Source organism: Schistocerca nitens, chromosome 7 (assembly GCF_023898315.1).
Source record: "Schistocerca nitens isolate TAMUIC-IGC-003100 chromosome 7, iqSchNite1.1, whole genome shotgun sequence".
Taxonomy (NCBI): Eukaryota; Metazoa; Arthropoda; class Insecta; order Orthoptera; family Acrididae; genus Schistocerca; species Schistocerca nitens.
Window position 1 is genome coordinate 362263840 of NC_064620.1, and position 144179 is coordinate 362408018.

At 43.9% G+C, this 144179-nt stretch overlaps 1 protein-coding gene and 4 non-coding genes across 5 annotated transcripts; 3 read left to right on the forward strand and 2 right to left on the reverse strand.

Annotated features, from left to right (window-relative positions):
- Positions 1-30333: 30333 nt before the first annotated feature.
- Positions 30334-79944, reverse strand: LOC126195636 (uncharacterized). The gene is made up of 4 exons (XM_049934260.1): positions 79594-79944; positions 45374-45822; positions 32786-32885; positions 30334-30465 (listed from the first exon to the last, which is right to left on the reverse strand). The coding sequence occupies exons 1-4, from the start codon at positions 79942-79944 to the stop codon at positions 30334-30336; spliced, it is 1032 nt and encodes a 343-aa protein (XP_049790217.1).
- On the reverse strand, positions 52438-52513 carry Trnar-gcg (transfer RNA arginine (anticodon GCG)). Its single transcript has one exon. It is a non-coding gene; the product is annotated as a tRNA-Arg (tRNA).
- Trnas-cga (transfer RNA serine (anticodon CGA)) lies at positions 55404-55477 on the forward strand. Its single transcript has one exon. It is a non-coding gene; the product is annotated as a tRNA-Ser (tRNA).
- Trnas-cga (transfer RNA serine (anticodon CGA)) lies at positions 62954-63027 on the forward strand. The gene has a single exon. It is a non-coding gene; the product is annotated as a tRNA-Ser (tRNA).
- Positions 67484-67557, forward strand: Trnas-cga (transfer RNA serine (anticodon CGA)). Its single transcript has one exon. It is a non-coding gene; the product is annotated as a tRNA-Ser (tRNA).
- Positions 79945-144179: the final 64235 nt, after the last annotated feature.

Genomic DNA, 144179 nt, shown 5'->3' on the forward strand with positions numbered 1-144179 from the left:
AATTCACCTGATATGTGTTAAATACATTATTCTCTAACATTCTGTGCATATAAATATTTTTTTCTACAGGAAATAATAATTTGGGCAATAGAGGGTTAAGTTGGGAATGCCGTAGGTGATACAACAATTAGCAGCCCCATAAGTCAAACAATTCAGTAACAGCTTGCACTGTACTTGCTTGAGCATTGGCCTGCAAAATGGTCAAGTCCTGCAGAAAGTGTCGTCACTTTTGTCTCTATGCTGTTCATTTTTGGAACACAACCTACGACCAGCTTAGAGACAGAAGAAATGGCGCTCTCTGCAGGACCTGACCATTTTGCAGGTCAATGCTCAAGCACGTACAGTGCAAGCTGTTACTGATTTGTTCGACTGATAGGGCTGCTAAGTACTATACCATCTACTGCACTCCCCTGACTTACGGCCTCGTAAGTTCAACTCGATTTCTAAACTGAGGGAAACACTTCACGACATTCGCTTCAGAACTGCTACAAATTCGCCGGGAAATAGAATGCGCCGCTCGAACTGTCAACACAACTGGCACTGCTAAGAGTATCCTACGACTTCAACATCGCTGGCAACGGGTTATCCACAATTCTGGTGACTACTTTGAAGGTCAGTAAAACTTTGAAACACGTATCTACTATGTACGAGCTGTAAACAAACAGTTGCCACTATTAAAGTTCCAACCCTAATAATTAATTATATTTCACATTATAAGTTACAAATTTTATAGAACTGAGATTCTTTGGTTTAAAATTATGAATGTATAATTCAGGTGTGTATAAGTGTCTAGTTATCAGCTAACAAAATTTTATTGCCACCTTCATCGCTGCAGTTTTCCAAGCAGAAAATCTAAACTCTTAATGTGACCTCCTTCTGGAATTTTATGACAAAACGTTGTCGTCACTTTGTATTTCTCGTGCCTCTGCTGTTTATATACTGCTTTATCTACAGTCGCTTTTCCGTTTTCTTTTTCTGATGCCTTTTTCCAGGCCGGCCGAAGTGGCCGTGCGGTTAAAGGCGCTGCAGCCTGGAACCGCAAGACCGCTACGGTCGCAGGTTCGAATCCTGCCTCGGGCATGGGTGTTTGTGATGTCCTTAAGTTAGTTAGGTTTAACTAGTTCTAAGTTCTAGGGGACTAATGACCTCAGTAGTTGAGTCCCATAGTACTCAGAGCCATTTGAACCATTTTTGAGCCTTTTTCCACAATAAACGAAAAACAAGGTTCCAAACAAATGAGGCGATTTATAGCAGACTGCTTGGGCGATGAGGAACGTTTGGAAACGAGAACGCCCGAGCTTACATACGTTCGTTCCACAAATTTTTGTGCTTGCCCTGTTATTCCCGTGCGCCCGAGACTGCTCATGACGAGAGAGGGATCCTTTGGACATATCTTCCGTTCTATCTCTGAATAGTGCGGAAAACGCGTTGTACGATCACGTAGTAACGCCTAACCGGAGAGTAAACCCCGGATAACTAAAGCGGTGATTCTGTCAGGGTTAGTGAAGTTCACCGGAGATAAATTTTGACAATGGTAGAAATATTAATAGGATTAGCGAAGACAAGAAGTTTTGACAATGGTATAAATAGTTATAGAATTAGCGAAGACAAGATTGTTTATGAGAACAAGGAAAGAGATGAAGTGGAGACATCACACAAATTACATGGAAGAATATAACGATTTCAATTTATATAAACTATTCGTAATACAACTTTCGATCTCATGCTTGAGAAACTGAAGCGTTTTAATGAAATGTGAAACTGTTTCGGAATATAAAACCTTTTGCTTGTCGTAGGCCTAATAGGCATTTGATGTTGGTATTTCGTGAATTGTATTCTGTCATGTTATTTACGGAAATGGGCTAGTTGCAAATGAGCATTTGAGCCAAAACAGTCTCGCTTATTTGTCGTGTGTTACAATTGGTGCAATGTTAGAAAGGCGTAATTCGTTTTATCTAGTGGACAGTGACAAACTAGACTTAATCAAATGGAGAAACCACACCACTCTTGGGTACTATTCGTATTAACAGCTTTTTCGGTATTAGACAAGGACCTTTTCATTTTTCATGTAGCAAACGTTTGACAAACTTTGATGAGGTAACAGATTATTTCGCAGAAAGGAAAGGACGCTGTGTAAAGATGTAGCAAGATTAGGGAGAAAACACTGCTGGGACCTAAGGATTGAAGACGTGTACCGCCTTGCTCGTCTCTTGCCTTTACTGGTTTTATGTTTGCTGTATTTAATTTTATGTCAACCAATTATTAGCTAATAGGCAATAAAAAGTGCAAATATTTGAATAGTTCTTATTCTCCCGATTACAAATAATTCCATCCAGTAATAGTTGTGACATTTTAAGGGGGAGTAGGATGTCAAACCGGCCGACTAGGAGCAGGAGAGATCCCACAGGACATTTTAATTTCCATTGTACTGAATATAGGTTTGACGGCTTCCATTACAATATATACACGTTTGAATCCCACAGAGCGAAATACAGTGACGTATGATGAGCATGGATGAATGATGTGTGAAGAGGCGCGGAACTGCACTTTGGCACACTTTGGACCAAAAACACGTCTTATTCGTACATTTCCTATAACATATACTGTTTGTATACCAAAGTCTTCAGAAATTTGTGCGTAACAAAATGAACATAGTTTAGAAAAATGGAAATTTTTTTTTAATTTTTGATGTCCTATCTGAAATGCTCGAGAGAGAGAGAGAGAGAGAGAGAGAGAGAGAGTCGGAGAGGGGGGGGGGGCGGTAAATCCGGTGCTCCCTAGCTTCTAAGATAAGAAGTAGTATCAGTATCGCCTTGTGTGTTCCTACATTTCTCTAGAATTCAAACTGATCTCCGAGGTCGGTTTTTACTAGTTTGTCCATTCTTCTGTAAAGAAGTGGTGTTACTACGTTGCAACTACGACTTATTAAACTGATAGATCATTAATTTTCACACTTACCAGCAAGTTCTTTCTTTGGACTTGGATTACTACAAACTTATGAGGGATATTTCTCCCGTCTTATCACGCACATCAGGTGGAAGAGTTTTACCACGATTGACTCTCTAAAGGCTATCACCTGCTTCTGGGCCTCTTTTGACTTTCACATCTTTGTCAAATTCTTCCCGCAAGATCATACCAACCATCCAGTCTTCATCTACGTTCGCTTCCCCTTCTATAATATTGCTTTCAAGTTCATCTTTCTTCTGCAGACCCTCTATATACTCCTTCCACCTATCAGCTTTTCCTTCTTTGCTTGGGGCAGGTCCGTCATCTGAGCTCTTGGTATTCATACAGCTGCGTCTCATCTCCCAAAAGGCCTCTTTAAGTTTCCTCTAGGCGGTGTCTGTCTTTCACCTAGTGAAATATGCTTCTAAATCATTTCATTTGGTCTCTAGCCATTTCTGCTTTTGCACTTTCTGACAATCTCCTTTTTAAATGACTGTATTCCTTTTCGCTTGCTTTATTTGTTACATTTTTAAATTTTCTCCTTTCCTCAGTCACATTCAATATGTCTTGCGTTATCCAGGTATTCCTACTAGGCATTGTATTTTTACCAATTTGATTCTCTGCTGCCTTAACTATTACATTTCTTAAAGCCACCTGTTCGTCTACCATTGTATTTATTTTCTAGTCAATCGTTGTTTAATGCTTCACTGAAACTCTCAACAATGTCTATATCTTACAACAGCCGGCCGAGGTTGCCGAGCTGTTCTAGGCGCAGCCGGCCGAAGTGGCCGAGCGGTTCTAAGCGCTACAGTTTGGAACCGCGCGACCGCTATGCTCGCAGCTTCGAATCCTGCCTCGGGCATGGATGTGTGTGATGTGCTTAGGTTAGTTAGGTTTAAGTAGTGCTAAGTTCTAGGGGACTGATGACCACAGCAGTTAAGTCCCATAGTGCTCAGAGCCATTTGAACCATTTGTTCTAGGCGCTACAGTCTGAAACAGCGCGACCGCTACGGTCGCAGGCTCAAATCGTGCCTTGGGCATGGATGTGTGTGATGTCCTTGGGTTAGTTAGGTTTAAGTAGTTCTAAGTTCTAGCGGACTGATGGCCTTAGAAGTTAAGTCCCATAGTACTCAGAGCCATTTGAAACATTTTTGATCTTACAACAAATTCAGGGCGCATCTCCTTAATTTCCTACCATTTTCCAACTTATTCAGTTTTAATCTACATTTCGCAACCAATAAATTATGCTCAGAGTCCACACCTGCCCTCGGAGATGTCTTACGATTTGAAATTAGATTCTTAAATCTCTGTCTGACAATAACGTAACCAATCTTTAACCTTCTGGTGCCTCCAGGTCTCTTCCATACATGCAATCTGATTTTATGATTCTTAAACCAAGTGCTGACGAGGATCAAATTATGCTCTGCTCAAAATTCTAGCAGGTGGCTTCCTCTTTCATTCTTATCCCCCTGCCGTTAATCACATACTATTTTTCCCTTTCTTCCTTTCCTGCTATCGAATTCCAGTCCCCCATCGCAATAAAATTTTCGTCTCCAAAAATATCCGAATAATTTATTTTACCTCGACATACATTTCTTAAATCCCTTCATCATCTGTGGAGCGTGTTGTCACGTGAACTTGTACCACTGTTGTAGGTGTGGGTTTCCAGTCTACCTTGGCTACGATATTGCGTTCACTATGCTGTTCACAGCAGCTTTTCGCATTCCTATTTTTTATATTAAACCTACTTCTTCATTGCCCCTATCTGACTGTTCCTCCTGCCACCAAACTTCACTAATTGCTACTTTATCTGCCTTTAGCCTATCTATATCGCATTTTAAATTTTCTAACCTGCCTGACTGATTACGGGATGTAACATTCTACACTCCGATCTGCAGAATACCACTTTTGTTGATGAGGTCCTCTTGAGCAGTCCCCACCCGGAGATTTTACCTCCTAAATACTTTACCGAAGAGGGTGTTGTCAGCATTTAACAACACAGTAGAGCTGCAGGTCCTCGGCCATTCACGATATTAGCATGGCAAGACCGTTTTGGTAAATGTTACAAGGCCAGGTCAGTCATTCATCCAGACTGTTGCCCTGCGACTACTGGAAAGGCTGCTGACCCTCTTCAGGAACCACACGTATGTCTGACCTCTCAACGGATACCACTCTGTTGCGGTTGTATCTACGGCATGGTTGACTGTATCGCTGAGGCACGCAAGCAATCCGACCACCGGCAGTGTCCGTGCTTCATGGGATGTGTATGACATATACCATCATAGAAACTTTTTTTAATCTCATCATAAAGTACGGATACAGATTAAGAAATATATAAATGTTATGGGATGGATGCAGATTTCATTACAGGATTAAACGTACAAGTCAGACAGTAAAAGTGCATACAGTAAATGACTGATTTACTGCCGGTAGTTGTGACCGAGCGGTTCTAGACGCTTCAGTCTGGACCCGCGTGACCGCTACGGTCGCAGTTTCGAATCCTGCCTCGGGCATGGATGTGTGTGGTGTCCTTAGGTTAGTTAGTTTTAAGCAGTTCTAAGTCTAGGGGACTGATGGCTTGAGATGTTAAGTCCCATAGTGCTCAGAGCCATTTCAACCATTTGAAATGATTTACTGCAAAAATTTAAATTATTACTTAATTAAGAGTACATACATTACCTCTCAGATCTATCAATTGGATTTGACGATTGGCTTTGTGTGCTCAGTGGCGACATGTGCAACGGGAGAGGGAAGGGAGAAAATTGGAAATTTGTGGTACGATCTTATGGGACCAAATTGCTGAGGTCATTGGTCCCTAAGTTTGCATCATTTCAGTGTAAGCTGCAAGTAACTTACACTAAGGACAACACACACACCCATGCCCGAGGGAGGGTTCGAACCTCCGACGGAGGGAACCGCGCGGACCGTGACAAGACTCCTGAGACCGGGCGGCTACGTGAAGGGAGACAGTGGCGAGGTTTTGTAGTGAGTTATTGCTTTGTCGATGGCCACAGATGTGATCATTTCACCATCATGCGACATTTGCGTGCAACAGGGAAGATTCAAAATTCGGTTGTACTCTAAGCCAAATTTAGGCAGTGGCCTGCTCGTCATCAATTCACTCGTGAATAACACCGACTATTCCTATCCAGTATCGTTACTGGTACCGGGAAATGGAGTCTTTGTACTACCATAAGGGAAAAAAATCTGTGGTTGGCCCCAAATAAAGGAGAAACTTATCATAGAAAGACCCACGCATCCACAGAAGATATTGTTATCCATCTGGTGCAACAGAGAGGGTGTGGTGTAGTACGAATGGCTTCCCCGAGGTGTAACCATTACTGCTGATATTTATTGTCAACAACTGAGGCGTCTTGCAGACGCAGTTCAAGATCAACGACCAGGAGGACTGCCTGAACTGATGCCACTCTACGACAACGCCCGCCCGCATTCTGCTAGGCGGACTGAAAACCCTATACAGGAGTCGTGGTGGAATGTAATTTCGCATACTCCTGATTCACCTGATCTCGTGGCCTCAGATTTTCTCCTTTTCCGCTCTCTATCTAACAACCTCCAAGGAACGTCCTTTCTACATGAAAATGCACCATGAATATGTCTCAACGAGTTCATCGTCTCAAGTCACGATGTTTACAGCCGCGGAATCGAAAAGTTACCCCACCGTTGGCAGATTTTTGTAAGTAGTGGAGGAAAATATATAACTCATGACTAAAGTTCAGCTGTGTGTGAAAATATTAGACTTATGGGAAAAGGCTTCGAACTTACGCACCAACCCAGTACCAGTGATAGTAATAAAATTTTAATATCATCGAAACTCACATACGCAAATTTTTATTTAGGTAAGTCTGCAGGATCTCGTGGACGTTGTCACTTAAGTTAAAAACTTCTGGGTTTTTAGCCCTCGTCATATTTCCTCTAAAATAATCGACGTTTCGACCCCTCTGCTGGGATCTTCTTCAGGATGTTCCGATGTCCACTATTGCTACTGAGTGTTCTAGCAATGGTGGACATCGGAAGATCCTGAAGATGATACCAGTAGAGAGGTAGAAACTGTAGTGGGACGCGAAATTGAAGCGTCACCCATCCACCAGTGTCAGCCCAGTTTGCAGGTGAATATAAGTTAATTTAGTGTAGGACTTGTGTGCAACTAAGACACACTGGTACGAAACAAAACATCAAGAGTCCTTCGGAAGTCAACGCGAGTTTTCGTGGAGCCTTCACCAGCCAGCGGCGACTTCGCGGGTGTGGGCATCTGACGGAGCGCAGCCAAGCAGTACGGTCACGCAGTTATTCCACGAGAAGGCGCATCTGTTGGACAGCAGCTGAACGCTGCAAACCCCGACAACCTTTTTCTCCCTAAACTAACAGGCCCAGTACGTCAGCTGGGGGGCGTTCCTCCGGCTGGTATTAAAGGTGTTGCTGAGGACTTCGCCTGTCGACGGTGAGGCCGGGCGTGGTTGCAGCAAGTGACATCTCCGGTGTTCGACTCAGCGTCCTGCCGGTTGCGGAAGCGGGGTCGCAGCATCTCCGCGGCTGCATCGACGGCTGTTACTTCTGCAGCCCATAGCAGCACACTGATCACCAAGAACTACAAACTACAATATTAGTGTCCGGTGAGTCTGTTTTAAGTTGGAAGTGGAGTGTTGTACATAGGGAGTGTGTTTTATAGGATTGTTGATTACAAGTCTGCGTGTGTAACTAGTTAATATCTTACAATAATCTTACAATATCTTACAATTAATATCTTACTAGTTAATATGTTACAATGTCGGGAAGTGAAATGTCAGACGAAGAGCAATCCGTGTCCGATAGGAGCATGAGATCCCTTTTTGGGGCGATCGCTAAATTAAAACAATTTAACGAAGAATCTACTGCTAAATTAAAACAGGAATTAAAACAATCTAACGAAAAATCTACTGCTAAATTAAAACAGGAATTAAAACAGTCTAACGAGGAATCTACTGCTAGATTAAAAGAGGAGCTAACAAAATCTACAGACAGGTTACAGGAACATCTTAATGAAAGCAGTCGAGAATTAAGTGATAAGATAGAGGCTTCTAAAGTTGAAATGCAGGAAAAACTAGTAGGACTTAGTAATAAGATTGCTGATAATTGTTAGAAGAACATATCCAGGAATCGCGTGAGGAAAAAGCTCGCATGGGAAATGATATTACTGACTTAACCAAGAGACTAGATGTCAATGTCTTAGTTGTAAATGAAATAGAGAAAAATAACGATAAGTTACGACATGAATTTTCTATGCAAACAGAAACTGTTCGTAGAGAATTATTAGAATCTATTAAAGAGGTTTCTACCAAACCTGTAGAGATTTCTTCAATAGATAATGTAGAATTAGAGACATTAACTCATCGAGTAGAAAAAGATCATACTGAAATAGAAAACATGAAATTTTTAATTACCTTGAGACTTCCAAAGATAACAACAATGACGAAGTTACAGAGCGTTCACATCGTGAACACAGTGAAGAATCGATATTAGCTAACGGCGTATCCAGTACAGAAATGCGAATACAGGAAATTACTAAACGGTTATTGGAATTAGATAATAATATAAACATTTCTATTAGTAGAAGTAATAACGTAATCAGAGAGAACAGTCACATCGTCTTTGCTAGCTCGGACGACTACAATACAAATAAAGAAATCACGGCAATCAAATCCGACGCAACTCCGTCTCTGCAATCTAAACAAAATCCAACTATGTCTTTTGCAGAATGTTGGGATAATATAACGACAAATTCAAACGTAGCAAGTCGATTTCCCGTATTCAATCCAGGAGGCGAACTTCACCCTATAATCTTTATAAAAGCTTTTGAAACTTCATTATCTCCTAAATGGAGTAATGAAAAACGGATTCAGTTTGTAATAGGACATTTAGAAGCAGAAGCTGCGGAATGGGCAGTACTATATAGAACTGAATTTAGGGACTGGGATGATTTTGTTAAGCAGTTTAAACAAAATTATTCGTCAAGAGGAAAACAACAACACTTAACTTTAGAGTCGTTAGACCCTCCTCCTTCTTCTAAACGGTGGAGAGGTTATAGGAATTATTTCCAATGGCATTTAAACCGTGCTAAATTAATTTAAGAACCAATTATTGAAACTCATCTAATACGAGTCATAATTAGTAGGTTACCGTATTATGTAAAGGAAAGAAAAATGTTATTCTACGAATTGTCCATCCGAACGAGAAAAGGAAGACCTTGTATTAGTACGATCTCATCCTAAAAGTTCGAAGATCAATAAGGAATGTAGAAAATTCTTCTTTATCTTTGAAGGTCCATATGTTGTACATAAGATTGTACATCCCAAAGCGTTACTTCTTACGGAATCTTCATCAGTTGTAATTAAAGGATTATATAGTGTCGATCAAATTAAACCCTTCATTCCTAAATAACTTAATATTTAGTATATGTACATATGGACGAGCGTTCATAGTTTATTCATGTGAAGTTTTTCGTGATAGTTACGTGTTATTTTAAAGAAATGACAGGAAGTTTAAACAAGTGTTCTACAATAATCTACCGGTACTTCAAAAAGGGAAAGATAACTAAAAGGGGATTTATATGGAAGAAAGTTTTGTTATTAGGTCAGAAGGAATTTTGTATATACTCGTATTATATTTAGTCGGATAGTAGGAACCAAAGGAGATGGTTAATAATTTTAGGGACCATGGGCGTCCAGAGCTATATGGCTCACGAGAACATAGCTGAGTGCCTTTAATAGAGATTTGTAATAGTGTTAATGTAGAACACACCAAACGGGGCTCTCTCGCTTGTTTCTCCTAAATAAATTGCCATTACCCAACAAAGTGTCCGAAGGTAAAGAAAGCCGTGCCGAGATTCTAAAGAAAGGTTTGCTTGATTTCTTCTTGACCTCAGGCATAAATAAAGCATTCTACATCTACATCTACATCTATACTCCGCGAGCCACCTTACGGTGTGTGGCGGAGGGTACTTATTGTACCACTATCTGATCCCCCCTTCCCTGTTCCATTCACGAATTGTGCGTGGGAAGAACGACTGCTTGTAAGTCTCCGTATTTGCTCTAATTTCTCGGATCTTTTCGTTGTGATCATTACGCGAGATATATGTGGGCGGTAGTAATATGTTGCCCATCTCTTCCCGGAATGTGCTCTCTCGTAATTTCGATAATAAACCTCTCCGTATTGCGTAACGCCTTTCTTGAAGTGTCCGCCACTGGAGCTTGTTCAGCATCTCCGTAACGCTCTCGCGCTGACTAAATGTCCCCATGACGAATCGCGCTGCTTTTCGCTGGATCATGTCTATCTCTTCTATTAATCCAACCTGGTAAGGGTCCAATACTGATGAGCAATACTCAAGAATCGGACGAACAAGCGTTTTGTAAGCTACTTCTTTCGTCGATGAGTCACATTTTCTTAGAATTCTTCCTATGAATCTCAACCTGGCGCCTGCTTTTCCCACTATTTGTTTTATGTGATCATTCCACTTCAGATCGCTCCGGATAGTAACTCCTAAGTATTTTACGGTCGTTACCGCTTCCAATGATTTACCACCTATGGCATAATCGTACTGGAATGGATTTCTGCCCCTATGTATGCGCATTATATTACATTTATCTACGTTTAGGGAAAGCTGCCAGCTGTCGCACCATTCATTAATCCTCTGCAGGTCTTCCTGGAGTACGTACGAGTCTTCTGATGTTGCTACTTTCTTGTAGACAACCGTGTCATCTGCAAATAGCCTCACGGAGCTACCGATGTTGTCAACTAAGTCATTTATGTATATTGTAAACAATAAAGGTCCTATCACGCTTCCTTGCGGTACTCCCGAAATTACCTCTACATCTGCAGATTTTGAACCGTTAAGAATGACATGTTGTGTTCTTTCTTCTAGGAAATCCTGAATCCAATCACAAACCTGGTCCGATATTCCGTAAGCTCGTATTTTTTTCACTAAACGTAAGTGCGGAACCGTATCAAATGCCTTCCTGAAGTCCAGGAATACGGCATCAATCTGCTCGCCAGTGTCTACGGCACTGTGAATTTCTTGGGCAAATAGGGCGAGCTGAGTTTCACATGATCTCTGTTTGCGGAATCCATGTTGGTTATGATGAAGGAGATTTGTATTATCTAAGAACGTCATAATACGAGAACACAAAACATGTTCCATTATTCTACAACAGATTGACGTAAGCGAAATAGGCCTATAATTATTCGCATCTGATTTATGACCCTTCTTGAAAATGGGAACGACCTGCGCTTTCTTCCAGTCGCTAGGTACTTTACGTTCTTCCAGAGATCTACGATAAATTGCTGATAGAAAGGGGGCAAGTTCTTTAGCATAATCACTGTAGAATCTTAAGGGTATCTCGTCTAGTCCGGATGCTTTTCCGCTACTAAGTGATAGCAGTTGTTTTTCAATTCCGATATCGTTTATTTCAATATTTTCCATTTTGGCGTCCGTGCGACGGCTGAAGTCAGGGACCGTGTTACGGTTTTCCGCAGTGAAACAGTTTCGGAACACTGAATTCAGTATTTCTGCCTTTCTTCGGTCGTCCTCTGTTTCGGTGCCATCGTGGTCAACGAGTGACTGAATAGGGGATTTAGATCCGCTTACCGATTAGGGAAAAGAACGACGTAAAGTACATAGTACTATTAGTTATTGTGAGAATCTTATTAGTAACATACATTTTAGAAAGAATAACTCTAGTAAATGAATAAAACTGAAAGTAACCTATCACAATTTGAACTCTCTGTCCTAATGTAACAACGTTAAAGAATGTACTAATTATTATTTACTAGCAAGTATTAAATGAAAAGGAGTAATCTCCATATATTCGGTTGTGAATTACCATAATAGCACAACTAAAAGGAAATGATAAATAGTCACAACAATATTGTCATAAAAGGATTGAATCTATCTAAGAGCGAGGACTTTAGATTACGGAAAATGTGAGAAAAATGTATAATATTAATAGTTAAATATTGCATATAGAAGAAGTTTTATTTTCGGTTAAAACCTGACAAACTGAACTTGTGGGTGGGGTATGTAGTGGGAAGCGAAATTGAAGCGTCACCCATCCACCAGTGTCAGCCCAGTTTGCAGGTGAATATAAGTTAATTTAGTGTTTTTTATCTATTTTTGTAATATTTGTAATAGTTGTGAATTGTCTAAAGTTTGTATTTACTTTTTATGTTTCATGTACGAAGAGGGCGGCGCAACGAACGGAGACAGCATCTTCACTGCCGGGACCAGAGAGAAAATTGCTGGCCACTATACATCGCGGGTCGACAGCCAAAGAGCAACAGAAGATCATGAAACCGGGTTGTTGCAGCGTGCTTCTAAAAACTGAAAAAATAAGAATTTGTAATGTTTCCACAACAATGATGTCATGGAAAGTTTAATCATGTTGTAAATGGTCAGTCCTATCTTGTCAAGGCTCAGGTTCACGTCTATATGTAGGAAGATAATAAACTAGTGGATACTACTAAAGTTCAAATACGTGTTCCGAGAATTTATTTATGAAGAATTATGTTAATGAATTATTAATTTATTTGACAAGATTATTATTTGTGACAACGTTCATCGCGAGTTTGAATCTGGAAAGTTTATTCAATGTGGTTCTAATATTTGTTAAATCAGATAATTTGCATTAATATAATTTCTGAGAAGAAGCAAAACGACATCTAAATTGAAAAAAGTTTGCACAAACAAATTAGACTGAGTGACGTAATTCTGCGCATACGACTCAAATGATGATGTTTTACAGTTTTGTTCAAGAACCATTCAGAGGCAATTTAAAAAGAAGTTAAGTAATTTTGAAATGTGTTGTAACTGACGTAGGTGACGAAGTCTGCACATGGTCATATATCAAAAGAAAATCATTTATACAAAACTTGCGTCGTTACACTACAAAACGTCGATTATTTTTAGTGGAAAAATGACGCGGCCTAACAACACAGAAGATTTTAACTTTAGTAAATTTCAGTTTCTTCCTGGTTCATGACTGCAGTCGCGGCGCGCACTGAAATACTCTTTCCATAGTAACGTTGCACCGCTCAAGAGAAGCTATGACATAATGATGCAGCCTGTCGATAAAACAGAGAACCTGCGGTAAGCTGTTTTCTGCGTTTCACAGTGAACAACGCAGCAACAATTCGTGCTGGTATGGTGGAAAAATTCGGCTACAATTAACCACAATACGACACACTTGTTAAATACTGTGGACGCTTCCATTGCTCAGGAAAATGTCTGATTGACGTAGAACTCAGTTGTTCCAGTTCTCTTTGTGAAGAATGGGGAACTAAGTAGTGGAGGCCTTGGAGCTTGAGGATTGGCTTATCAAAACCCAGGCGGTAGTGCATGAAGTGAAAATCAGTATGGATCAGTTTTCAAGATTTTACACAAGGTTTTAAAAATGACAAATTTCGCTGCCCGCTAGTTTCCGCGGTTACTCACACCCATTCACAAACTCCACAGAACCAAAACCACTGTGACAGGTATATCCACATTACCTTTTTTAGCTACCTGATCACCTTGCTCGAGTGCTTCGAATACCACTGTGACCACGAGACTACAAGAAAGCAATATGTAGAAATGGGTGGAGTCAACATTGTCAGTAATAAGATCATGGGGATTCCGTCCCACGGTTTACAAGCTTTGCGCCGTACCGTCATTCACTATTGCGTCATATATCTCTTGGCTGTCTACCAGTGTTGCTGTTACATGGCTGGAGCAGGTGAGAGTGTGTGCGCGCACACAAGTATAAAATGCACAGCTTTAAATTGTTGAGGGGTACTTACGTCACATACATGAAGTGAATATCCGAGACATATCAGAGGGCCAAATATAGGACACCACCTATATTTATTCAGGGTTATCCTAAGCACATGCAAGCCGCCAGTTTCAATGCTTTACAGGAGATTCAAACATTTAGAAGCAATAGAAAAGTAACTTTAGGAGGAGTCGATAGAATTTGAGGGCGTTTTTAATCTATCTGGGTCTTTGTCAGCTACCTTTGTAACGCAGAACAATATTCCAACTGGGAGAGAACTTTGTGACTGTAACTGCTGTTTTTCGTGTTTGAGAACATATTCTCCTGATCATTGAAAGCAGTCTGTCAAAAAACGCCTTTCCACGTAAATATATATTAGCACTAGTCACTGAATACGTTCCGCCTTAAGCGGAACTGCTATTACAATAAATTTTCAGCTAATAAAATGTACGTTTGAGGTACTGGGAAGCTCGAGACACATGATGCGGTTCTGAAGACGCAGAGATTAGTTGCTCTGTCAATCATGCTTTCTAAATAGCGTTACGAAATGCAGGCTGTGGTTTACACGCGCATAGAACGCGTTATCTCCTCAAGAGAAGAAGCATCCACACATTTTAGTTTGCACTAACATCATTGAACATCTTTATTATAATTGTGCACTATGTTAACAAATGACAGATGTCACTTCATATCGTTCGTTGCGCTATGAAAGATTGTTTGCTATCTAATATTTCATCAGTCCAACTCAGATCATGTTGCTATTGATTCGTGGGCCAAACGTTTGTATCACAAGGGGAATATTTTAGGGCACTGATACTGAAAACGTAATGTTAGGTGCTTGGGCTATGGTCAGACAGGTAATAGGCGGATTGCACCATTGGCAGAATTATTTTCTTACAATGATACTAATTTAATAAATAAAGAAGGTTTTTCAAACTGTGCAGACCAATACCCACTGTGCCTGCTAAGTGCTGCCCTTCTTTTTTTGGAACATAGGTCTCATGTTCATTCATGCAACTATTCTCCAACTACCACAATATTTTATAATATAACGTAACTGTTAATTTCCGAAAGTGAATATACAGTTCTCCCTAATGAAAAGTAACTCAGTGTTTTTCATTACAACAGTCATATGCATCTGTAACAGAACAGAATGTTGGAAAAAAGTTACAAACATAAAGACGCTACTGCTCTTCTTCCTTGAAATTTCGTAGAATGGCGAAGAATGAGTAAGACACATTAAGAACCTGTAAAAGAAGAAAATTATCATAAGAAAAAAAACTTCCACGTTCACTTGACTATTTGCTAGAACCTACATCAGAGGTTATTCTTATGTGTCGCATGTCTGTAGTAGCCCAAAGTTTTATATACCGGGAAACAAACAACGAAAACGTAATGAAAACTCTAAACCAAAGTTACGCTCAGAATTGATGATGAAATTAACAGTTTATAAACCCTGGAGGAAAAAAGCACACATAACATATAGGTGTTCTTACGTTATATCCTACATCCTAGGATCATACTGCCACACAATAATGGAATGATTCACTACGTTAAAAGATTAACTATTAAACAATAATTCATGTTGTGGTAAAGTCTGCAGTCAACATGTGTATGTCTAGATAATTATAGAGAATAATGTAAAGTAAGAAATTTATGATGGATGTATGCTCCGTCTTTGCATCTAAATGGGAGGCAGTCTGCTTCTTCCTACAGGCATTTCGCTTGATGAAGCACCTTCAGTGGCCCATAATAGGTATTTGCTTTCACACATGTAACAAATGCATTATACAGCAGTTACAAGTACGTTAATATCATACGTTTTCTCATCTCACTCTATTTTTTTTTTTCAGGTTAGAAACAAATTCCATGAATTTGGTGTTACTTACGACTTCCAATGTTCTTAGTTCATGCGTGTCTTCCTGCATATGTGTTTATTCAGCCTCCATACTCCAGATGACCGGTTTTCAATCTCTTGCCACGCACAATGATCACAACACTTCACTTACCATTCTCATTGTATACCCTTGAACGTATGTGTGTTTACAGTGTGCAGCGTTGCCAAGCGTCGTTAAGTTTTATCTTTCCTGTTTGAGTTGTGTATGTGTGGTTCGATGTTTTTCCTCTTCTTGCCTGTGCATGTGTGTGTGTGTTTGAGAGAGAGAGAGAGAGTTCTGGTATGTGTTAGTTCTTCTTTGATTCCTTGTGTAAATGATTTCTTGTCTGTGTGTGTGTGTGTGTATGTGTGTGTGTGTGTGTGAGTGAGTCAGAGAGAGAGAGAGAGTAAGAGATAGTTACTAATTATGTAGACTGATTATGCTTTACATTTACATTTCTTACTGTCTTAGTGGTCAACATGATCAATTACTTTCTTTCATATTGCTAGTGCTCTTTACATATGAACTCTTTCCTGTAATGTTTTTTGTTGTAATTGCTCTCACTACGAATTTTCTTGTCCTGTCCATGCTGAGTGGTTGATGGCCATGTAATTTCAGGTGTACAGCAATGGTAGAAAGATTATTTTCATACTACCAGCTTCTCGTATGTTCTTTACACAGGGTTTTGGAGTTCCTGCCTGTATTTCCGGTTACGCTGATTAACATTCTCAACATTCTAACCAGGATAAACCAGCTTCTTGGTATTCACCTGGTTTGTCTATTGTTGTCTGTAAATTTTACTGTAGTGAGTTTGCTGTTCTGTAGCAACGTGTAACCATAATATATTCCCTTTCTTTATTATGATTTGTTGTTGTATGTTGCAATGTTCCATTCATTTCTTTTAGTCATGTGATGAGTGCTACTGTTTTGTGTTTTTGTGTGTACTGTGGTGTGTGTATTGTTGGAGGGGGGCTGTGGTGTTTGGGTTCTCCCCTTGTTTTCATTTTTCCTTACTTGCGTTTTGAATTTTTTCGTTAAGTATGTGTACTGTATGGGTCTTACAACCATTAATTGTGGCTGTAAGTTTTATTGGTTGCAATTCTTTCTCATACTATTCTTTGCTGAGTGAAATATTATTTGGTCTGCATAACCTGTGTATAGAGTTGCTAATTTGTGATTTTGTAGGTGGCGGAATGAGGAAAAGATACATCCAACTTAGAATGTCAAGAAATTGAATCACGGCATCTGGGAATGGCAAGCTGGAATTTCAGGATTATGTGTAAAAGAGCTGGAAGTATGAAAATAGCCATTCTGAAAGTGCTGAATGTCTGATAAAATATGGACATGAACCATCCAAGATGAAACAGAACATGGAAGTTATTAAAGTGAACAACTGCAACAAAATACTTCTGACAACACAGGAAAACCTACATATAGAAAGAGCTCTCACAATTAATTAATGACACGATCAAGACAATCAACAGTTTACAGATCACATTAGCCTCCAAAATAATAACAGACACAAATGTAAAACATAACCAGACTGCATAATTAATTACTTCCCCCTTTCTCCCAATATCTCTCTCTTTCACACACACAAGAAATGAGCACTGGCAAAACCACATATATAGAACACAAACAAAAATCAGAAGATAAACATACAGCAACAGTTGTTAACACTATACACTGTAAACACATAGAAATTCAACACACAGTGAAAAGTACAAGTGAAATGTTGTAGTAAGTGATGGCGACGAAACACTAACAGCTGGTCTTCTGACACAACCGTATCTCCAGGATTATGTGTGTGAACTAACGGTATTGGAAGTTACGAGTAAAACCAAACGATATTTACCCTCATGAAGCTTTTGCTGCAAAATTTGTTTCTAGCCTGAAAAGAAAGAGAGGAAATGAGAAGACGTTATACAGTAACATTCTTGCAACTACTTCATAATGTACTTATTATTTACACAAACACAGAGTTGTATTATAGGCTACTGAAAATGTTTCATTAAAAAAAACAAATCTATTGCCGAAAACGCTCTATGTCTCATTTAGTTGCCATGATCGATCGTACCCCCATGACTTTTAAAGCAACTAGGAACGATGGAATACGGAAAAAAGAGAATAAAATGTTTGTGGTCAAGTTATTCATATCATTTCATATCTAAAGATCTAAAAGCACATATTTGTGAATTGAATTATTGGTAGTCAGTGACTCTCTGTGCAATGCGTAAGAGAGGGCTGTTACATTTAAAATAAAGTGTTGAAGGGTTTAGGCTCAGTTTATCGAATTCTGTAGTGCCTAATGCTGCAACATATTTGAATATTTTCTGGAACAGATGACAAATAATTTAAAGTATTTGTCCCGCCCGAAAATTAAGACCTACTGTACATGTATTATTCTTCATACTTTACAGAGGTTCTGAGTATCTCCAGGACCACCAGTGCTTCTACTTGCCATCTTGTAGCATCTATTTAAGGAGTTAGGTGATTCGACTTTGGATTCATGGCATATTTCATTCTTCATGTTGTTCTAAATGAAGCAGTACAGTTCAAAAGAAAGAAAATGATGTACATAATTCCAACACTAGAAGGAAAAATAACTTTCACTATTCCACAGTGAGGTTGTACTCAGCACAGAAACAGGCGCATAATGGTCCCACCAAAATTTTTGATCACCTACTGAATGGTATAAAATGTGTGGCAGAGAACTCAGTAAAATCTGAAACCAAACTGAAAAATTTTCTTCTTAACAAATCCTCCAATTCCAGGGAAAATTTTCTGTTTATGTTGTATGTAAAATGTTATGTGTAAGAATTACTGAAGGAAAAACAAAAATAGCATATATATGGTGAGCATGCAGTCGTGTTTACACATGAATATGTATTGTCAAGATAAAATGACACATTCCCCATTATACCGATTAGTCTTACAGCTGATCATGCGACATAGAACTAACTAACTAACTACAGAACCAATTTCTCTGTGAGAAGGAAGGAAGACAAAATACCGTCTCATGTTCCCTAGCTGTTATTAGATGTGACAAGTCAAGGATACAAAGGGAAGTGGATTGGAAGTGTTTGTAATAGAGTTATGTCTGCTGTATACTGGACCATGCCATTGCCACAGCCGTTCTGCTATAGGGCAGATGAAGAACGAGAGGTTCCTGAAAGAAAGAGTAACTCCACTCACCGCGACAAAGGACTCCCTGGAGAGGGGGAAGAAGCCGCCGGCTGTGATGCAGAGCGGTCTCTGGGCGCGGTGCATGAGCAGCAGCAGCGACCGTTTGATGGGGAGAGGACAGCCCTGCAGTGATGTCACAGCGCTGTACGCCGCCATGGCCAGGTTCTCGCTCTGTACAGCCCACCAGCACCCACGGTTACCTCATACCATCCACGACAATCGTATGAAACAGCTTCACACATTAAAATATCCCAAACCAGTTTATAAGTAAGAGTTTGAGAATCGTCATCTCGTCATTATATTATCACTACTCTTGTTCATACAATAGAATGTGTGTCTGATGGTATATCTTGTGTTATATTACGAATGTTGAATATAAAGGTTCGAATATAGGTCCAGTGGTTTGTAGTTGATCAGACGAAGACCTCGTTTTCACCTGAATCAGGCGGTGGAACGAGTTATTTTTCCAATTGGAACATGTACTTCTGACTTATTCACTGTAAAGCAAGGAGTTTTCTCTTATTAATCTTTCCTGACGATGAAAAATAGTTTGCTGGACTGAGGCTTGAAACGATATCTTTGCAGTACTCATGCATTTATCTATTCATGTCTCAAGCCTACAGTCTACCCATGTGAGACTGTGGAGAGGAAACAGTGAGGTATTTGGAATTCTATATATTTACTAAGATGGTATCTGTTTTTCGGACATGTCTGAAAGAACAGATACGATAAGTGATATTGCAGCTCGTTAGAATGGAATTACAATGAAATGAACACCCATAGCTAACTGCAGGCGTTGACATACGTCAACGGGGACAGATGAAAATGTGTACCCCGACCGGGACTCGAACCCGGGATCGCCTGCTTACATGGCAGACGCTCTGTTCATCTGAGCCACCGAGGACACAGAGCGTAGCGCGACTACAGGGGTTTGTCTCTGGCACGCCTCCCACGAAACCCACATTCTCAACGTATTGTCCCGCACTACATTCGTAGTGCCCCCGCCCATTATACTCATTACTCACGGCGCGTTGCCGATTCCCGTAAGAGTTCGGGCACTGTTTCTGCATTCGGGCAGAAGAAGAAGATGGTCAAGTGCCCGGTGAGCCGTAACGGACATGTCCGAAAGAACAGATACCATCTTAGTAAATATATGGTTAAGGCTCACCGGGCACTTGACCAACTTCTTCTTCTGTGCGAATGCACAAACAGTGCCAGAATTCGTACGGAAATCGGCAACGCGCCGCGAGTAATGAGTATAATGGGAGGGGGCACTACGAATGTAGTGCGGGACAATACGTTGAGAATGTGGGTTTCGCGGGAGGCGTGCCAGACATAAATCCCTGCAGACACGCTATGCTCTGTGTCCTCGGTGGCTCAGATGGATAGAGCGTCTGCCATCTTAGCAGGAGATCCCGGGTTCGAGTCTCGGGCGGGGCACACATTTTCATCTGTCCCCGTTGACGTATATCAACGCCTGTAAGCAGCTAAGGGTGTTCATTTCATTGTAATTTCATTTGGAAATCTGACTGGAACTCTCAGTAGTTGTTTTGATGACAAAGTTCCAGTAACGTGGAGTCCATCCCACTCTGGATCAAAGTCAAGAAGGAGCATCAACAAAACAAGCTGATTAGAGTGACTTAATTTTCATATTTCAGTTCATTAATATAGAGCGCTAGCTATTCACTCAAGAGAGAATGATATGGTCAGTCTATTACATTTTGCTGGCCTGGTCCAATGTTTTCACTGGAACATGTTGTTATTCTGGATTTGTAGTGTTAGTGATGGAAGATGCCCTTCCTGTCGAAACCCATCCTCATCCACCTCCCCTCCAACAACAGACGAAATTTGGGTACCTCAGCTGTCTGTTTCCGGTTTTATCCCATGTGAGAGTGCGAGAAATTTTTAGAAAGGTTTGCGATTCGTGTAACTGAGGAGAGAGTTGTGTACCAGCCTGATATTCACCGGATGTGGGGAAATGCCTAAGGCTACACCTATATTGGATCCACATTTTAGAGCGGTTCTGTGCCCTAAGGCTGTTTTTATGTTGGCTTCTGCTCGAGTGGAGCGTTCTCAATATGAGACATAGAAAAAAGGTGTACATATAACAGTGTAATAAAGACAGATTCACAGTGCAGTTTTTGAAACCTTCCAACCTTTATAAATTTACCTAGAAAATATGATGCACTATCACCGTATGGCTGCAGAAATAACTGACCAAATTTTTGAAGGCAGAAGTAACGATATGACTGGTGAACGGAGCAGGTTTGAGGTCCGAGAAATATAAGTGGCGCTTGGAGGAACTAGCTGAGAAGTACATCATAGACACCAGAGACACCGAGCTAAAAAATAGAAGTTAGCGAAAGCTGTGACATGGGAGAAAGTATACAGCAATACTCTTCGAAAAAGAAACGTTTCAGTGAAAGGGTAGTCAGCGAGATCAGTGAGAATTTGTGGCTACAAGCCACAACTGTGAAATACCTTGAGGAGACAAAAAGTCATGGGATACCTCCTAATATCGTGTCCTCCTTTTCCCCGGCGTTCTGAAGCAGCTCGACGTGACATGCACACAGCAAATCGTTGGAGGTCCCCATTAGAAATATTGATCCTGACTGTCTCTATAACCGTCCATAATTATGAAAATCGTCTAGGGAGCCAGCACGGAAGCTCAACGTGATTGGTTAGAGCTAGCTTCCCTCTGTAAAACAAAAAAGAAAGAAAAAAGAATGAGTCAATGGATCAGCGACGAACTTGAACTGGTGTCACGGGACGTCCGCTCCGACAAATGCAACGATCAAAGTGAGATACAAAAAGAGGCAGCGTCTTTGATTAGTAATCAAAACTTCCCCGGTCCTGGGTTCGAAACCCACGACCACTTAATTTTTGATTAATCATCAGCATTGGCGGCCGAATACTTCCGGCATAAGAAGTCACACTCATTCAGCTAAAGGCCTTGTCAAACAGAGTGGAGGAGCGGACAGAGGTTCAGGACACCCTCTGATCCTTAGGGAGGGAAACTGCCCGTAAAGACAGAAAATCAGCAATGATCAACAGCATGAGGATGCAGAAGGTAATGGATACCACTGCATTAAAGTCCCATAACGTGTATCCACAGGACACATGGCCTGTAATTGAAAAGTGTCGTGATGACCTCTACATTGGCAAAAAATTCCGGAATATACCTCCATTTGGATCTCCGGGAGGGTACTGCCACGGGGGAGGTGACCTTGAGAAAATGATTAAATAACCAACGAAAGGAGAACATTCGACGATTCGGGACGTGGAATGTCAGATGCTGGTATGTGTCAGTGAAGCTAGATGATCTGAAAAGGGAAAATCAAACGCCCAATCTACAGTAGGGGTCAGAGCATTGAAATGGAAAGGACATAAGGTGTTGTGGTCAGATGAGTATAAAGTAATACCAACAGCAGCAATAGATGGTATAACGTCAATAGGATTCGTTATGAATAGGAAGGTAGGACATAGAGTATGTTACTGTGAACAGTTAAGTGATAGGACTGTTCTTATGAGAATGGACAGCAAACCAAAACTGACTACGATATTTCAGGTATACACCCCAACGTCATGGGCTGAAAATGAATAGACGGAGGAAGTGAGAGGACATTGAAAGAGTAATACACTACATAAAGGGGGACAAAAATCCAATAGCCATGGAGGGAAAGAGTAGAAGAATAGGTTACAGGAGAATAAGGGCCTGAAACAATGAATGAGAGAGGAAAAAGACTGAGTTCTGTAACAAATTTCAGCTAGGAATATTAATGGCCTGTTCGAGAATCACAGGAAGAGGAGATATACCTGGAAAGGCTGGATGATACGGGAAGATTTCAGTTAGAATACATCATGCTCAGTCAGACATTACGAAACCAGATACTGGATTGTAAGATGTACCCATGAGCAGATATATACTCAGTTCATACTGTAGTAGCGATGAAGATTAGTCTGAAGATTAAGAGATTAGCTCAGTAGGCAGTAAAGTTGAAGAGCAATGGACACATCTAAAAAGGGCAATCACACAAGTTGGAAAGAAAGACATAGGTACAAAGAATGTAACTACGAAGAAAACATGGGTAACAGAAGAAATACTTTACCTGATCAATGAAAGAAGCAGAAAGAAGCAATTACTCATTGAGGGATACAGAAATACCTGTCGCTGAGGAGGGAAATAAACTGGAAATACAGGGAAGCTAAGATGAAATGGCTGCATGAAAAATGTGAAGAAATCTAAAAAGACATGACTGTCGGAAGAACTCACTGAGCATTCAGAAAAGTCAAAACAGCCTTCGGTGAAAATAAAAGCAAGGGTGATCAAAGTAAGAGTGCAACGGTAATTCCTCTATTAGCTGCTGAGGAGAGAGCGGGTGGGTGGTAAGAGTACATGGAAAGCCTTTATGATGGGGAAGATTTGTCTGATGTGATAGAAGAAGACGATGAGATACGTGATCCAGTATTAGAATTTAAGATAGCTTTGGAGGGCCTAAGATCAAATTAGGCATAAGGGATTGATAACATTCCATCAGAACTTCCAAATTCTTTGCAGTAAGTGACAACAAAAAGTCTATTCACCTTGGTGTGTAGAATGTATGTCTCTGGCGACATACCATCTTACTTTAGGAAAATATCATCCACACAACCCCGAAGACTGCAAGAGCTGACAAGTGCGAGAACTAACAGCTCTTGCATCCAAGTTGCTGACAAGAATAATATACATAAGATTGGAAAAGAAAATTGAGGACGGGTTAGATGACGATTAGTTTGGCTTTAGGAAAGGTAAAGGTAGCAGAGAGGCAATTCTGACGCTGCGGATGATAATTGTGCCAAGACTAAGGAAAATTCAATACACTTTCATAGGATTTGTCGACCTCGAAAAACTGATCGACAAAGTAAAATAGTGCAAGATGAACGAAATTCTACGAAAAATAGGGGTAAGCTATAGGGAAGGATGGGTATATACTACATGTAAAAAGCCAAGAGGGAACAATAAGAGTAAACGTGTAAGAGCGAAGTGTTTGGATTAAAATGGATGGTAGACATGGATGTAGTCCTTCGAACTTACTTTTCAATCTGTACATCGAAGAAGCAATGGTGGAAATAAAACAAAGTTTGAGGAGTGCAATATAAATTCATAGTGAAAGGATATCAACGATACACTTCACTGATGAAATTGCTATCCTGTGTAAACGGAAGAAGAATTACACGATCTGCTGTATGGAATGAACAGTCTAATGAGTACGGAGTATGGATTGAAAGTAAACTGTACAAAGACGAGAGTAATGAGAAGTAACAGATACCAGAACAGTGATAAACTTAATATCAGGGTTGGTGGTCACGAAGTAGATGAAGTTAAGAAATTCTATTACTTAGCAAAATAATCAGTGACAGATGGAGCAAGAAGGACATCAAAAGCTGACTAGTATTGGCAAAAACGGCATACCTGGCCAAGAGAAGTCTATTAGTATTAAACATAGGCCTTAATTTGAGGAAGAAATTTCTGAGAACTGCATTGCATGGTACTGAATGATGGGCTGTGGGTAAATCGGAACAGAAGAGGATCGAAGCATTTGAAATGTGGTGCTACAGACGAATGTTAATAATTAGGTGGACTGATAAGGTAAGCAATGAGGTGGTTATGCAAAGAATCTGACGGGGAAGGAGTACTTGGAAAGCGCTTACAAGGAGAAGGGACAGGATGATAGGACATCTGCTAAAATGTCAGGGAATGACATCCATGTTGTCAGAGGGAAATGTACAGTGCAAAAACTGTAGAGGAAGACATAGATTGGAGTTCATGCGCAAATAATTGAGGACATAGGTAGCAGGTACTACTGTCAAACGAAGAGGTAGGCACAGGAGAGGAAGTCGTTACAGGTCGCATCAAATCAGTCAGAAGATTGATGACTCAAAAAAAAAAAAGAAAAAGAAACACTGAACTGTTACCGGTGAAGTCTACTAGTATTAAACATAGGCCTTAATTTGAGGAAGAAATTTCTGAGAACAGCATTGCATGCGACTGAATGATGGGCTGCGATTACGTCCCACAAAAGTTGAAAAATGGTTCAAATGGCTCTGAGCACTGTGGGACTTAACTTCTGTGGTCATCAGTCCCCTAGAAACTAGAACTACTTAAACCTAACTAACCTGAGAACATCACACACATCCATGTCTGCTGTAGGATCGGAACCTGCGGCAGTAGCTGCCGCGTGGTTCAGGACTGAAGCACCTAGAACCGCTCTGCCACAGCGGACGGCTAATTCCACCGGGAAGGAGGTACACGGCTCGTATTTCTGTAGTTCAACCATGCCTAGACGGTCAATATAGCGGTTCAATCGCGTCCGCATTGTTACTTTTTGACAAGAAAGGGCTCTCAACAAGTGAAGTGCCGGGCGTCTCGGAGTGAACCAAAGAGATGTTGTTCGGACACGAGGGAGATACAGAGAGGCAAGAACTGTCGATGACATGCCTCGCTCGGGCCGCCTAAGGGTTACTAGTGCAGTGGATGACCGCTACCTACAGCTTAAGGCTTGGAGGACGCTGACAGCAATGCCACAGGACGTCGTGTTACGACTCAAGTTCTGCGCAATAGGCTGCATGATGCGCAAATTCACTGCCGACGTCCATGGCGAGGTCCATCTTTGCAACCACGACATCGTGCAACGCGGTACTGATGGACCCAACAACATGCCGAATGGACCGCTCAGGATTGGCATCACGTTCTCTTCACCGACGAGTGTCACATATTACTTTAATCAGACAATCGTCGGAGACGTGTTTGGAGGCAGCCCGGTCAGATTGAACGCCTTACACACACTGTCCAGTGAGTGCAGCAAGGTGGCAGTTCCCTACTGTTTTGGGGTGGCATTATGTGGGGCCGACGTACACAGCTGGTGGTCATGGAAGGCACCATAACGGCTGTACGAAACGTGAATGCCATCCTCCGACCGACAGTGCAACCATACCGGCAGCATATTGGCGAGACATTGGTCTTCATGGATGACAATTCGCGCCCCCATCGTGCACATCTTGTGAATGACATCTTTCAGGATAGCGACAGCGCTCGACTAGAGTGGCCAGCATGTTCTCCAGCCATGAACCCTATCGAACATGTCTGGGACACATTGAAAATGGCTGTTTATGGACGACGTGATCCATCAAACACTCTACAACGAATCGCCGTTGAGGAGTGGGACAATCTGGACCAACAGTGCCTTGATGAACTCGTGGATAATATGCCATCAACGCAAGAGGACGTGCTAGTGGGTATTAGAGGTACAGGTGTGTACAGCAGTCAGGGCCGCCACCTCTGAAGGTCTCGCTGTATGGTGGTACAACGTGACATATGTGGTTTTCATGAGCAATAAAAAAGACGGAAATTTTCTGTGCAGGTTCCGGTACTTTCGGAACCGAGGTAATGCATAACTGTTTGTGACGTGTGTAGTATGTAGTTTGTGGGGGGAGGGGGGGGGGGAATACTCTCGGATCTCAGAGTATGCATAATTGCGAAAGAAAACCTTTCCATCATACACTGAAGTGACTAAGGTCATTGGATAGCGATATGTACATATGCAGATGGAGATAGTGTCACGTACACAAAGTATAAAACTGTAATGCATTGGCGGAGCTGTATTTGTTCTCAGGTGATTAATGTGAAAATGTTTCCGATGTGTTTATAGCCGCACTACGTGAATTAAGAGACTTTGAACGCGGAATAGAAGTTAGTTTGAGAAGCGTGGGACATTCACATTTGAAAATCGTTACAGAATTCAGTATTCCGGGATACACAGAGTCAAACGTGTGCTGAGAATAGCAAATTTCAGGCATTACCTCTCACCACGGGCAATGCAATGCCCGACAGCGTTCACTTAACGACGGAGTTTCCGTAGAGTAGTCACTGCCACTAGGCAAGTATCACTACGTGAAACAACCTCAAAAATCAGTGTTGGACTACGACGTGTCTATAGGACAATGGCGCGAAACTTGGCGTTAATGGGCCATGGCAGTAGAAGATACAACGCGAGCACCCCCGCTGACAGCACAACATCGACTGCTGCTCCCCTCCTGTGTTCGTGACCATATTGCTTGGACCCTGCACGTTGCAAAAGCTTGATCTGGTAAGATGAGTCCCTGTTTCAGTTGGTGGGTGTCTAGAGTGGCACAGACCACACGAAGACGTGGCCCAAGTTGTCAACAGAGCACTGTGCAAGCTGGCGGTGGGCCCAAAACGGTTTTGGGTGGTTTTTATATGGAATAGACTGGGTCCTCTGGTCCAATTGAACCGATCATCGAGTGGAAATGTTTGGCTACTTACAGATTATTGGTAGTCACTCATGAATTTCATGTTCCCAAATCGCTATTTTTATGGTTAACAATTGTAACGGAAACTATTGAAGGGATTTATTACAACGAAGTATGTGGTACCCTCCTAATTCAACCAGTGTAACTAGCAATTATGATAATAGAAAAGTACTTGAGTATGTTAGGAATGATTGTATAACATGTCTACATGAACAGTCAATCCATTAAAATATAATTAATAACTGACCCACACAAAAGTTAACATCATTCGAGCACTGATACAGCAGATGTCATTATGTAAAAACACTATATTCAACTGAAATAATTAATATGAAATACGAATAATATTGGTCAACTTACGTATTTTCGATATCCTTAAATAAGAATTACCCACTGAAACCTATTTATTCACTAGGACTGTTTTCACTCACTATTCACGTAAACACATCTATTTTAAACGAGAACCACTGTAAGTTTTAATAATTCACATTATTTACTTATGTAACAAATGAGAGAAGTCAATAGATGTAGCTTTGAAAAACGGTCTTTCTGCAACAAAGAATTTTTCTGACAAGTTGAGAAATCTGTCTGTCATTTTAATGACCGGTTAAATTATGTCACTCGATGTAAATTAATAACTTTTTTGCACAAATTACGATAACAGATGGATGTCTGACTTATAAACCACATCTCTTCTTAGTAGTTCTTCGACGAGGTTATAAATACAAGCAGCAAGAAGCCTCGTCAGCTCAGTCTTGACAGAACTTTTGTAAAGTGTGTATTTTATTGTCTTATGTGGAAAAACAATGAAAATATGTTGTAAGAGAAGTGTTACTCTGTACAATGACAACGTCTTTGGGTGGTCAGCGGAGTTAAGATGGCTACCATGCCAATAAATAATTGAAGTTCACTTATGCTGTCGTTCATTATTTATCAACAAGCAGATCAACAACACGGTACCTCATCTTTTTACCCCTAGACGAATACATGTAGAGCCAACATTAACATCAAGCTACAACAGTGAATCAGCCAGCAGCAGCAGCAACCACTACAATACAATTTAATGGCGCCAACCCAATTCTCTACATCATGTGCTAACAAGCTTCGTATATTGGAGTGATATACTGCGAATATAGGAATATCAACGATTGGGCGACCATTATACAATGCACTCTGTTAACAGTCCGCAGTTGTTTGCGATTTGTTTGAGGAACATTCTGGACAGTTAGAGTTGATGGTTTGGCTACCGAGATCTCCCAGCATGGGACGTAATCGAGAGATGAGTTCGTGTACAAAACTCTGCACTGACAACAATTTCCCAGTTATGTATGGCTCAACATTTCTACAGGAGACTTCCAGTGAACTCTGAGGTCCATGCCACGCCGTGTTGCTGCGTTTCGCCGGGCAAAAGTAAGTGTATCCCATGACTTTTTTTCACTTCGACATTGTAAAGATCTTAGTTTTATCTCAACTGGTATCTACGACTGTTTCCTAACCAAACAGTTGAAGCGTAGCCTTCGTTTGATTGGCAGTGTGTGTGTGTGTGTGTGTGTGTGTGTGTGTGTGTGCTGGTTGAGGGGCCTATACTGTGCAACATGATGCTGCCTGCTCTCGTCGAGTTCCTCAAGTGTGGAACAACATTCGGTGGGGCAGCGCTGTGAAGCACTTTGCAGAATCTGCGACGCGTCATAAAGCCATACGATGATGCATGTTGTTGGAAAGAATGAACTTGTTGCTTTCAATCGGACAAACTCTACGCTTCAGCGAGTTGGTTGGAAAATCTTGCAGTGTTCTCCGTACAACCAAGATCTTTCAACGTGCGATTTTGACATCTTTGGAAACCTAGAGGAAGACGTGCATGGACGTCGGTTTCTGTCGGGCAAGAAAGATGGGTGCCGTTCTGGAGCCGTCAGCGACAGACTGTGTTCTACAAAACTGGAACTGATCGTCTCATCTCCCAGTTGGATAAATGTCTTACAGCGGGTGGGTACTCCTGAGTGGAATCATTCCATGGTCCCGTTGTGGCGGATGTTCGGTTCCCATTTCACTGGCCCTCATAAGTGCAGCCATCCAGGACGGCTGGTACACCGGCCTTCGTCGTTAATCCGCCACCTTTGTCGTTAAATCGCGTGGTACATTCGACCAAACGCCAGCGCACCTCCCCAGATCCCAGATGCGGCGTGCTAACGTGCGCTACTATACGGGCAGATCACTGAATTACGCACATAATTCTTTTTAATTAAAACTGTATGTCAGTGCTATATATGTAAAGCGTGTGTAATATCCTCAATGAATTTTCATTATTACGTTACTAATTGGTTAAAATGTATCGCATCAGCATGCTCTACCTAGACAAAAACTGTAACACTTTCAAATATAACACAAGAAAGGGAAAAATATCATCACAAACCGCTTCTCAACATGACTTACTAGAAATAAGGAGTAAACAAATCAGCAACAGCTTAAAAGTGTTAGACAAGTTATCCGTGGAAATTATTGTTCTGGCTAACGATAGTTCATTTCTTTCAGGAATAATTTAAATCTATTACATTTTGAAGTTTCATCGATTCTACTCATAGATAAGATCTGTGAGAATTATATGAAATAGATTGAAGACCACTGAGGAACTCTACAGTTGTTGCACAAAAGACGCACACGTTATAAAACGTTTGCCGCAAATATGATACGTGAAACTCAGTGACAAAAGCCTTCTAAGTGTCGTGTCTATCCAGAGGTCATTATAATATCTAAGTGTCGTCTCGATCCAAAGGTAATTATTGTTTAATAGTGTCATAAAACATTAATCGCGTTAAAATAATGCACTCTCCAACTCTTCCATCCATACGACCAGACTGACATTTATCATTGTTCCACTTTCACATCATACCCATTACTAGCAACGCTGTCTATAGTGTTTGTGAATAGTAGTTGATTAACAGATTGATGTTTTCCTAACAGTAAAATGAATTTGTGGCTACCCAAATATGTTTTTTTGTTTTCTAGTTGGCTCATTGTATCGAAAATCTTTTGAGCAGAAATCTGTACAGTTGTAATTATTTTTACATCGTCGGATAAACTCAAATGCTCCATACTAAAATGAATTACTGAAAGTGTAAGGGATGCAGTTTCATGCATTCCGTAACATGCTCCCCTCTGGGAACCTAAATGTATTCGGAAATGAAGGTGGGTGATGAATAAAAACTGTGTGATTTCGCAGGTCAGATTATTTTCTGTGATTTACTCACTTCTGTAATAAGGTCGTCCCCAAACCAGCAGTAAATGAAGAGCTCAGCTAACATAGTAGACAAGTAACAGCCGAACTTCCCAACCTGCTGCATACCATCCGCACTCTGGAACAACATAAAAAGAAATGCTACACAGGCTGAAACGAGGTTTCATCATCTTTGAACTTTATGGAGATATAAGTACAGTGAGCAATGAAAAGTAAACAAGACTGAAGAGTTTTGTCTGAACTACTATCACGCTATAGAATCCTTTCAAAATGATTGTGTCTTTATGTTGCATTCAGATAAGTAAAAAAAGAACGTACTTGCGTCAAAGAAATCTTTGGATGGTTTATAACGAATGGAAACACGTAAAAACTTGTAGAAATTTGATGTTATATATGCTCCTTCTCAAAAGTGCAGAAATGTGTGACTGATTTGTAACGTGGCTGTTCGTCTTTTGAAGGTGATTTGCTAGAGAGACGTTCAGAAGCGCCACTATAGATGAAAAAATTGAAAAACTGCCCAATTCTCAAATGTGTGTGAGTTGCACAGTTTCAACAGTTGAGGGAAGACGGTGAACATTCACAAGAACAAACCAATGAGCAGTTTAAACAGACACAAGACAAGATACGATGATTATCACCCGAGCTCGAAAGAAATAAAAAAGGATTCTCAACTAATATTTTACGATATTGCCAACCGATTACAAGTTTTAGAAATCGACATTGAGCAAATCAAAAACACGCAAAAAACCGACCTCGCAGAAATACTGGCGAAAATTAGCAAGGCCTTCCCCTACGAAGTAAAAGAGCAGACCACATAATTACAAAAGTATGTCAAAGAAATTTCCGAAAAAATTGAAACCTGACACTTACGATCAGAATTATGGAAAGAACAAATAAGTAGCAGCGCCCAACAAATAGACGAACTATGCAAAAAATGAAAAATTTTTCTGCTAAAAATGATCGAGATTCCGATGACGACAGAGTGCCTGTGCACTTCGCGGACACAACCTAATGCTAATGCTCGAAACATTTCAAGGAAAATCAGTAAACAACGAAAGAATGACAATACAACCATAGTCACAACTTTCGCACATAATCAGTACAAAGCAGTAATGAACTTTAATGGTGCAGAAATTAATCTAACAATCTTGGATCAACATGTCGTTTTAAAATTTGAAATTTGTTAAGTTCTCAAGAAGAAGAGATCAACCGCCTCTGTTTTGTGTGTACGATTCTTTTCAATGTTCACCCCATTATGTTGACAGTAGTACAGCTTATCATTGCACAAACATCGACAGTTACGAGAAGGTAATCAATTTAAGTACACTAATCCAGCAGAAGATCGAGGAAACAGAGAATGGTGATGAACATGACAGGAAAGAACATAGCGAAATTTTACAAGAACGTAGGGTAGTGTTTACAGTCGTTACTAAAACAGACAATTTTCGACGAGTGTAAAAATTCATATTGCACAAGACGTTAATATGTTACAGAAGGTATTATGGTGGTCAGTGAATGACTTCTTGTAACATTACTGATATTGAAACTTCACCACTGCTGACAACTTGGGTCGTGGTTGACAGAAGACTATTTTCTATGATGGTCGCTTTGTCAAACTATTGTTAATGGTCCACTGCAAGAGGAGTTTCTGTTGGTCGCTTGTCCCGACTCCAAACACTATTTGACGTTTCACTTAAGGATGAGTGCATAGAAATGTGATCATGTTGCAATAAACTGTGAAGTAAATCAGTCTCCCAATTACTGCTGGGCTTTTTAAAGTTTTCTATATCTCCTCCTTCCAGTCGAACCTTTGAATGGTCCCTTCTGGTGGAGTTTCAGCGAACGTCGATAGTAAACAGACATACTTACTATCATTCCACAGCAAGTTTCTGACTTGCGTGTTTTCATTTGTAGTACAGTACTAGACAGAAAACTTTTTCTTCTTTCTTCACAGTATCAAAATTTGGAAGGAGCGCTCGAGAATGCTGTTCTTTCAACAGTGAACAGACTGTGTGTGGCTTGGTGAGTCATCTATGACAATAGTGGCAGCCTTGTACGGTAATTAGGAGAGCAAACTTTGTGAAACCCACCTTCTGCAATCTCTCTGCACACTATGACAGCTTCATTTGTGTAGGTCCCAAGTGTAGCTCATGGTTCAAATCAAATGGTTCCAAGCAGTATGGGACTTGACATCTGAGGTCATTAGTTCCCTAGAATTAGAACTACTTAAACCTAACTAACCTAAGGACATCACACACATCTATGCCCGGGGCAGGATTCCAACCTGCAACGGTAGCAGCAGCATGGTTCCGGACTGAAGCGCCTAGAACCGCTCGGCCACAGTGGCCGACTATAGCTCATGACCAGGCCTCTCTTTCAACAACTTCTCAGCTCCTACATATCCTTATATTTTGCAGTGACACGCCGTGTTCACTCACCGTAGCAATCTGGAACATCTGGAAGCAGGCGGCGGCACCAATGGATATGCTCTGTGCCAGCAACATGGCCCCTAGGCGCCGCTCCAGCAAGTCTGAGTTCCTGTTACAACACATAACAGAAGACTCTCGTAAGGAGCCGGTTGAGGAGCGTTGTAGATTATCGGACTAACAAACAGCGTCCGCACTAGAAAAGATTTATATCCATCATCACCTGCTTTGCTGCTTTCATATCTTGTAAACGCACACAATTCCAAAGATTAATTTAATATCTTTTACACTACAACGGCCGCATGTAACTGAAACTTTACACCATATATTATACACACGACGGCACAGAATTAATATGTGACTTTCAGAAATCAATATGCCGCGAGGACACCACCTGTTATAATGTGTGCTTCTAAATATCTAAGCGCGGATTACAAAAGGTCTTGTCTTGTTCCCGGATGACCATCACGTCGTTTCTCTGAAAGCCCACTAAGAAATGATGGATAGTGCAGGAAAATGATCAACTTGCCTTCCACCGGAATACCCGACATATACGACGGGCTACGAATTAACATTAAGTGAAGGTCAGGTTAGCTGCGTAGCCCTTCACTCTTCTGATGGGGCCAGCGCATTACTCATCACTTGTGGCCCGGCACCGGATGACTCTTACGTTTTTTGTGGACTTATTTGAAGACGAGGCAGCGTCTCAGGCTCTAAAGACGTTTCTGTAATAACGCCTTCACTTCATAACGATTAAGAACCCCCAGTATGCACATAAGCATCACAAATAACAAAAGCTTGCATATGCTGGCTACGCTTCTTGGTCATGCGTGCTGTCAGATTGCTGTCATCAGGGCAGTGTTTAGAAATGTGTGACAGACTGAAGTGAGATGTAAACACTTACAGACTTAACATACAGCACCAACGTCCACATTCAGATGTCCTTGTAATTCCGGGCATTTGTGGTTTGTGGCCATCTGAACTGGGTGCAATGACTTGGCTCCTCGAGTCCAGCTTGTAGCAGACGGCCTCACACCGTACACACAAATGAGTCTACATCCATCCTACCACTACACCGTCCAGGGAACACTTTGAGGAAAGCAGCAATGCCTTTTACTGTCATTTGAACATTACGTCTTCCGCTCCATTCTGTGGTCACACTTCGTAGACCAGTAGTAGCTCATCACTGCTAACGACAGATGTTTACTTACTGCTCCTATATGCCCTATACAACACTAAACCTTTGTTAGGAAAAACATAACTGTGCCTTATTTGTACTCAGTATCAAGATGATATTTTGCCATTCGCCGAGATAGGACGCTGGCGATCTTACCATGTACTCCATGTCCTTTCTTAGCCACATATTACTAATATACTGTTATAGATATGCCCTAGACAAGAAAGTTCCGAGTAAGGTCTTAAGGGATGGGAAGACTAATCATGTTTTAATAGCCGTGTTAGAAAACTGCTACGTAAACAAACAGGACTTCGTGTCAGGTTAAAGACAAGTGAAAACCTAGCTGACAAACAAAAGCTGAACTAAGCGAAGAAGAGTGTAAGGAGTGCAATGAGAGAATCGTTCAGTGACTTTGAAAGTAGGCCTTTGTCAGCCGATCTGAGTAAAAACCCTAAAAGGTTTAGGTCGTACGTAAAATAAGTGGTTCGATAACATATATTCACTCACTAAGTGATCATACTGGCACCGAAACCGAAGATAACAGAGAGAAGGCCGAAATTGTTTCGCGGAAGATCGTAACAGGGTCCCTCCTTTCAACCGTCGTACGAACATCGAAATGGTAGATAATGAGATAACAGATAGCGAAATAGAAAAACAACGGCAACAGCTTAGCAGTGGAAAGGCATTAGGATCAAATTCTACAAACATTGTGTGAAAGAACTGGTTCCCCTTCCAGCAGTAATTTATCGATGATCGCTTGAGCAACGAAAGGTACCGATAGACTGGAAGAAAGCGCAGGCCATTTCCGTTTTTAAGAAATGCTGTAGCACAGATGCACACAATTATAGACCTATATCACCGACGTCAATCTGTCATGGTTTTATGGAACATGTCTTAGCCTCAAGAATTAGACGGGTTTTGTAAAATTAAAAAGTGCTATACAAGAATCAACTTGGATTGCGCAAACAGAGATCCTGCGAAACTCAGCTCGTTCTGTTCCTCCATGAGACAGTGCTCATGTTAACGCCGATTCCCTTGACTTCAGAAAGGTATTTGACACCGTCCCGTTGTGTCGTTTGGTGAAAAAAATACGGGCTTGTCGAATGTCGCTGCGGATTTGCGACTGGGTTCAAGACTTCCTGGCTCATAGAGCTCAACACGTTGTTCTTAATGGAACAATATCGAAATATCGACAGACGTAAAGATAATTTCCGGCGTGCCCCAAGGAGGTGTGATATGACCGTCACTGTTTATATATATATATATATATATATATATATATATATATATATATATATATAGAGAGAGAGAGAGAGAGAGAGAGAGAGAGAGAGAGAGAGAGAGAGAGAGAGGGAGAGAGAGAGAAAGCGTAGATGATGCGGCTGTCTCTAACAAAGTAGCAACGATTTGCAGGATGATCTCCAGACAATTGATGAATGGTGCAGGCTCTAGCAATTCACCCTGAACGTAAATAAATGTAGTATATTGAACGTACGTAGGATACGAAATTCACTACTGTACAGCCATACCCTCGATGACAAACCGCTGGAAACAGTATCTACCGTAAAATATGTAGGAGCAACTATCCTGAGCGACCTTAAGTTCAATGATCACATAGCGGGAAAAGCAGACGCCAGACTCCGATTCGTAGTAAGAATCTTAAGGAAATATAGCTCAGCAACGATGGAAGTGGCTTATAAGGTGTTTGTTCGTCCGATTCTTGAGGACTGTTCGCCAATCTGGGATCCCTACCAGATAAAACTGACAAAGGCGATAGAGAAGATCAACGAAAAGCTTTGCGTTTCGTCACGCAATCGTTTGGCATGTGCAAGAGCGTTACGCAGATGCTTAACAAACACTAGTGGCAGACGTTACAAGAGAGGTGTTGTGCATACGGAGAAATTAAGAGGAGTCGTACCGCCCTAACTCGACAATGTTAAATAGGCTGTATAAATGACCAGTTTTCTCAGGAACTGTTGAGTATATAAATGTGGAGTTTTTATCGCATGTTCTCGCATGTTTTGTGACTGCATTGCTCTACAATCACTTTAAAATAACAACTGGAATAAAAGCTATGATTTTTTCCTAAACATATAATTTTTTGGTGTAAATTTTCAAAATTTTTATTTCTTGAATTTTAACTATTACTAAAGTAGAGCTACAACATCATTATAGTATCTATGTTATGTGGTAAGTAATTCATTGATGTAGATTCAGAAGTTTCAGAGAAAAAGGGGCTTTTATACTGAAAAATGTCATGTTGAGAAAATTGCGTTTAAAGAAAAAAATTTTAATATACGGCCAGCTGATTCATAAAAAAATGTCAGAATCCTCCTGGATGGTTGTCCTCAACTCCTCCTTCATCTCCCTCACCCAGTGCTGCCCTGCTTCTCTTGGGTCTGGCTTCTTTTGACATATTGTTTGTTGCAATCTCTGCCTTCATGATTCGCAGTTGGTCCAAGTCCATCACACTTTTAGTGGTGTTGTAACCTTTATGAATGTCAAGATATTGCAAAATCTGAAGTCGTCAAGAATAGCCATCATTAAAAGTAAGAACAGCATCCAAAACACCAAGTTCAAAGACTGACCTTCCAACAAATACATTTTTTGGTATCATTGACTATACAACATTATTAAATGATTCATTCGCATTTTGTGTTTTGCCTTTGAGACATTTGTTCAACAGCTCTGGTTGGGCAAGATCCTCAAACACAGGTTTCATGGTAAGCATAACAGCATTTGGTTTAGTAATTTTGTGCGAGAAAATGTCTCTTTTGCCTTCAAGTATTTACACCATTCAGTGGAACACAGGTTGTTTATTGGTTCAGCATCTGTAGACAGCTTGTGAAAATAAATTACCCAAGCAGCTCTCTTCATACCATCTAAATTATCTCTGTTAGTTCTATTAGCCTGCCATAATATTGTGTAATCTGATCGATTTGTTTATCAGTCAGTCGACGTCTTATACTTAGACCACCAGACAACTTGGTACTTCCCAACTGCTGTTTACATTGTCTCGTGCCCATCCTGTTTTGCACATGATTAATGCACTCTAGTTTTGTAATTGACAAATCACCACAGGGTTTACTCTCCACCACGATAGTGAGTCTCCATCCCCAAGAAAACTCATGTAGCGAACAGTTAGGGTCATGCTGGGAACGTTGGAACATTTTCACTGCAGAAGAAACCTCCACCCCTCCACTAGTTCCTTCATAGTTTCTCTGACAATTCATTATATACTTAGTTTGCTTGTCAGTACCCTTGCCTGCTTGCCTACATCGCTGACAGTACATGATCAACACATCAACATCCAACAGTTTCTGATTGTCGATGCTTATAATAGATGCACATGAATTATTTGACTGGAAACCTCTTTTTTGCCAGGATCCGTCGAATGATATTGCTCTGTCAGAACAACAATTTTCTGCTACAGCCTGCTCTGCTGCTACAGTCATTGACTCCATAGCACACGCCTTGACAGTACTTCTTACTATGGAGTTGTATTTGACAGATTTTGTAGGAGGGACTAGGGAGGTTCAGCAAGCCACATAGAACCCTACCAGCATAATGGCCTTTTCCTATGGATCTAAGTCCATAGAAGCATCATAGATTAGTGACAAAAAGTCCATTCTTTACACTTACTTCTGAAGTCTTGAAGGTCTTTTCGCTTTTACATTTCAAACAAATTATTTGTAAAGTGCACACCAGATCATTGCGTTGAGATAGCTTTTCAGAAATGTCAATTTCCCCTCCACATATACGACAACTCACTGTTTCACACAAAGCTGAAATAATTATATGGAGATTAATAATGATATTACTGTTTGTTTCACTGTCTGAAGCTGCGTTGTATTTTACACCTTTACCCAGCAGTTTTTTCTTGGAAGCACTTGGAGGAGTAGAAGGACTGTCACTATTTACAACCAAATTATCACGCCCTTCTGCGCTAACCACTCTTTTTACTGCTGCTATATTTGCTCTGTAGTATCTGTTTCCTTTCTTTCGTATTTTTTTAAACACTCGTTTTGGTTTAGTCATTACGAAAACTGTCACAGGAAACACAGATACTAAAACGCGGTTAGTGGATTACTGTTGTTGTCAAACACAAATAAATGTACAGTTCAAAGAGTTTACTGCGAAGTACCGCCAGTGTAGGCAACTTATGAAACGGACAGTTCTCTACAAAACAAAAGAAACCACAGCCTTCTAGACTATATAGTTCCAGAGAAAAATGCCAATATGCGAAATGATGGAAAACAAAATTGCCGGAAATGTCATTGCATTATTATTTTCAAATATTTATTTAAAATAGTAAATAACCGAATACTTCAATAAAGCCAACCCTAAATTAAGCGTGAACATCCATATTTTCACAATTCGCATAAAAGCAAAAATGTCAAATTTGGTCATTTTGGGCGGTACGACTCCCCTTAAGTACTGAAATTTCGGGAGACCACTGACCGGGAAGAGAGGGACAATATATTACTTCCCCACACATAGGTCTTGCACAGTGACAGTGAGGAGAAAACTTGAGAAACGAGAGCCAATACAGAGGCTTACCGACAATTTCGCAAGCGCTATTCGCGAGTGGAACAGAGTAGGAGGGCTCAGTTAGTGACACCAAAGGTACCCTCCGCCACACATCGTTAGGTGGGTTGCAGAGTATGATTTAGATGCAGATACAAATGCTCCGAGGCTGTAATCGTTCTTTCATGATTATTGCATAAGGCTTGCTTTCCTTAGACAGTTACAGGAGATGAGCGTTAGAGAAGGTGTTTTAAATGATGTTATACTTCGGAGACCTATACGTAACTTGAACCATTCCCTTTCACATCATACTTACTTTGTTCTTAATGCCACGAAATCGAGACTGCTCTCAGCAGCTAAGACTCCCATGACCTTCATCGTTTCCCCTTGCCACCCAAATACTGTGGTATTTTTTTCCGGGATATAACCGTTCTAGAAGTATGCAACAATTTTCATTTCAATAGGACTCGTTTATCGGTAAATATATCATCTTACACCCCTCTGCATCTGTCTGCTAGCAGTCTTAAAACTGTAAGAGGATTCTGCGTTCAAAGAGCCAGGCACAGAAAGGTTCCAACATATTTTTTGAACTTTCCCGGACATTATGATAGTCGTCCATCAAAAGAACTTTCCTGAGATGTTCTGTTCCTCTCTCTGCCATGAGCACCAGTGACCTCTGGAGGCACATCTTCAGTCCGACTCTATTCGGCTCCCTGGAACTGTTGAACGCCATAATTTGTTTCCAATAATTATCGCAAAGGATTGCCAGTCCACCTGGGTGTATCATCAGTATCCCTAGAATTTCCACACCGAAACATTAAAGAGACATTGATAAGGCAACGAGGTATCCCACTAGTAAGATGAACATATCTGTAGCGCAATTTTGATATCAAATTGAGATGCAAATTAATTTAATTTATCAATTAATCAACACAACATTGTAGCCTTATGAGTGAAAGTGTTTATGTTCTCTCTTACCAATACCTTCTTGGTAATGATCCCACACACTAGAACATTATTTTAGAATTGATAGCGCATTGGATTTACGTAGAACGCAACAAACTCCGTCCACCTTGTGCTCGATCATGCATAAAAACCACCCGTTTCTTGTTCTTAACCGTCTGTTATATCATAAAAACAGTTTCATATCTACTATACACCGATAAGGGGTGCATATGGAGGAATCTTGTGCTATTGTATGGGTGCGGGACAACAGTTAAACCCCCGGTTCACACTGTTCCTACATGAAACTGGAATGTAGCAGTTAGCAGTCTACTTCTGGTCAGCTGCATGGAGCGTTGGTCAAAGACAATGCGAGGAGATCTTTCGGTCTCTAACTTCATCCTAAGAATCCGAGAATGCCCTGTGTCTCCCATACATATAGAGAAAGATCGTAAGTTACGCACAATGATCGAAGTACTAGAGATATGTAGGTCACTGTCTGATATACTTTGGCGCATATGTTAGAGAATTAACTATGAATGAGCATACTGCGCAATCATCTACTTACATTCGCGATGGTAATCGCAAAGTAGTGGAGGGGCTGTTAAGCGATGATACAGAAATTGGTAAGCATGCTGCTGCGTCATTGGTCGGTGATGAAATTACGATAAAATTGATAAAACTGATCGCACTATCAACTATGATGCTTATTATTACAGTACATCGACGGTGTCGTTTCCTTCCCAACAGTCCAGCTACGCTGTTGCTTACAACATAATGTCAGATGTCTAGTTTCCTGAGGGAGTCAATGGACCAAACGTGTTAATGTCAGTTTGGAATCTGATACAGACGTCGAAGTCGTGGTGGAAAATAAATATATGGTGGTGCACAAAGCATGTGGAAGCAGAAGAAGCGGCTATCAAATAATGAAACAGGGTCCCTCTCCTGCAACTGATAACATGTGGGAGAAGGTTCTCGTAGAGTACATGTGATGAAACTTTACATCGGTGTGTGCAAGCGACGTTGATCAGTGGACACTTGCTCCAATGGATAAATACCTTTATATTTAATAGGGTCGCCACATATGTTCGATGCCGGCATGTAGACTGTATTTGTTTGCGATATATTGGATGAGTGAGATGTGGAAAAATCTATCCGATGAAATTAATGGAGCTTTTATAGCTCGTAATTTTTCTCTGCTGGATGGTACAGAATAACAATGATAGAATGTGTAGGTGATAGACGTGAATGTATCCAGAGGGACATGATCTGCTTCGATGTTGAGTCTTCCTAATTTCCCCAGGAAGAAACTCCACTGCAACTGAAACTTACTGGCAGATCGTGTGCCCGACCGAGACTCGAACTCGGGACCATTGCCTTATACATCGTACATGGGTGGCAGAGCTATGACGACATGTTCCCACTTCCACCGAGTGGTCAAAACACGCTCCTATAGCACTAACTCAGCTCACTCTGTTTGTAAACAGTTTGCAGAATGTGGTGTTTATTGCTCTCCCTGATGTCTGGGTAAAATTGCTAAAATTGACCTCGCTATCAACTGGGGTGTATATTTCAGTACATGGCTCCATATTATTGGCATCTTTGCCATCCCGACCATCCACTTAATACACTGTTGATTACTGCATAATGATTGAATGACACCACTCCGTTGAAATTGAGGGAACCTTGACAGAACGCTGGATATCCTTACCTGTCGCTGTGGAACATGAGATTAAATGTAGAGGTCATCACCCTAATACAGTTGTTTGGATGCCTTCAGAACCGTCCTATTTCCACATGCTACAATACCCTACACCTGTCTTTTTTTAATTTTTTTCCACCAACAAGCCAACCGTACCTCTTTTTATTTGTGCTACCTCATGCGCGTTGTGAATATCACCTTCTAGCGAAGGTCGATACTGGAGCAGTAATCCTGTACATGACTGCAAAATGAAGGAACAATGGTTTTAGAAACGGAGCACCGATACATCCACTACCCTTTTGATGGAAAGATGAGATTAACTGTTGTTGGAAGCGCTCTACCATACCGCAAACTCTTCCAGTTTCCATATGTTGCGATGCCTTCCACATTTTTATCAATGAGAAACATCGCATCTGCCTGTGGTGTGGCAGCTGTACAGTTTATGCCATACGACGTTGAGTTTTCTGTGAGAGCCAGACGATCGAAACATGTTAACATCATTTTAGCAGCAACTGACATGGGTTTCTAAGTCATAGTAGAAAAAACAATGTGTATGGTGGTGTACACTGACAGGATGTGTTACAACTGGAAAAAAATGTATTAAACTGCTTATGAAGGCGCAATACAGGAACCCTCTCATATGATTGATAGTCTGTTAGATATGGTCATCCTACAGTACAAGTGATTAAACTGTACACTGGTCTGTGGATGCGACTACGATCACGAACCACCTGCTCCAATGCGTAAACACCTGTAAATTTAATAAAATCGCCACATATGTTTGGGTGATGCACGCTGAGAGACACAGATCTCCTTCAGACTACCTGCACGTAGTTTGGAGATGTGTCGCAAAATCTTCATCCTTCCTCCATGCCATGTATGATGTGTAGTTTTCCTAATTTTTCCAACAAGAGACACCACCGTAACTGCTCGTACTATCTCTTCGACTACCTCGTGTTGCAGGGGAAGGCTTCGTTTGGTACTGGCCTTACACACTGTACACGGTTGGCGGAGCCATGACACCATGTTCCCACTTCCACCGAGTGGTCAAAACGCGCTCTAGTCGCATTAACTCAGCTCGTCCTGTTTCCCCAAAGAATGCAGAAGATCTTAGATACAGCGCTCTCCGACGTCCGTACACGTCAGACGTAAATTGGGACGATCACATGGACGAAGCTGCAAGAGGGCGGGGCAGAGGAGCACTCACAAGATGCAGAGGGACTGTCTAAAAGAAGCGCCAGAGTTCTTGGTGTATGGGATCCTTGGCAGATAGGTTCGAAAAAGAAGGGTGACTCGTTTCGAGATATGAGAGTGGCACAAATATGATCACCAGTGGTTGAAACCGTTAGAAGACGTCTCTACAAGATACAACTTGCATACGTGGTAGAATGGATAGAATTGATTCCAAATCACAGACAGCATTTCTACCTGAAAGCGTAACACTTTCAGCGACTTGTGTGTGTGTGTGTGTGTGTGTGTGTGTGTGTGTGTGTGTGTGTATGTGCCTGCAGACTCAAGACCGCTTCTTATACAGTGTGACGGTAACATAGGCGTTATGATCGTCTTTTAATTGCCCAGTTCTTATGTGAAATGTGTGTTGTGGGCTATAGAATCCCTTTGTGGCCAGATTCAAAGGTTATTTTTCGATAGTGTTCCTCGAAATGAATGTGTTCCCTCCAAGGATTCCCAGTTGCCCTAGCTGGTGAGTGTAATCCGACTGCTGAGAAAAAAATAATTCGCCATTCAAAGTGACTCCCATTAACAATTTAATTAAGTAGCCTATCAAACTGATATCAATGATATGCCGCCCGGCAGTTGGAAGAGATGGCTAGGGCATCGCAGAAAGATTCTTGAAAAGCATTTCTTTTTTTTCGATTTGGCGATATCTTTTAACGAAATTTCAATCTCCAACCTACACATGGCGCAACAGGCTCTCACGATTAGTTTCGTTAACGCTAGTATGATATAGCATCACACTGGTGAAAGGAACCCTGTCATAGTGTATGGTTCAAATGGCTCTGAGCACTATGGGACTTAACATCTATGGTCATCAGTCCCCTAGAACTTAGAACTACTTAAACCTAACTAACCTAAGGACATCACACAACACCCAGTCATCACGAGGCAGAGAAAATCCCTGACCCCGCCGGGAATCGAACCCGGGAACCCGGGCGCGGGAAGCGAGAACGCTACCGCACGACCACGAGTTGCGGACTGTCATAGTGTACAAAACAGCTACATTCTCTAGAACTATAGCTTCATGTTGCCAAAGGTAAAATGAATTTGCTTTCTTTTCTCGACATGTGCGCCAATGGCGTGAAAGATTATTTGAAATGTTTGTAATACATACATGCATGACCATTTACTTACAGACACTGAACGCGAAAGATGCTCTCAGGTCGTGTGATTTGTTCAACTAACTGAAAGAAATTGCTTAATATAGCTTTCTTTTCTTTGGAGTTTAAAATATCTCTGTTTCTTTACTCCGACAACGGTTTCGAAATAATGAGGACTTCCTACAGTGAACGGTAGCTCTCGCATCAAAATAGTCGAAGTTTCATTTTTCCTGATTTTACGCAGGGTGAGCATGTCTCTGCTGATCATTTGTGATTGGTGGCGGTATACTTCACTGGACTTCACAAAATAATGAAATGCGACTGCAGTCGAATATAAAATCTATAACGATTTTGCTTGTAAAACTGAAAGAAAATGGCTTTTACCTATTATTGTGGAAAGAGGACATTTATTATGGTCGCAAATGTGTTTTCCTTTTGTTGGTAGATTCTTGATTATAGATGCATTGACTTTAAATACAATTGTTCTTCATCACCGTATGGCAGGCTGCTGTAGGCAAAGGGGTGGTGGGGGCATGTCTGCTGTGGTGGAAACTGGACACACCCTCTATCTGTTTTGGGGGGGGGGGGGCGCATGTGGGCTCTATCGCAATATTTCAGAGGATCAAGTTGCACTTGAAGCGGCCGTCCTCTCCCGCATCTGGACAGTTTCCATGTGTTGGAGCTGCACTTGGGCTTTCCAGCCAGTAGAATCAGGGTTGGAGTCCCCCCAGAAAGGGCACAGTCATTCTTAATTTCCCATCAATCCCAAGCGCCTCTGGTGGTTTAATTGTGTTAGAGGGGTGCACTTGAGCTTTCCACCCAGGAGAACTTGGATTTGAGTTCTGGAAAGAGAACCACTAATTTTAAATTCGTTTCAATTCCTGGATGGGGGGTGAGGTTGTATGTCACCACACACGTGAGACAAAGAAATTCCTACGAAACTTCGACATTCCCGCCAAAATTCGAAATTCCCGCCAAAACTCATAATTCCCACCAATAGGATAGGTTGCGTGACTGGGGGGGCAGGGTTGTGGAGGGGGGACAGAGGTGGGGGCTGGGGCACACATGCAGCTGAGAAAGCACGTGACTGGTGATGTCATTTGGGAGTGGGTGATGGCGTGGAGGGGGAGGGGGCCGTGGTCGGGGGCAGGGATGGGTGAGGGCAGGGGAGATTAATTGATCAATTTAATTAATTTGTATATCAATTTGATATCAAAATTGCACTACAAACGGCTTTATCTTACTACTTATCACTTCCTGAATCCTTTGGCATTTACTCTCAGGGTCCCTGTAAACGTCTTTCTGTGTGTTGTGATATATGTAGTTACTCGAATGGCGTCGTTATACACTCGGTGACGCCATTGGGAGACGAACTACAGTGTGTAGGAGAAGTGGGAAAATTAGCTACATCATGTGATACCACTTCAATTGTGTCTTATGACAGTCACTTTGAACATCTTTTGCATTAGGCTAATAATTTTCGAGTATTCCATCGTTACTTGTAGGAACATAGACATTATTATTCTTGTGGAACAGTCATATTTCGTATTTAACTTGATAATTCTTGTATTGTTTATCTCAATCACACTGTTGTGTTGTATAATAAATGCTCATTTCAGATTCACATTTTCTGATATGAGTTGATGGAAAACACATTGTTCTGCTTCTATTAGAAAAATAATGCTCTTAATAAGATTTTTTTATCTTTTCCCCGTTCTACGATTCTAGAGGGAGATTTAAAAATAGCTTGAAACTAAGTTAAAATGTGTAAACATTGGTGGAATCTGAACCAGGATACTAGCTGACATAACTGGTAGGTAAATTCCTGATACAGCTGATCATTGCAGCAACTTGCATGACACTGTACACAAATATGCAGGTAGTGATACTGTTGTTGGTAGTTGAAATATTCTTACTTGATAATGGCTTGATGATGAAGGATGCATTTCTTCAGTCGGTAATGAAGCTCGTGGTAGGAAGGCGATTCTGAAGAGTGTACAGGTCTATCAGACATCTCTTTGGCGAGAATGACAATTTTGCTGCTGAGCAGTGTGAGTTGTATACGTAGCTGCGCGATGAGGCTGACGTTGAAGGAGTCGAGCGCCATGGTCATCACCACGGCGTGGAGGCACACTACGGTGCAGAAGAGCCACGAGACGGCAAAGCCCAAGGGCGTAGACGCGTCGTAGGGCAGAGCCAGTATGAAGGGCAGGCCCTCAGCACTCACAGGGGAGACCAGAAAGTAGGAGCAGGCGGACAGGCCGAACCACACGAAAGTCAGTGTGAAACGGCGCACCAAGCGACACTTCGAGCGTATCACTGGAATGTCGTCCCAAGTCAAAAACTCAGCGAAGTCATCGCCCACCTGCAGACAAGTAAGAGAGTTATATAACTCTGTAACACATAACACGTGGCATAAGAACTACTGCCGCTGATAAGGAAAATTATGAAGCTTCTTAGCTAATATTACCGTTATTTATATCAACAAGAAAGCGGTCCTGTAGGAAATCTTGCAACGAAAGAAGATAAGATTAGTGTTACGTATTGCCACAATGAGATCAAGGTCATTAGAGGAAATCCTGAGGTCTGCTGGACAAGTCCGATGTTGTTAAAGGATCAGGAATGATGGGACTGAGTCATCAGGATGAACAGTTTGAGATTTTTAACCTACTCTTCCTGTAAGTAGGCTCTTTAGGTTTTTATGTCGGTAACGCCAAGTAGTGCTCTGTATGAAAGTCGCTGACTGCGCTGTGTTCAGTCTGTGGCTCGTTGGACTCATTGTTGGAATATTTGCTTGTGTAGTGTTGGGCAGTTTGATGTGAAGCGCGCGTAGCGTTGGGCAGTTGGAGGTGAGCCCCCAGCAGTGGTGGATGTGGGGAGAGAGATGGCAGAGTTTTGAGAGCGCAGGATCTGGACGTGTGTCAGTAAGAAAAAGAAAATTTGTAAGACCGGATATCATGAACTATATAATGACTTTTGAACACTATTAAGGTAAATACAGTGTTTGTTCTCTACTAAAATCTTTCATTTGCCAACTATACCTATCAGTAGTTAGTGCCTTCAGTAGTTAGAATATTTTATTTACCTGGCAGTGTTGGCGCTCGCTTTATTGGAGTAGTTCGAGTAACAAAGATTTTTGTGGTGTAAGTGATTCATGAAAGGTATAGGTTATTGTTAGTCAGGGCCATTCTTTTGTAGGGATTATTGAACGTCTGATTGCGTTGCGCTAAAAAAATATTGTGTGTCAGTTTAGTGATGATAAGAATAAGTAAAGTGAGAACTGTCAGAGTACATTCAGTTTTGATCAGCTGTTTGAAAATCAAATAACGTAGAAGTTTACTAGCACAGTCATGCCTAATTTTTGAAGGGGAAGTTTCGCTCCCTAATTGGAGACCTTCGAATTATTCTAAATTATTATCAATGACAATGCTTGTTACTCTTTTTTAAAATAATTTTCGTCCGAGATATCAATGTAAAGATCACTACAATGCAACCGTTTTGACAATATATTTTATGCCGTGTGGGATTTTGTCATTCGCTGAATGACGAAGAAAAATAAGATATAATTTCTAGTAATGATAATATATGAAACATGGTATTGGTGTTTACTATGATTAAGCTTTATGCATCAAAATATATTCTTTTAAAGGTATTGCTTGTTATGAAATTGTTACGGCGTAAAGTCAAGCGCCAGCACGCCAGTCTGGAACGACAATGCAGAGAAGGCTGTGAGAAGACGTCCGGACCTCCTTCCACGACGACAAGGCAGCAGCAGCGGCCCCTGTGTGAAGAGGACATAAGCACCGCGACCGACTGGTGACGGCCCAGTTCAGTAGCAGCTGCAAGACCAGTGAATTGGATAGCAGCATCAACACTAGACCGCTTCGCTTGTACTGTCTATGTAGCACAGACTTAGGATTGTCTATACTGAAGAAGATCTATTATTTCCTATGTCCCACTTTGCTTGAGACACATCTGTGTAATTGCCAAAGTTAAATATTGTAATTTGCTTGTTGTAATAAAACTCATCAATAGGACTGGTTTGATTGTGTTTCTAGCGATCCGAGTATGCAGGCTTCCTAGACACCACAGAAATAAATTACGTAGAGTTAGGCCGTTTGAACTTCGATGTAGTCATATGGTAACGCTAGGTGCTTTTACCCAATAAAATGAATTTTCCGTTTCTTGTTTTAAAAGAGATTTTTCTCTTGCTGAGGCACTGAAGATTTTTTATAATGATGATATTGAAGGTGATGTGTTTGTTGAAGATTATGGAAAGGAAGACGTTGGTGGATAAGTACGCCCCTATCGCTGTATTTCTGTTTACTGATACTGACTACTTTGTGATTTTGTTATTCCATTCCATACTGATGCAGATTAGCACACAACCTGTCCTCTCGTCAGTTACGAGCTAATGCTGATATAAGGCAGCTAAATAACGAAAGGATAGGTGATGATGGTGAGGACCATGACCCGCCGGCAAAATCAGTTAATGATACGCAAGAGCCAATAGTACATCGGTCAGCTGCACCACGTCCAAGTGCACCAGAGACATGTGTATTCCAAGTAAGATCCACCTTATAATCGGACAATATTGTGAATTGGTTTTCTGATAGAGATACATGGGTGACGGTGGATAAAGGAGCTGACTTTCATATTCAAAACACTTCTACATTTCCAAGACCTGACTACTCGAGGTATGAAAACATATCGATCACTGAGAAGAACTTTAATGAGCATTTGGTAAAAGAAACAAATTGTTATTTATTATTTCTCAACTGTCAGGACCCAAAAATTACAGCTTACGAGATACGGTATTTCATCTCTATTTTGTACATTAGCGGCTACAGTATGTTATCTTCTAAAAGGAACTATTGGGGCTGAAAAGATGCCATGAAAAACTTGACTGCGTCTCGGTCTATGAGCATATAAGTTTCAACACTGTGCAGATAACACTAAGATCGGTCAAAATGAGACGGCATGGAAAAACCGTCCAGTTATGGAGATGATGAAGAAGCACTGCATTGAGAACAAGTTCATACCTCAGGAACACCTGCCTTATAGTGAATGTATGATGAAGTACTTCGGCCGCCACGAACGCAAGCAGTTCGTCCGTGGTAAGCCTGTTAGATCTGGCTATGAGATTTGTTGCCTCATCATCGAAGATGTATATTTGATAAATTATGAACTGTATCAGGGAAAAGGTTCTAAATAAAATGCTGTCTACCAGCAGCTTTTCGGCAAAGTGGCAGGTCGCTCATTTGCTTTATTAGGTGCGTCACAGTTTTCTTTCTGCAGTGCTGTGGATACTCTGTTGGTACCAATAGAGAAAACAGATTTCAAAAGAATGTCCACTAGAAAAGAAGAAAATCATTCTCCAAGGAATAACGTAAATATTTTGAGATAGCAATAGAGAAAAAGTTGACCAAGTCAAGAGATTTTCGCTACTAAAAATCGAAATATAATGATTCCCAGACAAAATCTTGTAGCCAAATGTAATACATAATTGAGGGGTACTAATCAAATTGATCAGAATCTAGCATACTACCTTTCTGGAATGAGAAGCAAGAAACGGTACGGCTCTATCTTTACATAGATGTTAGAAGTCGCAAACAAAACATTTGGATTTTGTGTAATAAAGGTAAATACAAAAATATTTCTCACCTGGAACTCAAGGGGGAAGTAGCAACAGCGTACTTGCAGAGCTACCCAAGTTTACCCAAATGAGCTTTCTGCTTAAAGGGAACCTTCTGATCGTCGTATATCAGATTCAATTAGATCTGATAAAACTGAGCACGTCGTCCAACGTACAGTTGGAAAGAAGAAAAAGACGTGCTCACAAGGACTGTAAATCTATTGTGCAAACAACGAGTTCCAAGTGTATGTGACATTGTGTATATATTCTTTTATTCCGTTTCACATGTAGTAGTGTTGAGCTGAAGTATTCGCTTATTTTAGACATGAATCGTTATCACTTGTATTATTTACAAAATATCAATTGTATGATGAAGAGTTTATAATAAATTTGTGCAAAAGTTCAGTTTGTACGAGTAGTAATAACTCTGAATAACCTATTTAGACAAGAAGAGAACAGAAGCTTTCGAAATGTGGTGCTACAGAATAATGCTGAAGATTAGATGGGTTGATCACATAACTAATGAGGAGGTATTGAATGGAATTGGGGAGAAGAGGAGTTTGTGGCACAACTTGAATAGAAGAAGGGATCGGTTGGTAGGACACGTTCTGGGGCATCAAGGGGTCACCAATTTAGTACTGGAGGGCAGCGTGGAGGGTAAAAATCGTAGAGGGAGACCAAGAGATGAATACATTAAGCAGATTCAGAAGGATGTAGGCTGCAGTAGGTACTGGGAGATGAAGAGGCTTCCACAGTATAGAGTAGCACGGAGAGCTGTATGAAACCAGTCTCTGGACTGAAGACCACAACAACAACAACAACAACCTATTTATTCAGATGAAGTGGTAATCCTTATAAATTTAGATAGTGAAAGCACCTTGCAATGTCATATGGCAACATCAAATATCTCGCTGAAGGCGCAAATGACTTTCGTAAAAACAATTACGTGGTGTAATTTATGCATTTTAGAGACATAGCAACACAAAGAATACAAGAAAAAAGAAATGCACGTGCTAATAGGCTAAGCAACTCACATCAATGATGACTGAAGGAGATTTATATGATACAAGCAGTGATTCTTCAGATTCCTTGAACGAAGTCTGAAGAATAAACTGGGTAATTTAGCTGTCCCTAAGCTGAGTCTTATGCAACCATCAAATACCATTTGCCAGTTTTTCATATTCCGTTCCTTGAGAACTATTAGTCCTACAGAAAAGATGAACCAGACATATTTGTGGGAAGTTGAAATGTAGTTACATTTTTTACTGTAATACGAATTCACTGGAGGGCACAATTTCCGAGTAATTCAAGCAAACTGTTTTTAAAGGTCAGTTTTGTATGTTTTTGTTGAATAATTCGGAAACTAAGGCCTATAGCGAAACGCATCCCAGTACAAAATTTTACTTCATTAAATTTTATACGAGGAGACCCTATTCACTTTTTTCTGTTTGAGAAATAGTTTGTGTGTACCTTCCCTGTGGTATTTGAAGGCATTGTGTGTTGCACATAAATCAGCATTAGAGGTAGCTGCATCAGCCTGTTTTGAGATAATAGCTTCGTAACCTCCACTCTAGGAATTTAATGTGTGTAGTTCACTTATTTGTGAGCCCTTTTTAATTACCTTCAGCTGCAACAGAGTGGAAGTGTTTTGTAAATCATCTCCTTTTTATACAGATTTTATATTACCGATACCTTCCACCCGATTTACCTACGACTGAACCTATCTGAACATTTAATTTCATGACCCAACACGTTAATACGATCGTGTAGTTACAAGTCTTGTCTACTTCCTATGAATCATAGGTATCACAGAGATTTTTTCTTGTCATATGTCTACTGACTGGTTTGATGCAGTCCGCCACGAATCCCTTTCCTGTGCTAACTTCTTCATCTCAGAGTAGCACTTGCAACCTGCGTCCTCAATTATTTGCTTGACGTATTCCAATCTCTGTCTTCCTCTACAGTTTTTGCCCTCTACAGCTCCCTCTAGTACCATGGAAATCATTCCCTCGTGTCTTAGCAGATGTCCTACCATCCTGTCCCTTCTCCTTATCAGTGTTTTCCACACATTCCTTTCCTCTCCGACTCTGCGTAGAACCTCCTCATTCCTTACCTTATCGGTCCACCTAATTTTCAACATTCGTCTATAGCACCACATCTCAAATGCTTCGATTCTCTTCTGTTCCGGTTTTCCCACAGTCCATGTTTCACTACCATACAATGCTGTACTCCAGACATACATCCTCAGAAATTTCTTCCTCATATTAAGGCCGGTATTTGATATCAGTAGACTTCTCTTGGCAAGAAATGCCTATTTTTGCCATAGCGAGTCTACTTTTGATGTCCTCCGTGCTCCGTCCGTCATTGGTTATTTTACAGCCTAGGTAGCATAATTCCTTAACTTCATTGACTTTGTGACCATCAATCCTTATGTTAAGTTTCTCGCTGTTCTCATATCTACTACTTCTCATTACTTTCGTCTTTCTCCGATTTACTCTCAAACCATACTGTGTACTCATTAGACTGAGCATTCCGTTCAGCAGATCTTTTAATTCTTCTTCATTTTCACTCAGGATAGCAATGTCATCAGCGAATCGTATCATTGATATTCTTTCACCTTGTATTTTAATGCCACTCCTGAACCTTTCTTTTATTTCCATCATTGCTTCCTCGATGTACAGATTGAAGAGTAGGGGTGAATGGCTACAGCCTTGAAACTTCCTGGCAGATTAAAACTGTGTGCGCCGACCGAGACTCGAACTCGGGACCTTTGCCTTTCGCGGGCAAGTGCTCTACAAACTGAGCTACCGAAGCACGACTCACGCCCGGCCCTCACAGCTTTACTTCTGCCACTACCTCGTCTCCTACCTTCCAAACTTTACAGAAGTTCTCCTGCGAACCACGCAGAACTAGCACTCCTGAAAGAAAGGATATTGAGGAGACATGGCTTAGCCACAGCCTGGGGGATGTTTCCAGAATGAGATTTTAACTCTGCACCGGAGTGTACGCTGATATGGAACTTCCTGGCAGATTTAAAACTGTGTGCGCCGACAGATACTCGAACTCGGGACCTTTGCCTTTCGCGGGCAAGTGCTCTACCAACTGAGCTACCGAAGCACGACTCACGCCCGGCCCTCACAGCTTTACTTCTGCCAGTACCTCGTCTCCTACCTTCCAAACTTTACAGAAGCTCTCCTGCGAACCACGCAGAACTAGCACTCCTGAAAGAAAGGATATTGCGCAGACATGGCTTAGCCACAGCCTGAGGGATGTTTCCAGAATGAGATTTTCACTCTGCAGCTGAGTGTGCGCTGATATGAAACTTCCTGGCAGATTAAAACTGTGTGTGCCGACCGAGACTCGAACTCGGGACCTTTGCCTTTCGCAGGCAAATGCTCTACCAACTGAGCTACCGAAGCACGACTCACGCCCGGCCCTCACAGCTTTACTTCTGCCAGTACCTCGTCTCCTACCTTCCACACTTTACAGAAGCTCTCCTGCGAACCATGCAGAACTAGCACTCCTACAAGAAAGGATATTGCGGAGACGAGGTACTGGTAGAAGTAAAGCTGTGCGGGCCGGGCGTGAGTCGTGCTTCGGTAGCTCAGTTGGTAGAGCACTTGCCCGCGAAAGGCAAAGGTCCCGAATTCGAGTCTCGGTCGGCGCACACAGTTTTAATCTGCCAGGAAGTTCCATATCAGCGCACACTCCGCTGCAGAGTGAAAATCTCATTCTGGAAACATCCCCCAGGCTGTGGCTAAGCCATGTCTGCGCAATATCCTTCCTTTCAAGAGTGCTAGTTCTGCATGGTTCGCAGGAGAGCTTCTTTAAAGTGTGGAAGGTAGGAGACGAGGTACTGGCAGAAGTAAAGCTGTGAGGGCCGGGCGTGAGTCGTGCTTCGGTAGCTCAGTTGGTAGAGCACTTGCCCGCGAAAGGCAAAGGTCCCGAATTCGAGTCTCGGTCGGCGCACACAGTTTTAATCTGCCAGGAAGTTTCATATCAGCGCACACTCCGCTGCAGAGTGAAAATCTCATTCTGGAAACATCTCCCAGGCTGTGGCTAAGCCATGTCTGCGCAATATCCTTCCTTTCAGGAGTGCTAGTTCTGCATGGTTCGCAGGAGAGCTTCTGTAAAGTTTGGAAGGTAGGAGACGAGGTACTGGCAGAAGTAAAGCTGTGAGGGCCGGGCGTGAGTCGTGCTTCGGTAGCTCAGTTGGTAGAGCACTTGCCCGCGAAAGGCCAATGTCCCGAGATTAGGTCTCTGTCGACGCACACAGTTTTAATCTGCCAGGAAGTTCCATATCAGCGCACACTCCGCTGCAGAGTGAAAATCTCATTCTGGAAACATCCCCCAGGCTGTGGCTAAGCCATGTCTGCGCAATATCCTTCCTTTCAGGAGGGCTAGTTCTGCATGGTTCACAGGAGAGCTTCTGTAAAGTGTGGAAGGTAGGAGACAAGGTACTGGCAGAAGTAAAGCTGTGAGGGCCGGGCGTGAGTCGTGCTTCGGTAACTCAGTTGGTAGAGCTCTTGCCCGCGAAAGGTAAAGGTCCCGAATTCGAGTCTCGGTCGGCGCACACAGTTTTAATCTGCCAGGAAGTTTCATATCAGCGCACACTCCGCTGCAGAGTGAAAATCTCATTCTGGAAACATCCCCCAGGCTGTGGCTAAGCCATGTCTGCGCAATATCCTTCCTTTCAGGAGTGCTAGTTCTGCATGGTTCGCAGGAGAGCTTCTGTAAAGTGTGGAAGGTAGGAGACGAGGTACTGGCAGAAGTAAAGCTGTGAGGGCCGGGCGTGAGTCGTGCTTCGGTAGCTCAGTTGGTAGAGCTCTTGCCCGCGAAAGGCAAAGGTCCCGAGATTGAGTCCCTGTCGACGCACACAGTTTTAATCTGCCAGGAAGTTCCATATCAGCGCACACTCCGCTGCAGAGTGAAAATCTCATTCTGGAAACATCCCCCAGGCTGTGGCTAAGCCATGTCTGCGCAATATCCTTCCTTTCAGGAGTGCTAGTTCTGCATGGTTCGCAGGAGAGCGGCTGTAAAGTTTGGAAGGTAGGAGACGAGGTACTAGCAGAAGTAAAGCTGTGAGGGCCGGGCGTGAGTCGTGCTTCGGTAGCTCAGTTGGTAGAGCTCTTGCCCGCGAAAGGCAAAGGTCGCGAGTTCGAGTCTCGGTCGGCGCACACAGTTTTAATCTGCCAGGAAGTTCCATTTCAGCGCACACTCCGCTGCAGAGCGAAAATTTCATTCTGGAAACATCCCCCAGGCTGTGGCTAAGCCATGTCTGCGCAATATCCTTCCTTTCAGGAGTGCTAGTTCTGCATGGTTCGCAGGAGAGCTTCTGTAAAGTGTGGAAGGTAGGAGACGAGGTACTGGCAGAAGTAAAGCTGTGAGGGCCGGGCGTGAGTCGTGCTTCGGTAGCTCAGTTGGTAGAGGTCTTGCCCGCGAAAGGCAAAGGTCCCGAGATTGAGTCTCTGTCGACGCACACAGTTTTAATCTGCCAGGACGTTCCATATCAGCGCACACTCCGCTGCAGAGTGAAAATCTCATTCTGGAAACATCCCCCAGGCTGTGGCTAAGCCATGTCTGCGCAATATCCTTCCTTTCAGGAGTGCTAGTTCTGCATGGTTCGCAGGAGAGCGTCTGTAAAGTTTGGAAGGTAGGAGACGAGGTACTGGCAGAAGTAAAGCTGTGAGGGCCGGGCGTGAGTCGTGCTTCGGTAGCTCAGTTGGTAGAGCTCTTGCCCGCGAAACGCGAAGGTCCCGAGTTCGAGTCTCGGTCGGCGCACACAGTTTTAATCTGCCAGGAAGTTCCATATCAGCGCACACTCCGCTGCAGAGTGAAAATCTCATTCTGGAAACATCCCCCAGGCAGTGGCTAAGCCATGTCTGCGCAATATCCTTCCTTTCAGGAGTGCTAGTTCTGCATGGTTCGCAGGAGAGCGTCTGTAAAGTTTGGAAGGTAGGAGACGAGGTACTGGCAGAAGTAAAGCTGTGAGGGCCGGGCGTGAGTCGTGCTTCGGTAGCTCAGTTGGTAGAGCACTTGCCCGCGAAAGGCAAAGGTCCCGAATTCGAGTCTCGGTCGGCGCACACAGTTTTAATCTGCCAGGAAGTTTCATATTAGCGCACACTCCGCTGCAGAGTGAAAATCTCATTCTGGAAACATCCCCCAGGCTGTGGCTAAGCCATGTCTGCGCAATATCCTTCCTTTCAGGAGTGCTAGTTCTGCATGGTTCGCAGGAGAGCTTCTGTAAAGTTTGGAAGGTAGGAGACGAGGTACTGGCAGAAGTAAAGCTGTGAGGGCCGGGCGTGAGTCGTGCTTCGGTAGCTCAGTTGGTAGAGCTCTTGCCCGCGAAAGGCAAAGGTCCCGAGTTCGAGTCTCGGTCGGCGCACACAGTTTAATCTGCCAGGAAGTTCCATAACAGCGCACACTCCGCTGCAGAGTGAAAATCTCATTCTGGAAACATCCCCCAGGCAGTGGCTAAGCCATGTCTGCGCAATATCCTTCCTTTCAGGAGTGCTAGTTCTGCATGGTTCGCAGGAGAGCGTCTGTAAAGATTGGAAGGTAGGAGACGAGGTACTGGCAGAAGTAAAGCTGTGAGGGCCGGGCGTGAGTCGTGCTTCGGTAGCTCAGTTGGTAGAGCACTTTCCCGCGAAAGGCAAAGGTCCCGAATTCGAGTCTCGGTCGGCGCACACAGTTTTAATCTGCCAGGAAGTTTCATATTAGCGCACACTCCGCTGCAGAGTGAAAATCTCATTCTGGAAACATCCCCCAGGCTGTGGCTAAGCCATGTCTGCGCAATATCCTTCCTTTCAGGAGTGCTAGTTCTGCATGGTTCGCAGGAGAGCTTCTGTAAAGTGTGGAAGGTAGGAGACGAGGTACTGGCAGAAGTAAAGCTGTGAGGGCCGGGCGTGAGTCGTGCTTCGGTAGCTCAGTTGGTAGAGCTCTTGCCTGCGAAAGGCAAAGGTCCCGAGATCGAGTCTCTGTCGACGCACACAGTTTTAATCTGCCAGGAAGTTCCATATCAACGCACACTCCGCTGCAGAGTGAAAATCTCATTCTGGAAACATCCCCCAGGCTGTGGCTAAGCCATGTCTGCGCAATATCCTTCCTTTCAGGAGTGTTAGTTCTGCATGGTTCGCAGGAGAGCGTCTGTAAAGTTTGGAAGGTAGGAGACGAGGTACTGGCAGAAGTAAAGCTGTGAGGGCCGGGCGTGAGTCGTGCTTCGGTGGCTCAGTTGGTAGAGCACTTGCCCGCGAAAGGCAAAGGTCCCGAGATCGAGTCTCTGTCAACGCACACAGTTTTAATCTGCCAGGAAGTTTCATATCAGCGCACACTCCGCTGCAGAGTGAAAATCTCATTCTGGAAACATCCCCCAGGCTGTGGCTAAGACATGTCTGCGCAATACCCTTCCTTTCAGGAGTGCTAGTTCTGCATGGTTCGCAGGAGAGCGCCTGTAAAGTTTGGAAGGTAGGAGACGAGGTACTGGCAGAAGTAAAGCTGTGCGGGCCGGGCGTGAGTCGTGCTTCGGTAGCTCAGTTGGTAGGGCACATGCCCGCGAAAGGCAATGGTCCCGAATTCGAGTCTCGGTCGGCGCACACAGTTTTAATCTGCCGGGAAGTTTCATATCAGCGCACACTCCGCTGCAGAGTGAAAATCTCATTCTGGAAACATCCCCCAGGCTGTGGCTAAGCCATGCCTGCGCAATATCCTTCCTTTCAGGAGTGCTAGTTCTGCATGGTTCGCAGGAGAGCGTCTGTAAAGTTTGGAAGGTAGGAGACGAGGTACTGGCAGAAGTAAAGGTGTGAGGGCCTGGCGTGGGTCGTGCTTCGGTAGCTCAGTTGGTAGAGCACTTGCCCGCGAAAGGCAAAGGTCCCGAGATCGAGTCTCTGTCGACGCACACAGTTTCAATCTGCCAGGAAGTTCCTTATCAGCGCACACTCCGCTGCTGAGTGAAAATCTCATTCTGGAAACATCCCCCAGGCTGTGGCTAAGCCATGTCTGCGCAATATCCTTCCTTTCAGGAGTGCTAGTTCTGCATGGTTCGCAGGAGAGCGTCTGTAAAGTTTGGAAGGTAGGAGACGAGGTACTGGGAGAAGTAAAGCTGTGCGGGCCGGGCGTGAGTCGTGCTTCGGTAGCTCAGTTGGTAGAGCACTTGCCCGCGAAAGGCAAAGGTCCCGAATTCGAGTCTCGGTCGGCGCACACAGTTTTAATCTGCCAGGAAGTTCCATATCAGCGCACACTCCGCTGCAGAGTGAAAATCTCATTCTGGAAAAATCCCCCAGGCTGTGGCTAAGCCATGTCTGCGCAATATCCTTCCTTTCAGGAGTGCTAGTTCTGCATGGTTCGCAGGAGAGCTTCTGTAAAGTGTGGAAGGTAGGAGACGAGGTACTGGCAGAAGTAAAGCTGTGAGGGCCGGGCGTGAGTCGTGCTTCGGTAGCTCAGTTGGTAGAGCTCTTGCCCGCGAAAGGCAAAGGTCCCGAGATCGAGTCTCTGTCGACGCACACAGTTTTAATCTGCCAGGAAGTTCCATATCAGCGCACACTCCGCTGCAGAGTGAAAATCTCATTCTGGAAACATCCCCCAGGCTGTGGCTAAGCCATGTCTGCGCAATATCCTTCCATTCAGGAGTGCTAGTTCTGCATGGTTCGCAGGAGAGCTTCTGTAAAGAGTGGAAGGTAGGAGACGAGGTACTGGCAGAAGTAATGCTGTGAGGGCCGGGCGTGAGTCGTGCTTCGGTAGCTCAGTTGGTAGAGCTCTTGCCCGCGAAAGGCAAAGGTCCCGAGATCGAGTCTCTGTCGACGCACACAGTTTTAATCTGCCAGGAAGTTCCATATCGGCGCACACTCCGCTGCAGAGTGAAAATCTCATTCTGGAAACATCCCCCAGGCTGTGGCTAAGCCATGTCTGCGCAATATCCTTCCTTTCAGGAGTGCTAGTTCTGCATGGTTCGCAGGAGAGCGTCTGTAAAGTTTGGAAGGTAGGAGACGAGGTACTGGCAGAAGTAAAGCTGTGAGGGCCGGGCGTGAGTCGTGCTTCGGTAGCTCAGTTGGTAGAGCTCTTGCCCGCGAAAGGCAAAGGTCCCGAGATCGAGTCTCTGTCGACGCACACAGTTTTAATCTGCCAGGAAGTTCCATATCAGCGCACACTCCGCTGCAGAGTGAAAATCTCATTCTGGAAACATCCCCCAGGCTGTGGCTAAGCCATGTCTGCGCAATATCCTTCCTTTCGGGAGTGCTAGTTCTGCATGGTTCGCAGGAGAGGGTCTGTAAAGTTTGGAAGGTAGGAGACGAGGTACTGGCAGAAGTAAAGCTGTGAGGGCCGGGCGTGAGTCGTGCTTCGGTAGCTCAGTTGGTAGAGCACTTGCCCGCGAAAGGCAAAGGTCCCGAGTTCGAGTCTCTGTCGACGCACACAGTTTTAATCTGCCAGGAAGTTCCATATCAGCGCACACTCCGCTGCAGAGTGAAAATCTCATTCTGGAAACATCCCCCAGGCTGTGGCTAAGCCATGTCTGCGCAATATCCTTCCTTTCAGGAGTGCTAGTTCTGCATGGTTCGCAGGAGAGCGTCTGTAAAGTTTGGAAGGTAGGAGACGAGGTACTGGCAGAAGTAAAGCTGTGAGGGCCGGGCGTGAGTCGTGCTTCGGTAGCTCAGTTGGTAGAGCACTTGCCCACGAAAGGCAAAGGTCCCGAGATCGAGTCTCTGTCGACGCACACAGTTTTAATCTGCCAGGAAGTTCCATATCAGCGCACACTCCGCTGCAGAGTGAAAATCTCATTCTGGAAACATCCCCCAGGCTGTGGCTAAGCCATGTCTGCGCAATATCCTTCCTTTCAGGAGTGCTAGTTCTGCATGGTTCGCAGGAGAGCGTCTGTAAAGTTTGGAAGGTAGGAGACGAGGTACTGGCAGAAGTAAAGCTGTGAGGGCCGGGCGTGAGTCGTGCTTCGGTAGCTCAGTTGGTAGAGCACTTGCCCGCGAAAGGCAAAGGTCCCGAGTTCGAGTCTCTGTCGACGCACACAGTTTTAATCTGCCAGGAAGTTCCATATCAGCGCACACTCCGCTGCAGCGTGAAAATCTCATTCTGGAAACATCCCCCAGGCTGTGGCTAAGCCATGTCTGCGCAATATCCTTCCTTTCAGGAGTGCTAGTTCTGCATGGTTCGCAGGAGAGGGACTGTAAAGTTTGGAAGGTAGGAGACGAGGTACTGGCAGAAGTAAAGCTGTGTGGGCCGGGCGTGAGTCGTGCTTCGGTAGCTCAGTTGGTAGAGCACTTGCCCGCGAAAGGCAAAGGTCCCGAGTTCGAGTCTCTGTCGATGCACACAGTTTTAATCTGCCAGGAAGTTCCATATCAGCGCACACTCCGCTGCAGAGTGAAAATCTCATTCTGGAAACATCCCCCAGGCTGTGGCTAAGCCATGTCTGCGCAATATCCTTCCTTTCAGGAGTGCTAGTTCTGCATGGTTCGCAGGAGAGCGTCTGTAAAGTTTGGAAGGTGGGAGACGAGGTACTGGCAGAAGTAAAGCTGTGAGGGCCGGGCGTGAGTCGTGCTTCGGTAGCTCAGTTGGTAGAGCACTTGCCCACGAAAGGCAAAGGTCCCGAGATCGAGTCTCTGTCGACGCACACAGTTTTAATCTGCCAGGAAGTTCCATATCAGCGCACACTCCGCTGCAGAGTGAAAATGTCATTCTGGAAACATCCCCCAGGCTGTGGCTAAGCCATGTCTGCGCAATATCCTTCCTTTCAGGAGTGCTTGTTCTGCATGGTTCGCAGGAGAGGGTCTGTAAAGTTTGGAAGGTAGGAGACGAGGTACTGGCAGAAGTAAAGCTGTGAGGGCCGGGCGTGAGTCGTGCTTCGGTAGCTTAGTTGGTAGAGCACTTGCCCGCGAAAGGCAAAGGTCCCGAGTTCGAGTCTCTGTCGACGCACACAGTTTTAATCTGCCAGGAAGTTCCATATCAGCGCACACTCCGCTGCAGAGTGAAAATCTCATTCTGGAAACATCCCCCAGGCTGTGGCTAAGCCATGTCTGCGCAATATCCTTCCTTTCAGGAGTGCTAGTTCTGCATGGTTCGCAGGAGAGCGTCTGTAAAGTTTGGAAGGTAGGAGACGAGGTACTGGCAGAAGTAAAGCTGTGAGGGCCGGGCGTGAGTCGTGCTTCGGTAGCTCAGTTGGTAGAGCTCTTGCCCGAGAAAGGCAAAGGTCCCGAGATCGAGTCTCTGTCGACGCACACAGTTTTAATCTGCCAGGAAGTTCCATATCAGCGCACACTCCGCTGCAGAGTGAAAATCTCATTCTGGAAACATCCCCCAGGCTGTGGCTAAGCCTTGTCTGCGCAATATCCTTCCTTTCAGGAGTGCTAGTTCTGCATGGTTCGCAGGAGAGCGTCTGTAAAGTTTGGAAGGTAGGAGACGAGGTACTGGCAGAAGTAAAGCTGTGAGGGCCGGGCGTGAGTCGTGCTTCGGTAGCTCAGTTGGTAGAGCACTTGCCCACGAAAGGCAAAGATCCCGAGATCGAGTCTCTGTCGACGCACACAGTTTTAATCTGCCAGGAAGTTCCATATCAGCGCACACTCCGCTGCAGAGTGAAAATCTCATTCTGGAAACATCCCCCAGGCTGTGGCTAAGCCATGTCTGCGCAATATCCTTCCTTTCAGGAGTGCTAGTTCTGCATGGTTCGCAGGAGAGGGTCTGTAAAGTTTGGAAGGTAGGAGACGAGGTACTGGCAGCAGTAAAGCTGTGAGGGCCGGGCGTGAGTCGTGCTTCGGTAGCTCAGTTGGTAGAGCACTTGCCCGCGAAAGGCAAAGGTCCCGAGTTCGAGTCTCTGTCGACGCACACAGTTTTAATCTGCCAGGAAGTTCCATATCAGCGCACACTCCGCTGCAGAGTGAAAATCTCATTCTGGAAACTTCCCCCAGGCTGTGGCTAAGCCATGTCTGCGCAATATCCTTCCTTTCAGGAGTGCTAGTTCTGCATGGTTCGCAGGAGAGCGTCTGTAAAGTTTGGAAGGTAGGAGACGAGGTACTGGCAGAAGTAAAGCTGTGAGGGCCGGGCGTCAGTCGTGCTTCGGTAGCTCAGTTGGTAGAGCACTTGCCCGCGAAAGGCGAAGGTCCCGAGATCGAGTCTCTGTCGGCGCACACAGTTTTAATCTGCCAGGAAGTTCCATATCAGCGCACACTCCGCTGCAGAGTGAAAATCTCATTCTGGAAACATCCCCCAGGCTGTGGCTAAGCCATGTCTGCGCAATATCCTTCCTTTCAGGAGTGCTAGTTCTGCATGGTTCGCAGGAGAGGGTCTGTAAAGTTTGGAAGGTAGGAGACGAGGTACTGGCAGAAGTAAAGCTGTGAGGGCCGGGCGTGAGTCGTGCTTCGGTAGCTCAGTTGGTAGAGCACTTGCCCGCGAAAGGCAAAGGTCCCGAGTTCGAGTCTCTGTCGACGCACACAGTTTTAATCTGCCAGGAAGTTCCATATCAGCGCACACTCCGCTGCAGAGTGAAAATCTCATTCTGGAAACATCCCCCAGGCTGTGGCTAAGCCATGTCTGCGCAATATCCTTCCTTTCAGGAGTGCTAGTTCTGCATGGTTCGCAGGAGAGCGTCTGTAAAGTTTGGAAGGTAGGAGACGAGGAACTGGCAGAAGTAAAGCTGTGAGGGCCGGGCGTGAGTCGTGCTTCGGTAGCTCAGTTGGTAGAGCTCTTGCCCGCGAAAGGCAAAGGTCCCGAGATCGAGTCTCTGTCGACGCACACAGTTTTAATCTGCCAGGAAGTTCCATATCAGCGCACACTCCGCTGCAGAGTGAAAATCTCATTCTGGAAACATCCCCCAGGCTGTGGCTAAGCCATGTCTGCGCAATATCCTTCCTTTCAGGAGTGCTAGTTCTGCATGGTTCGCAGGAGAGCGTCTGTAAAGTTTGGAAGGTAGGAGACGAGGTACTGGCAGAAGTAAAGCTGTGCGGGCCGGGCGTGAGTCGTGCTTCGGTAGCTCAGTTGGTAGAGCACTTGCCCACGAAAGGCAAAGGTCCCGAATTCGAGTCTCGGTCGGCGCACACAGTTTTAATCTGCCAGGAAGTTTCATATCAGCGCACACTCCGCTGCAGAGTGAAAATCTCATTCTGGAAACATCCCCCAGGCTGTGGCTAAGCCATGTCTGCGCAATATCCTTCCTTTCAGGAGTGCTAGTTCTGCATGGTTCGCAGGAGAGCTTCTGTAAAGTTTGGAAGGTAGGAGACGAGGTACTGGCAGAAGTAAAGCTGTGAGGGCCGGGCGTGAGTCGTGCTTCGGTAGCTCAGTTGGTAGAGCACTTGCCCGCGAAAGGCAAACGTCCCGAGATCGAGTCTCTGTCGACGCACACAGTTTTAATCTGCCAGGAAGTTTCATATCAGCGCACACTCCGCTGCAGAGTGAAAATCTCATTCTGGAAACATCCCCCAGGCTGTGGCTAAGCCATGTCTGCGCAATATCCTTCCTTTCAGGAGTGCTAGTTCTGCATGGTTCGCAGGAGAGCGTCTGTAAAGTTTGGAAGGTAGGAGACGAGGTACTGGCAGAAGTAAAGCTGTGAGGGCCGGGGCGTGAGTCGTGCTTCGGTAGCTCAGTTGGTAGAGCACTTGCCCGCGAAAGGCAAAGGTCCCGAGATCGAGTCTCTCTCGACGCACACAGTTTTAATCTGCCAGGAAGTTCCATATCAGCGCACACTCCGCTGCAGAGTGAAAATCTCATTCTGGAAACATCCCCCAGGCTGTGGCTAAGCCATGTCTGCGCAATATCCTTCCTTTCAGGAGTGCTAGTTCTGCATGGTTCGCAGGAGAGCGTCTGTAAAGTTTGGAAGGTAGGAGACGAGGTACTGGCAGAAGTAAAGCTGTGAGGGCCGGGCGTGAGTCGTGCTTCGGTAGCTCAGTTGGTAGAGCACTTGCCCGCGAAAGGCAAAGGTCCCGAGTTCGAGTCTCGGTCGGCGCACACAGTTTTAATCTGCCAGGAGTTCCATATCAGCGCACACTCCGCTGCAGAGTGAAAATCTCATTCTGGAAACATCCCCCAGGCTGTGGCTAAGCCATGTCTGCGCAATATCCTTCCTTTCAGGAGTGCTAGTTCTGCATGGTTCGCAGGAGAGCGTCTGTAAAGTTAGGAAGGTAGGAGACGAGGTACTGGCAGAAGTAAAGCTGTGAGGGCCGGGCGTGAGTCGTGCTTCGGTAGCTCAGTTGGTAGAGCACTTGCCCGCGAAAGGCAAAGGTCCCGAATTCGAGTCTCGGTCGGCGCACACAGTTTTAATCTGCCAGGAAGTTTCATATTAGCGCACACTCCGCTGCAGAGTGAAAATCTCATTCTGGAAACATCCCCCAGGCTGTGGCTAAGCCATGTCTGCGCAATACCCTTCCTTTCAGGAGTGCTAGTTCTGCATGGTTCGCAGGAGAGCGTCTGTAAAGTTTGGAAGGTAGGAGACGAGGTACTGGCAGAAGTAAAGCTGTGCGGGCCGGGCGTGAGTCGTGCTTCGGTAGCTCAGTTGGTAGGGCACTTGCCCGCGAAAGGCAAAGGTCCCGAATTCGAGTCTCGGTCGGCGCACACAGTTTTAATCTGCCAGGAAGTTTCATATCAGCGCACACTCCGCTGCAGAGTGAAAATCTCATTCTGGAAACATCCCCCAGGCTGTGGCTAAGCCATGCCTGCGCAATATCCTTCCTTTCAGGAGTGCTAGTTCTGCATGGTTCGCAGGAGAGCGTCTGTAAAGTTTGGAAGGTAGGAGACGAGGTACTGGCAGAAGTAAAGCTGTGAGGGCCTGGCGTGAGTCGTGCTTCGGTAGCTCAGTTGGTAGAGCACTTGCCCGCGAAAGGCAAAGGTCCCGAGATCGAGTCTCTGTCGACGCACACAGTTTTAATCTGCCAGGAAGTTCCTTATCAGCGCACACTCCGCTGCTGAGTGAAAATCTCATTCTGGAAACATCCCCCAGGCTGTGGCTAAGCCATGTCTGCGCAATATCCTTCCTTTCAGGAGTGCTAGTTCTGCATGGTTCGCAGGAGAGCGTCTGTAAAGCTTGGAAGGTAGGAGACGAGGTACTGGCAGAAGTAAAGCTGTGAGGGCCGGGCGTCAGTCGTGCTTCGGTAGCTCAGTTGGTAGAGCACTTGCCCGCGAAAGGCAAAGGTCCCGAATTCGAGTCTCGGTCGGCGCACACAGTTTTAATCTGCCAGGAAGTTCCATATCAGCGCACACTCCGCTGCAGAGTGAAAATCTCATTCTGGAAATATCCCCCAGGCTGTGGCTAAGCCATATCTGCGAAATATCCTTCCTTTCAGGAGTGCTAGTTCTGCATGGTTCGCAGGAGAGCTTCTGTAAAGTGTGGAAGGTAGGAGACGAGGTACTGGCAGAAGTAAAGCTGTGAGGGCCGGGCGTGAGTCGTGCTTCGGTAGCTCAGTTGGTAGAGCTCTTGCCCGAGAAAGGCAAAGGTCCCGAGATCGAGTCTCTGTCGACGCACACAGTTTTAATCTGCCAGGAAGTTCCATATCAGCGCACACTCCGCTGCAGAGTGAAAATCTCATTCTGGAAACATCCCCCAGGCTGTGGCTAAGCCATGTCTGCGCAATATCCTTCCTTTCAGGAGTGCTAGTTCTGCATGGTTCGCAGGAGAGCTTCTGTAAAGAGTGGAAGGTAGGAGACGAGGTACTGGCAGAAGTAAAGCTGTGAGGGCCGGGCGTGAGTCGTGCTTCGGTAGCTCAGTTGGTAGAGCTCTTGCCCGCGAAAGGCAAAGGTCCCGAGATCGAGTCTCTGTCGACGCACACAGTTTTAATCTGCCAGGAAGTTCCATATCAGCGCACACTCCGCTGCAGAGTGAAAATCTCATTCTGGAAACATCCCCCAGGCTGTGGCTAAGCCATGTCTGCGCAATATCCTTCCTTTCAGGAGTGCTAGTTCTGCATGGTTCGCAGGAGAGCGTCTGTAAAGTTTGGAAGGTAGGAGACGAGGTACTGGCAGAAGTAAAGTTGTGAGGGCCGGGCGTGAGTCGTGCTTCGGTAGCTCAGTTGGTAGAGCACTTGCCCACGAAAGGCAAAGGTCCCGAGATCGAGTCTCTGTCGACGCACACAGTTTTAATCTGCCAGGAAGTTCCATATCAGCGCACACTCCGCTGCAGAGTGAAAATCTCATTCTGGAAACATCCCCCAGGCTGTGGCTAAGCCATGTCTGGGCAATATCCTTCCTTTCAGGAGTGCTAGTTCTGCATGGTTCGCAGGAGAGCGTCTGTAAAGTTTGGAAGGTAGGAGACGAGGTACTGGCAGAAGTAAAGCTGTGAGGGCCGGGCGTGAGTCGTGCTTCGGTAGCTCAGTTGGTAGAGCACTTGCGCGCGAAAGGAAAAGGTCCCGAATTCGAGTCTCTGTCGACGCACACAGTTTTAATCTGCCAGGAAGTTCCATATCAGCGCACACTCCGCTGCAGAGTGAAAATCTCATTCTGGAAACATCCCCCAGGCTGTGGCTAAGCCATGTCTGCGCAATATCCTTCCTTTCAGGAGTGCTAGTTCTGCATGGTTCGCAGGAGAGCGTCTGTAAAGTTTGGAAGGTAGGAGACGAGGTACTGACAGAAGTAAAGCTGTGAGGGCCGGGCGTGAGTCGTGCTTCGGTAGCTCATTTGGTAGAGCTCTTGCCCGCGAAAGGCAAGGGTCCCGAGATCGAGTCTCTGTCGACGCACACAGTTTTAATCTGCCAGGAAGTTCCATATCAGCGCACACTCCGCTGCAGAGTGAAAATCTCATTCTGGAAACATCCCCCAGGCTGTGGCTAAGCCATGTCTGCGCAATATCCTTCCTTTCAGGAGTGCTAGTTCTGCATGGTTCGCAGGAGAGCGTCTGTAAAGTTTGGAAGGTAGGAGACGAGGTACTGGCAGAAGTAAAGCTGTGCGGGCCGGGCGTGAGTCGTGCTTCGGTAGCTCAGTTGGTAGAGCACTTGCCCACGAAAGGCAAAGGTCCCGAATTCGAGTCTCGGTCGGCGCACACAGTTTTAATCTGCCAGGAAGTTTCATATCAGCGCACACTCCGCTGCAGAGTGAAAATCTCATTCTGGAAACATCCCCCAGGCTGTGGCTAAGCCATGTCTGCGCAATATCCTTCCTTTCAGGAGTGCTAGTTCTGCATGGTTCGCAGGAGAGCTTCTGTAAAGTTTGGAAGGTAGGAGACGAGGTACTGGCAGAAGTAAAGCTGTGAGGGCCGGGCGTGAGTCGTGCTTCGGTAGCTCAGTTGGTAGAGCACTTGCCCGCGAAAGGCAAAGGTCCCGAGATCGAGTCTCTGTCGACGCACACAGTTTTAATCTGCCAGGAAGTTCCATATCAGCGTACACTCCGCTGCAGAGTGAAAATCTCATTCTGGAAACATCCCCCAGGCTGTGGCTAAGCCATGTCTGCGCAATATCCTTCCTTTCAGGAGTGCTAGTTCTGCATGGTTCGCAGGAGAGCGTCTGTAAAGTTTGGAAGGTAGGAGACGAGGTACTGGCAGAAGTAAAGCTGTGAGGGCCGGGGCGTGAGTCGTGCTTCGGTAGCTCAGTTGGTAGAGCACTTGCCCGCGAAAGGCAAAGGTCCCGAGATCGAGTCTCTGTCGACGCACACAGTTTTAATCTGCCAGGAAGTTCCATATCAGCGCACACTCCGCTGCAGAGTGAAAATCTCATTCTGGAAACATCCCCCAGGCTGTGGCTAAGCCATGTCTGCGCAATATCCTTCCTTTCAGGAGTGCTAGTTCTGCATGGTTCGCAGGAGAGCGTCTGTAAAGTTTGGAAGGTAGGAGACGAGGTACTGGCAGAAGTAAAGCTGTGCGGGCCGGGCGTGAGTCGTGCTTCGGTAGCTCAGTTGGTAGAGCACTTGCCCGCGAAAGGCAAAGGTCCCGAATTCGAGTCTCGGTCGGCGCACACAGTTTTAATCTGCCAGGAAGTTTCATATCAGCGCACACTCCGCTGCAGAGTGAAAATCTCATTCTGGAAACATCCCCCAGGCTGTGGCTAAGCCATGTCTGCGCAATATCCTTCCTTTCAGGAGTGCTAGTTCTGCATGGTTCGCAGGAGAGCTTCTGTAAAGTGTGGAATGTAGGAGACGAGGTACTGGCAGAAGTAAAGCTGTGAGGGCCGGGCGTGAGTCGTGCTTCGGTAGCTCAGTTGGTAGAGCTCTTGCCCGCGAAAGGCAAAGGTCCCGAGATCGAGTCTCTGTCGACGCACACAGTTTTAATCTGCCAGGAAGTTCCATATCAGCGCACACTCCGCTGCAGAGTGAAAATCTCATTCTGGAAACATCCCCCAGGCTGTGGCTAAGCCATGTCTGCGCAATATCCTTCCTTTCAGGAGTGCTAGTTCTGCATGGTTCGCAGGAGAGCGTCTGTAAAGTTTGGAAGGTAGGAGACGAGGTACTGGCAGAAGTAAAGCTGTGAGGGCCGGGCGTGAGTCGTGCTTCGGTAGCTCAGTTGGTAGAGCTCTTGCCCGCGAAAGGCAAAGGTCCCGAGTTCGAGTCTCGGTCGGCGCACACAGTTTTAATCTGCCAGGAAGTTCCATATCAGCGCACACTCCACTGTAGAGTGAAAATCTCATTCTGGAAACATCCCCCAGGCTGTAGCTAAGCCATGTCTGCGCAATATCCTTCCTTTCAGGGGTGCTAGTTCTGCATGGTTCGCAGGAGAGCTTCTGTAAAGTGTGGAAGGTAGGAGACGAGGTACTGGCAGAAGTAAAGCTGTGAGGGCCGGGCGTGAGTCGTGCTTCGGTAGCTCAGTTGGTAGAGCTCTTGCCCGCGAAAGGCAAAGCTCCCGAGATCGAGTCTCTGTCGACGCACACAGTTTTAATCTGCCAGGAAGTTCCATATCAGCGCACACTCCGCTTCAGAGTGAAAATCTCATTCTGGAAACATCCCCCAGGCTGTGGCTAAGCCATGTCTGCGCAATATCCTTCCTTTCAGGAGTGCTAGTTCTGCATGGTTCGCAGGAGAGCGTCTGTAAAGTTTGGAAGGTAGGAGACGAGGTACTGGCAGAAGTAAAGCTGTGAGGGCCGGGCGTGAGTCGTGCTTCGGTAGCTCAGTTGGTAGAGTACTTGCCCGCGAAAGGCAAAGGTCCCGAATTCGAGTCTCGGTCGGCGCACACAGTTTTAATCTGCCAGGAAGTTTCATATCAGCGCACACTCCGCTGCAGAGTGAAAATCTCATGCTGGAAACATCCCCCAGGCTGTGGCTAAGCCATGTCTGCGCAATATCCTTCCTTTCAGGAGTGCTAGTTCTGCATGGTTCGCAGGAGAGCTTCTGTAAAGTGTGGAATGTAGGAGACGAGGTACTGGCAGAAGTAAAGCTGTGAGGGCCGGGCGTGAGTCGTGCTTCGGTAGCTCAGTTGGTAGAGCTCTTGCCCACGAAAGGCAAAGGTCCCGAGATCGAGTCTCTGTCGACGCACACAGTTTTAATCTGCCAGGAAGTTCCATATCAGCGCACACTCCGCTGCAGAGTGAAAATCTCATTCAGGAAACATCCCCCAGGCTGTGGCTAAGCCATGTCTGCGCAATATCCTTCCTTTCAGGAGTGCTAGTTCTGCATGGTTCGCAGGAGAGCGTCTGTAAAGTTTGGAAGGTAGGAGACGAGGTACTGGCAGAAGTAAAGCTGTGAGGGCCGGGCGTGAGTCGTGCTTCGGTAGCTCAGTTGGTAGAGCTCTTGCCCGCGAAAGGCAAAGGTCCCGAGATCGAGTCTCTGTCGACGCACACAGTTTTAATCTGCCAGGAAGTTCCATATCAGCGCACACTCCGCTGCAGAGTGAAAATCTCATTCTGGAAACATCCCCCAGGCTGTGGCTAAGCCATGTCTGCGCAATATCCTTCCTTTCAGGAGTGCTAGTTCTGCATGGTTCGCAGGAGAGCTTCTATAAAGTGTGCAAGGTAGGAGACGAGGTACTGGCAGAAGTAAAGCTGTGAGGGCCGGGCGTGAGTCGTGCTTCGGTAGCTCAGTTGGTAGAGCTCTTGCCCGCGAAAGGCAAAGGTCCCGAGATCGAGTCTCTGTCGACGCACACAGTTTTAATCTGCCAGGAAATTCCATATCAGCGCACACTCCGCTGCAGAGTGAAAATCTCATTCTGGAAACATCCCCCAGGCTGTGGCTAAGCCATGTCTGCGCAATATCCATCCTTTCAGGAGTGCTAGTTCTGCATGGTTCGCAGGAGAGCTTCTGTAAAGTGTGCAAGGTAGGAGACGAGGTACTGGCAGAAGTAAAGCTGTGAGGGCCGGGCGTGAGTCGTGCTTCGGTAGCTCAGTTGGTAGAGCACTTGCCCGCGAAAGGCAAAGGTCCCGAGATCGAGTCTCTGTCGACGCACACAGTTTTAATCTGCCAGGAAGTTCCATATCAGCGCACACTCCGCTGCAGAGTGAAAATCTCATTCTGGAAACATCCCCCAGGCTGTGGCTAAGCCATGTCTGCGCAATATCCTTCCTTTCAGGATTGCTAGTTCTGCATGGTTCGCAGGAGAGCGTCTGTAAAGTTTGGAAGGTAGGAGACGAGGTACTGGCAGAAGTAAAGCTGTGCGGGCCGGTCGTGAGTCGTGCTTCGGTAGCTCAGTTAGTAGAGCTCTTGCCCGCGAAAGGCAAAGGTCCCGAGTTCGAGTCTCGGTCGGCGCACACAGTTTTAATCTGCCAGGAAGTTCCATATCAGCGCACACTCCACTGTAGAGTGAAAATCTCATTCTGGAAACATCCCCCAGGCTGTAGCTAAGCCATGTCTGCGCAATATCCTTCCTTTCAGGGGTGCTAGTTCTGCATGGTTCGCAGGAGAGCTTCTGTAAAGTTTGGAAGGTAGGAGACGAGGTACTGGCAGAAGTAAAGCTGTGCGGGCCGGGCGTGAGTCGTGCTTCGGTAGCTCAGTTGGTAGAGCACTTGCCCGCGAAAGACAAAGGTCCCGAATTCGAGTCTCGGTCGGCGCACACAATTTTAATATGCCAGGAAGTTCCATATCAGCGCACACTCCGCTGCAGAGTGAAAATCTCATTCTGGAAACATCCCCCAGGCTGTGGCTAAGCCATGTCTCCGCAATATCCTTTCTTTCAGGAGTGCTAGTTCTGCATGGTTCGCAGGAGAGGTTCTGTAAAGTTTGGAAGGTAGGAGACGAGGTACTGGCAGAAGTAAAGCTGTGAGGGCCGGGCGTGAGTCGTGCTTAGGTAGCTCAGTTGGTAGAGCACTTGCCCGCGAAAGGCAAAGGTCCCGAATTCGAGTCTCGGTCGGCGCACACAGTTTTAATCGGCCAGGAAGTTCCATATCAGCGCACACTCCGATGCAGAGTGAAAATCTCATTCTGGAAACATCCCCCAGGCTGTGGCTAAGCCATGTCTCCGCAATATCCTTTCGTTCAGGAGTGCCAGTTCTGCATGATTCGCAGGAGAGCTTCTGTAAAGTGTGGAAGGTAGGAGACGAGGTACTGGCAGAAGTAAAGCTGTGAGGGCCGGGCGTGAGTCGTGCTTCGGTAGCTCAGTTGGTAGAGCTCTTGCCCGCGAAAGGCAAAGGTCCCGAGATCGAGTCTCTGTCGACGCACACAGTTTTAATCTGCCAGGAAGTTCCATATCAGCGTACACTCCGCTGCAGAGTGAAAATCTCATTCTGGAAACATCCCCCAGGCTGTGGCTAAGCCATGTCTGCGCAATATCCTTCCTTTCGGGAGTGCTAGTTCTGCATGGTTCGCAGGAGAGCGTCTGTAAAGTTTGGAAGGTAGGAGACGAGGTACTGGCAGAAGTAAAGCTGTGAGGGCCGGGCGTGAGTCGTGCTTCGGTAGCTCAGTTGGCAGAGCCCTTGCCCGCGAAAGGCAAAGGTCCCGAGTTCGAGTCTCGATCGGCGCACACAGTTTTAATCTGCCAGGAAGTTCCATATCAGCGCACACTCCACTGCAGAGTGAAAATCTCATTCTGGAAACATCCCCCAGGCTGTGGCTAAGCCATGTCTGCGCAATATCCTTCCTTTCAGGAGTGCTATTTCTGCATGGTTCGCAGGAGAGCTTCTGTAAAGTGTGGAAGGTAGGAGACGAGGTACTGGCAGAAGTAAAGCTGTGAGGGCCGGGCGTGAGTCGTGCTTCGGTAGCTCAGTTGGTAGAGCTCTTGCCCGCGAAAGGCAAAGGTCCCGAGATCGAGTCTCTGTCGACGCACACAGTTTTAATCTGCCAGGAAGTTCCATATCAGCGCACACTCCGCTGCAGAGTGAATATCTCATTCTGGAAACATCCCCCAGGCTGTGGCTAAGCCATGTCTGCGCAATATCCTTCCTTTCAGGAGTGCTAGTTCTGCATGGTTCGCAGGAGAGCGTCTGTAGAGTTTGGAAGGTAGGAGACGAGGTACTGGCAGAAGTAAAGCTGTGGGGGCCGGGCGTGAGTCGTGCTTCGGTAGCTCAGTTGGTAGAGCACTTGCCCGCGAAAGGCAAAGGTCCCGAATTCGAGTCTCGGTCGGCGCACACAGTTTTAATCTGCCAGGAAGTTTCATATCAGCGCACACTCCGCTGCAGAGTGAAAATCTCATTCTGGAAACATCCCCCAGGCTGTGGCTAAGCCATGTCTGCGCAATATCCTTCCTTTCAGGAGTGCTAGTTCTGCATGGTTCGCAGGAGAGCTTCTGTAAAGTGCGCAAGGTAGGAGACGAGGTACTGGCAGAAGTAAAGCTGAGAGGGCCGGGCGTGAGTCGTGCTTCGGTAGCTCAGTTGGTAGAGCTCTTGCCCCCGAAAGGCAAAGGTCCCGAGATCGAGTCTCTGTCGACGCACACAGTTTTAATCTGCCAGGAAGTTCCATATCAGCGCACACTCCGCTGCAGAGTGAAAATCTCATTCTGGAAACATCCCCCAGGCCGTGGCTAAGCCATGTCTGCGCAATATCCTTCCTTTCAGGAGTGCTAGTTCTGCATGGTTCGCAGGAGAGCGTCTGTAAAGTTTGGAAGGTAGGAGACGAGGTACTGGCAGAAGTAAAGCTGTGCGGGCCGGGCGTGAGTCGTGCTTCGGTAGCTCAGTTGGTAGAGCACTTGCCCGCGAAAGGCAAAGGTCCCGAATTCGAGTCTCGGTCGGCGCACACAGTTTTAATCTGCCAGGAAGTTTCATATCAGCGCACACTCCGCTGCAGAGTGAAAATCTCATTCTGGAAACATCCCCCAGGCTGTGGCTAAGCCATGTCTGCGCAATATCCTTCCTTTCAGGAGTGCTAGTTCTGCATGGTTCGCAGGAGAGCTTCTGTAAAGTGTGCAAGGTAAGAGACGAGGTACTGGCAGAAGTAAAGCTGTGCGGGCCGGGCGTGAGTCGTGCTTCGGTAGCTCAGTTGGTAGAGCACTTGCCCGCGAAAGGCAAAGGTCCCGAATTCGAGTCTCGGTCGGCGCACACAATTTTAATCTGCCAGGAAGTTCCATATCAGCGCACACTCCGCTGCAGAGTGAAAATCTCATTCTTGAAACATCCCCCAGGCTGTGGCTAAGCCATGTCTCCGCAATATCCTTTCTTTCAGGAGTGCTAGTTCTGCATGGTTCGCAGGAGAGGTTCTGTAAAGTTTGGAAGGTAGGAGACGAGGTACTGGCAGAAGTAAAGCTGTGAGGGCCGGGCGTGAGTCGTGCTTCGGTAGCTCAGTTGGTAGAGCTCTTGCCCGCGAAAGGCAAAGGTCCCGAGATCGAGTCTCTGTCGACGCACACAGTTTTAATCTGCCAGGAAGTTCCATATCAGCGCACACTCCGCTGCAGAGTGAAAATCTCATTCTGGAAACATCCCCCAGGCTGTGGCTAAGCCATGTCTCCGCAATATCCTTCCTTTCAGGAGTGCTAGTTCTGCATGGTTCGCAGGAGAGCGTCTGTAAAGTTTGGAAGGTAGGAGACGAGGTACTGGCAGAAGTAAAGCTGTGGGGGCCGGGCGTGAGTCGTGCTTCCGTAGCTCAGTTGGTAGAGCACTTTCCCACGAAAGGCAAAGGTCCCGAGTTCGAGTCTCGGTCGGCGCACACAGTTTTAATCTGCCAGGAAGTTTCATATCAGCGCACACTCCGCTGCAGAGTGATAATCTCATTCTGGCTACAGCCTTTTCTTACACCCTTCTTAATACGAGCACTTCGTTCTTGATCGTCCACTGTTATGATTCCCTCTTGGTTGTTATACGTATTGTATATGACCCGTCTCTGCCTATAGCTTACCCCTACTTTTTTCAGATTCTCGAACAGCTTGCACTATTTTATATTGTCGAACGCTTTTTCCAGGTCGACAAATCCTATGAAAGTGTCCTGATTTTTCTTTAGCCTTGCTGCCATTATAAGTTGTAACGTCAGAATTGCCTCTCTCGTCCCTTTACTTTTCCTAAAGCCAAACTGATCGTCACCTAGCGTATTCTCAATTTTCTTTGCCAGTCTTCTGTATACTATTCTTGTAAGCAGCTTCGATGCATGAGCTGTTAAGCTGATTGTGCGATAATTCTCGCACTTGTCAGCTCCTGCCGTCTTCGGAATTGTGTGCATGATGCTTTTCCGAAAGTCAGATGGTATATCGCCAGACTCATATATTCTACACACCAACGTGAATAGTCGTTTTGTTGCCACTTCTCCCAATGATTTTAGAAATTCTGATGGAATATTATATATCCCTTCTGCCTTATTTGACTGTAAATCCTCCAAAGCTCTTTTAAATTCCGATTTTAATACTGGATCCCCTATCTCTTCTAAATCGACTCCTGTTTCTTCTTCTATCACATCAGACAAATCTTCACCCTCATAGAGGCTTTCAATGTATTCTTTCCACCTATCTGCTCTCTCCTCTGCATTTAGCAGTGGAATTCCCGTTGCACTCTTAATGTTACCACCATTGCTTTTAATGTCACCAAGGGTTGTTTTGACTTTCCTGTATGCTGAGTCTGTCCTTCCGACAATCATATCGTTTTCGATGTCTTCACATTTTTCCTGCAGCCATTTCGTCTTAGCTTCCCCGCACTTCCTATTTATTTCATTCCTCAGCGACTTGTATTTCTGTATTCCTGATTTTCCCGGAACATGTTTGTACTTCCTCCTTTCATCAATCAACTGAAGTATTTCTTCTGTTACCCATGGTTTCTTCGCAGCTACCTTCTTTGTACCTATGTTTTCCTTCCCAACTTCTGTGATGGCCATTTTTAGAGATGTCCATTCCTCTTCAACTGTACTGCCTACTGCGCTATTCCTTATTGCTGTATCTATAGCGTTAGACAACTTCAAACGTATCTCGTCATTCCTTAGTACTTCCGTATCCCACTTCTTTGCGTATTAATTCTTCATGACTAATGTCTTGAGCTTCAGCCTACTCTTCATCACTACTATATTGTGATCTGAGTCTATATCTGCTCCTGGGTACGCCTTACAGTCCAGTATTTCATTTCGGAATCTCTGTCTGACCATGATGTAATCTAATTGAAATCTTCCCGTATCTCCCGGCCTTTTCCAAGTATAGCTCCTCCTCTTGTGATTCTTGAACAGGGTTTTCGCTATTACTAGCTGAAACTTGTTACAGAACTCAATTAGTCTTTCTCCTCTTTCATTCCTTGTCCCAAGCCCATATTCTCCTGTAACCTTTTCTTCTACTCCTTCCCCTACAACTGCATTCCAGTCGCCCATGACTATTAGATTTTCGTCCCCCTTTACATACTGCATTACCCTTTCAATATCCTCATACACTTTGTCTATCTGTTCATCTTCAGCTTGCGACGTCGGCATGTATACCTGAACTATCGTTGTCGGTGTTGGTCTACTGTCGAGTCTGATTAGAACAACCCGGTCACTGAACTGTTCACAGTAACACACCCTCTGCCCTGCCTTCCTATTCATAACGAATCCTACACCTGTTATACCATTTTCTGCTGCTGTTGATATTACCCGATACTCATGTGACCATAAATCCTTGTCTTCCTTCCACTTCACTTCACTGACCCCTACTATATCTAGATTGAGCCTTTGCATTTCCCTTTTCAGATATTCTAGTTTCCCTACCACGTTCAAGCTTCTTACATTCCACGCCCCGACTCGTAGAACGTTATCCTTTCGTTGATTATTCAATCTTTTTCTCATGGTAACCTCTCCCTTGGCAGTCCCCTCCCGGAGATCCGAATGGGGGACTATTCCGGAATCTTTTGCCAATGGAGAGATCATCATGACACTTCTTCAATTACAGGCCACATGTCCTGTGGACACACGTTACGTGTCTTTAATGCAGTGGTTTCCATTGCCTTCTGCATCCTCGTGTCGTTCATCATTGCTGATTCTTCCGCCTGTAGGGGAAATATCCCACCCCTATGACAAGAGAGTGCCCTGAACCTCTATCCGCTCCTCCGCCCTCTTTGACAAGGCTGTTTGCAGAATGAGACTGACTTCTTAGGCCGGAAGTATATGCTACTAAATCCAGCGTTTTGTGAAATTAACAATTTTACATGTTTCCTTCGATTTTTGCTACATCATTAAGAAAAACATTACTTTCTTTTAATGGTTTCGGCCAGTCAATGAGCATTCCCAGACTGTTTCAGTGCACGTGCCGTTCCGCTGTCAGTCACTTAGTCTCTTTTGACGACTTGCCATTCTTTGTAAATTGCGTGCCAGAACAACTTTCAATTTCAGATTACTACAAAAAAGTGCTAAGGAGAGATTGCATCCGGAAGTTAATCCTTAGAAGAAGGGATCCTTAGAAGAAGGGATCGGTTGGAAGGACATGTTCTGAGGCATCAAGGGATCACCAATTTAGTATTGGAGGGCATCGTGGAGGGTTAAAATCGTAGGGGGAGACCAAGAGATGAATACACTAAGCAGATTCAGAAGGATGTAGGTTGCAGTAGGTACTGGGAGATGAAGAAGCCTGCACAGGATAGAGTAGCATGGAGAGCTGCGTCAAACCAGTCTCAGGACTGAAGACCACAACAACAACAACATTGATTTTGTTATTTTAAGACTTCACATTTAAAACGTTATTATATTAATGAGTATGTCGACAAAGTGTGAAAAAGAAATTTTGACTTTTAATTTTATACCTAATTATGGTGCAATACTTGTGCGCTACGCGCAGACACATTAAGGTGACGTGGCGCTACTAGCAGTGAACTGGAGAAGTCCCGGCACACTCGTTTGCAGACGCTGCCAATATGCCCGCACAACCGCAGCGTCCCGAGGGCCGGTGGTGTGGGTGGGAAGGGGGGGGGGGAGGAGGGGAAGGCTGCGCGTATAAATACTCCGCTCTCCTCGAACCTTTCGGGAGAAGATAGCTAGTATGACATGGCTAGTATGACACTTTTCGCAACGTCGCGATATATCAACGCTACCTCCAGGCTGGAAACCTGAGAAACCTTCATCAGCAGTTATATGCACTGACTTTAAAAATCATTCAGCAATCTTTACTGAATAAAGTACTGCGTTTATAGAAAGGTCGTTTGTGTTAGACACTTTCTTCCCACATTAAAGCTTGTATAAATTTACACCTTAGGTTGTATTGGTACGGTATTATAAATCGCATATAATAAACTGAAGCGCCAAAGAAATCGGTATAGGCTTGAGTATTCTGAGATATGTAAACAGTCAGAATAGGACGCTGCGCCGGCAACACCTGTATAAGACAACAAGTGTCTGGCGCAGTTGATAGATCGATTCCTGCTGCTACAATGGCTGTTTATAAAGATTTAAGTGAGTGTGAACGTGGTGTTATAATCAGCGCACGAGCGATGTGACACATCTCCGAGGTAGTGATGACGTGGGAATTTTCCCGTACGATGTTTCACGAGTGTACCTTGAATATCAGGAATCTGGTAAAACATCAAATCTCCGACACCGGAATAAGATCCTGCAAGAACGGGACCAATAATGAGTGAAGAGAATCGTTCAACATGACCGAAGTGCAACTCTTCAGCAAATTGCTGTAGACTTCAGTGCTGGGCCATCAACAAGTGACAGCCAGCGAACCATTCAACGAAACGTCATAGATATGGCCTTTCGGAGCCGAAGGCACGATCGTGTAGCTTGATGACGTCACGTCACAAAGGTTTACGTCTAGTCTGGGGCCGTCATCACCGACATTGGAGTGTTGATGACTGGAAACATATTGCCTGGGCGGTCGAGTCTCGTTTCAAATTGTATCGAACGGGTGTACGTGAACGAGTATGGAGACAACCTCATGAATCCATGCACCCTGCATGTCACCAGTTGACTGTTTAGGCTGGTGAGGCCCTGTAAAGGTATGGAGCGTGAGCAGTTGGAGTGATATGGGACCCCTGATACTTCTAGATGCGACTCTGATAGGTGACAAGTACGTAAGCATCGTGTGTGATCACCTCGATACATTCATGTCCATTGTTCATTCCAAAGGACTTGGGCGATTCCAGCAGGACAATGCGATACCCCAGATGCCCACAATTGCTATAGAGTGACTCCAAGAACACTCTTCTGAGTTTAAGCACATCCGCTGGCCACCAAACACCCCAGACGTGAACATTAGTGAGCATATCTGCGATGCCTTGCAACGTGCTGTTCAGAAGAGACCTCCACCCTCTCCTAATCTTACGGACCCATGAACAGCCTCGCAGGATTCTTGGCATCAGTTCTCTCCAGCTCTACTTCAGACATAATTCGAGTCGATGCCACGTCGTGCTGCGGCACTTCTGCGTGCTCACGGGGGCCTTATACGATATAAGGCAGGTTTACCAGTTTATTTGGCTATTCAGTGTAATTTTTAGCATATATGTTAAAGGTGCACCTGGCTCACAGTTTTTTTTTCTAGGACATGATAGATTTTCCTACACAGAGTGACTTCGTAGTAGCACTCTCTGCCTCTTCTTTCGGATAAAAGATCCATTGCATGGCAGTGGGTTCCAGAACGAAGACGAGGCGATTTTGAAGTTAGGATACAAGCTGAACAGTCAAACCGAAATAGTCCATCACGGGAAAATGTATGATATTAAAGGGTGCATAGGTAGGGAAGGACTAATTAAAAGTTTGAGGGTTTGACTTGATTGTCCTGGGGTGAAGAGCCATACTGTGAACCCAAACTTCTCAATTTCGATCTCCAATCAGTAACAGGAATTTTATATTACTTCTCATTCCTTTCAATTCCGACAGTGCTTGCAAATGTGACAAATACCGCAGTACAGCTTGGTTCGGTATCCAAGTCCTATAACTGCCTCGGTACATCAGTGCAAAGGAAGAAAACGGCATACCACCTCCAACAGGACCACGCCCAGTAAATCACTGTGGCGTTCAAGACTTCTACAGGGTGATGACGGCATTACATTGAAATTTCAGGAGTAGGCATTATACACTATGTGCTCAAAAGTATCCGGACACCCCAAAAACATAGGTTTTTCTTATTAGGTGCGTTGTGTTGCCACTTACTGCCAGGTACTCCATATCAGCGACCTCAGTAATCGTTAGACATAGTGAGAGAGAAGAAAGGGGTGCTCCGCGGAACTCACGGACTTCGAACGTGATCAGGTGATTGAATTATACTTGTGTCATTCGTCGGTACGCGACATTTCCACTTTCCTAAACATCCCTAGCTCCACTGTTTCCGATGTGATTGTGAATTGGAAACGTGAAGGAACACGTACAGCACAAAAACGTACAGGCCAATCTTGTCCTGTTGACTCACAAAGACCGCCGACGTTTGAGGAGGGTCGTAATGTGTAAGAGGCCGACATCTATCCAGACCGTCACACAGGAATTCCGAACAGCATCAGGATCCACTGCAAGTACCATGAAAGTTAGGTGGGACGTGAGAAAACTTGGAATTCGTGGTCGAGCGGCTGCTCATACGCTAGGTATCACGCCGGGGAACGACGCCTCGCTTAGTGTAAGGAGCGTAAACGTCGCTCGATTGAACAGTGGAAAAATGTTGTGTGGAGTAACAAATCACGATGCACAGTATGGCGATCCGATGGCAGGGTATGGGTATGGCGAATGTCCGATGAACGTCATCTGCCAGCGTGTGTAGTGCCAACAGTAAAATCCGGCTGTGGTGGTGTGATGATGTGGTCGAGTTTTTCATGGATCCGACTTGCACGCCTTGTTGGTTTGCGTGGCACTATCACAGCACAGACCTACACTGATGTTTTCGGCACCTTCTAGCCTCCCACTATTGAAGAACTATTCGGGGATGGCGACTGCATCTTTCAACACGATCGAGCACCTTTTCATAATGCACGGCCTGTGGCTGAGTGGTTGCACGACAATAACACCCCTGTAATGGACTGGCCTGCACAGAGTCCTCACCTGAACCCTATGGAATACTTTAGGAATGTTTTGGAACGCCGACTTCGTGCCAGGCCTCACCGACCGACATCGATACCTCTCCTCAGTGCAGCACTCTGTGAAGAATGGGCTGTCATTCCCCAAGAAACCTTCCAACATCTGTATCAACGTATGCTTGTGAGAGTGTGAGCTTTCATGGAGACTAAGGGTGGGCCAACACCGTACTGAATTTCAGCATTACTGATGGAGGGCGTGACGTACTTTTAAATAATTTTTAGTCAGGTGTCCGGGTACTTTACATCACATAATGTATATGAGGCAGCGCGTCAGTAACAGCATCCATTGTAAAATCGTTCCAGCACTAACCTGAAGAGCGAGCTTGTGAAAGTCGCGTTCGAACACAGCAGTGTGCACCATACGGAAGATCCAGATGGTAGCAGTGTCTACGGTACTGATCAGCAGTATGAAGACGTCCACGTCTTCAGTACCCAGCTGGAACAGCGCGGCGCTCTCGGAGCAGATGAAGCACAGGGCGAAGGATATCATCACGGCGGTGCACAGTCGGAAGAGGAGAGGAGATCTGGAGGCGGCGTGGGGGTGTCGCAGGACGGCGGTCCAGTGCAGGGGCCGCAGCAGGTGGTTCATGTCGCTGGCCGCCGCTGCCGCCGCCGTAACCGAAGACTCTGCTGCCGCCGCGGCAGAAGGTGCGATTCCCATCGTGCACGAAGGGTGGTATTCCCTGCACAGATTCACATGACTATGGGCATTCATCGAGTGTTAATATCAAATATTCTGTTAAAAGATGAGATATTAGGAAAAGTATTGGAAAAATCGTTGCCCATGCTAGTTCGTTTGCCACTTGACAGTACTGTAGTACAATCGTCCTTGATCGTGACACATGCGACGTTTTTAGATATATATTGTTCTTTCCTCTATGTTAACCCTGTTTGATATTCAGTGACCGTTTTATCATTCTTCACACCTACAGCCTGCTGTGCATCAGGTATTTCTGAAGATCGCTTGTACAGAACAGAAGGAAACATGCTGGGACACCAAAGTACGATCACGCGAAAATTTTACGACTCAATTACTGTAGAGAGGGACTGCTCTGATCGTCAGATTGATACAGTATGGAGCTCACGTATTTTACAAAAATAGCAGCACACAGGAGTCAAATTGCAGATTATCCGAGTGTTCAACATGAACTACTGAGGTGTGAGGATGATGGTGAGCAACACAAATGGATAAATTTCAGAGGCATTGTATAATGCTCTTTCGACTGCGATATCTGGGGCAAGATTGTGCGGTACTGGAAAGATTCGCTATGGTTGAGTCGCAGTTTTAGTACGTTATACTGCAAACAAAGGGGGCATAGCTTATGTGAGAAACAAAATCTAAACTATAACAAAATTACCTAAATGAGCGTCACACAAGAAGAGTTCAATGCATTTTAAAGCAATATTTTGCCGTCCTTTTTGTTATTTTGACTCATCGTTGTTCTGATAGGTTTGATGCAGCCCGTCACTTCGTGATCAATTTTTAAGCTTCGTTTCTCGCTGTTCCCATTTCTGCTACTTCCATCACTGTAGTCTTTCTTTCGTTTACTCTCAGTCCACATTCCCTACGCGCTAGACTGTTTCTTCTAGAACTTGTAAATCTTCTTTCGCATCACTGACGACAGCAATGTTATGACTAAATCTTATCATTGATATCCTTTCACACTGAATTCTAATCGCGCTCTTGAATCTTCCTTTCATTTTCGCCATTGCTACTTCGATGCATAGACTGAATAATAGGGACGACATGTAGTATCCCTGTGTTACCCGCTTTTAAACCGATCTCTTCGTTCTAGATTTCCCAGTCTTATTGTTCCCTTTTCGTTCTTGCACATACCCGTATGTCACTCGTCTCTTTCCCTGTAACTTAGTTTAAGTCCAAGAGTTGGAACTTCTCCAGACGATACTTCTTTTTCAATTTCTTCACATTCCTCCTTGGCTTCCTTGCACTCCTAAGTGATTATGTTGCTGTATTTCTGTCTTTCCCTGAACGTTTTTGTACTTTCTTGTATCGTTGATCAAGTCATTTCTTCTCTTGTACAAGGTTTCTTTGCTGCTATTTTCTTAACTGCTATGACTGCTATTCGGACGTGAATAACTAGCACCAACCGATAGTCTCTCGTAAACCTCTCAGTTTCTGTTTCACCTACAAGCGCATTCAAATCCCCCACGATTATCAATTTTCATCTCCAATTATGTACTGAATTACCCGTTCGTTGTCCTTATATTCGTTCGCTACCTCTTCATCTTCTGCTTGCGACGTTGGCATGTATAATTAAAATGTTGTTGTCAGCGGGGTTTGTATCAGTTCTGATGAAAACTTCCATCACACCGAACTGATCGCAGTAAATCATTCTCTTTCTTACTTCGCTGTTCTTGACGAATCTTACTCCCGTTTCGCCATTTTACGCTGCTGTTAACGTGACCCTACATTCGTCTTACCAGAAGTCTGTATCTGCTTTCCATTTCCCTTCACTTAACCCCACCATATATATACCGACCCTGGAATTTCTCTTCTATGATTTTTTATCTTTTCTACGATGTTCAAATTTCTAATATTCTAGCTACGCCTCCTATAATGCTTCCCTTTCTTAGATTGTTCTACCATTTTCATGTAATCTTCTTCCCGTTGGCAGTCCCCTCCCAGAGATCGGAATGGGGGTCCAGTGCAGAATATTTTGCCGATGGTGATATCACCATTTTTTCAACAACAAGCGATGCAGCTCTTGTGTCTTTGATGCTGTGGTTTTCGTCTTTTTTGCACACTCATTCCGTTGATCATTACTTATTTTTCCGCCTTTTAGCAACAGTTTCCACCCCAATGGCCAGATAATGCCCTGATGCTCTGTCTGCAGCTGCACTCTCTCTTTGGCAAGATTGTGCCGTTGGCAGAACCAGGGTGAGTTCTTCTGATGGAAGTCTTCGGCTGCCATTGCTGATAATTTTTACTAAAAATTAAACAGTATCGTGGTTTGAAGGCGGGACCAAGGGACGTTTAGATGATCCCTATACCATGAACTCATTGAAGTCCTGCCACACTAAACTCCTAAGCCGTTTCGGTACTTAAAGTTAGCGAGGGGATCGAAATCAAGTATTCGGTCGCTTAACGATCACATAAAGTCCGACATCGAAGGCGACAGAGGGTAGGCCGAAATACTGAATTCAAATACGGTTCCTCATTTCCATCATCGCAGCCGGCCGTAGTGGCCGAGTGGTTCTAGGCGCTACAGTCTGGAACCGCGCGACCGCTACGGTCGCAGGTTCGAATCCTGCCTCGGGCATGGATGTGTGTGATGTCCTTAGGTTAGTTAGGTTTGAGTATTTCTAAGTTCTAGGGGACTGATGATCTCAGAAGTTAAGTCCCATAGTGCTCAGAGCCATTTGAACCATTTTTGAACCATCATCGCACGGGCTACGAAATGGCAGATACAAGGAGAAATGGCTGAAAGCAATGGTATTTTCCGTCTTCCGGAATGGTCATTGAACTGATGTTCTTAACTGTTGGTTAAACGCCAAAGAAGTGTTTGACGCTTTAGGAAAGGTAAAGGCAGCAGAGAGGCAATTCTTACATTGCCTTTATTGATGGAAGCAAGATTTTAAAAAATCAAGACTTTTCGTAGGATTTCTCGACAATGTAAAATGGTGCAAGATGTTTGAAATTCTGAGAAAGTAGGGGTAAACTATAGGGAGAGACAGGTAATACACAAGAGCCGAGAGGGCAATAAGAGTGGACGACCAAGAATGATTTGCTCGGATTAAAGAGGGTATGACAGGGATGTAGTCATTCGCCCGTACTATTCAATCTCTACACCCAAGAAGCAATGATGCAAATAAAGGTCAGGAGTAGGATTAAAATTCAAGGTGACAGGATATCAACGATACGATTCGCTGATGACGTTGCTATCCTGAATGAAAGTCAAGAACATTTACAAACCTTCTGAATGGAGTGAACAATCCAATTAATACACAATTTGGATTGAGAGTAAACTGAAGAAAGACGCAAATAATGAGAATTAGCAGAAATTAAAACAGCATCAGAATTGATGCTCACAAGCAGATGAAGTTAATGAATTCTACTACCTAGGCAGCAAAATCACCAATGACTGACGGAGCAAGAAGGACATCAAAAGCAGACTAGTACCAGCAAAAAGAGCATTCTAGGCCAAGAGAAGTCTACTACTATCAAACATAGGCCTTAACTTGATGGACAAAAAATTCTGAAACTGTAAGCTTGAAGCATAGCATTGTATGGTAGTGTAACATGACCTGTGGGAAAACCGGAACAAATGAGAATCGAAGCTCAAATGGTTCAAATGGCCCTGAGCACTATGGGACTTAACATCTGAAGTCATCAGTCCCCTACAGTTAGAACTACTTAAACCTAACTAACCTAAGGACATCACACACATCCATGCCCGAGTCAGGATTCGAACCTGCGACCGTAACAACAGCGCGGTTCTGAACTGAAGAGCCTAGAACCGCTCGGCCACAGCAGCCGGCAGAATCGAAGCATTTGAGATGTGGTGCTGCAGACGATTGTTGAAAATTAGGTGCACTGATAAGATAATGAATGAGGATGTTCTTGGCAGAGTCGGAGAGTAAGGGGATATGTGGAAAACACTGACAAGGAGAAGGGACGGCATGATGCGACACCTGTTAAGGCGTCAGTGTGCCGTGGTGGCTCTAATCTTGGCTGTATGGAATTCCATTTGCGCCACCAGCTGGCCGATATCGATTCGCTCGTCCATCGCGAGATAAGATCCTTCGCGTCGAGGTGTGTGTGTTGATTTGGCGGGGCCTGGAGATTGAGTTAGCCCGAGACCATGTGGCCGGCGAGTTGTTGCTTTTGGGGGACTCCGGCTGTTCTGCGCGGGTCTCGAGAGGCCGCGAAAGATTAAATCGGTCGGGAGCAAGACTTGCCAGTTCGCTAAAGGATTGGTAACGGCGTGATGCAGAAAGACCTACGGACGTAGCGTGCCACCTGCTCGGCGAATTCCCTGTCAACTCTGAAAGCTCAAATTTTAACTTACCTGCATCAACACCTGTAGGGATTGGAGGAGATAACTGGCTGGAATCAATCCTGCAATTCATGGCTCCTTCACACGTGAATGGAGTTAAGTGTTGTTATATTATTTTTGAGTAGTTGATACTGTAAGGCCTTGTCTATGCTCTGTGGAATTTCACTTGTTATATTAATGCGCCTTAGAGTGATTGAGTGAATGACAATCGGTCAGTGTTACTAATCGCTATTTGTGTTCCAGGCCGTATGTCGTGCAAGTGTACGAATATTCCCCGTTATAAGTTGCATGAAGTGAATTACATTGTAACATAAACTTTGTGGGCGCAAAGCAATCTTGTTACATGTGTATGCTTGAATTTGCGCTTCAACAGGCGCTGATGTATTCACTTCTGAAGTATAGTAATTTTAAGGAGTATTAACTTGGAACTGGTACTGGTAGCCGCTTGTGTCATTAGTTCACATATTCTACTCCTTAGGCATTGTTGTGTCTAGCATTATTTGTGCAGATTGCTGTTCCCATTTGATTTATGTTGGGAGGGTAGCTTTGGCGGCAAACGATAAGTTCCTGTACCCAGGGCGCAGAACACAGGCGTGTTTGCTTTCTTCCGTGCTAGCACTTCCCCCGTCGCACGGCGTCTGGGTTGGCCGGCAGTCTGGTGCCCCTTGAGAAGAAACCAATAGTTTGCTGTATTTGGTAAATTTAAGAAGTCCAGAGGGCTTAAGGCGTGTTTGCAAAGCCCACGATTCCTCTTCGTTATATCTCATTAACTACTCGTGTAAACCTTGCATTCTTATCATTAGCTCTCAGCGCATTACGACCTGTTACATACAAATATAAGCTGTCGAATCTTCCATTGGTCCACAATCAGTAATTAACTGCTCTTATTGTGAAACTTGGACGCTCGTTCCTTATTGGCTGTGATAGTTACCTGCTGTAGCTCTCAGCTTACTTTGAATTTTCGGTGACTGCATATTTATGAAGGTCCTTATCAACGTTTCTGCTTGTTTGTACCAGTTGGAAGTACGTTTCAACTGCATGCACTCTCAACTAATCTTGAATTCTGGACAACTGTATATTTATTAATTGGTTGGACTGTACCAGTTGGAATTTACATTTAAATTTTATACCTTCCCAGCTTGTCTCTTTTGAGGGATAGTGTATTTTATTGCTTAAGGGAATTTTTTATTAAGGCTTACACATCGCTAAGCGGCCTTCCCACAACTACAACTGGTGGCCTGACTTGTGATTCTTCTTGTATTTGGATGAAGGATATCCAGCTGTGTAACGGTTACCCAAAATTATAAATTTAGTACATTTAATGGCTGTCATTGTAATTCATTCGGTTGATAGAACTGTTCTATGACCCTGCTTGTAGCCACGCCTAGTTGGTGTTACCTTTTCTTGCCGGCCGCTGGTGGCCGAGCGGTTATGGCGCTACAGTCTGGAACCGCGCGACCGCTACGGTCACAGGTTCGAATCCTGCCTCGGGCATGGATGTGTGTCTTGTCCTTAGGTTAGTTAGGTTTAAGTAGTTCTAAGTTCTAGGGGACTTATGACCTCAGCTGTTGAGTCCAATAGTGCGCAGAGCCATTTTTGTTACCTTTTCTTGTTTTTGAAACTGTATACTTCCAGCCTTGTTCTTCATGGTATAATCATTAAAATGGGTTTTTAATGAATGGAGCCTTTTCAAGTTTTGATTGTGAGAATTCTGATTCTTTTAATATGTTTCTTTTTTTAATTTAAATGGTAACATCGTTGTTAAGTAAAAAGTAAATTACATGGAACAACAAATGACGAAATATATGGGTCCAGTTTCCATGTGTTTTTCTTAAAGCTACCCCAAAACTGGTTGTGAACTACAAATTAGGGAATGACTTCTATGGTACAAGAGAGAGGCCAAAAACTGCAGAGGAAGACAGAGATTGAAATACATCCAGCATATAATTGAGGACGTACGTTGCAAGTGCTATTATGAGATGAAGATGTTAGCATAGGAGAAAAATTCGTGGCGGGCCGCATCAAACCAGTCAGAAGACTGATGATACAAAAAAAAAATTATATAAATAAAATAAAATAAAATAAAATAAAATAAAATAAAGGTTATCAAGCGGTTATATAATTATGAAACTTGATTTACGATCATGCATTAGTGTGTTTTATGAGAACGATATTGGTCTCGCAATCAAAGATCTTGCGAAACTTAGCTTACTCTGCTACAAAATCTTAAAGATGACTGCAAACAGCAACTGTGTATATCTGAAGAGGTTGCACGTAGTTCGCTGATTTTTCAACCTCCTCTTACTCTGTTACTTCGAGAGATCCAGAGCTCTGTAGTTAAAGGCATCCAGATGATGCCGTTTTCCCTGATTTATGGAAGTCGTCCGATACATTTCCTCTCTGTTGTTCATAGAACAAAAGAAAAATTTACCCAGCGCAGGCTCAGATTTGCAATTCGCTTCAGACTGTCGTGCGGGGTAAACTTAAGAAATAATTTATAGACGGGACGAAATATATAGTTGTAACGGTAATTTTGGGGGTAACTTAGTGTAATTAATTCGGCTGTTTCTGTTTGCAATATACAAGTTCATAAAAGATCTCATGAATAACGAAGTAAACTTCATTATGCTGAACGCACACGATGCTGTGGTCAATAGAAAGGTTGCAACGCCGAAAGATAATGGCGAAGTGCACAAAGAACTGCGGAGGGTCTATGACTCGTGGGTTGGTATGTGAGCCTTAACGTAAATTAAAGTATTGTACTGCGGATCAAAAGGTTAACAAATCGTTTACACTGTAGGCGATAAATCACTGGAAGCTGTGACTACCGTAAAATACTTGGGAGCATACAGCCGGAATGACCTAATGTGAAATAATCAAATAACGCTAATTATAGGAAAAACACATGCCAGGCTGAAGGAATATCCACGAATGAAAGAGCATAAAAAACGTTGGTTCTAAAATACAAGGAACGAAGATAAAATATTCATTCAACAAATTCTTTCTGGGTTAGTATTAATTTTTTCCGCAGATTCAGATAAGTTTTGTTTGTTGGGTCAACATTTGGTAAAACTCTAATTCCTCTCTCTCAAACCCCGACCTATGGGGAGAGAAGGGGGCTTTTAGTTTCAGCGAATAAAAATTTACGAAGTAAGTAAGTATTTTTTTTTTATTTATCCGTAACCATTTTCCACGGAAAAATGAGAACATGGATTTTCTTGAACTACAGCGCCAACTACCAAGAATCAAAACAAATGTTTAAGACAAAATGTACGTAGTTTCGGTGTAGAATCTGATACTGCAATAAAAAATGTGGGTTCCCATCTGAAATTTTAAAGTTGCCACTCACCCCAACCCCAGGGGGCGGGGGTGGTGGGCTAATTTTAGCACCAGCAGATGACCCCTTCGACAATAATCTACTTTGGGTTCTACATATTTTTTCGTGTGAAGCTTATTGTTCGAGTTATTCTGTTTTGTCACCTTAAAATTTAAACCCTGTATATGAAACTACCGACGTTTCGGTCCCTGTTGCAAGGTACCTTATTAGGGTGTTTTTGTTTACAGCTGAATGAGAAAACTTTGTTTCTTATATACCCGCAAACATGGCTGTTATCTAATTCTGATAAGCTGTTTAGGATGAAGGGGAGAGATGTTAGAAATCCTTGTTGGTGTTTTTATTATTTCTTTTCATTCGTGAAATCACAACGTTTTGATTGGTGTTTGCATTACTGTTTGTAATTTGCGGAAATCGGCGAATGGAAAACCAGTCGGCAGTTCTAACGTGGCGTTTTTTTCCTGCTTTCTAGCGCCGGCCGAGACGCGCCAGTACGCAACGTACCTATGGCCGCTACGGTATCACGTGCGCCTGTACGTATTGCTTCAGGTGAGCTATTGTCCCTGTAGCGCTGTTATTGCTGGCAGCCAAGACGTCGGAAGTCGGTATCCGTCTTCTCTGTTAATGTTGGCCGGTCGCTTGGCTATTTCTATTGTCTCTCTAATCTTCCTCCTGAAACTAAGAGACTGTTTCGCCAGTACACGGGCTTCACCAAAATCGATATGTTTGCCGCACTCATCCTGGTGTACTGCCACCACTCACTTGTTGTGCTGTCTTAGTCGGATATATCTTTCGTCTTCAGGTATCCTTGTACTGATAGGTCGCCCCTTCTCGCCTACATACACTAGTCCACATTCGCACAGGATTTAGTAAACTCCAGCAACATGTGGTTTGCCAACAGTATCTTACGTTGTGCGAAGAACGTCTTTTATTCTGTTGCTACTCCGTAAAATGTACTTTGTGCCTGCTCGGCGGAGAATTTTGCCCACCCGTTCAGTGACACCTAGAGAATATGATAATAGAACTATGCTTTGCGCTTCCTTTTGCTCTACTCTATTGCCTTCATTCTTTGTCGCCATATTTTTATCTATCTTTCATACCATAACCATTGGCACGAAAATGGACTTGAGGTTTTGCTAGTTCACCCTTTAGATGTGCCTCATCACTAATCCTTTGAGCCCTTTTCGTTAAACTGTGCAGAGCGGATTCCGTCTGCGTAGGGTGACGATGCGGGGCGGCATGCAGGTACCTGTCAGTATTGGTTGGCTTCCTGTATACTCTATGGCCAGGTTTACCATCAGGCCTTCTGTGAATTTCGATGTTGAGGAAAGGAAGCACCCCATTCTTTTCTATCTCCGTAGTGAAATGGATTCTGCTGTGCTGCTGGTTGAGGTGGTGGTGGAAATTTCGTAGTTCTTCCTCTCCATGTGGCCAGATAAGGAAAGTATCGTCAACATATTGGAGCTAACATTCAGGGCGTAATGGTGCGGACTGGAGCACTGTTTCTTTAAATCCTTCCATAAAGACGTCTGCTGCAATAGGCGAGAGACGTGATCCTATAGATACACCATCTGTCTGTTGATAAAATTGCCCTTTCCACCTGAAATAGGTGGTCGTTATGGTGGTTAAACAGTGGCGCACTAGATCGGAGACATCGGGTGCCATGCGTTCCTCTAAGATGTTCATTGTATCTTTACCGGTACGTTCGTCAATAAAGACTGCACGTCAAAGCTAATCATCAGGTCGGTCGCCGATATAAACTTTTGTTTTAAAAGTTCCACAAAATCGAATAAAACTGGAAATTTGCAGTGAGGGCTTATGGGACCAAACTGCTGAGGTCATCAGTCTTAAGCTTACGCACTACTTAATCTAACTTAAACTAACCTACACCAAGGACAACACACACACCCATTCCCGAGGGAGGACTCGAATCGCCGACGTAGGGAGCCGTACGGGCAATGACAATACGCCACAGACCGCGCGGAAACCTCGCATGGCCCACAAAATGGGTGGAGTCCCTAATGTACGAGTTTTTGTGGCCGAGCATATGTTGGAGCTCTGGAGCCAGTTCCCTTGGTACTCACATTCGGTCGTAATGGAAAGGCTTCTTTATGGATCTTCGCTATACCGTATATTCTTGGTGCCTGTGGAACTTGTGGGATGAGTCTTCTGGGCGTGTCGAAATTCATTTTAGTTTGCTTTAGCAGTGCTTGCGTCGACCTGATTACCTTGGCCTTCGAATCTCACTGAAGTTTCCTATAAATAGGTTCACTCCACTCGTTTGCTGTAATCTTCGTGTCCGACACAAAGGTCGCATTTCCCTTGACTGTTGGTGTTATTACTAAATGACACCTGTTCTTCAGTTGCACGATATCATGACGTTGCTCCTTGCTGATTTTTTGTTTCGGAGGTTGTTTATGGCTCAGGACCCTTACGGTACTTCTCTAATTTTCTCCACCTCAGCAGCCCGCGGTGGTCATGCGGTTCTAGGCACGCAGTCCGGAACCGTGCGACTGCTACGGTCGCAGGTTCGAATCCTGCCTCGGGCATGGATGTGTGTGATGTCCTTAGGTTAGTTAGGTTTAAGTAGTTCTAAGTTCTAGGGGACTGATGACCACTGCAGTTGAGACCCATAGTGTTCAGAGCCATTTTTTTCTCCACCTCAGCTTGTGGTAGATGACGAATCGAAGCCTCGATAGATTCGATTATGTCTTCTTTCGGGACTCGTTTTGGTGCGACTGCGAAATTCATCCAATTAGCCAGAATTTGTGTGGCTGCATTGCTTAAGACGTGGCTAGGAAGTTTAACCACCGTCCGTCGAGTGTCCAGCCTCTGTCCTTCCTCGGTGGCTTTCTGCTGCATTTGCTTTCTCATCTCACTGATGGCGGTACTATCACGCGAACTTGTTGAAAGGTTTACATGTTGTCTTCTCCTGGACATCCAGTCCAGCTTTCCAGCAAGGAAGAGGTGCAGTTGGTAAATTTTCCTGTTGTTTGTGTGGAGACTTACTCGAATGTGGCGGATCCTTTCTCGTAACAAGGCTTTGCTGGCTTGTACACAGATATTCTTCTCCCTGTTAGATTTTATATGGGACGGCAGCCGTAAGAATTTCGGCATTTCATCAGTGTCCATGCATCTCCTCAAAAAGGGCAGATCATTCAGCAGTTTTCCTCTTCTTAACCGCAGCGTTTCCAGCTACCTGATATTTCCGTAGACTTCCTGCCCATGCTGGTTGGTTAAATACAAACGTAGGATCCCTCGGCTTTTGTCACATTCAATAAAATTTTTCTGGGCTTGTGATGGCATTATAACTATATGTAAAACTACCGACGTTTTGATCCCTGTTAGAAGGTACCTTCCTCAGGGTGTTTTTGTTTACTGCTGAATGAGGTTTTTTTCCTTTATTGAGTTTCGATTACTCCCCCCTGATGTGCGGGGTGGGGGGGGGAGGGGGCGTGCTGACAACAGCTTAATATGCTGATCTACAGCCGGGAGAAGAGTGAAACAAAGGTACGATAACGAACAATATAAAAAGGCGATAAAACGGTGACTTTGTTAATAACAGTAAAATTGCGGAAAGTTGCGTAATTTAAAATATAAAAACACGGCGTTGACGATGCGGATGAAGACACACAGTAAGTAGACATGCACAATCAAATGTCTGTTCACACGAGATAAAAAACACAATTAGCGACAGTATGATGGTTGTTCACAACACTGACAGGGGACGCAAAACACTGAACATTCACTGAAAACAGCACTATAGGCGACACGGCAATACATGGTGGCGGGGGGAGGACCCAGACCAATGAGGGGGACAAAGGGGGGAGGAGTGGAAAAGAGAAAGGGGGAGAGCTGATGGAGGAAGGGGAGATAGACAAAGGGGAGGGGGCAGAGCGGAAGTGAGAGGGAATGGGGAAGGCAGTAGAGGGGGAAGCAAAAGGACTCAGGGAGACAAGGGAGCCAAAGAGAGGATAACTGGGGAAGAACAGTATGGAAGGGGGGGAGAGGGAGCCCAGGAAAAAGAGGGAGGGAGGGGGTGGTGAGGATCAGAGTTGATAGGAAAGGCAAATGGAGGGAGAGAGGGCATCATCAGGGAGGGATAGTTGATGAAAGCGACCTCGGGAAAGGAGATGAAGGGTGTGAAGGTGGATGGTAGGGGGACACAATGGTGAAGGCGCAGCATCAGGCGTGGGTTGGAGAGGAACAACCAAGAGATGAGGGGGATCAAGGCGGTGGGAGGTGTAGAGCACACCGATACCATCTAGAAAAAGGGGCAGATTGGGGAAAGGAGTCAAGTCATAGAGGATCCACAATGGGTTCAGGAGGCATATACAGAAGACTTATAGAATGGGGGGGGGGAAGGGGGTGGCGGATATCCAGGTGGGATTGGCATAACAGAGGATGGAACAGACTCTAGATCCGTCGGTTTGGAGGATGGTAGAGGGGTTCAACCCCCATGTCCAGCCAGAGAGGAATTGGAGGTAGTTGTGGGCTTTGGATTGGAACAAGCGAAGAGGAGGGATCCAGCTGAGGTGACGGTCAATGGTGAGGCTAAAGTACGTAAGGGTGGGGGAGAGGCGGGCAGGACAGGCACAGATGATGAGGGAAAAAATAAGGCGCCAGAAGGAGCGAGTGGTATGACCTACAATGATTTCCTGGGCCTTGGAAGGACTGATTTTCAGAAGCCACTGGTTACACCATGTGGCACAAAGGTCAAGGTGACTCTGGAGAAGGTGCTGGCACCGTTGAAGATTAGGAGCGAGGGCAAGGAAGGCAGACTCATCGGCATACTGCAGGAGGTGTACTGAAGGGGGGCAGGGATTGGGGCATATCTGCTGTGTACAGGAGGTAGAGGAGAGGGGAGAGGACAGAGCCCTGGGGCACACCTGTGGCGAGTTACAAGGTGTGGGAATTGACGTCATGGATGGTAACATACAAGGGGTGGCGGGAGAGGAAGGAGGCAATCAGATAGACATAGTTGAGAGGAAGGGCATAGATCTGGGGTGAATGAGAAAACTTTGTTTCTTATATACCTGCAGACATGGCTGTTATCTAATTCTGAAAGGCTGTTTAGGATGAAGAGGAGGGATATTAGAGGTTTTTATTGGTATTTTTATTATTTCTATTCATTGGTGGAAACCTGACGTTTTGATTGGTGTTTGTATCACTGCTTGTGATTAGTGGAAATCGGCGAATGGAAAACCAGGCGGCAGCTCTGACGTGGCGTTGTTTTCCTGCTTTCTAGCGCCGGACAAGGCGCGCCAGTACTGTACGTACCTATTGGCGCTGCGGTCTCCCCGCGCCTGTATGTGTAGCTTCAGGTGAGCTATCGTCCCGGTAGCGCTGTTATTACTAGCAGCCAAGACGTCGGAAGTCGATAAACATCTTCTCTGTTCATGATGGTCGGTCGCTTGGTTATTTCTATTGTCTCTCTAATCTTCGTCCTGAAAGTAAGAGACTGTTTCGCCAGTAAACGTGCTTCACCAAAATCAATATGTTTGCCGCACACATCCTGGTGTTCTTCCACCACTCACTTGGTGTGCGGTCTTAGTAGGTATATCTTTCGTGTTCATATATCCATGTGCTGATGAGTCGCAGCGTCTAGCCTACATACACTATTCCACATTCGCTCCTGATTTCGTGAACTCGAGCAAAATGTAGTTTGCCAACTGTATCTTTCGTTGTGCGAAGAACATCTTCGGAGAATCGGCTTGATGCCTGCTCGGCAGTAATGCAAACAGCGATGAAAACGTTTGGTTTCCACCAATGAAAATAAATAATCAAAGCACCAATTAAGACTTCTAATATCCCTCCCCTTTATCTTAAACAGCCTATCAAAATTAGGTAACAGCCATGTCTGCAGGTATATAAGAAACAAAGTTTTCCCATTCAAACAAAGACACCATGAAGACTATCCCTTGCAACAGGAATCGAAACGTCATTAGTTTTATATACACAAATCACAAAAAGTTTTGCATTACCTCGGTTCCGAGAGTTCCGGAACCTGTACAGAAAATCGGAATAGAGATCAATATAAACATCATTTCCACACTTTTGTTGCTCATGAAAACCACACATTGCATGTTGTACCGCCATACAGCGAGACCTTTGGAGGTAGTGGTCGAAACAGCTATACACACCGGTACCTCTAATAGTCAGTAGCACGTCCTCTTGCATCGATGCATGCCTGAATTCGTCGTGGCATACTATCCACAAGTTCATCAAGGCACTGTTGACCCAGATTGTCCCACTCCTCAACGGCGATTCAGTGTAGATCCCACAGAGTGGTTGGTGGGTCACGCCGTCCATAAATAGCCCTTTTCTATCTATCTCAGGTATGTTCGATAGCGTTCAGTCTGGAGAACATGCTGACCACTCTAGTCGAGCGATGTCGTTATCCTGAAGGAAGTCATTCTGAAGATGTGCACGATGGGGGCTCGAATTGTCATCCATTAAGACGAAAGCCTCGCCAACACGCAACCAGTATGGTTGCACTATCGGTTGGAGGATGCCATTCACATGTCGTACAGCGGTTACGGCGCCTTCCATGACCACCAGAGGTGTACGTCGGCCCCACATAATGCCACCCCAAAACAGCAGGGAAATCACTGGACAGCGTTTCTATGGCGTTCATCCTGACCGGGTTGCCTCCAAATACGTCTCTGACGATTGTCTGGTTGAAGGCATATGGGACACTCATCGGTGGAGGGAACATAATGCCAATCCTGAGCGGTCCATTCCTCATGTTGTTGGGCCTATCTGTACCGCGCTGCATTGTCTCGTGGTTGCAGAGATGGACCTCGCACACTGACGACGGTAGTGAAGTTGCGCACCATGCGGCCTACTGCGCACAGTTTGAGTCGCAACACGACGTCCTGTGGCTGCACGAAAAGCATTACTCTACATGGCGGCTTTGCTGTCAGGCTCCTCTGAGCTATAATCCGTAGGTAGCGGTCATCCTCAGCAGTTGTAGCCCTTGGGCGGCCTAAGCGAGGCATGTCATCGACAGTTCCTGTCTCTTTGTGTCTCTTCCAAGCCAAAACAACATCACTTTGGTTCACTCCGAAATGCCTGTACACTTCCCTTGGTGAGAGCACATCCTGGCACAGAGTAACAATGTAGACGCGATCGAACCGCGGTACTGACCATCGAGGCATGCTTAAACTAGAGACAGCATGAGACGTGTACTTCCTTCCTGGTGGAGTGACTGGAACAGATCGGCTGTCGGACCCACTCCTTCTCATAGGCGCTGCTCCTGCATGGTTGTTTACATCTTTGACATCTCTGAACAGTCAAAGGGACTGTGTTTATGAAACAATATCTACAGTAGGAGTTCTGGGAACTGGGCTGATGCAAAACTTTTTTTGAAGTATTTGTATTGGCAATTCGGTCACAAACCCAGAACATTTTTATTGGATGCGGCAATGGCCGCGGAAGCCTACGTGTATATAAAATATTCAGTGTAGAGTGATAACCATTGCTATGGGATCGCCGAGAAACCGAAAGAATGGTATGTAGATGATCAACAAACAAAAGTGTTAGACGCTACAAAAAGGTTTTGTGTGTCACTGAGGAATTTACTGTTGAAATTCTCAGAGAGTACATTTCAAAAGGTCTAGTACTACATATTACATCTTTCACAAACATATTGAGAAATAACGATGACGACAAAGTCCGAGGAATTACCGCTGATGTCGAGGTTTTATCGACTATTGCTTCTCCCATGTTCCTTTAACGATTAAAACAGGGAGGGAAGAAACGAAAGGCGTACCAGAAGTACCCCTCACTACCCGCCGTAAATAGAGTTTCGGAGAGGTCAGCTGCTCGTGGTCTTGTGGTTACCTTTGCTAACTGTCGATCAAGGGGCAGCGTTCGATTCCCGGACGGATAATTTATTTATAATCCTGTTCTGAGCTGACGGCGAGGTCCTGTTCTGTATGTCACCGTTCTTCGTTAATTTCCGCTAAAGCTAACTTCGGTCTTTCCAGTTCCCTTTTAAATTCTTCAGCCAATGTATTCAATAGAGGCCTAACCTTCGACACTCTGTCCCGTAGTATGTCAGATCTTCCTGATGACGATATCCTCTCTAATTGTCCACATATTCGGATGCGAATGGTGAATTTCTTAACTCCAAAATTTTTTGTTCAGTAAGCAACACGGAAAACCTGTAAGCACTCTGGGAAAAGATCACAACAGTAATTTTCTCTTTCCTTCGAACATCCAGAGCGAGGGCACGTTGACGCATGTAACAACGTCAGATCAGTCCATCATCAAGACTATTGCACTTGCAGGAATAATCAGCTGAATTACATGCCCATATCACTAATGTCGATTTTCAGTCGTGTTTTGGAACATATATTGTATTCCAACATTACGTAGTACCTCGAAGAAAATGATTTATTGACACATAGTCAGGTCGAATTCGGAAAATATCGTTCTTGCGAAACACAACTAGCTGTTTATACTTGTAAAGTAAGGAGTGTTATCGACAGGGGATGTAAAATTGATTCCATATTTTTAGATTTCCAGAAGGCTTTCGACACCGTTCCTCACAAGCGTCTTCTAACCAAACTGCGTGCCTATTGGAATATCGCCTCAGTTCTGCAACTGGATTCGTGATTTTCTGTCAGAAAGGTCACAGTTCGTAGTATTAGATGGAAAGTCATCGAGTAAAACTGAAGTGACATCCGGCGTTCCCCACGAAAGTGTTATAGGCCCTTTATTGTTCCTGATCTGTATTAACGACAAAGGAGATAATCTCAGTAGCCGTATTAGATTTTTTTGCAAATGATGCTGTCATTTGGCATCTCTTAAAGTCATCATATGGCCAAAAAGAATTGCAAGATGATTTAGAAAAGATGTCTGTGTCGTGCGAAAAGTGTCAATTGACCCTGAACAAAGAAAGAAAGTCAAATTATTCACATGAGTAGTAAAAGAAATCCGCTAAATTTCGATTACGTGATAAGTCACACAAATCTGAAGGCTGTAAATTCAACTGAATACTTAGGGATTACAAATACAAATAACCTAAATTGGAACGATCACATCGCAAAATAAAAATAGGGAGATAGTGTCAAAGACATGATACGTGGATTGCAGTGGCAATCATTAAAACAAAGGCGTTTTTCGTTGCGATGGGATACTCTCATGAAATTTCAGTCACCAGTTTTCTCCTCCTATTGCGAAAACATTCTGTTAGCACCCACCTACATAGGGAGATATGATCATCACGATAAAATCAGAGGAATCGGGGTTCGCACAGTCGATTTAAGAGCTCGTTTTTCTCGCGCGCCGTTCGAGAGTGGAACGGTAGAGAGACAGTTTGAAAGTGGTTCATTGAATCCTATGCCAAGCACTTTATTGTAAATAACAGAGTAATAACGTAGATGTAGATGCAGATGTCGATGCAACTGCTGAGAAGGCTGCTGTCCAATTAGGGGGCAACACGTTTCTCTGGCCTCTCTACAGACCGTCCGTGCTGGTTGCTCTTTCAGTACGGCTATTTTTGTAGATACACGCAGGCAACCCTTCTTCAGTGAAGTTCATTCTCAGTGGAATCTTCAGCTTTAGAATTCGTAAATCTGTGGAATTATTTAGCAAAAAAACTGCGTTTTCAACCAGAAACCCCACTCTCGTTCAGTGCGTAAGCTGCTGATATCTATTTTTGAATTACACTGATGAAACAGATATTCATACAAATTCTCGAGTGTCGCCTAGAGACATTTATTACCTGCCTCTTGAATTTTAATATTTACTAGCGTTAAGAACAAAAGTCAAATAATTTAGCTGCCACACATAGGAAGGTAAGACTACAATGTGGAAACGCTGCAAGAAGTGCATGCTTGAACTTGAATACTAATGAAAACCAAACCCGCTGGTACGTCGAAAGTGTCAGTCGTGGTCAGAACAGTATTCTGTGCAATTATGAGTGCATTATGACGGAGTGAAGGGGTTTAGAACGTGAGAAAATCGTTGATGCTTGCATGGTGGGCATTCCGTAACAAAGGAGCTGAATGCTTAAAGGGCCTCCGTTTCTAAGACATACACCGTACACAGGGAAAGCCGAGAAACATTATCCACTAAGTCACAAAGCGGACAAATATGTGTTTCACGCAACTGTGACAAGCGGTCGTTGAAGACCATTGCAACGCAATATAAGAGGACAACACTGCAGAATTGAATGTCGTGAACCCTGTCGGCAAGAAAACAAGACAAAGGGAACTCCAGAAATTGGGAACCGAAAGGGTAGCTAGAATTTCAGAACCACTCATCAGTGATGCAAACACTCGTAAATGTAAACCGTTATGCCTAAGCCGTAAAAATTGGACTATGTGGGCTGTAGATTGATGGAGGAAAGAAATTTGGTCGAATGGATGTTGTTTCACAGATCCAACTCACGATACAATATTTGTTCCCCAAAGGTCGTTCTGTATTCCAAGACGACACGGCCCATATTCAGACTGCTCGCAAGCCCAGAACTGGTTCTGTGAGCACCACGACAATATTTCATTATTACTGAGATTTTGTTATGTATCTCGGAAGGAAGGGTGCGACATCGCTATCCATCACAATCGTCGTTACCTGAAATTGCCAGTATTTCTCATAAAGAAAGGTATAATACTCCTCTGATCGCCACTCAGGACCTGCAGTTATCCATTGTGAGACGACTGAAGGCTGTTTTGAACGCCAGGCGGTTTCCTTCTATGTATTAGGCATGGTAATGGGTTGTGTTTCTGGTGTTTGTATATTTTTATTCAATCCCAATTTTTCCAGCAGCCTTGGTGCTGAAAGTGAGCATTTAGTAAGTACCCTTTAAGCTGCAATTCTTGTTTCTACAAATCAGTATGTTAGCCATAGTACCAGACAGTTTGTGTCTTCGAGCCTTCGACACATTATTCGACACGCTATCGGATTTCCAGTACTAGTGACAGCTATTTTTTGCTGAACACGTGGCCGAGCTACTTGCATTAAACGAATATCGCAACTTCAGCTTGCTGCAACCAGCTTTGTGTGCTATTTCTGGATATTAATTTGTACTACGTGTCACAGAATGCGAAAGTCTGACTGAAAAATAGTTTAGCTTCACAATTCGGAATATGCAGTGACACATTGTGAATTAATAATTGACATCAGGTCTATTCTTCACGTCTTTAGAAGATTGTGCTGCTGCTTCAGTGTTTTATTAATGTACTTTTTAATGAGACCAAAAGCACGACATATTAACGTGCATAATATGGCGTGCGAAAACAGTTGGTGTTCAGAACAGACTCCAGCCGTCTTGGAATGGATAAATAAAGGCCCTGTATGGTTTTCTAGGAAATCGTATGCCGTTGTTCTTACAAAATAGTGGCAAGTTGAGGTAATGATAATGGAGCTTCTGATACGACATACTACAGGAAAGCTTGTTTGAATTATTCGGTGCCACGACTTTATATATCATACTATACACATTTCACAGTACAGCAAATGTTTAAATAAAGCTTTTGGTGCTTTTTATTGTATCAAGTAGCATTGTAACTCACCCATTTATCCCACTACATCTCATTTAAATACAGTTACCACGAATCTTTAATTAGTGGAAGGAATCTTATTGTAACCATAAATTTTAGGAAATTTACAGAAAAACTAATTCTTTCGTTCGTGTAACCAACAGACAATAATCGCACAGAAATTTTCATGCTAATATCGGTCTAGTTATTAAATGGTAAATTAATTGTCAAACTTCGATTGTTTTATTGTATAAAAAGGGAAAATTAATATTTTTGGTAGACTTTTGGGTAACTGACGCACTCAGAGTTACATTCACTCTCAAGAGATTATGTTTCTATAAAAACTAAAAAGAGATTCATTGTAATTAATTCTGTAATTACAAATTCTAGAGTTTATTTCGATAGTTTAGGCAAAACGAGATTATTATGTAAAATTTGACCCTCAAAATCTATTTCCGCGTTATGTAAAGTACTCCAAAATCGAATTCCCATTGCAATTAACGAAAAATTAATTATTTTGTGTCACATATTATTAGATACATTTCTGAAGCTGAATTTTGATATTAATTTCGAATAGCAATTGTAGAAACAACTTTTCTTATAAACAGTCATTATTATATTCCAAATTGTAACTGTTATTTCTTATGAAAGAAACGATTTCAATTGTAACTCAATTAATATGACTTTGTTGAACAATATTTTCAAAAAACTCGTACTGTCAAAAAACTATATAGACAGTGAGCCTAAGAACTCGTCAGGTGTAGGAGTTGAATGGTAGTTTTTTTTCCTGCGAGCTCGAGTACATAATATGTAAAGTCAGTTTCTTTGAGACATGCGCTGTACGAGTATCCTGTAACAATACAAGCATTAACACAAAATACAGACTATGTGCTGCAGTAAATTATTTAATATCATCGACTTTTCACAATGACTCCTGGAAATTCTTCAGGAAAACAATTAATATTATGCATCTAAATTAGCGTTTAATTAGTGGAAAAAAAGTCGTCGAAATAAACAGAGGTAGGTGCCCACTACAACAACATCATTGACTTAACAGAGGCTCGTAATCCACGAGCATGTTAATCGAACATTTTTAGATAGAACGTAGTAAAAGAGTGTGTTAGAAGGTGGACATCGATCACGCACCCATCTCTCCAAAGTAGACCAAAGCTGTATAACATTGCCATCTGGTTACTATGGTGTCCAGGGAAGATGTGGCAATTGGTTCAAATGTTTCAAATGGTTCTGAGCGCTATGCGACGTAACTTCTGAGGTCATCAGTCGCCTATAACTTAGAACTAATTAAACCTAACTAACATAAGGACATCACACACATCCATGCCCGAGGCAGGATTCGAACCTGCGGCCGTAGCGGTCACGCGTTTCCAGACTGAAGCGCCTAGAACCGCATGGCCACCGCGGCCGGTATGTGACAATTTACCATCGTGCTCATAAAAACAGTTATCTATGATGCGAACTGTATGAACAGGGGCCCTCTCGTCTTACAACAAAGCATCACCAGTGGCGAGCAAACATTGTATTATGGCATGGACCTGATCAACCAAAACGCTCACATAATCTTTGGTAGTAATGCGACAGCGCAAAATAGCCATAGTAATCATTTAATATCACGATATTGCTGATCAAATCATCACTGAGCCACTGCCTTGTTACAGACATTCTCCCATTGCTCTACAACCCAGATTTTACATATTTTATAGCTTCCACACAACGTTTTCTTGTTACGAACACTTGCATCAGTCATGAGAGGTTTTGTAATTCCAGCTCGCTCTACAATTCCCTGCTTATGGAGTTTCCTTTATGTTGTTTTAATTCTGACAGAGTTCTCGAGTGCAACACTCAGTCCTGCAGTGATTTTTGCAGCTGTTGTCCTCTCTTTTTTTGTCACAGCCCTCTTCAGTATCGTCTGTATCCATCACACACTTTCGTCCCCGTTGTGACTTAGCGGACAGTGTTCTTCAGGTTTTTGTGCATGCGGTACAGACATTCGATTTGGTGCCCCTTGAAACTCCAAACACTTGGACACCATACGAGCATCAACAGTTTTCCCATTTACGACCTGAATTAGCTCCGATATAATGCACTCACAACAACACAGAACACTCTTCTGACCACGGCGGACACTTGCAACACACTGAAGACACGGCAAAGCGGCCGTTCGTAGACAAATACAACAGTGCAACGTGCAGGCTTGACTAGCATTTCTATATATACGTTCAACCGTGCGTATCTTGCGGTGTTTCCATACTCTTTGCTATCCCTGTACTTAGCAGCAAGGAATAACTATTGGTGAGATTCAGTTAGTTATACATTTCTATATAAAAATTTGGCTATGGCCGAGGAACACGTTTAGAAGTGGGCATGGTACGCCAGCGTTCACCATTGTTTATTACTGAGTAAATCAATTGCAGTTTTGTCATTTCGCCACCTAAAGTAGAGAAGCGCTCTCCTAACAGTCTATGCTTTTCTAGCGCACTCTTTGCAACCTCTGTAATGATTGTAATCACTTCTCTTGTGATCGACAGATACTGGAATATACGGAACAAATAAATGAGGACGGTGAGTGCAAGTTTTAGGCAGAGGAAAATAGCTACAAGTAGAAACTTCGGGAAGCTGCGGTGGGCCGCATCATACCACTCAGACGTCTGAAGAAACTCCACCCTCATTCCCTTTTCTCTTCCCTCCCCGGAAACCGGGAAAACGTACGGTAGTCATCGGCAACATGGGGAGACATAAAAGGCTGGTGCTGGGATGATAGTACAAAAATTGGTTCCATTCCGTGCTGACCGCCTGGTACAGCAAAAACTATTTGTAAATTAGACTGACTTATTTGTATGTGATGGTGAATAATATTTACTGAAAAAATGTTCTTGTGGTCAGAAAGTTTACTCAAACCGTCCTGAGATGGCTGCAGAATGATACGGTTCTTACTTTCGCTTCCTGATAAGGAATGAAAAATTAGACCCTACCTAAAGAATTTGACATACTACCGACTTGCTGATGCAACCGAATATGATTTACAATATCCCTTAGATTTTCAGTGCAACGTGATCGTTCCATCTTTTGTCAACGAAATGCTTCGATCAGTAGTGTCATGTTGAGTGTAATTACTGGTTCCCATCGCCTACGTGCAAACAGGATTTCGTTCGTTGTGTATTACGTTGACGACACACGGTTTAAGAGGTTGTAGCAGTAAAGCCTGCTATTATCTCAGTCTTCTCGCAACCATAAGCCTTTGACACATTGTTTATTTCCTTAGACTGAGTCCTGAATACAAACGGTTTGCATCAGAAAGGTTACAATATACGAAGGAATTAAATAATATTAATAAAAACTGGAAGTAATTCCTGATGTCCACAACATTTATCACGACAATCAGGCGTCGGTGATTCTTTCTTTCAAGATGCTCTCAGACAGCCCAAATCTAAATGCACTTCCTCCACTAATTAATATAACAAAATATTTTGAAATAAAAGAAGAGTAATATTTATAGTATTGGAAGCCTAACCAGTTTGGATCCATGGAAGATACAGAGACGATTCAAACCCCTCGACGAATTATCACAGGTTTGTACAGTTTCTAACTGGAACATTACAGAAATATACATAATACCTTAATGCAACAAAATGGAAAAAATTGCATTACGAGTTGCTTGTTCTAGAAAGATCCCATGTGCGACAAGTCAAGCGACATACTAGTTAGTACTCAAGTTAGGATGACAAGGATATTTACATAAATTTGGACGTATGTAGAAGGTCACCTACCGTTATTTATATTATGTACAAGCAGCGTGTGGAAGGAAGTAAAATAACTGGAATCCATGCCTTTCGGAATACAAACTTGAATTACGCATTAAAAAGTCAAAAATTGTGAAGTAGATATAAGAGCTAAGAATTTATTAACAATGGTTTATCCACTTAACGTATATACATTTCGTAATTTGAAGAACCTGACGATACAATATTTATAAACAAAAACAGAATTTCTGCTAGTTTGTCAGCTGAGTACACTAATGGCTCTTAAACTGAGATTTCTTACAGTACGTTGTAGTAAAGTTGGCACGGCTCATTATTAAAGCAATGCAGCATTCTTACCCGGTTAGGTTCTTACCAAACACTGCAAATATGGAGGATTTCACTGTAGCTGCAACTGTGAAACAGCGTGCTGCCACCACGTGTACAGCTATTTAAGAGCTCTGGTTCGTGAGGATACCTGCTCTCTTTCTGTGATTTAATCATATTTTAATCAAGTTTTCCCACAAACGCTGCTCATCCAGGTGTTATTACCGTATTACGACGTCGCGCATTTCTCTGGCGATCTCCGAAAGACCAGAGCCACGCCTGAACTGCTCTGCATAAGTAAAGTCGCCTCATTGAGGTCTCAGCCCCCTAATTAACACCCTAATAAAATGTTAAGCATTAGCAGTGTCTTCCTTTGTCTGCTGTTCAGTGGAGACAAGCACAATCATTTCTTAATTCATAGCGTCCGATGACAACGAGAAGATTTACTTTGGCATTTGTTCCCGGTCCGAGACCTGCTACTTAATCGAGCTTCGATAACTGAGTGTAAGGCAATCCCTTTCTGTTTCCGTTCTTTTCTTGTTACTTCAGTTAAGAGCTATCGTTAAACACAAGGGACATTTTTGTCACGTCCCTGCTACATGAAAGACGTAAATAGCTGTCTTCAGTCGGCAGCTCAAGAACGCAACGCCGTGACCTCCACTTTCGGTTTGTAGACCGAGCAGCACGCCTCTCAGATGTGTCGTTCGCATCCGCAACTTCTGCGAGCCTTTTGATTTCACGTCGCTTTGTCGACTTGCGCTTCACTGATAGTTAACATCTCATTTAAGTTTAAAAAGGTGTAACATCTCGTTGCAAGTATTCTTAATGCAGAATCTCTAAAGGCGTAAACGAGAACCAAACTTAAGACTTTATATGCAAATTGAAGGTGGAGAGAGGAAGAAAGGAAAGGAAAGGAAGGGGATCACTGCTGCCAGCAGCATCGAGATCAAGGGCGACGATTGAAAATGTGTGGCGGACCGGAATTCGAACGCGTGATATCGTGCGTGCCAGGCAGGTGCGGTAACCAGTGCGGCAGGCTGGACACAGCGTTATCGTAACTGTACGGATTATGTCTGAGAGTCGTGTAACTGAGGCGGGACGTCGGGACCAGCGCGGTATGCACCTAGTAGGATGTGGAAAACCGCCTAAAAACCACATCCAGGCTGGCCGGCACACTGGCCGTCGTTGTTAATCCGCCGGGCGGATTCGATCTGGGGCCGGCACGCCTACCCAAGTCCAGGAAGCAGCGCGTTAGCGCTCTCGACTACCCTGGCGGGTTACTCACTACCTGTGCTACCAACCTATTATTTACAGGTGATGCCAGCCGAATTGTTTACAACAAGGGTGGCCAATAATTCGGCTCACGAGTGGTGTCCTGGCCCGAGTCCAATAGCGCTCAACCCGTCTGGCACATTTCGCCCACCACCACGCTTCGCTGTCTGACAGCCGCATTTGAATGGCAGTGCAGTAGCAGTGCATACGATTTGATTTTATATTTCACGTTTCTCAACAACATAGCTCAAAAACCAAACAAATTTACAGTACTATTTAATTACTTTTTGCGCGCTACATATAATATTTATCTGTTTACAAAACTGCGGGCATACGGACAGACCCAGATAATTTCATGGATTTTGACACTCAGGCTGCCACGTAATCGTGGCTTATTTACCTTCAAAACTTAGAAATCGTCTTTCATACGCATCTGTAGACATGAATATTGTAGGACTTTTGCAACCTCATTAGCGAGACGTGGAAGCTCTAACTGACGAAAGCAATGTAGACATCCCAGATAGTTTCCACGTTAATGATAATGTCCTTAAAACGGGAATTATCTCGCAGATCAAACATGTACATCCGCCGATGGCACGGCCACTTTCAAGAGCAAATGGTCCCGAGAACAGTCTGAAAACACGTGTGAGATCGGCAGAGTCCTAAAAACGTTTAGGCAACCATCTTTGTAATTCTTTCAAGGCAGCAAAAATTTCTTCAAATCTCGCGTTCTCTTTAACACCAGTGAGCTTAGCGAACTTTGCTGCCTTTCTGAGAATGTGTCCCTTCTTTCTAAGTGCATTCCCACCAAATCAGAAAGAATATCTGATAATGTCATACGACGGGTAGTGTGCAGTTAATCCCACAATAGCGAGTTTTAAATCTAAACATCGTTCCAGGCATGCCCCAACATACTTTGCATTAGTATACGAAGTCTCCATATTCTCCAGTCTCTTCAACTGTACACTGTTGCAACTGACAACGGAATAACGCATGCGACTTCATCAATTCTACTAATTGTGCCACCAATTTCTTCACTTGCTCCATGCCTGAAAATTTTCATAATGTGCGCAACAATGAACCCTTCTGTCGATCGTAATTTTTCGCTCTTTCATTGTCAACTAAATATTTAAATTCTTTGTGAATGGTATCGTAATACTGTTTCATAGCAAATAAGGAGTACCTGTCGCTTACGCGAACTGAGAATTCTCATACCTCTCTGCTGTCATTCCCATTCATTTTGAAGGACTGTGGCGGAAGGTCGCTAGACTGCCTCTTTTTCCTCAAAGAACAGCGAAGGGTATAAAGAGAGCTATGCAGACCGAAAAATGCCGCACTGAAATGGTAAATGATACATCGCGCTGTTCGGGGTACTTCCGAGAATCACCGGGCAAAGCCGAGTGACAGGTCGGGCTTAGGCCAGCATGCGCCCCGTACACATTCTACGGGAAACGGCGAGTCACTACCTAAGATCGCAGTTTCACAGTGTTTTTCTATAAGTGTGAAATGTAGCTACCGCAACAAGTCGCATTACTCCACAATGGTTATTTCGGGGATGGAATGGAGGTGGTGTTTTAAATCTGAGAGCAACATACAAGGGTTGTACAGAAAGTATCTTGCGATCGCTCGCGAAATGGAAACCACTGGTAAAATCCGGTAAAGCTTTGCACAGATGAGTTGGGCAGTGTTTCTAGTATGTTCATCGACCGTATCGCGTCGCACTTTTCAGTTTTGAATGAACAGTGAGAACGTAAAGATCAGTAGGGAATAGCGTCTCCAGCCAAGTATGAGGGCCTGGTTAGAGATTTCGCCTGTGTCATGCAACCCACATAACAGAACTGTCGAGCAGTTCCTTCTTCACGCCAATTCTCGGCCGCACACTGCAGGGGCAATGAAGACGCTCCTGCAGCGTTTCCGATGAGAAGTGTTTCATCACCCACAATACAGTCCGTAATTGGCTCCCCCTGAGTCTCATCTCTGTTCACAAGAACCGCTGGCTATGAAAATTTTTCCACAGACCACGAGCTGCAAACCAGTACAGATAACTAGCCGAGAGCGCAGGCGGCTGCTTTATATGACGAGGATATTGGAAAGCTGATACAACACTAAGACAAAACTTGAAGTTGGAGCGGCGACTATGTGTAGAAGCAGGTAGAAGGTGTACCTAACTGTTGCAAATAAAATGTTCCTCATTTTGAATGTGGTTTCCATTTCGCGACCGATCGGTACTTTCTGGACAACTTTCATAGACATATTAACAGAAGTTGAAACTCATACTAGCATTCCTCAGTTGCAAACCAAGTACATTTAAAGTGTGAATTTGTCAAAAGTTTGTTGACAATGGTATGTACAGCAATAAAATTCGTGGCTAGAGTTACTGCACGCATGATGTAGGCATACAGGGGTGGTTCAGGTGCCCGCACTTACGGGTTTTAGGCAACCCGCAAAGCCTGAAAAGGCACGTGCGAGTTTTTTGTATTTTCTCGCTGGCTACATGCAAGCAATTAGTCCCAAAGACAAAATGAACAGGACCTTTTCGTGGGAAATGTAATGTAGTTAAATTTTGTAAGATACGTTTTCGCTGGAGGCCACGGTTTTCGAGTCATTAAATGAAAACGCGATTGTAGGGCGCTATTGTTCACTTTTCTTAAATAATTCGAGAGGTAGGCCTCTTGAAAAAACGTATCTCATTTAACTACATTAAATTTCCTACAAAAAGGTCCTTGTCATTTTGTCTGTAGGACTAACAGATTGTGTGTAGCGAGGAGGAGTGTATGAAAATCTTGCTCATTGCAATTATGGCGTAGCGGGTTGCATAAAACCCACAGATAGGTTCAGCTGAAAATCTTGCTCATTGCAATTATGGCGTTGCGGGTTGCATAAAACCCACAGATAGGTTCAGCTGAATCACCCTGTTTGTTTGATTATCTTTATGCAAACGCCTTGCGTCAGCAGTAATTAATCTGTTGCAGATGCAGCTCAGGACAATATACAACAAATGAAGTGCATTTTCATTACACCCGCTAGGGAAGAAAAGTCTCTTGCATACAACACGTGACTGCATGACTATGTTCCATTCACCAGTCTGCAGTATCCTACAAAGTGACTGTAATACTCCCATAGTTTCATACCTTTCCATTAAAATTACATCCTTATTCGAGTTTATTTTCAGTATTCATCCAATTCAGAAAAAAATTATTACTACAAATAAGGAATGCTGGGAAAACATGATGAGTGTTAGGTATAGCTAACGAAACTGTAACATCTATGGTGGACATCACAACTCAGCATCCCCAGAGGACGTGCACAGGCCACTTGTCGCCATCTTCGGCATGAGGGACATGGGAGTATCATACCGAATACATAGGAACGAGAGGGACAGAGTGCGTGGCGTGAAAAGCAGGCACAGTTCCTTCCACAGGCAGTACAATACCAGAAGCTCGACGTCAACGTGCAGTGGATTGAGTATAAAGAGTGTTGGGAAGGCGCGGGATACGCCCCAGCAACATATGTAAGCTACAGCCATTGTCATAATGCGGAAACGGAGCGTTTTGTTTCACGCCCAAAGGGTCTGATCATTGGCTGTCGGACTAAGGATGGAAGAACTTCCCAGACGGCTAAGTATGTACACTATACGCCTATTGCTGTGGCTAAAGTATACCCTGCATGGCAACATGACGCTATCCAAAATCGGAGCCAAGGTAACAGTGAAGCACCACAGGCCATAGGTAAGAGGGATGAGCGGCGATTACAGAAATGCCTAAATGAGAGTAGACATGCAATTGTTGAGCAATTGAACGCCTAGGGCCCACCGATAGTGTCTCCTTGACTGTCATTCAGTGAACATTGGTGCGTATGAGCCTCAGCAGGTAGACCCTGATTCAAGCATCCGGGGTGACTGCTGTTCATCGACGACGAAGTCTGGATTTTGCACGCCAGTACCGAAGCTGAGTGGCGACACATGTCTTCTTCAGACGTGTTTTGTTAGTAAAAGAAACACGCTGAGGAAGGCCACTTGCAATAGTGTACGAAACGTCGGAAGCTTTACGTAATGACCATACAGTCAGAGACCCACAAGAATTTTATTGACTGTGACACTGTCCATGACAGTCTACACTTAAATTCAACAAATAGTTGGGAAAATTACAGTTTTGTACCTGGTAGACGTGAGAACGCTTTCTGCCAAACATTACTAAATGCCTTCTCTGAAATCTACTTAGAAAAGAAAGCTCGAATTAGACCTAATCCACAAGTAGCTTCACTAGTAAACAAGTGGTAATGTTACATACACTGACTAGCAGGATCATTATGACCACCTATCCAATAGCTGGTACGCACCACCCTTGGCACGGATAACATTCGTTACGCGCCGTGGCATGGAAGCAATGGGGCCTTGGCAGGTCGCTGCACACAAGTCACTTCCAGGGAGGATGCGATGAGAGGGTTACGAGGGTTGTCCAGGAAGTAACTTCCGATCACTCGCGAAATGAAAATCACTGGCAAAATCCGCTAAAGCTTTGCACAGATGTGTTGGACAGTGTCTCTAGTATGCCCATCGATCGTGTCGCTTCGCTCTTTTCAGTTTTGAGTGAACAGTGAGCACGTAAAGATGCGTAGGGAATAGCATCTCCCGCCAAGTATGAGGGCCTGGTTAGAGATTTCGCCTGTGTCATGCAGCCCACTTAACACAACTGTCGAGCAGTTCTTCCTTCATGCCAATTCTCGGCCTCACACTGCAGGGGCAATGAAGACGCTCCTGCAGCGTTTCCGATTAGAAGTGTTTGATCACCCACAATACAGTGCATAATTGTCTCTCCCTGAGTCTCATCTGGGCTCACCAGAGCCGCTGGCTATGAAAAAAATTTTACACTGACAAGCTGCAGACTAGTGCAGATAACTGGCCGAAAGGACAGGCGGCTGCCTTATATGACGAGGTTATTGGAAAGTTGATAGAACACTACGACAGAACTCGAGGATGGAGCGCTGACTATGTAGAGAAGTAGGTGAAAGGTGTACCTAACTGTCTAGTTTTCGCTGTGGTTTCCATTTAGCGTCCGATCGGAACTTACTTTCTGGACTACCCTCATATCTCAGATATGTTCGATCCGGTTGAGATATGGCGAGCTGGGGGACTAGCACAACAATTGGAACTCGCCACTGGCTTCCTCGAATCACAACATCACACTACTGGCCTTGTGGCATGGTGCATTATCTTCATGAAAAATGTCACTGCTGTCGAAAAATATGATCGTCAAAAGGTGCATACCTCGTCTGCAACCATTGTACGATACCCCTCGACCATTATGGAGCCTTTCACGAGCTTAAGTGGACCCATGGATGTCCATGTGAATGTTCCCCAGAACATAATGGAGCCTCCACCAAATCGTCTCCGTGTCGCAGTACAGGTGTCAAGGAACTGTTCCGTTGGAAGATGACCGATTCACTCCCTCCCATCGGCATGCTGAAGAAGGTTTCATCAGACCATGCAACACTCTGCCACGCGCCAACGTCTAGTGCCCATGGTCACGTGTCCATTTCAGTCGTAGTTGCCAATTACGTGGTGTTATCATTGGCACATGCATGGCTCGTCGGCTGAGGAGGCCCATCATTGGGAGTGTTCGGTGCATTGTGTGTTCAGATACACATGTACTCCGCCCAGCATTAAAGTCTGATGTTATTTCCATCACAGTGTTGGCTATCCAGCCCCAGTATGTGATTGCGATTTCACCTTGGTTTCAGCATGTGTTGAACACACCAGAGCACTTTTCGAACACCCAACAAGTCGTACAGTTTCCGGAAAGCTCGTGTCGGGTCTCCGGGAGATTGCAATATGCCCTCGGTCGAACTTAGATGGACCATGCGCCTTCCGCATTCTACACATGAACAGCACGCTCACTGATACTGCATGGACTATGCGTGTGTCTAACTGCCAGTCATTCCTCCACAGATGACGCTGATATCGGCTGGATGGGTTTGCGTCCACAGTACGTTGGCGGTCATAGTGTTCTGGCTGAACCGTGTATTTAGTAAGTAGATAAAGAGAGTCGTGCGACATCTCAAAAAGAACCTCAGAACATTTAATTTCGGGGAAAAGAATGCAGAAGAACTGCGACCAAATTTAATAAGAGAATAGTTGACCACACACTAGACGAATATGTACCAAGTGATACAGTTTATGATGGAAGTAGGGGTAAGGTGGAAGGGGGAGGGAGGTATGATACCCTCACGTTGTTCAGTCGCTGTAAACGAACTTCTAAAGGAACAGTTACTACTGCATAGGCAGATATGTTCCAAATGCAATATGTTCTCTATCGATAGGGCATTGCGTTAATCCTAGAATCACTGCCGTAGACATATGTCGCCGAAAGATTGCTCGCAAAAACAAAAATTACTCTGGTGATAAACGAGGGCCGTTCAATAAGTGACACAACACAAATTTTTTCTCGGCCATTTTCGGTTGAAAAATGTGGAATTTGCTGTGGGACATCTTGAAATATTCCCGTACAGTTTCATGAAATTCAAATAGGTGGCGGCGCTATATATAGCCTTCAAAAGAGTGCCTGTAACAGAAGTGTGTTCGAGGCAGAGAGCTGCCACTGAGTTTCGTTCGGTGGAAAAGAAGAGCACTGAAGCTATTCATAGGCGCTTACAGACTGTCTATGGAGATCAGTGAGTGAACGAAACGATGGCGAGGCATCTATCATCATCGTAAAACGGTCGAGCATACCTGTCTGATCTTCCTCCTGCCGACCAGCCGCACACAGCTGTGGCTAGTGCACTGTTGGGACATATGGGCACTCATTCGAGGACACCGACGAGTCACAGTGAAACACCTTGTTGCACAACTGGACATCTCTGTTGGTGGCGCTGACGCACTGGACCGCCAGGGGGTGTATTAGAAGACGTGTTCCCCCTGGGTTTCGCCCTACAGCCTGGATCTCGAACCTTTTGGCTTCCATCTTTTGACCCAATGAAGTGTAAACTTTGGAGGAAACAGTACCTGGACAATGGAGAGGTTATTGATCCTACGAAGTCTACCAGTAGATTGGTAGCAAGCAGGCATACAGACTCTTCCAGTAAGACGGCATAACGTCTGTGCATTCATAGGAGATTATGTTGAAAAGAAGGTTTTGAATCAAAAGAATGGGCAAGAATATGTTGTATTGGAATACTGAATAAAACCAACCTGCTTTCAGAAAAAATTGTGTTGAATTATTTATTGAATGACCCACATATATAGGCTCTCATGGTACCAAGGTTAGTGTCCTCACACTCGTGGATATCAAAGGAACTAAATTAGGGCTATCCAAGTAGTAAAGAACTCCATTTTAATTCTTTCCTTTCTAAGGAGAATGCACGCTGTACTGTCCCAGTCTGCCTCTGGCACCACTGCACGAACGTGTGATAAACTCAGACGACAAAAAATGATGTGTAGCGATATGGACTTATACAGAATGTGGTAGTATCGCATACACAATGCAGAAAGGGGGAGGGTTCTGGATGATCTGTCATTTGTACTCCTATGATTCATGTGAGAAAGTTTCCAATATGATTGTGGTTACATGACGGGAAATAACAGACTTCGAATGGGGAATAGTATTTTGAGCTAGATACATGGGACACTCAAAAGAGTGCCGAAAATACCTCTCTCCATGGACAACGCAGTGGCCGATGGCCTTCACTTAACGACCTATGGCACTGGCGTTTTCATAGGGTAGTCAGTGGTAACAGACAAGAAACACTACATGAAATAACCACATCAATCAGTAAGGGACATATGGCGAACTTCTCCATTGGGAGAGTGCAGCGAAATTTGGCATTAATGGGCTATAACACCAGACGACAGACGCCAGTACTTTAGCTAGCACCACAACACCGCCTGCATCACCTCATTAGTGGGGCAAGAAGGACACCACAGCTATTTCTGGTTGCCTACATCAAGGGCCAGTATAGATTCAGGGGCAAACCGATTGTTCCCTTTTGAGTGACAGGTCCTTAACCTATTTTTCTCCTAAGAGCACAATGACTCCTCAGAGGATAATCCATCCTTTTCATTCACAGATCCTCAATCTGTTGTTTGGGTAAGTTGTTCTCCATGTCACCCCCATTCCTCCCCATGCTCTTGGAAACCCCCCAACACTTCTGATATGAAATTAGTTGACTAATTAATCAAACTGATAAAAATGGGCGAGAAATCGCTCAGTTTTATGACTTTCGGTATTCAAAAGCTGCTTCATGTTATTTGTACAGCCCACCCCACTATCAGTGTATAAATGTCATGGAATAATTAATTAATTAATTAATTAAATCGATATCCCTCAGTTGTCCTTGCTTCTCTACCCTTTCTGTAAATATTGATTTATCGATATCAGTATATGGGATAATGGGATACAAGCTCGTGTATGGAATGTAGTTCATTTAAAGAATTAGGAAATCGATTGCAAAGTGAGGAGTATTTAAACAATTGTGGCTCACATTTCATTCTCGTCATGTAAGGAAACAAGTAATTATCCTGTCATAGATCACTTAAACGTATCTTAAAATGTCCTCATGTCTCGCCATCAGCACTGGCTGCCCTAGCCGTGCACCCTACCCAACAGCAATGGTTATTGGCTGCCGCACCATGCAGGCGCATGCACCAGCGTGCTCTCGCTTGTGTGCCGACGATCTGTAACTACCGGCATCTGTGCCAGACACTGCAAGTAGCAGTGAGCTAAGCCCTCCTCAAACAAAAACACCCTTTATGTCAACATCCACAGCCATCTCAAGTGATCTATATGTCTGAATCGACCTGTTGATACTGGATGATCCGAATGCCTTCCTTCAAAAGTAAATTCCAGTCAGAAAATAGGTCCAGATATACTGTTAAAGGTAATAAATAGTTAATTTCCAGTCACATGTTCGTGATGTATGGTATGTAAGGCAGATGTGGTAACTACTTCACACACAAAAGTTGACGATTTCACAAAGGTAGCAGCAGGGTGACTCGAAATACGCTTTAAAAAAGATCGTCGCATACAGAGAAAGAGGGAGCTGTAGTTCTCTTTTCAGTTGACACAGGAACCAGCATGGGATATTTCATTCCACCATCAGCTCCGAGCTGCACAGCTTTCCTGCCGCACTCTCTTGTGTTGCATTTCACTAATTGCTTCAGGAGTTACTAAATCTGGTACAGAAAATCAAATCTTGAAGATGTCACCAATGTTGCTTCAGAAGATGTGCCACGGGAAATAATGGGTAAATCGTAAATATAGGCATTTAAACAATTTACTTCACACAGTTTAAAACTACTCAAAATTAAAAAAAAAGAACACTGCACAGTAGTTTGCGCTTGGTGCGCTCAGTGATGACATGTGCAGTGGGAGAGTGATGGCACACAGAGGTGAGGCTTTGAAGTAAGTGATCGCCTTGTCGTTGGCTACAGATGGCATCAGTTTTCTGTCATGTGACGTTTGCAGACAATGATAGAACTTCATGTCTTGGGTGTATGGATACTGTATGCTCTAAGCCAAATTCAGCCAGTGGCCTTATATCCATCTCTGCAGTAGAAGAGAGATTGCAGTATCAGTGCAACTTTGATATCAATTTGATATCAACTGTACATGCAAATTAATCACCCCCAGTCCCCCACCCTCCGCCGCACCCCAACCCCAGATGACATCATTAGTTTTCCTTAACTGCCCCCTCCCCACCTTACCACTTCCACCTCCCCCACCAACCTAATTGGCGGGAATTTTGAATTTTTGGCGGGAATTTTGAAAGTTGATTGGGTTTTTAATTGTGGTGGGAATTTCTCTATCCTATGGCATTGCTAGCATCCCACCCCACCCCAACCCAGGAAGTGACAGGAAATTGAAAGTGGTGGTGCCCTTCCTGCGACTCAAACCCTGCTCCTTCTGGATGGAATGCCCTACTGCACTCCCTAACAAATGGAAACTGCCCATATGTGGGAGAGGAATGTTGGGTTAGTGTACTTTACTTATTTTTCTTGGGTAACTGAAGAAAAGATCGGTCCTAATTACATCAGGCAAAATTACACAACTATATGCATAGCACTACACAAGGCCTTCCTCAAATTTCAATATGGTTCAATACTTGACGATGCCGTACAGCAGGTGTTATCCTGATGGAAAAAAAATTCGCAAAACGAATCAAAACTAGTGTCAGATGCAATTACACTCTAATCTACACCTACAAGCAGGCAGGAAAAAGACTAGGGGGTAGTGTAACACCTTTATTTTTCTTTATTTGTGGGAAATATATTCAAATCAAAGATTCAGGTGTTGCATGGAGAGTAGTTTAATAAGCATACAGCTGAGGGCTGCATCTATCGCACTTTGACGTCAGAGTCCACTGCAGTTCCCAGCTCGACAATCACCTTGCAGTTGAAGCCAACACATGCTATCACAACTGATGAAGAATTCATCACTGTTCTAATTACACATCGAAGAATGCATCACTGTTCTAATTACACATCGAAATTTTCATAGAGAAAAAAAAATACAAAACCAGCTCTCATAATCAATGGGTCATAATGCTACACATTTACTGGAGATTAGGGGAAGAAATTATAGTAATAACAAAACTACGGCAAAAACTGACCCCAGAAAATTGCAGAGTTGGTAGGCTCATGTGTCCTCTCCAATGGACAGTCAAGAGCTAACCAACTTGGAGGGAGGTTTATCCCCTGCCCATTCCACGTCCCGCCCCTCCCTCCCTCCTCCCCGTAGGTAGAGTCTTGTCCTATCCTGCAGCTGGTGGTTCACAAAGAGATACTTATGGTGGCATTGATATACTGTCTCCTGTCTGCAGAAATGAGTCACAGGTAGACAAAAGATCTGAGTAAGACGCTTCAAGCAATCTGTTAAATGTACTTCTCGGAAAGGATGGACCCTCTCATGGTTTCTTAAACCTCATTAAGGAACAACTGCTTCAGGTTGTTTATAGTGGCGACAACATACACTCATGCTCATAAATTAAAGATAATGCTGATGCATGGTAAAATAACGCTCTGGTGGGCGGTTTGCAAGTTTAAATCACCTCGTGATATGCCCATGCAGGTCATTTGACCTGCGGCCGTCGCACGGTGGCGCTGGCAGCAGTCCACGTATGCAGAAGTGTGCTGGTGCATGTCAGAGTACGGTGGAGCGAGTAAGTGTGCACACGTTTTCCGGCGTGCTAATGGTAACTGTGTGTTGAAAATAGCTCAAAGAACACATATTCATGACTTTATGAGGGGTATAATACTATGGTACTGGAGGCTGGTCAAACACAGCAGGTCGTACCACAGACCCTCCGTGTGCCACAAAGCGTGATCTCAAGATTATGGCAACGATTCCAGCAGACAGGAAACGTGTCCAGGCTCTACAGTACGGGACGTCCACAGTGTACAACATCACAAGAAGACCAATATCTCACCATCACTGCCCACAGATGTCCACAGAGTACTGTAGGTAGCCTTGCTCGGGACCTTACTGCAGCCACTGGAACAATTGTCTCCAGACACCAGTCTACAGACAACTGAACAGACATGGTTTATTCGCCTAGAGACCTGCAAGGTGCATTTCACTAAACCCTGGTCACAGGAGAGCCTGTAAAGCCTTGTGTCAAAAACACAGTACATGGTCATTGGAACAGTGGTCCCAGGTAATGTTCACGGACGAGTCCAGGTATAGCCCGAACAGTGATTATCGCCGGGTTTTCATCTGGCGTGAACCAGGGACCAGATAACAACCCCTTAATGTCCTTGAAAGGGACCTATACGGAGGCCGTGGTTTGATGGTGTGGGGCGGGTTTATCATTGGTGCACATACACTCCTGTATGTCTTCGACAGAGGAACTGTAACAAGTCAGGTGTATCGGGACATCATTTTGCACCAGTATGTCCGCCTTTTCAGGGGTGCAGTGAGTCCCAACTTCCTCCAGATGGATGATAACGCACGTCCTCGCCGAGCTACCATCGTGGAGGAATACCTTGAAACAGAAGATATCAGGCGAATGGAGTGGCCTGCCTGTTCTACAGACCCAAACCCCATCGCGCACGTCTGGGATGCTCTCAGTCGACGTATCGCTGCTCGTCTTCAAACCCCTCTGACACTTCAGGAGCTCCAACAGGCACTGGTGGAAGAATGGCAGGCTATACCCCAGTAGCTGCACGACCACTTGATCCAGAGTATGCTGACCCGTTGTGCGGCCTGTGTACGTGTGCATGGTGATCATATCCCATACTGATGCCGGGGTACATGCACAGGAAACAGTGTCGTTTTCTAGCACATGTGTTTCGGACGGTTTTCTCAACTTATCACAAATACTGTGGACTTACAGATCTGTGACGTGTGTGTTCGCTATGTGCCTATGATTATTAGCACCAGTTTTGTGTAGTGCCACGTCGTGTGGCACCACATACTGCAATTACACTTAATGTATGAGCATGAGTGTAGATGACAAATGTAATGCATCCTTAATATATTTCTCAAGCTCTTTGAGCGTTACTTTTCACTAGAAAGTTCTAAACAGGGTACTAGCAGTAAAAGGCAGCCTGGGTCGCTGACTAGTGGGATAACGGTATCATGTACAACAAAGTGGGAATTATATCAGAATGTTAGAAGAAGTCATAATCAAGCTATAGTACCCCATTACAAACAGTATTTCAAGGCGCTTAAAATGTTTTTAATTAGGCAAATAGTATGTGGTACGAAAATAGAATAACTAAATCACAGTATAAAATTAAAACCTTATGGTCAGTTGTGAAGGAAGTGTCTGCACAACAGCATAAAGTCGACAAATTAAAGTCAATTCATAACAGAAATAGTTCTGCTACTAGTAAGTCAGATGTATGCAGCATTTAACAACCTTTTCTGAGCATTGCTGGTGAATTAAACAGAAACTTAGTCACTCCAGGGAATCATATAACTCTCTTGGACAATACCTGATCCGTGGTAAAAATTGTTGTTTTGAAGTGCGTGCCGTAGCGCATAGTGTGAAGCAGTCGCCCTCCGCATCTGCTGGTGGCGCCGCTGTAGCAATCAAAGCTTTGACGTCTCCCTCTGGTGGCAAAGGGGAAAGGTTGGCTGTTCACGTGTATTTAAGGGACGCTGTGAGCTCGCCAGTCCCATCCATAATGCCACTTCCTACACCTTCTACCCCTCTGCAGGTGTGCCCCAGGGCTCTGTCCTCTCCCCTCTCCTCTACCTCCTGTACACGGCAGATATGCCCCCCCCCCCTCCAATACACCTCTTGCAATATGCTGATGACTACGCATTCCTCGCCCACGCTCCTACTCTCCAACGGTCCCAATGCCTTCTCCAGAATCACCTTGACCTTTTTGCTGCATGGTATAACCAGTGGCTCCTGAAACTCAACCCTTCCAAGACCCAGGCAATCATCATAGGTCGTACCACTCACTCCTTCCGGCTCCTGGATTTCTCCCTTACTGTCTGCGCCCGTCCTGTCCGCCTCACCCCCACCCTCACCTACCTTGGCCTCACCAATGACCGTCACCTCACCTGGATCTCTCATCTCCGCTCCATCCAATCCAAAGCCCACAACCGCCTCCGAGTTCTCAAACTCCTCTCCGGCCGGACAAGGGGGTTGCACCCCTCTACCATCCTCCACACCTACAAATCCTTAATCCGTCCCATCCTCTGTTATGCCAGTCCTGCCCGGATATCTGCCCCACCCCCCAAATTCTATAAGTCCCTCCAGATCCTTGAGTGTCATGCACTCCGCCTCGCCTTCCGTATACGCCTCCTGTCCCCCACGTGGATCCTCTATGATCTCATTCCTTTCCCCCATCTGCTCCTATTCCTCGAACATATCCGCATCCTCTACACCTCCCGCCGTCTTGAACCCCTTCACCCCCTGGTTGCTCCTTTCCTCTCCGATCCCTGCCCCCTGCCACGTCTTAACCGTTGTTTCCCCCCTACCCTCCAACTCTACACCCTACATCTCCTTTCCCAAGGTGGCTTTCATCAACTCCCCCTCCCAGATGATGCCCTCTCTCCCTCCATTTATCCCTCCTATCAACTCTGATCCTCACTCCCCCTCCTTTCCTCTGTCCTTTTCCCGGGCTCCCTCTCCCCCCGTTCCATCCTCTTTCTTCCCCACCTCCCCTCTCTTTGCCCCCTTCTCTCTCCCACATCCTTTTACATTTCCCTCCTCTCATTCCCTCTCGCGTCTGCCCTTCTCCCCCTTTATTAGTCCTTTCCCTCCTTGGTTCCCCCCCCTTTTCGTTTCTTTTTCCTCTCCTCCCTCCTTGTTTTTCCCCCTCCTGCAGGTACCCCCCCCCCATCTGCCTTTGGCTCGGGAGTGTCATCTTTGTGCTGCCACTTTCGTGCAGTGTTCTCCAGTGAGTGTTCTACAGTGCGTGTTTTACAGTGAGTGTTCCGTGTTGTGTTTTTTTGGGACTTGTTGCGAACGGCCATCATACTGTCGCTGGGTGTGCCTTTTATCTCCTGCGAACAGAAACCAGACTGTCGCCGTGTTTTTTAATTGTGTGTCTACTATGTTACTTGTCTGACTCCTGTGTATTTTATCTACATTGCCAACCCCTTTGGCTTTCTGTTTTAACTTTCCGCATTTTTACGCCATTTTACACTTTAAATCACCATTTTATCGCCTGTTTTACCTTGTTTCTTTCTTCTTGCTTTATTTAAAAAAAGTCTGTAGGCTGTAGAGCAGCGTAGTAAGCTGCTGCCAGCCCGCCCCCTTCGGGGGGAATTGAAAATCAATAAAGAAAAAAAAAAAAACTCGTCAGTCGGTCAGTCTGGGTCAGTCTCTCGTTCCCAGCTTGCTAGTCTGTCTCTCATCCGCATTTGTTAGGCAGTTAGTGTCTGTCTGTATTACGGAGTGCTAGTATGTCTGTCGTTCGAATGAACCTTTAAAACCGGCAAATGAGAGTCTTTCCACTCCGCCAGTAAGAGAACTCAGCGAGTGGTCTCCCGGTCAGGGCTTAGTTCCTGCATTTGAGTGTGCGCGTTAGGCCATCACTCTGCTCGAGTTTGCTCAGGCAATGGTCATAGGTGGTTGGATCGATCGGTTGGTCGGTCGCGCACTGAGACACAAGATGATTTGTCCATCTTGTGCGTCCATGCATGTGAGGTTGCCACGTGAGTCCAGTGGTCCGCGGCGTATAGCGAGGGGTACTGACTTCACGGTCGACACGAGAGCAACGGGAGTCGACTCACATCAGTCTGGATCATTCTGGCCGGTGCGAGCTGTGAGACAGGAGATCGGCGCGTCTTCCTGCGTCCGTTGAAGTGGCTGGCAGCGGACCGTTCGGGAGAGCGATTTGGGGGTGCTGCGCCAGGTCTTCTCGAGAAATCGCAGTTTATTAGAAGTTAAGTGATTGGTGATATGTTGTTTGATTTTCTCTCGCAAAATTATACTTGTTTTCTTGGTGAGATCATCAGCCGTTTTGCTTTGGGGTCGTTCCACCATTCTTCTCCATTTGCCCACCCATGCGAAGGTGGTTGTTTATAAATTGGGTGGTCCGTTTTTCCCTTGTGGAGTAGGGGCGGGTTAGAGCAACCTGCGGTTCGGGTTGTTCGGTAATCTCCGTATCAATCTACCGTACGTTAGTAGCAGCCTCTGTCATGTTTGTCAAAAAAATGTTTCAAATGGCTCTGAGCACTATGGGACTCAACTGCTAAGGTCATTAGTCCCCTAGAACTTAGAACTAGTTAAACCTAACTAACCTAAGGACATCACACACATCCATGCCCGAGGCAGGATTCGAACCTGCGACCGTAGCGGTCTCGCGGTTCCAGACTGCAGCGCCAGAACCGCGCGGCCACTTCGGCCGGCCATGTTTGTCGGATCTGGTGTGTTAACGAAGCTATTGCTTGGAGTGTAACGTCCTAATACTTGAAATATGTTTTGATCTTTGGAAAATGATACGTCGACGTATGGGAAAACTTAACGAAAACTTAAGGTAAGCAGAGCTCAAAGGCTGCAGGGAGTGAATGCTTAGACCCAAATGAGGTTTCAGTTTGAAACATAATTCAATTTTATTAAACATTACAAAACACTTGTTAACACAATAAAATTTTTTTAACTCTAGGCCTGAAGGGTCGCTGAACAGACACAGCTGTAATGTCAGACCTTAAGATTCAACGTAAGGCGATAATCACGGTCTGAAGGACCCCACACTTATTGACCAATACAATAAGTTACTGAAACGAAGGGCCAATCAAATATGCTGTTTTGATAATGCTACCAGAATGTAAAACCAACAGTTAATTTACTTCGTCCAAAGGAGCAGTAAAGACCAAAAGACAAATTCATATACGAAGGTTTTTTTTTTTTTTTAATGAAATAAGCTAACAAGATAAAATTAATAACCAGAAAGGGGTTGTGACGTCGTCACTCGGCCTGAAGGGCCTGAATATCAGTAGTAATGAACATTTTAGAATGGTTGAAGTTAGTGAGTTAGCACTTAAAACCAGGCCGTGCTCTTCACTACTAGGAAAAATTTACAATCAGCTGTGCTAGGTCTGCCTGCTTTAGGAATATGGCACAGACCAGCAGAACAACTAGGAACTTCACCAACGTGGCGAATCGTCCACATAGGGAATGACAGAAACTCTCAATAACTGATAAAACAAAAATTACGAAACATTGAAACACATGGTTCAAAATATAACGCCTATCTAGGCAGGAACTATTAATGACGCCCACTGGCCTTTGTAAATCTCCGACGTAGTAAATGTGACGGCCAGTACTAAATAATAATAGCACTCAACAAATTGTAAAATACAAGATCGTTATTGCACTTGGGTCAGAATAAAATTTCAACCACAGATAATATTTTAGGTTCAGTTATTAAGGCACAGAGAATTAACACTCTTTTCTAGTGATAGTTACACTTGACAGTACAACAGCAAATCATTGAATCGGGATTTCGGGCACGCCTGAGCCTACTAAAATTTCGAAACATCAGGGCACACGACCTTAGAGCAAACACACCCGACGACACGGGCAGAAATTGAGTGAGACACATCAAGTCAAGAAATTCTCACCGTTAGTCCAGAAGGCAGACAAGCATTCGGCGACAGGTTGCAACCTGCACCAACTCATGTCAATCGCTCCAATTCCGCCATAGCAACGCCGACACGCCGCGTCAACAGTTGCCACGCCGAGCTTCCTTATCACACAGCCAGCCCAGAACGACTGCCGCCGTCCCGAGTACCCACACTCGTAGCAATCATGTCCGTTCACAGGAAGTTATACCGCCTTTCCAGCAACACTGCGCTGCCACACAACCGGAAACTAAAATCCCCGTCTCACTCCGGCAGCAGCACTCTATACTCTCGTCGTCAGCAGGTCTCTCCACACAATGCAGCGACCTCCGAAATTTAAAAGCAAGCGGACCAATCGCGGCAGAGCAAAGCCAAGGCTCCGGAAGACGACACACCACACCTACGCAAAGATGAAGACGATACGGTTCAGAAACTTTGATATTATTGCCTATGATCTTGAGAGGCAGTATCTGTGTACTGTACAACATCTTAACTATTGTTTGGCCAACCTTGTAGAATTGTATATAAGATTGCATTTCATGGGCTTTTATTTAAATGATAATTTTAGTATCTAAAGTCGCCACCCTTTCACTGTAAGACTTTTCTTAGAAGTTTTTAAAATCAAGTTGCACCTTCGGTGGCAAGGTTAATATTTTAATTGTTAGTGTTTTGTACCATTGCCATGCCTCCTACGGGGGTGCATAGTATGTGTGCTTGTGTAAATTGTTAAAACTCTTAGTTTAAAGTTATTTGGTGTGTTACAGATTTGAACCAGTCTAGAATGAGATTTTCACTCTGCAGCGGAGTGTGCGCTGATATGAAACTTCCTGGCAGATTAAAACTGTGTGCCCGACCGAGACTCGAACTCGGGACCTTTGCCTTTCGCGGGCAAGCGCTCTACCAACTGAGCTACCGAAGCACGACTCACGCCCGGTCTCACAGCTTTACTTCTGCCAGTATCTCGTCTCCTACCTTCCAAACTTTACAGAAGCTCTCCCGCGAACCTTGCAGAACTAGCACTCCTGAAAGAAAGGATATTGCGGAGACATGGCTTAGCCACAGCCTGGGGGATGTTTCCAGAATGAGATTTTCACTCTGCAGCGGAGTGTGCGCTGATATGAAACTTCCTGGCAGATTAAAACTGTGTGCCCGACCGAGACTCGAACTCGGGACCTAGTCTTTCAGAGGCTGTTCTGAGCAGTCGTAACTACGGCCGTGTCAAAAGGGAGCGGCAAGGTTCTCTGCCCGAAAGCTCATACAGCCAAAACTTGTTTCTTTCTGCCTCTGAATAAATAGTAACTTTGATATTTAGAGGGTGCTTTCCGATTATAATTTTAAATCTGTTTCTTTTAAAAATGCTTTAGGCACTATTAAAGTGAATAAAATTCCCATATGTTAAAAGGAATTTGGTTATGATTTCATCGGTTACTCCCTGGCAACTACTTCCATGCTTACATAGTGTAATTAAATGTGTTAATGTTCTTGATGAATCGCTAGTAAATAAAATAAATTTTTAAGAATATTCTTTGAAAATAAATCACGGTTTAATGCCTTTCCGACACTGACGTCTGCAATACTCCTCAGCGGTACTGACAAGTGGGAGATTGAGTCAATAATTAAATCACTGTAGTCTAAGGACTCTCAAGGTATGATGGAGTGTCTGAAGGCATATTAAAGTACTGCGTTCTACACGTTAGCTCTGTACTTAGCCACATTTGTAATTTTTTGTTTAAGAATTTTCAGTTGTCTGAACGATTAAAGTACTCAGTAGTAAAGCCGCATTATAAAAAGTGAGAAAGGGATAATTCACACGGTTTAGATCTATTTCTATGCCATTAATGTTTGTTAAAGTTATTGAAAAGGCTGTGTATATAAGAATAACTTTTTTTTATATCCCATAATTTGCTTTCAAAAGCACCATTCGGCTTTAGAAGTGGTTTATCATCTGAAAACGCTATATTCTATTTTCTCTGTGAGTACTGGATGGATTAAACTAAAAGTTTCGAACACCAGGCATATTTCTTGAGTTATCTAATGCGTTCGATTGTGTTGATCAGAAAACATTGAGACAGAAGTTTGACCATTATGGAATACAGGGAGCAGCTCACAGTTGGTCCACTTTCTTACTTTAGCAACATAGCAACAGAAAGCAAAAGGTTATTATTCATAGTGTTGAGAATGGCTGCGATGTGGTGTCTGAGTGAAGTAAGTTGAAATGGGCAGTGCCCCAGGGACCACTGTTGGGGCCAATCTTGTTCCTTATTTACATAAGTGATATACCCTCTAGTATTACAGGTAATTCTGAGGCATTTCTGTTTGCTGATGACACTAGCTTGGTAGTAAAGGATGCTGAGTGCAACATTGGCTTTGTATCAACTAGTGCAGTTCATGACATTAGTTCAGGGCTTGTAGAAAGTAAACTAACGGCAAATCACAGTAAGACTCTGTTTTCACAGTTTCTAACACGTAGCTCAACAACACAACACAACAGTTTCACATAATGGGCATATGATTACTGGAACTGGACATTTTAAATTTCCAGCTGTTCAAATAGATAGTAAACTATCGTGGAAAGCCCACATTCAGGATCGTGTTCAAAGACTTAATGCTGACATTTTTACTATGTGAACGGTATCGTGAGTAAGTAATCATTTTACTCCAAAATTAATCTACTTCATTTATTTTCATTTACTTATGTCGTATGGTATTATATTTCGAGGTAATCTTCCCATTCTCAGGGAATATTTTTGGCTCATAAACAGGCAGTTTGTTCAACTCGTGATGTCAGTTTGCCTACCCTGTTAACTAGTCTGGGTATTCTGACACTAGCCTTTCAATATGTGTAATCTTTACTGTCTGTTTTGTTAACAATATAAGCTTATGGCCAAGAATTAGCAATATTCAGTCAGTTAATACGAGGTATAAATCCGATCTGCATTTGGATTGCACTTCCTTGACTCTTGCGTAGAAGGTGTGCTACATACTGCTGAATCCCCTCTACTGACATGTCTGTAAAGTTTCTATCACAGAGCTAAATTTTTGTGTTCTAAATTTGTAAGCAATTTGATCATCACAGCCTGTATCATACAATCTACTCTTGTACCAGGGAAAGAGACACTATCATTTCCAGGTTTCACAACGAGCTAGAACTGATGTGGTTTGTACTTAATAATTAGAGATTATGAAGTATGAAATGACACAAGACTTGCAGTAGCACCTGCTTTTTATACACACAATCATGACGATAATAATAAAAATACTCATGATTGGACAAGAATAGATAGAGCAGATTTCTGTTAGCTTTATGAGCAAAATCGCTGACAGAATATCTGCATCGAAACCTTAACCAGTTATTCCACTTCTTGTAATAGAACATACCATAATATGTGCTGCATCTCTCTCTCGTGATATATCGAGAAATCAAATACTACCTGCATGTTGACATGGAGCATATTACATTCACGCGTATTGCTCCATTGGAGAATATGTATAGAGCTCCAAGCCGCTTGCACGCATCTGTGTAAGGTTTCATGGAGGAAGACCATATCCAACAGACTATCAGTCACAAGGTATGGTTCCTGTATTGGTCCTTCATAAGCTGTTTAATACTCATACATTTTTTATTCTGCTGTAACACATGCAACCAAAGAATGATTACAGTTTTGTACATAAAGATACACATTTTTGGACCATGACTCTGAGGTCAGTGTCAGGTGCAAAAACCGCCATTAACACGAATTGCCATGGAGAAGAAATAAAAATGAGGTTCGTCGACGACACTGTAATTCTGTCAGAGACAGCAAAGGACTTGGAAGAGCAGTTGAACGGAATGGATAGTGTCTTGAAAGGAGGATATAAGATGGACATCAACAAAAGCAAAACGAGGATATTGGAATGTAGTCGAATTAAGGCGGGTGATGCTGACGGAATTAGATTAGGAAATGAGACACTTAAAGTAGTAAAGGAGTTTTGCTATATGGGGAGCAAGATAACTGATGATGGTCGATGTTGCGAGGATATAAAATGTAGACTGGCAATGGCAAGGAAAGCGTTTCTGAAGGTGAGAAATTTGTTGACATCGAGTATAGATTTAAGTGTCAGGATGTCGTTTCTGAAACTATTTGTATGGAGTGTAGCCATGTACGGAAGTGAAACATGGACGATAAATAGTTTGGACAAGGAGAGAATAGAAGCCTTCGAAATGTGGTGCTACTGAAGAATGCTGAAGATTAGATGTGTATATCACATAACTAATGAGGAGGTATTGAATAGAATTGGGGAGAAGAGGAGTTTGTGGCACAACTTGACAAGAGGAAGGGACCGGTTGTTAGGACATTGATCCTTGGGCTTTCACGGAAAGCTATACATCACATGTTGTAAACTGTGCAGCTGTCACAACATACAGTTTGGTAGAAATAAAACAGAGTTGTATTGTTTCTTCTTGACAAAAATGTAGAAGACGTTGCAACACACGGAAACTGGAAGAGTCTACGGCATTGTAGAGAGTATCTAACAGCTGTCCAAAGGTGATGACCTATACAGTTAATCTCATCATCTACAGTGACAGGGTAGCGGATGTCTTGATGTTCCGTTCTGATGAGCATTGTTTCCTCATTTTGCAGTCATTAGATGATTACTGTTCCAGTGTCGAAGATCAGCGGTAGGTGCCGTTCACGACAAGTGTATGGTAGTAGACATAAAAAGAGGTACTGTTATCTTATTGGTGGAAAACAAAAATAAAATTACATAAACACTGGAGGACATCGCAGCACATGGAAATAGAAATAGTCTGCAGGTGATGTTCTCTACATTTAATCCCATGCTCCAAAGTGACAAATAGCAAATAACCAGTGTTCCGCCAAGGCTCCCTCCATCTCAACCAAGTGGTGTTAGTCAGTCATTATGCAGTAACTAACAGTGTACCAGTTAACCGATGTGATGAGAAAGTCACTGTTGACTTGTGGAGTGGTGTACTATAATATACTCCACAGCTGACAGCACAACCAGTTTTTGTAATTTTTCCCTCCACTACTTTGAAAGTACTATGCATTAGATTGCGAAGCAGCTAGATGACTGTGCAGTACTACATACACAACAAAATATAAAAGACAGTTTCCTGTACCGATGCAATCACGTCACCTAAATATTTCCAGCTCATCGATCGTAGTGCAGAATTTACAATAACGACTGGTCATCTTTCCTTGTGTGGATGGGCACCACCGAGTATTCTCACATTTGTAGGACAAAGTCGGGGATTTGTAGATCCCTCCCACATTGTGCTTCATAAATCATTCCTGCAGCTCCAATCTTATCATGGCACTCATTCAAACGCACAAGATCTCTACACATCTGTGGATGTTGAGTAGGGTAGGGCCTCCTGTCGGTGTATAGTAGACATGAGAGTGATGCAGTGACATATCAGGCGGTTAACAAGAAACGTGTGATTTGTACCTGATGGCGCTTCAGACAAATGGATATTGAAAATTTTCACGTAAATCAACCTTAATATCAATTCTAAAACATTATTTCGCTGTCTGGAGTCAGTACCAGGAAGGGGCTACCATGAGAGGAAAGATCATAGAGCATAAATGTATATTCTGATGGTCACAAAGTTCTGCAAATACATAATGCTATGCTGTTCATGTCGTACCGTTTCGAAAGTATTCGTCTAGCAGAATACTCTAATGCAGGATGCATTTGTCCTGAATCAGGCATACAACCACCCCTCAAGTTCCCTACCCCAATCAGTACGGAGATGAACTTTAAAATGACGAAACAACTTTCTACCACAATATTCTGGTGTCCTATGATGCCATCGTCAGTGTACATCCACCGCTCAAGCTCAACTAGAACGTAGACAGGAGACTGCTGTTCTGAAACTAAGGAAGTTAATGGATTTTATATGTCTTCTTAAGTCTGAAATGTATGTACCCGTAATCACGCATCTCGAATCAGTCGTGTATCTCATCCCGAATCAGTCGTGTATCTTATTATCAGTAGTAGTATCGGTTTTGACGGATGCAACTATGTCTAACTAGAAAGTAGAGTGAAGAAAAACCGACAGGAATACTTTCAATAGCTGATACATTGAAGTACCAACCACACCCTGTTGCTCGAAAAAGCACACGAAGAAGCAGCAACTTCTTGCAAGGAAGTAAGCTCCATAATCAGTGCCAAAGGATACGTAAAAGTTTTATTGCTGTTTACAGTAGCATTACGGCAGCTCTTATAGCATTCCTCTTGCACAAAGAAGTCCTGGTCTGATGTTAGTTTTGCTCACGTGTAAGGTAATATAGCAATTCCGCCCTAAACACCACATCTTTCGACTACACACCCCTCAGACTATTTAAGGTGATGCATATGACATCAGTATACTCTCCTACAGAGGGTCCAAGGGAATAGATTCAGTCTGATAAGCGCATTGATTCTTCTCCTCAATAATTGAGGAATAACATTTTTTGTGAGAAACAGCCATAATTCGGTAAAATATATGCTCGACTGCATGTATGAGAACACAGTTATGGACAGGGATACGTATGTTTTCCCTACTTTAACATGACGCCTCTGTGTAATACATTTGTCCCCTTTGCTGGAGTATGTGTTATGGAAACGCACGTACTTTACAGGGGAAGGAGGAGGGTTAAATTTGAATACTGCCGGAGCATAATTTTTTAAGCTTTTCTCAGTCTCGAGTGTCGACATACCTCCAAACCACTTAAACACGCATTTCGTGGTACTTTTTGCTTAATTTTATCTATTCTCAATCAGCTGAATAATTCTGCAAGTATTTTTCGCGATTTTACATATTTCGTCTTATTGATAGTCAATTTTATGTATTTCCTATCAATGTGACGTAATTATACGACATTTTCCTCGAATTTTATCGGTTTTACCTCATTTTCTCGTTTCTGTTTTTGTATTTTTCCCTATGCATATGGTCATATTGTCAGCATACCTCTGTGTTCGTTGATATTATACGATGATATCTGCGTGTCCTATAAACCACCCTAATAAAAAATGATAAGAATTCCCATTTTACCAGTGATCTACATGCATGCAATTTAGATAGGAAGTTCACGAAAAATATAGTAACATTCGCCTCATACATAGACGAAACTCGATGAGTGGTACAGGCTGGAAACTCGTAGTGTGGAAACCGATCTGTGTACTGCTATGGAACATTAGAGTGTTTGTCTACAGACTGATGTAGCGATTCACTTCGTAGAAACTGAAAGTCTGATGCAGTTCTACAAGTTCATCTGTCTTCCACACTACAGTGTAGGGATCTGCAACAGGGAGTTGACGTGTGTACAGAATGCAATCCTACTGTTGCTCTGATATTTATTTTCTCACACTGCAACCAGATGAGCTTCGCTTCTTATTCTTTACACGTTCCAATTTTGATACCTTGCGACAGCCACGTCAGGACATCTACAAACTGCAATTTTCGGCTATTGTCTTTTATCCTAATAGTAAGTCACTCGTTAGTTGATAGTGTGTTGACTGCACTTAGTATCCTGGACTGTGGAAGCTTCTCATCCCCATATCCACAGAGTGGACACCCATGGCAGCGTAACTGATAGAGGAACAGTTAGCAAGTTACGGATTCAGACCCCAGCCTTCCACCGCTGACAGCTCTACACATATACGTATAGAAACTTTGCATTCATATTGCCAATCGCGAAGTCTGGATTTCAAGCGCTTGTACGTTAGTTTAGACTGCAAAAACTCTTCTCAAATCGATTCAGTAGGGGATGAAAGCATATTTAAATTCATCCTACTAACGAGCATAACATTTACGATGCAAATTATATGACCGATATTTCGTAACAATATTGTCTGGATCCATTAGTAACAACAACAAACCAAGGGATCTTGATGTGCCAATTACACATCCCTTTATAATCTTAAAGATCCTCAATGATGGCACATAGTGGCCTCTGAGTTTTATTTCTACCAACCTGCGCGTTGTGGCAGCTGCATAGTCTACACACATGTGATGTTCACCTTCCTGTGAGAGCCAAATGATACTAACATGTTAATGTCAGTTTAGCACCTGACATAGACCTCGAATTCATGATAGAAAAAAAGTTGCATGGTAGTGGACAAAACTGTAATTGTGCACTGCATGGATGTGTAACGGCCGAAAAAACAATGTATTAAACTGCTTACCCAATTTTGGATATGGTCTTCCTACAGTACAGTCGATAAAACCTTACACAGACCTGTGCAAGCGACTTCAAGCAGTAGCCACATGGTCCAGTAGAGCGATACGTGTGTATGTAATATTCTCGATGTCCACATGCAAACGGTAATTGTGTTTTTGATATGTCAGTGGAGAGAGACGTGGTCGGTTCTGTTATAAGCAGTGATAGTACTGGTTAAAGTTCGGATGCAGATAGTCTCTCAAAACTACAGCGATTTTGTTCATAAAGCTAATAGAACCTCGTGGTATCTACTCTCATGGAAACATAACTGTTTTCATTATTGTTGTCACGATTTCGTGTTTAAAACAGGTGCAGCCGCAAGTCCTGTGTTATTTCACACTTCATAATCTCTAATTTTAAATCAGATGTTAATTGTATTACAGCTCAATGTGAAACCTGGACATTATAGTGTTTTTTTATCGACATGTAAGTAGATGGTCGGAAGCAGGCTGTGATGATTACAGTAAAATAGAACACAAGATGTATTGTATGATAAAAACTTTACAGACATGTCGGTAGAGGAGAGTTATGGAGGGAAAATGTCAAATGCAACCATGCAGACCGTTGTCTGGTTTCGATGTAATGGAGGAGAGAGAGGCAAAGTAGTATCTTATAAGAGGTTCTATTACAAGACAGGCTTTCATGATTTATTTCGTAAACGCAGATGTGATACAACTTCGTATTGGTATAATGGTACTTGCTATAGTGCACAACGGAGCAACGTCCTCTGGAATTATACCTTATTGTTGTCGAACGTAAAATGATTAGGTTCTTCAGACATTTGACTCAATGACGTTAAAGATTGTACTCTACTGTTATTTCACTTGTCTGAAACGTTTTTAATAACCAAGTGCATGCCAGTTTATTTACAGACACTCTTAGGTCTTGTACAATCATTGCCTTCTCTGCGCGATAGCAATGGAGATACTATCGAAGACAGTTCTGCCAAAGCAGAGTTACTAAACACAACTTTCCAAAATGCTTTCACAAATGAAGACGAAGTAAATATTCTAGAATTCGAATGAAGAACAGCTGCCAACATGAATAACGTAGAAGAAAATATCCTCGGAGTAGTGAAGCAACTTAAATCACTTAATAAAAGCAAGTTTTCTGGTCCAGACTGTATACCAATTAGCTTCCTTTCAGAGTATTCTGATGTATTAGCTCCATACTTAACAACCATATACAACCGTACGCTCGTCGAAAGATCCGTACCCAAAAACTGGAAAGTTGCACATGTCACGCCAATATTCAAGAAAGGTGGTCGGAGTAATCCACTAAATTACGGATCCATATTATTAAAGTCAATATCCAGCAAGATTTTGGAATATATACTGGTTCGAACATTATGAATTAACTCGAAGAAAACGGTCCTTTGACACACATCAAGATGGGTTTAGAAAACACTGTTCTTGTGAAACACAACTAGCTCTTTATTCGCATGAAGTTTTGAGGGCTATTGAGGGAGGATTTCAGATCGATTCCGTACTTTTGGATTTCCGGAAAGCTTTTGACACTGTACCACACAAGTGGCTCGTAGTGAAATTGCTTGCTAATGGAATATCGTCTCAGTTATGTGACAGGATTTGTGATTTCCTGCCAGAGAGGTCACAGTTCGTAGTAATTGATGGAAAGTAATCGAGTAAAACAGAAGTGATTTCTGGCATTCCTCATGGTAGTGTTATAGGCCGTTTTCTGCTCCTTGTCTATATAAACGATTTGGGAGACAATCTGAGCAACCGTCTTAGGTTGTTTGCAGATCCCGCTGTGGTTTATCGACTAATAAAGTCATCAGAAGATCAAAACAAATTCCGAAACGATTTAGTAAAGATATCGGAATGGTGCGAAAATTGGCAGTTGACCCTAAATAACGAAAAGGTCATCCACATGAGTGCTAAAAGGAATTCGATAAACTTCAATTGCATAATAATTCACTCAAATCTGAAGGCCGTGAATTCAACTAAATACCTAGGAATTACAATTACGAACGACTTAAATTGGAAGGGGAAAGCTAACAAAAGACTGCGTTTTATTGGTAGTACACTTAGAAAATGTAACAGATCTACTAAGGAGACTGCCTACACTACGCTTGTCGTTCCTCTTTTAGGAAACTGCTGTGCAGTGTGGGATACTTAGCAGATATATTCCAATCAGTAACTTTCTCCTCCGAATGCGAAAATATTTTGTTGACATAGGGAGAAACGGTCACCACTATAAAGTAAGGGAAATCAGAGCTCGTACGAGATTGGAATAATAGAGAATTGTGAAGGTGTTCAGATGTACCCTTTGCCAGGCACCTAAGTGTGATTTACAGAGTATCCATGTAGATGTAGATGTAGATGTAGATGTAGTTGTATTTGTATTTCGTCCATCGAGCTGAAAGAAATTAAGGTAGATGTTTTCACCTTAGAATTTAAATTCTCGTTTTTCTCTTTACTCTAAAGACGGTTTCGAAATAACGAGGACTTTCCGCAGTGATTAATATTTTTGGCATTGAAACAGTGGACAATCTCTTTTTCCCAGTTTTATACATGGTGGACGTGTATAGCCTTCTGTATTTTGGTCACATGTAAATGGCAGCCGTGCATTTCTTTGGATGTCTCAAAGTAATGAGATGCGATTTTTATCCTGCCACTGAAGTACGCCGATTTTACTGATACACTAAGAGAAAATGGGCTGTGACTATTTTCGTTGTAAGAGATCATTTACTATCGTCTCGGTAGTGTTTTCCTGTTTAAAAAATGCTTGGTGATAAAGACTGCGTTGACGTTAAATGTAAGTTTTCTCTGATGCAGAATATTGGTCACTTGCAGTTGGGCTATATGGAGGATGGTCGAGTGCGGTGGTCATACTAGGCAGCTCTGCTCTGGTCAGAGCATGCTCTGTGGGGCGGTCTGGTGCCACTATATTTCCCCTTTGAGTTATGAAGGGCCATCGCCTCAAGGTGACCACGAGCTCAAGCCATGCCTTGCAGGCTGTTTCAGCCCTAGCTGAGGAAGGCTGAGCTCCCAGATACGGCAGGTTCAGTGGTTGCTTTAGACAGAGGGCTTTCTGTTTTCAAGTCGTTGTTGCTCCATGGGAGTATCCTGTCTTTCCAATAAATACGTTTAACAGACTTCATAAAGCTTCTTGTTCTAGTCCTTTGTCTCTCTGTGACTGATTTCTGCAGACTGGAAACAGTATATCAATGCCACCAGAAGGATCTCTTTTTGGATCAACCAGCAGCAAGACAGAACAGGTCTCTATACACACCTATGGTGAGAACAGGGAGGGAGAGAGGGGTGATGGTAGAAGGGGGTGGTAAGTCTACCTCCAAGTTGGTTAGTTCTGGAGTGTCCACTAAAGAGGACGCAGTTGCGTCTGCTGCCCTCTGTAACCTTCTAGGGTCGATTTTTGCGGTACTTGTGTTATTAAGGTCATTTTTCCCAAATCCCCAGTACATTCGTTGCTTTGTGACCCATTGATTACTAGTGCTGTTTTGCTTTTCAGGACAATTTTGATTTGTTATTAGAACAACGATGCATTTTCCATCAGCTGTGGTAGTGTGCATTGGCTTCACTTACCTGGGCTGCAGGGTGATGGTCAAGCAGGCATCTGTAGCAAACTCTGACGTCAAACAGCGATACAGACGGTTGTCAGCTGTAAACTATGGTAGTGCACTTATTAAACTATTCTCCGTCCAACACCAGCATCTTGTCAGTTGAATATACGCCAAAAAAAATAAATAAATAAAATAAAATAAAATAAATAAATAAATAAAAATTTAAAATAAACTGAAATATAGTACCTTATACTTCAGCCTTTTTCCTGCCAGCTTGTCGATGCAGAGTAGAGTTTAAGTGTGTTGCCACTCGTTTCGAGACACATTGTGAAAGCAGGACGGAGTGGATGACCGGTTCTAAGCGCTACAGTCTGGAACCGCGCGACCGCTACGGTTGAAGGTTCGATCCTGCATTGGGCATGGATGTTGGTGATGTCCTTTGGTTAGTTAGGTTTAAGTATTCCTAAGTTCTAGGAGACTGATGACCTCAGAAGTTAAGTCCAATAGTGCTCAGAGCCATTTGAACCACATTGTGAAATTTTTTCGTAGTATGATAACACCTGTTCTAGTGAGTCTTCAATTTTGAGCTGTATTGCAGTTTTAGGCAATCCTTGCCTAGCGCTATGCATACACAACATATTTAGGACTAATTACGTAATTAGGCCCAATCTTTATTTCAGTTTTCCAAGCGAAATATATAACGTTCACAAACATAACTTTCCTCTCCTGCATCACGGCAGTTTCCGTATGATGGTGCTAGACTGGCGCTTCCTGTCCAGAAAGACCAGGATTTGAGTCCCAAAAAGAGTACTGCATTCCCGGGTGGGGGGGGGGGGGTGGAGTAGGATGTCAGCAAAGCCATTGGACAAAGGAATTCCCCTCAAAATTCGAAACTCCCATCACAATTGAAATTCCCACAAAAATTTGAAATTCTTATTAACAGGGTGGATTGAGGAGGTGAAGGGAGTAGGGTGGGGAAGTGGCAGGGACGAAGATGCAGATGCCAGATGAGGAAAACACGTGACTTCATCCGATAGGGATTGGGGTTGGTGGGGTGGATAATTGACCAATTTAATTGATTTGCATATCAATTTGGTATCAAAAGTGCGCTGATTCTGCCATCTCATCATCAATTGTCTCGTGAACAATACTAAATATTCCTATCCTGTATCGTTACTAGTGACAAGAAATGGAGTTTCTGTCTTTACATAAGGAAAAGAAACGAACGGTTAAGCATAAACAAAGGAGTAACTTTCCATAGAAAGACATGCATAAAGCACTCCGTCTTCAGGCCACGAGTGCCCTACCGGGACCATCGGACCATCGTGTCATCCTTGGTGAAGGATGCGGATAGGAGGGGCGTAGGGTCAGCACACCGCTCTCCCGGCCGTAAGACAGTATTCTTCACCGAAGCCGCTACTGTTCGGTCGAGTAGCTCTTCAATTGGCATCACGAGGCTGAGTGCACCCCGAAAAATGGCAACAGCGCATGGTGGCCTGGATTGTCACCCATCCAAGTGCGGCCACGCCCGACAGCGCTTAACTTGGGTGATCTCACGGGAACCGGTGTATCCACTGCGGCAAGGCCGTTGCCACAAAGACATGCATGCATCCACAAAAGATAATGTTTTGCATCAGATGGAAAAAAGATGATGTGGTGTACTACGAACTACGTCCGTCACTGCTGACATTTATTGTCAACTACTGAGACGTCTTGCAGATGCAATCCAATAACAAGGGGTAGAAGGCCTGGTGAACTGATGCTATCGCACATTAACGCCTGCCCGCATTCTGTTAGACGTACAGAAAACCCTGTACAGGAGTTGGTTGGGAAATAATTCCGCACCCACCTTGTTCACCTGATTTGTCACCCTCAGCTTTTCATCTCTTCCTTTTGGTATGTAAATGCGCTGCGAACATGACCCGACGAGTTCTTCGCCTCAAAACCACGTTATGTATACAGCCGCAAAATCGAAAAGCTATCCCAGAGTTGGCAGACTTTTGCAACGGTGAAAAATAATGAATTAGTGACAACTAAAGCTCTGTTGTGTAAACGTGATGATTTTATTACACTTATGGAAAAACGCTACCAACTTACACACCAACACAGTATCATTGCTAGTAATAAAGTTTCAACTATCAAAACTCACGTAGCCAGATTTTTGTTTGTTTCTGCGTTCGTGGGTGCAGTCGTGGCACACATTGAAATCCTCGTTCACCACCAACCTTGCACCCCTCAAGAGAAATAAAAACAAAATGACGCAGCCTGTTGATAAAGGAGAAAACCGTGCATTAAACTGTTTTCTGTGTTTTTTAATGAACAACGGAGCAACAGTTTGTGGTGATATGGTGGAAGAATTCGGTAAGAATTCATGTGGCACAGTCGTTACGTATTGCAGATGCTTCCACTGTGGCAAAGAAAATACTGAATGACGCAGAACTTATTTTCAGACAATCGCCTTGTGAAGAGTGGGGAACTGAAGGAGCAGTTTAGACCTTGATGTATGAGGTTCGGCGTATCAAAACTTAGGCGGTAGTGGAAAAGCGAAAATCAGCAATAGATCAGTTTTGAAAAACTTACACAAGGTTTTGAAAACGACAAATGTCGCTGACCGCTAGGTCCGCGATTGCTCACACCCATTCACAAAGTCTGCAAGACAAAGCCAGCTTTGACAGGTATATCCAGATGACTTTTTAGATACCTGATCACGTTGCCCGAATGCTTCCAATACCACTATGACCACGGGACAAATGCAAAGCAAGCAGTGGAAACAGGAGGATTAAAAGCCTCAGTAATAAAATCACGGGACTTCTGGTCCACTGTTTCTAAGCTTTGCACCGTACCGTCCTTCAATATTGCGTCTTAAATCTCCTGGCTGTCTACCATTGTTTATGTATATATATACACTACTGGCCATTAAAATTGCTACACCAAGAAAAAATGCAGATGATAAACGGGTATTCATTGGACAAATATATTATACTAGAACTGATATGTGATTACATTTTCACGCAATTTTGGTGCATAGATAGTGAGAAATCAGTACCCAGAACAACCACCTCTGGCCGTAATAAGGGCATTGATACGCCTGAGCATTGAGTCAAACAGAGCATGCAGCTTCAACACGATACCACAGTTCTTCAAGAGTAGTGACTAGCGTATTGTGACGAGCCGGTTGCTCGGCCATCATTGACCACACGTTTTCAATTGGTGAGAGATCTGGAGAATGTGCTGGCCAGGGCAGCAGACGAACATTTTCTGTATTCAGAAAGGCCCGTACAGGACCTGAAACATGCGGACGTGCATTATCCTGCTGAAATGTAGGTTGTCGCAGGGATCGAATGAAGGGTAGAGCCACGGGTCATAACACATCTGAAATGTAACGTCCACTGTTGAAAGGGCCGTCAATGCGAACAAGAGGTAACCGAGACGTGTAACCCATGGCACCCCATACCATCACGCCGGGTGATGCGCCAGTATGGAGATGACGAATACACGCTTCCAATGTGCCATTCGCGCACCCACCTTCGTCGTTGAGTACACGATCGCAGGCGCTCCTGTCTGTAATGCAGCGTCAAGGGGAAACCGCAGCCATGATCTCCGAGCTGATAGGCCATGCTGCTGCAAACGTCGTCGAACTGTTCGTGCAGATGGTTGTAGTCTTTAAAACGTCTCCATCTGAAGACTCAGGGATCGAGACGTGGCTGCAGGATCCGTTACAGCCATGCGGATAAGATGCCAGTCATCTCGACTACTAGTGATACGAGGCCGTTGGGATCCAGCACGGCGTTCCGTATCACCATCCTGAACCCACCGATTCCATATTCTGCAAACAGTCATTGGATCCCAACCAACGCGAGCAGCAATGTCACGATACGATAAACCGCAATCGCGATAGGCTACAATCCGACCTTTATCAAAGTTGGAAACGTGATGGTAGGCATTTCTCCTCCTTACACGAGGCATCACAACAACGTTTCACCAGGCAACGTCGGTCAAATGCTGTTTGTGTATGAGAAATCGGTTGGAAACTTTCCTCATGTCAGCACGTTGTAGGTGTCGCCACCGACGCCAACCTTGTGTGAATGCTCTGAAAAGCTAATTACATGCATATCGCAGCATCTTCTACCTGTCGGTTAAATTTCGCGAGTGTAGCACGTCATCTTCGTGGTGTATCAATTTTTATGGCCAGTAGTCTATAAGGTAGTCAGAAAAAGTCTGAAAAGCTTGTAAGCGTGTTACAGGGCAGTAGTTTGTGCTGAAAAATGATTGTTAAGGAAAAATTCTGTACGTTGCACCGCTTCCGAGTTAATTAGCATTGAACTTGGCTAATGAGGCCGTTACGCGTTCAAATTCAAGTGGCCCGCGCGAGACAGTGTTACCAAATATGTTCTTCATTTGTTTTCCTAAAACCAAACACGTGAGAGTTACATAAATTGGACATGGGACGATTGTAGGGATCGAACCGAACCAAAGGCTCAGCAGTGTGGTCTGCCATCATCTATGCTATGAGAGCAACTGACACTAATAGTATCTGGTTGGCCGTTTGAATTTGCGGACACAACGGCTAGATTAACTAACGTCTATGCTAATTAACACAGAAACAGCCCAAGGTTGTTTGCTTACTATGATAACAAAGTTTACTTTTGTGATAAATTTTAAAATTATATTCCAAAGTGAAATCACTTCCTTAAAGCGATTGACTGCTTATTTTCTACTAATTTCTTCTTCTATTCGTTGTTCACTATGATAACAACAGTTGGTTTTGTGGTAAGCTTTAAGGTTACGTTTCTTGCGTGTTGTTGGTACTCGAAGTATGAAGGTGTTGTACGAATAACGAATTATCGTCATTGACAGGTACATCTTAACCTATAAGATAAATAGTGACAATAAGTGAACCACATTTGGTTTGATAAATAATGCTAACAATAACTTAGGTGTGGAAATATTTGATTTGTGGGTCCATTGTGCCTTAACGAGCTGCGGTAGAAAGGCAGCAGTTTTACCAATCCAGTGCTACTGTTAATAAAGTCGCACTATTATAGAGTTAGTAAATGACATAATTTTCCATGTTTGGTGCAGTCACAGAAATATGTACTGGGCTTATTTTCACCTTTTCATTATGTTCAGTTTCTCACAGTTTTTCGCATAGTTCGTCATTATAAAATGAGTATCGTTATTCTACAGATTGTGGAACACAATAGGCGCGTTAAAAGTAGGTACACAGTTTAAGTTAGTACTGCCATGTGAAGCGACCAAGTAAGTCTAATCGCCAAAAGTACAATGTCCCGTCGGGATGGTGCGTTCGTTCTCAGGCAGAAATCAAAAGATGAGATTACATAATGACTGAGAGAATTGGTACAGAGTGCCATTATCTCAATACGTATACAAGTTCTTGCAGAAGCCAGGATAAGTTAAGGGGCTCCGGAACGCCCTATACTTGCAATGTTAAAATAACGCTTATAAATTACATCTTTCCTCACAAAGTATTTGAGATAGGAAGTTGAACTTTTTACAGATTATTTATTGGAATATGGGCTACAACTTAACACAGGGATTTTACAAAATTTTAGTTCAGTTATTAAAGATGATTTTTTTTCAATTGTAATGAAAATTCACAACATTTTTTTGCAATTTTTTATTTATATATTCAAAAACATACAGTTCTTTGGAAAAAGGCTGTGTTAAATTATGCAGAAGGTACTGTGTAACATTTACTGAAAGTTTGAAACAAATATGTTTGGAAGATCCTTAGAAAACATGTAATTAGTATGAGAAAATAAAAGTTTTGGGAATCGAGCGACAAAGATTGGATTAACTTTTTAGTGCATTCCAGGTCCATAGGATGGATTATCTTCATCCTCTGCAAACTCCTCCTCCAGCTTCCTCTTGTTCCTCCTCCTGTTTACTCTTGCTTGTATTTCTAGACTCTTTACAGCCCTGTCTGCAGCCCGAAGGCGTTCCTTGTCTAAAGCAAGCATCGCTCGTACCATGTTAGAACCTATCTTCATTCCCATATTTCTAAATACCTTGCACCTTACAATGTTGCCATCATTGAAAGTCACAACAGCATCATACACACCAAAGTGAGGTGTTTCTATTCCAACAAATACAGTCTTGGGGATTCTCGACTATATAACACTATTTACACTTTCATTGGGATTTTGAGTTTTTCCGTGAATACACTTTTTCAACAGTTCAGGTGCTGCTAAGTCTCTGAAAATAGGTTTTATACTTTATCTCACATCTCTAAAATGTACCTGATGAACACGGACGTTAATAATAACACCATTTGACAGCAGTTTAACAGCGCCACAGTGGGTCACGCCCATGTAGAACACATTTCAAAAAAAATTTAAAAATAGTTGTATTCGAAATTGAATAAATTATATATCTATTAAAAGGTAATAGTCTGCAGATTCAGAAAACGCAAAAAAGTAAAAATTGAACTTTTCATGATTTTGAGCCTTTCCGGAGCCCCTTACACGCTACAACATTTCGCCGTATAGAAATAAACGACAGTCTTGGGGACACTTCTGAAGTACTGCTTTTGTAGGCAAAAACGATGCGACTGCACTAACAATCGTAGTCTACTGGTAACTCTGAGCCGTGGTAAAAATTGCTGTTTTGAAGAGCGCGCCGCAGCGCGTAGTGTGAAGCAGTCGCCCTCCGTTTCTGGTGGTGCCGCCGCTGTGGCAATCGCAGCTTTGGTGTCTCCCTCTGGTGAGAAAGCGGAAAGGTAGCTTGTTCATGTGAATTTAAAGGGCGCTATGAGCTCGCTAGGCGGCGAGTCTAGTCAGTTAGTCAGCCGGGTGAGTGTGGGGCAGTCAGTGTCTATCTGTCGTCCGGAGTGCTAGGCCACCAGCCTGCTCGAGTTTGTTCAGGCAATGGTAACTGGCGGTTGGATCGATCGGTTGATCGGTCGTGCACTGAGACACAAGATGAGTTGTCCGTCTTGAGCGTCGGCGCATGTGAGGTCGCCACGTCAGTCCAGTGGGCCGCGCCGTATAGCGAGGGGTAGTGGCTTCGCTGCCGACACGAGAGCAAAAGGAGTCAACCCACCACATCGGTCTGGCCGGCGCGATCTGCGACGCCTTGAGACGGGAGATCGGCGCGCCTTCATGCGTCCGTTGAAGCGGCTGGCAGCGGACGGTTCGGGAGAGCGTTTTGGGTGTGCTGTGCTAGGTCTTCGCCAGATGTCGCTGTTGGTTAGAAGTTAAGTGATTTGTGATATGTTGTTTCATTTACTTGTTAAATTATACGTGTTTTCTTGGTCAGTCTCTCGTCCCCAGCTTGCTCGTCTGTCTCTCTTCCGCATTTGTTAGGCAGTTAGCATCTGCCTGCCTGTCTGTCGGTGTGGCGTACGTTAATAGCTGCCTCTGTCATGTTTGTCGGAATCGGTGTTAACGAATTTATTGCTTGAAGTGTAACGGCCGAATTCCTGAAATACGTTTTTATCTTGCCTATCATCTCGACAGGCGGTATATGTGTAGTGTAGAGCTTGTTTGGACAACCGTGTATATTTTAGAAAGACTGCATTTCATGAGTTTTTTTTTTTTTTTTAGCCCGCATCTCGTGGTCGTGCGGTAGCGTTCTCGCTTCCCACGCACGGGTTCCCGGGTTCGATTCCTGGCGGGGTCAGGGATTTTCTCTGCCTCGTGATGGCTGGGTGTTGTGTGCTGTCCTTAGGTTAGTTAGGTTTAAGTAGTTCTAAGTTCTAGGGGACTTATGACCACAGCAGTTGAGTCCCATAGTGCTCAGAGCCATTTGAACCATGAGTTTTTATTTAAATGGTCATTTTAGTATATAAAGTTGCCACCCTTCCATCGTAAGAGTTTTTTTTAATCAAGTTGGACCTTTGGTGGCAAGCTAATCTTAGTGTCTGGACCATTTCCATCCCTCCTACGGGGTGCATAATTAATGTGTTTGTGTGAGTTGTTAAAATTTTTAGTTTAAAGTAATCTGGTGTGTTGCAGATTTGCACCAGTGTAGTCTTTCAGTCTTTCCGAGGTTGTCGTGAGCGGTCGTGACTATGGCCGTAGCAAAAGGGAGCTCCAAGGTTCTCAGCCTAAAAGCTCATACAGTCAAAAATTTGTTTCTTTCTGCCTCTGAATAAATTCTAACTTGATATTTGGGGGGTGCTCTCAGATTATAATTTTGAATCTGTTAAAAAAAAAGGCTATTACGAATAAAATTTCCATTTGTTGAAAGAAATTTGATTTGTTTTCATCATTTACCCACTGGCAACTACTTCCACACTCACATAGTGTCATTAAATGTGTTAATGTTCTTGATGAATCGCTAGTAAATAAAGTAAATTCTTAAGAAAAGGTTTTGAAAGTAAATTCACGGTTCACTACTGGTACTGGCACTCTGGACGACAGACAGGCACTGACCGCCCCACACTCACCCGGCTGACTGACTGACTAGACTCGCCGCCTAGCGAGCTCATAGCGCCCTTTAAATTCACATGAACAGGCTACCTTTCCGCTTTCTCACCAGAGGGAGACACCAAGGCGGCGATTGCCACAGCGGCGCCACCACCAGAAACGGGGGGCGACTGCTTCACACTACGTGCTGCTGTCGGACAGTTGCATAACCTCTAGTGTCAACCTCAGTACACGGAACGACTGCATCTTGTGTGGTATCGACTGGCTACAATACCACACCATGCGCAGCTCCTCAAAACCATGCGCAGCTTGTAAAAAGACTATGATCTGTGTTCAAATGGTTCAAATGGCTCTGAGCACTATGGGACTCAACTGCTGTGGTTATCAGTCCCCTAGAACTTAGAACTACTTAAACCTAACTAACCTAAGGACATCACACACATCCATGCCCGAGGCAGGATTCGAACCTGCGACCGTAGCAGTCGCACGCTTCCGGACTGCGCGCCTAGTATGATCTGTGTATTTTACATCCATTTGCCTGAAATGTTCTTTATGGATGTGGCAGTTTTTTGGTGTTTGAAATGCTTCTTCCTCATAAATGCTCGTACTCATCTGTTGATTCTGCAACAAGTAGATTTTTGTACGTCTGCAACCAGAAGCAGCTATTTGGTAAAGCTGATGAAACTCAGAACAGTCCTCGCTGTATTTATAGTTCACACAGACACCAGTACCATATGGTTTGTGCACATGAATTTCGTCATAAACGTCCAGTTGCAGAAGGCATACGATATAAGCATATATGACAAATTAATTTTTGTCGTTGTTGTGGAACTATATGAACTGTTTCTTTGATTTGAACACGGCATTGTCAATTGGTTTAAATTACCAACAAACAAATACATGTGCAATCAAGTACAGTTTACAATCAAAACAGCCCAAATGGTGCTAGCATTCTTCAGTTCCATGTTTATAAGAAGCAATGTTGTTATTAACTGGCCTTGGAAAGGATTTCATGAAATTTGAGTGATAAATTTCTTTTTATTTGACAAGCATAATTACGAGGTTTATGTACTCCTCACGTTTATGATATTTCGAGGGATGCAATGGAACCATTTTAAACTACTTTTGCTCTTATTTTCTTCCATTATTAACCATCCTTTCGCACTCAGAGCACTGAATAGCGTACACATTAACAGACAGATTTTCGTTGTTTTTCAAATATTTCGCTATGCTGCAGATTTATAGGAAATGAAATGTTTGCAATGTTTAATACATGCGAATAACGAAGATAAATAGAGATTTAGCGCGTATGGTCACCTGCTGCGAATCAATCTGCTTACTTGAAGCAGTAACTATTGTTCTTTGAATCGACATTCATCATGCCATGTTTGTTTGAAATCGCTTATAGTAATTTGCGTGTCTTTCCGCATAAAATCTTTTATTCAAACTCACGTTAATCCAAAATTCAAAATTTCCTTTAAAGCCCTGCCATAATCACGAGCTTGGAAAGTTTCCAGTTTATTTAAAAGTGGCTGTGAACGTTGGAACCATTCACTGATGTCTTCACAAAGCAGTACATGCGAGTTCCTGCTACTCATTCACATCTTCCTTAGCTTGTCTGATCTGGGAGGTAGGGACTTATAGACAAGTGAGACATTTGTTCTGAGAGGCCAATACAACTTGCATACTTCGTTGATGAGACTTACAGTCATGCATCCAAGGATGGGACCCTTAAACCAATTATGACTGGCTATTATGACAGTGAATATTAAACTTTTAAAAACTTACTCTGGTAAAGTCCATTCAAGAGTTTCATTTCCAAGGTTTACACACTCTGCAAATGACTCATCAATTGTAGATAATCTTATGCAGCGGAACTATCTGTTGCGTTTTTTGTTCCTCACAAACAGTTTGCAAATGCAGATGTCACAGCATTCCCTTATTTTGTGGTTATGTTTTGTACCTGCAAAGAGAAGGAGATTCTCTGAATTCTCTACTGCAAAATGTAAGTGTTGTAACGGGCGGAGTCAGGAGGAGCTGTATTAGAGCTCGACGAGACCTTTCCAAATTATTCATTTGTTTCCACTACAGCACCCTGTTCACAGGGTCCTGCAATGCTGGGGCCACCGCCCCAGCGACCCTGTGCAACGCACTGTGTGTCGGCCTTATGCGCCATCAGAGTGCTTCGTCGTCAAGATGCCAGGAAGAGATAGGGCCCCTCCACGCCAGCTCCAACGTGGTGACCAAACCAAAAGTTCTACTGTCACGTCTGTAAACATGTTAGTTATCTAGTAAGTGGATCACAGGATGCTGGGCTGTGATGTTGGCCGTGCGTCTGGGTAAGAGTACGCATTAACACGGTCCATAGTGGACGAAACGCGAGTGAGGGTAGCGATTTGAAGAGCAGAGGGAAAAAAGTGCCATGGCTCGTGCTGTGGGAAAAAAACCTCTGCGACAGTGGGATGGGTAGTAAGAGCAGTAGTGTCTTACTAGCTGCCATAGTTCATGCAAGGTTGGATTTGTTAGTATAGGTATCATGCAT

Coding starts and splice junctions, on each gene's coding strand:
- LOC126195636 (XM_049934260.1), bottom strand. CDS start 79,944: ATGGGAATCGCACCTTCTGCCGCGGCGGCAGCAGAGTCTTCGGTTACG. Junction 32,886..45,373: donor CATCATCAAGCCATTATCAA/GTAAGAATATTT, acceptor GTGTTGTAACAG/GAACTCAGACTTGCTGGAGC. Junction 30,466..32,785: donor AGATGTTCCAGATTGCTACG/GTGAGTGAACAC, acceptor ATGTTGTTCCAG/AGTGCGGATGGTATGCAGCA.